This window comes from Liolophura sinensis, chromosome 2 (assembly GCF_032854445.1).
Source record: "Liolophura sinensis isolate JHLJ2023 chromosome 2, CUHK_Ljap_v2, whole genome shotgun sequence".
NCBI lineage: Eukaryota > Metazoa > Mollusca > Polyplacophora > Chitonida > Chitonidae > Liolophura > Liolophura sinensis.
The window spans coordinates 9,629,518-9,762,409 of NC_088296.1; the positions used below are offsets into that span (position 1 = coordinate 9,629,518).

The window sequence follows — 132,892 nt, forward strand, 5'->3', positions numbered from 1 at the left end:
TGTTAATCTAGGTAAATGGGGAAAATTTCGCCTGAATAGCGGATATGGATTTTTGCCCAAGTTTTCTTGTTCAGGTTCAGGTTCCTTTAATAAGCTTATATAAGTGTGTGATAATAAAAAATTTCATTACAAGACATTCTTAGAGTAAGCATTCCCTGCTCTAGAAGACGTTTCATTAAAATGATTCTTGGCAAGATACAACCTCCCTAAGATTCCTTGAGGCCATTCTCAAGTAAATACCTTACTCTTGTACAGGCTTCAGGCTCTCCAACCCATGTACATAGCAAGATAGCACAAAAAGGGTAACAAAAGGAATCATTCCAACTCCTTTGGTAATTGGTCGCTATACCCGAACAGTCCCTGGTTCATTTTGATGGCAAAGATGGTACAGAGCAAGAGGCAATTAGCAGCCTAAGGCTCGTGTTCTCACGTTTCACCATTCAGCATGAAGAAAACCTCATCGAAAGTGCCTTGGAGGACTACATTATGGATGCCGCTAGACACCGATGAGAATTACGACGTGCGAAACCCAGCGGTTAATAGTCAAGTTCAACCTGAACGGAATTCAGATGTGCATTGGGCGGATTTTAACGGTAGTGCATTTTGAGGGCGTATAAACGTCAAGTTAAGTATGTTGGGAAATTAAGAACTGCCAAGCCTTTCAAAGATAATGTGGCCGTATCACTTTCCATATTAATATCTAATGCATAGTTGCTAACTCTTTCAAAGATCATGTTGCTATATCAATATCTAAATGTATAACTGCTAACTCTTTCAAAGATCATGTTGTCATATCAATATCTAATGCATAACTGCTAACTCTTTCAATGATCATGTTGCCATATCAATATCTAATGCATAACTGCTAACTCTTTCAAAGATCATGTTGCAATATCAATATCTAATGCATAACTGCTAACTCTTTCAAAGATCATGTTGTGATATCAATATCTAATGCATAACTGCTAACTCTTTCAATGATCATGTTGCCATATCAATATCTAATGCATAACTGCTAACTCTTTCAAAGATCATGTTGCCATATCGATATCTAATGCATAACTGCTATCTCTTTCAAAGATCATGTTGCCATATCAATATCTAATGCATAACTGCTAACTCTTTCAAAGATCATATTGTGATATCAATATCTAATGCATAACTGCTAACTCTTTCAAAGATCATGTTGCCATATCAATATCTAATGTATAGCTGCTAACTCTTTCAAACATCATGTTGTCATATCATTTTCAATATCAATACTGAATGTTGACAACAGTTTTATCAGGAAAAGTCAAACTGGTATGATTCCTTCTATATAGTGAACAACGGTGTAAGTTTGGTTGATTTAATTTCATGTGTGGGTACTTAACCAGGTATGCAAGTGTATTTCAATTATGCCTGCCCTCCCTGGAGTGGAGCAAACTATATTGCAGGAAGAAAACCACATGTCTTTGGCAAACAACTGACGAACTTTCCCACATGTGAGGTACAGATGTCCACTAGAAAGACGAATTCAGTGGGGTACATTGGACGATGCTTAAATAGGGGTAGTGACTAACAGTTTGATAAATACGATACTATATGTAAAATTCTAGGGAAAGAAACACTAAAACTGAAGTAAGCATCAATATAATGAACAATGAAAACTGAAATCTGAAAATACCGATTTCTCTTCTTTCTTCTATTTTTTCAGATTTCCTTTTCTTTTCTTTTCTTTTTTTTTTTTGCATTAAGTTATGAACAGGGCAAAAATCCTGATTGTATGGTGGGCTTTAAGGACTATATTGATAATGTAAGTCGTCCATTACGTCACAACGACTGGCCCTACAGCAGGTTTTTTGATTTCAGATTTGATTTTTTATGACTAGGTACACATTACATGATTTTATTCAGGACTAAATATAATAGTGTCACAAACATTGTGTCACGCCACAGTTTTCATTTTTCTTCTCTTCTGATGATTACTTTATTTTCACTTTTTCTTTGCCTTTAAAGATATTTGGTGTAACAGTCAAATCCGACATCCGTTGCTAGATAACAGAACAAAAACATGATGTAGAAATCGATAATCTCAAAGTCCATCCATTCCAAAACAAGAGAGAAAAAAAAATGGATCTTTGTCAGTTTTAAGGACGTCAGAAAGAACGTCGAGATTCAGGACAAAAGGCTATTTCAAGTGCCTAATTGTGGCATTCGACGCGGTTTAGCCCATTTGAGTTCGACAATGCGACGAATCGCAATGTGTGAACGTATATAATTTATTTATTTGATTGGAGTTTTACGCCGTATACTCAAGAATATTTCACTTATATGAATGTGGCCAGCATTGTGGTGGGATGAAACCGGGCAGAGACTGTGGAAAATCCACCATCCGCAGGCTGCTGGCAGACCTTTCGAGTGAGTGAGTGCTTGGGGTTTTAACAAAACAATTTTTCAGTCATATGACGACGAAGGAATGCTTAGTTTGCATGTAATGTGCCTCCGTGTTACAGGACGGATCTCTATCGCTCTTTTATTTAGTGCTGCTTCACTGAGACTCCAGGGTTGACGCTGGATCACCACTCCCTAGGTGAACGTTGTACCAACTGTGCTGTCGAGACTGGTCGACCAGAGTGGAAGTCCGCGTGATCTGGGCTAGAACTCACAGCGATTGCATCGGTAATAGGGTCCTGGGTCATTGCGCTGCACAAGCACGCTAATCACGATAGGCCATGGAGGCCCCTACATATATATATAAAGCGAATCGAATTCTGACCAGTAAGGTCGCGTGTTCGAATCCAGACCTCGCTAGTTCGGTAGCGATTTCGTCGGGAGGTTTGTAAGATGTAACCCGATTGCATTTATACATATACAATGAAATATTCTCGAGTACCGGTACTGAAAATTTTATGCCAAGAGGGTGATTTGGTAAGTCAGTTGTATAAACAAAACTGCTCAGCTAGCGGTTTGGTTTTGGAAACAAAACATTATTTCACGCGGTCGTATTACGTTACGAATTGCAATATGAACTGCAAATGCGGTATACATGGTGGTGCATATTTGGTATTCCATATTTCAGTGCGCTTTATGTTACATTTATATTGGTTAATATCAAACAGATACCTGGTAAATCTAAATTAGCCCGAAGCAATGCTACGTACTGCGTACACATATGCGGCTTCGAGTGAATAGAGGTTTTTCTCGGCGAGATAACAGCATAGCATATAGCCATATTCTGTGGATGCCATCATGTCCTGTCTGATTGGCACAGTCCATCTGATTCTGTGATAACTGTTTAAAGACAACATTAGATGTACACACATACCTGTTTCGATTCGTCTGCGTGACAGACACAGTGACACGTCCTATTATACCAGGTCAACGTTTCGTGTTCATTCTGTAAGTCTTGGCATGGCTATGTCGCATGCACAGCGACGATTGCAACGAGCCGATTTCTATCTCGATCCAAACGATGTCGTGTAGAATGCAAGACAAACGGGTTCTAATGTGCCAGTATTTGCTGTTCAACGGCACCGCTCGCATCTGTCAGAAACCAGCCTAATAGTCCCCAAAATACCAGTCGATCTGTGCCTCGGATCGCCGCAGCATGCCGACAGAGGGAATTATCGATCGACGGCGCTAAACGGAGGCTATCACGACCAGTCGACTGTGGTTTGGTGCTCGCTGCACATGGCCAGTCTCCGCGCGAGGATCGGAAAAGAAGCAGACGAATATCTTTCAATTTCCTCTGCAATCAGCACATGCACGTAGCCCCGATGTTCTACAATGTACACTCAAAGCATTAATCTGTTTTTAAGAGAAAGTCTGTCGTCTGAGTGAAGCTAGAATGTATTCTGTTATTGCAGTAGATTATTCTGTTAAACATAACACATATTCTATTAACTCAACATAAATACTTACAGAACATTATGTTGAATATGACCCAGTATTATGTTGAATATGACAGTATTACGCTAAATATGTCACAGTATTATGCTATAATAACAGAGTACATTCTCTTTCTATTAAAATTAACAGATTCATGTTTTGAGTTTAGAACAGACTGAACTGCCTATATATCCAGTCAATTAATGGGCGAATAAATTAATTATTGAGGGCAGAACACATAAGGAAGACGCGTTTACCAGATACTTGTACAGTGACACACGTTGGGATATTTTAAGAACTGCATATACAACATTATACTAAGAAGAACACATCGTCACACATGTAAGTTCACGCCTATACATTCATGTGTGCATGCTTATATGACCTCATACAGGTCCCCAAAGTATTATGTCTCGTGTTGAATGAAACGAATACGTCGTCCGGTTTATTGCATAAGCCTCTATTTACCTCAAATAGCACGCCATGGTAGCTTCTGTGGAATGTACATTACAGTGTTTACGTCGCCCAGAGCATACATCTTATACTGCTTATCTCGATCCCCAATCGTACTGAACTATAGTTTGGTTCAACTTCCTTACTAACATGACAGTTTGTATCACTCGTGTGTATATACTATTAAGGAGAGGATAATTTAGTTTGTTTTGATACTTCTCGATTGTCTTCTCGAATGAATAAGAGAAACAGTTCAAGACGTATCATGATCATAGCCAAAACACACCAATATCGCGCATGCAGGCGTTTTGCGTGACATGCACGTGAAACTGGATGGGTACAGTTTGAAATTTGCGATCGAACTCGTCATTCTCTCAGTTTCCACTCAATACATACTGATTAAATCAACACTTAAACTTGGCTGTACATCATTTTCATCAAATGTTTCGGTTTTATTGATAAACTCAATAAACAGAGAACGTATGATATGTATCAATTTATATATTCTTTAACGGGCATAAATATATTCTCGCCCTCACAAGCCAAAATAATTAATGACTGGTGTTATGACTGGAGACGACGGGTCTATACCAGATGAGGGTGGTTTTACAGAGAGTATATCTCCATACATACAAATAAATAAATACTAAATTACATGTAATATCCCTTCATTGTAAAACCTTTCTGGAATGAATAAGATGCAATTAAACATTTGAATTTTACGGTGGGCCTTTTTCTTGCGACCATAATGTGCGAATATGAGACAAAAAGGACATGATGTTTACTTAAAATTTACGTTTTGCTTGAGGAACACCTTTGTTGTGTACATGATGCGAATTGGAGACGACACGACTATACCTGGTTTTAGAGAACGTACATGTCCACACATACAGCCATATATTTGATATATGTATATGACGCTATTGTACACATGCGTACCTGTATAACAAGAAACAGGAAAGTACATGAAGGTTTAAGCAACAGCTAATAAAAAAAAAATCTTTTTTGCACCTTCAAAAAGAAATTTATAGTGACATGACAGAAAAAAATCTCTTTTTGAATTTGCCTTGAAAACGATTTTTTCTCTTTAATTACAACTATTTATTAAATTGACTTTTTTTGTATTCAAACAATTTTTTTTCGCATGTCCTTTCCACGGTTCCGTATAAACGCGCGCACACAAAAAAGAGACCATTCTTAGCTGTCAGGCAACAAGGATATACATGTATTTTCATCCAAAGATGGACTTCTAGCCGTGTTCTTCAGGCACACTACTAAAAAGTCTTCGTGTAGGACTGATTCGCGTGCTTGCGCTGCGCAGTGACCAGGGAGCCTAGCTCTCATCGATGCCGTCCATGTGAGTTGAAGTCCAGCTCATGTTGGCTTCCTCTTCGGAATTTCCACGGGCTCTGTTCGGTTTCATCCCACCACAGTGCTGGCTGCGTCGTACAAGTAAAATGTGTACGGCGTAAAAAAAAAAATAAAAAAAAATAAGTAAATATAGAAATAAAAAAATACTAAATTACATGTAATATCCCGCCACTGTAAAACCTTTCTCGAATGGAATAAAATGCAATTAAATAATTTAAAGTGGTCCTTTTTCTGACAGACCATATATAATGTGTGACAATGAGCTCAAAGGGACATGACGTATACTTTTACGTTTTGGCTGAGTGCATGATGTAATGTGCACCCCAATACATTTATATAAAGGGACCTGATCCAAGGGTGGCAACGGCCGTTTATGCACCATATGAATGAGATAAAGTAGTCAAGTATAGTCATAAATAGCTCCTCACTGTCGTTTTGAATATGCATCATTTAATGGGAATGCACTGTTTGTATCTCATCGAATAGCAATGGCAATTTTCCGCCTGAAAACCTATGAACTGTGCTCTTAACACGAACAGAATAATACAACAGACAGGCTTTGTTCAGTTTTTTTTGTTGACAGTAAAAACAACAATTTTTGTCCACACTTCCATTCTCCTCACAGTGCAAATTTCAATTTTCGGACACTTCCATTCTCCTCACAATGCAGGTTTCAACGACTGTAATTTTCGCACACTCCCATGGCCACTGTGCAAGTTTCATACAGTGTGTACGTCCACGCAGGTTTCAGTGGCTGTAATTTTCGGTCCCATTGCATGCCTCACTGTGCAGGTTTCAGTGGCTGTAATTTTCGGTCCCATTGCATGCCTCACTGTGCAGGTTTCAGTGGCTGCAATTTTCGGCCCATTGCATGCCTCACTGTGCAGGTTTCAGTGGTTGTAATTTTCGGTCCCACTGCATGACTTGCTGTGCAGGTTTCAGTGGCTGCAATTTTCGGCCCACTGCATGCCTCACTGTGCAGGTTTCAGTGGCTGTAATTTTCGGTCCCACTGCATGCCTCAATCCATGCATATACTCCTCGGAGTACACATTGCATCAACTGAAATCTCCCACATGTCACGTTTATAAAGGTATCAAGTTTGGATACTGGATGGAGAGAAAACAAAAGATTATATAATAAAATAATACAAGACCGCCTTCCTTTTCGAAAATTTTTAGAGGTACTTGATTTTTTGTTAAACCCTATTGCATATGTATAATAATTACATATACATGATTCACTGATTTACACGATTTTGCAAAGAGGCTAGACCACCAAAGGCATGAACTGGTGTTAATTTTATTATTAATTTATTTATTTCAATGCTTTGTTATTAAACGCAGTATTCAAAATTATTTTAGTTATACGAAGGCGGTCAGTTTCATAAATGAAGGAAATAAGCCATGCAGTGACCAGTGTAAATCACCAACATATCTTTGATAAGTTACTGAAAAACTTTTCCACATGCTACACCTATACACAATGCATGCCATATTGGTAAAAGATGCGCTATTTCATGAAAGCAAGATTGCACAAACTGGCCCATGTGCGATGTTTTATCACCCATATATTATCGCTACGAACAATGAGAATCAAGATATCAAGATGAAATGTGTCTGAAATACATCAAAAAAGACATACTGACGTCGTCTCACCAACGTAATAACACGTTTTCCTGCAAAATATTTACGGATAATGCCGAAGAGTACCGACTGCTACTCATATGGACCAATCACAAACGAGGAATCGGCGTAACGCAGTGCATGCTGGGAACGTCGCTAAGATACCGGCACCTTGGCGACGTCACCGTCTTTGACGCCTCTAGGCATCGACACATCCTACGTAGATAAGAAGTGAAGATGAACCGTAAGAAGAAGCCAAAAGAGAAGAAGAAGAAGTCAAACTTTCACAAAAAGTGCTTTCAGTTCTGTGTTGCTGTTTCACGGTGAGCTGAAAGTCTTTTCCTCACATTTAATACCTCTCAAGGCCGACAATGTGACAGGTCCGACTTTGTAAAAGTGTCTTTACTTGTACTAAGCAACGACCTGCATGTTATACGTTCATAAAACATTACTCAAACTTGTTCAGGTTATAATGGTCGCTTCTTATTAACTTTTTCTGTAGTTGTTCCTTCTATTTGACAGTTGGTCCCAAGTTTTTTTTCTCTTTTTTGCCAAACTGAGAGGGTGTAAGCTTGAGACACCATGCAGATACACAACGTTTATATAAGCCAAAGTAGTAAAGGAGAAGTGATACTTATATGCGACAAAATCATCATATTTTTCGAAATTATGAATAGATTTGACTAGAGGCTAACAGCATCTAAAATAGGATTTATCAGAAGAATGAGCTGTTTTAACCCGAGCTTTATTAATAGTTTTATTCGTGTATTGATTTTTATGCAATATTATTTACATGCGGTTTGATAACATATAGTAGAAATAAGTGACAAACCCTTGAATAAATTCTTCTGCAGAGCAGAATTCATTTTATTGCAACATCCTAAATTTTGTTAGGCCTACATTTTACGTTTATTATCAGTTCACTCACTTTTTGTCTAGCTACTTTATTGATAAGCAAATGTTTTTACTTTCGATTATCTGTAGGAATTATATACTCACTGACGATTTATTAAAGAAGGAGGACTGTGGATATTAATGGAAATGCTCGTGTAAAACATAATTTATTTCTAATGCATTACAATCTAATGCATCACAAAATAGCCTGTTATTCACAGAGGAAAAAAATCGAAAAGATGTGGATTTGACGTCAACAGTGTGGTCATGCCGATGCCCTTGTGACATCTATTCGATTGTGACGTCATCACTGACGTAGTTAACTGTTACAATGTAACATGTAGCGACAATGAAGATCGGGTGTAATCGTTTCATTTTAAACGCTAGCTTGGATTACTCAGGTAATCTTAATGAAACAATTTCTAAAACTTAAGTACAGTGTATAACTAAGACATACCTCTTCTCGTCCAATCAGAAAGCAGAGTTTATTAAAAAGTTTATTAAAACACAAGGCCTCAAGTTGTTTACAAGTTGGTGCTATGACTTACACCTTTGGTTTAAGTCGGATATCAATCTCCCCATCACTTCTCCCTGTTTTCTTCATCATATTTTGAGTTCGGGAAAATGCGTTTTCCGTCCTTGAGCAGCAGTGTCGCCTAAATCCACGACAAGCCACGAGAATTTACATGACTGTACTACATCCACAGGTAAGCACAAACAATGGAACTGAAGAGAGACAAACCCGCTGCAGACGAAAACTTTGATGACGTCATCGATCGAAAAAAAAGCTAGCCCAGTGGAAGTGCATCACACACGTTTCGTACCTTAGCAACTGTGTTTAGAATATTTCAGTAAATTTATATGCAGTATACTATCACCTAGTTTCTTTTCTTTCTTTCTGTTTTTGCTGATTTGCTTATGTACTACGCCGTTTAAACAAACTAAGGTTGTGTTTAATTGAGGTACTATTTGATAACCCGTGACCCGGTGCAGAGAATTATTATCACGGACTACTTTCGTCCGTTTGTCGTCTGTTGGATTCGAAGATCGAGAAGAGGGTTTGTTGAGGGTTTTTGACTATTATGAAAGGGTTTTAGTTTTCCAGAACTGACATAACCATATCATGGCCTGATACCGTTTCCAGAGCATTGTTGAGCAAAGAAAATGCATTCACAACGAACTTTTAAGTTTATAGGCCAAACATTGTTGAAATATGTTGTTATGTTCAGTAAAAATTTGGGAGTTTTGTCAGACAGCCCGAGTGAGGCCAACGAGCTTTGTATTTTTCATCAGTGTTAAATTCACTTTAAGACATGCCCAGCTTCTTTATTAGTCAAGGCTAGCCCTAGAACTGTGCTTAAAGTTAAGTCGCTACAACAACAGTCAATGAAATTTTTAATTTTATGATTTAGATTTAGATTTGAGATCAGTGGCCGATTGCACAAGACTTAGTCCAAAGTCAAAATTTGAAATAAGATCTGAAAGCTTTATTTGGGGCTTTAGAGATTAAAATTTTGCCCCCTCATTAATGTTGTCTTAATACAAATGCGTCCAAATTTCAGATTCCAGTATCAAAAACTAAGCATCGTACAGAGTTTTTAAATTTTAACTTAAGTCAGAAGGGGCTTTGTGGGATCGCCTCCAGGGGCTGAAAGTAGAAATTTAGACACTTTTGTCTTGAGCTGATACTGATGAAGTGCACAAAATGTTAAATTCTAAAGTTAAAAAATATGCTGTATGATTGTATTTCAAGTTTTGACTTAAGTCATGAATGGCTTTGTGGAATTGACCCAGTTTTTATTCTTCCCAGCTTAGCTTTTAGAAATACAATCTAAATGAGAAGCTGAGCTGGGAACATGGTCAACCCATCTCAGAGCTAGATTGAGATTGTCATTTGATGTCTAGATGTCACTGTGCTGTTCACTGACTATGATGACTGTTAAATTTTTTAAATGTTTTTTATTTGATTGATGTTTTATACTGCACTCAAGAATAAGTGATGGTCGGGATTTTGATGGCAGGAAACCAGGTAGAGCCTGGGAAATGTTCACAAGAACTGCAACACTAGTGTTAATCAGAATTCTGATTTTAAAACTGAAAATGTTTTCAAAGACAGATCTTCTTTTGGCTATAAAGCAAGTTGTCCTGATAATTTTTTTATTGAGTGCGAGTTGTTCATTTTGAAACAGTTGGTAGGAAAATGTCTAGTAACTTTGGCAGTGTTGTGAATTCTCAGGAGGTCTTTTATGAAATGTTTTGTACCAACTGCAAATGGACTTGAACTGTCAGAAAAATCTGGGAAAGCACTGAAGACACTGCAAAACATCTGGGACTAATCGTCCCCAGAAAACATGTTGTTTGGTATGTCATGTCTAACCCATATGTATAGGATTGCCCACAAGGGGACAACCACTTTTTTTTGTTCTCATGACAAATACCTGAGAAATAACTCTTACATTTCTTGTATTCTAATCAGCAAGCTAAGTAAATGCACATGGATGATTCTCTACAACAAAGTTTCCACAGTCATATTGATAGTAATTGATAGTTGATTTGGAACTCATTTTATTCACATTCGGTCTAAATATTTGGTACCCTGACTGGCAGCATGCTCGCAAATTCTTGTAGCACGAAGCAAAAATTGTCGGGCTAGAAGTCATTGAACAGTATGTTCTTTCATCGATGGAAACCCTAAATTTTAATGTATATCTTCACAAGGAATGGTCTATCTCTATTCTAACATGCCTGTCACTTCTCTTTTTCTAGGCTAGGAGCAGCAAAGAGACAAGCCTTGAAGATGATGATGAGTCTAAAAAGACCACTCATCCTAAGGACAAGGAAAAGCCAATACCCCGTCCCCGGATGTAAGCTTTAGGGACCACTCTACAGGATAAAAGGACTTCTGTTTTGCACACAGCTTAATACCTTATATTATTGTGCTTGACTTACAACATCCCCTCCATGTAGTTTTGTTTCTGATCTACACTGTTGTAATACCTAACATGGCTCTACAGATATTTAATGAAAGCTGTGTACCAGAGATTTAAAACCGACTCTTTCAAGCCACAGGTCTATTTTAATAACAAGCACCATGAATAATTTACCATGCTTTTGTTAATCTTTACCAGTAATAGAGCACCTTACTATAAACAAAAAAGAAATAAAATAAAACTTAATTTTTTTTAAAGGATTACATTATTGCCAAAATAATACTACGAAAGTATGGTATAAAGTAAAATGATAATGTATGATCATTTTCTGATATCTTCATTACTTCTATTGTCAGCAGTCAGAAGCAGCCATCTCAGACTCCAGCAGAACCCCTGGGCTGTTCTCCCTGTGAGTTGTCCCCCCTTGCTAGCCTCTCTGGAATCCCTGTGCTGCGGCCTGTCCGCTCCTGCAGCGAGTCAGCTCTCATTGGTCATCCTACCACTGAGGCTGAGGACTGCAAACGTGCAGGTGAGTCCTATCAAGATGAGCCTACTGAATCTGGCTGATCACCAACAACATATCAGACCAGTTACAGGAGTTTCGAGTTCTGATGTTGCAACATCATGGTGATGCCCTAGTGTGTCATGCAAATCAGTGCGTTTTGTCAGTGAATAAAATCTAAAAATCATGCCTGTAATCGCCTCAAAGTTGCCATACAATTTGCTCCAAAATTTAAATGTCACAAAACAATCTTTTGCAAATAATTTTGACTATTGTATATACCTGCCCATATTAGAATGCACTGATTTGTCCCACATCTCCATAAATCTACAATGTTTAGACACAAAGGGACGTAACTGTGAAATCCAAAACTCTTGTCCCAGTATTCTAGTAAAGAACCAGCAGTCTTTGGTTCTATAATTTGAATTGTAGTCCAGTCGATACACGTTCAAGTTTTGTGGGTTTACTTGTGTTCAGCTTCATTCTTTACACACAGATCTGCTGATCATGCTATTTAAAATAGCACAACCTGTTTTGGAAGGACACATCTGAATAAATCAGTTGGATTCTTGTACATGTGTGGTACTCAATCAAAATTACTACCCTTGGACCATTGAGGGGAGGTGTTTGATCCAGCTGAAATAAAACCAATAGGCCACACCTAGTTTAGAATAAATGTGTTTTGAATGTCTTTGGAGGGTATAAAAAAAAACTTGACAACAATCTAATTTGTGGAAAATGTAGACTATCTCAGCAATTATTGCTCTTGAAGACATATTTACATGATCAGAAAGCCCAGAAAAACATAAAAATCATTAAAACATGGAGATTGGACAAAATGAAAATGTGGATTTTCAGATTTAATTTTTGGATGTTTTAGTGTCAGCTTTCTTAAAAAAAAACATAAAATAAAATTAGTGGCGCCTTGCTAATGATCTGTTGTGTAATAATTAACATGTTGTTACTTTAAGCTACTGTCCTGACCATTAGTTGTGAAAAGTGTAAGATGTTCATGGATTCTGTCTTTTTCCTCCCAGCTTCCTTCCATGACCTCCGTCGCCCTGAAGGGCAGCAGCCCGATCCCCTTTGGCCAGTGGTTTCCTCCATTAGTGCCTCATTCCACCAGGGATCGTCTTTGTACCTTCACTCAGCCTGGGTTGGTAGTCAGTGTACTACCATGGCTTTGGTTGCTGTGACCCTGTCCACTGTCATGCCCGTCTTTCGATGGGCGCGGAAGGAGCTTGACACCATTCTCCGCGACGGGGACAGGAATCATGGCACCATTCTCTCCAGCCTGGGCCGAACTGCCGACACCATTAAGCGGGTGGGCATATATGAGCTCACTGGGCAAATAGTCCCGGTGGAACTAAGGTCTGGGACCTTCCTGATGAAGGGGTGCCCGGACCATGAGGCAGCTGGGCTTTTGTCGGTCAACCCCGACGTCCAGCCACGGTGGGATTTAGGGTTTGTTAGCCTGGCGGAAGGGCTTAGAATGGCTCTGGATGAGACCAGTGGAGCTGTGCTGACAGTGGGGGAGTACAGCATGGCTGTAATGAGGGACCCCATGGGAGGAGTGAGGCTGTTTGACAGCCATAGCCGGGACCCGCTTGGCATGTTTCACCCTGATGGACACGCAGTCCTCATCAAGACCAGGACTCTGAGTGATATGGAGGCCTTGTTTAGACGAAAGCTCAAACAGAGAGGGAAGAAGAGGGCTCAGTTTGAAGTGTTGGGCTTCAAACTGATGGACCAGTAGCGATCTACTTCTAAGTTAAGTTTGATTTGATTTGATTTTGAAAGATATTGTTTCATTTGGGGTTCAAAGTGATATGTTAGTATCTCTTTACCTCCTTGGATGAGTGGTTGGTTTGTGTATTTCAAGTTGGTTTGATTGATTTCAAAAGATTACAATCTTGCTTGGGGATCTAACTGATGGATCAGTAGCTCTACCACCTTTGGTAAGTAATTGGTTAAAATGTACTTTGCGTCATTTTGATTAATAGTAATGATAAGATAACCACGGTTGCGAAATATATACCATTAAACCCCAAGGAATAGATAAATAAGTTTTAAGAAGGCAAAGGATATATTGCTTTATGATAAATTTAAATCTTTAAATTTAATTAGCCTGACTTTAATTTACAGCATTGGAAAATGAAACTTTTTGTCAATATAGTGTTACCTGTATAACGATGTTTTGATGTTCTGTTTCTTGTGATTTTGCAGATTTCACATCAGCAAACAAATGTCCAGGCAGATGTGAACAAGCACCCTCCCCCCCACCAAAAAAACAACCACTGGGTAAGATAGAATAAAAGTGTATATAGCACTTCTTGAATGTCAAGTGAAGGAAATGTGAAAAAAAAGAAATTAACATTTTCAAAGGCCATGCAGAGTCAATAATGTACACTGGTACAGAGCTAGTTTAGTATAGGCCATCAACCTTTTCAACCTCTGTAACACTTTGTGTGTTGAATTTATGCATACAGTTATTATGAAAATGATACTTAAATTTTTTTGTCCCTAAAAATGTAAGTTTCCTTAAAACTTTGCAAATTATTTCTCTGCACCCCATAGTTCTCTCAGAATGTTACAAATTATTGATTGCGGAGGCGTTCGAAAAGGTTGAAGAATTTATTTATTTGATTGTTGTTTTATGCCATGCTCAAGAATATTTCACTTATACGACGGCGGCCAGCATTTTGGTGGGAGTGCTGCAGAATCATGATATCTGTAGCTACCTTAAAACATGGTATACATAAATACGTGAACATTGTAGATCAATTATTGGATATGAGTTGTGAAAGTCCCTCTGTTTTCACAGATTTTCACATCAACCAGTCAGAGAAGATCTCATCAAGTCTGGTAACATCCCCAACCTGCCAACTACTGGGTAAGATAGATAGCTAGAGGACAAGTTTTCTGCAGTATTCCTAAATGTTGAGTATAGATAATATAAAAAAAAAAAAAAAAAACAATTAAGAAAAATCAACATTTTTAAAGCTTAGACCTAATCCTAAAATTTATGAACACATAGGGACTGGTTTGAGATAAAATTTCAGTAATGTACCACAGTACTCTCAGAAAGCACAGAATTAAACAAGATATCAAAGCATGAAGAATTTTGAGGGACATTTATAAAGCTTGTTGAGCTTACGCTAAGGCGACCAAAGTCAGAGGTTTTTCTTGATGCAAATTTCCAGGATTTTGTTACCAGTGAAAGGTTCGAGTTTGGCTCTGCATATGTTGTATATGTGAGATACTCACATTTCAGTGTATGTGACTGGTAAAATATAATCAGTACACGGTGTCTGTTTTATGATGCTTTATACACTATTAAAGGTTGCATGATGTTTTGTTTGTTGTGATTTTACAGCAGGAATGGCCTCCCCACGTCTATTGGAGAAGATCCAAGTATTGGGTAAGATAAAGAATACAGAGTGTTCATATGAATAAATTCTTTGTCTGGTTTCTGTTCTCACATTTTTGTTCTTGTTTTTTTCTTTGTTCGCTTTAGTGTTTTTTAGTATATGTATGTTGCAATAGAAGAATGAAACATTTTTTCTCCTTTCTTTTTTCCTGAGAGTGGAAAATATAGTTCTCCATATGTCTTTTTGTCCACTTACTTTATGAGCCCAAAAATAAAGTGATAAAATAGTTTTTGCTGGTGATAACTATTTTTCCAGTAGGGTACCTTCCAAATAAACCTCTGAATGCCTTTCAAAAGTGAATAAGCAAAAAATTCAGGTAAAAAAAAAAATAACTTAGTCTCAGTCCTGGGCAAAATTCTAGGTGGAAAATAGTTTTCCTTTTTTTTTGGGGGGGGGGGGGGGTAGGGGTGTGGAGGGGTTAAGACTTTATTTTCATGTCACCTATTAGTTGTAGACCAGTATCAGATGTATTTAATATGTATTAGAAATCTTGAAATTTAGAAGTTTAAAGATTTTACTTAAATTGCTTTATATATACTTGTTATTTATAAGAATTATTTTTACTTTTAAGGTTTGATTACTATTCATTCATCCTTTGTGAGCCATAGACACAAAACATCCGTCAATTTGAGTGACTGTTAAATATCTCGATTTGAGTGACTACATTAATAAGCCAACAGGTCAGCATCAAAAGGGGCTCATCAAGTATTATGGTAATATATTATGAGAGGATCAGTTTACTGTAAGAGTTGTCCCCCTTTAGTGTGCCTGGAAAAGCTAATACATTTACATGCCTATAGGGTGTTAAAATATTGACTGACTGCCTTAGTTACAAACTGTTTTGCAAGATCAAAATCATGAGCTCCAGTCCATTTGGTAACATCAATGTGGTCTTTTTATTGTAGAAAGCACATTAAATTCACATCCTGCTTTGAAATCCTAGCCGTTGATAATCCAATATCCCTGATTCCAGACTCCAGAATTCATCCCAAAGAGAGACAAAGAGTCATTCAATACAATTCTTTTTTTTATTTGAGCATCTTCTAAGAAAATACTCCAGTCCCAAATCTTAATTAGTTAAAAAGATAGAATTAGCAATTTTACCTATTTAAATTATGAAAACCACTTTCCAGCATATGAATCACTGTTCATGTTTTTGGTGGATAGAAAAGAGACAAAATTTCATTTCCTCTTTGATATGATTTGATTTGATGTTATTTATTTTGAAAGTTTCCAGCTTCTGTGTAAATCTTGTGCATCATTTGATGAGGCACTAGTTTGTCAAAATGAACAGTCTTCTTGGACTGCAGGAGATCCTTTTACAAAGTGCTGCATGCACATAGCTACCATAGCGACGTAATATACATACAGCACTAGGGCCCGTTTCACAAACCACATGCAACACTGCATGCATGTAGCTACCATGGCGACATAATACCTACAGTACTGGTTGCCATGAAAGTTATGTGCTCGCAGTGCTGTACACGTTTTGTGAAATGGGCCCCGTTTTAACTTGAGATATGGCTGTTGTATTGTTTTTATTTCTTATGATTTCACAACTTTTACATCAGCCAACCTATGAGAGAAGATCTGGTAAAGTCCCTCAGCTTCTGGTAAGATAGATCACAGAGGAAAGGTGTATTTAACAGTTCATCAATGTGAAGAGAAGAAAGTGACGAAAACAAGAAATAAATACACCAAAAAGCTCAGACCTAATAGCATATAGAACTGGTGTGGATGGTAGGTTGTTTACACATGTCATCTACACTCATCCGCCTGTCTACTTATGTGAAAGTGCTTTCAGTGTTGTAATGGTTTGTTTGTTGTGATTTTACAGCTACAACATCTGCCACCAGTCATCAGAGAAGATCTGATAAAGTCCCGCCATTCAGTGGGTAAGACAGCATGATGGCTTATTTAACAGTTCCTTACAAAGTATAAACACAAATAATCACGCAGTTTGAAAGATCAGAGCTAACAGCATATATATTGGTATAGAACGAATGTCCCCGTAGGTGGCTTACATGTCATATCTGTGTTAAGATAGGCTCATCGTAACTGATTTTGTAAAGTATAATCAGTGCACCAAGTCGTGTGCGCTGCTACGAATGCTGTTTTGATGTCTTCTTTCTTGTGATTTTGCAGATTTCACATCAGCCAGCCCATGTCTGAGCAGATGTGAACAAGCACACCCCCACCCCACCCACCACCACCACAACTACTGGGTAAGATAGTATAAAAGTGTATATAGCACTTCTTGAATGTCAAGTGAAGGAAATGTGAAAAATAAGAACTTAGCATTTTGAAAGGCCATGCAGAGTCAATAATGTATACATACACTGGTACAAAACTAGTTTAGTGTAGATCATCAACCTTTTCAACCTCTTAAGCACTTTGTGTGTGGAATTTATGCATAAACCTATTATGAAAATGATGCTTAAATTTTTTTGTCCCTAAAAATGTAAGCTTCCTAAAACTGTGCAGATTATTTCTCTGCACCCGATAGTTCTCTCAGAATGTTACAAATTATTGGTTGCGGAGGTTGTCGAAAAGGTTGAAGAATTTAGTTATATTATTGGTGTTTTAGGCTGTACTCAGCATTGTGCCAGCATTATGGTGGGAGTGCTGAAGATTTATGATATCTGTAGCTACCTTAAACCATATTATACATAAATACGTGAACATTGTAGATCAATCATTGGATATGAGTTGTGAAATATGATCATTCGCCCTGTTTTCACAGATTTCACATCAACCAGTCCAGTTGAGAGAAGATCTCATCAAGTCTGATAACATTCCCAACCTGCCAACTACTGGGTAAGATAGATAGCTAGAGGACAAGTTTTCTGCAGTATTCCTAAATGTTGAGTATAGATAATATGAAAACAAAAAAAAAAAACAATTAAGAAAAATCAACATTTTTAAAGCTTAGATCTAATCCTAAAATTTAAGAACAAATAGGCACTTTGGATTTGGGATAACATTTCAATAATATACCACAGTACTCTCAGAAAGCACAGAATTAAACAAGAAATCATAGCATAAAGAATTTTGAGGGACATTTATAAATGTTGAGCTTACACTAAGGAAAGTATTGTCCTTCATATGTGCTTTTTTTTCCCCACTTACTTTAGTAGCCAAAAAAGATGAGTGCACTTTTAGAGGGAAATAAAAGTGATAAAACAGTTCTTGATGCTGAGAACTATTTACCATCAAAATATCAAGTTACCATCGTAGCCTCCAAACAAACCTCTGAACACCTTTCCAAAGAGAATAAAACTCTCAGATTTAGACCAAAAAGATACTTTAGTCCCAGTTTTGGGCAAAATTTCAGGTCAAAAACAGTTTCTCTTTTTTTCTTCTTATTTTTTTTTTTTTTGACTCTCTTTGCATGTTACCTGTTACTTGTGTGACCAGTATCTTATTTATTGAATACTTATTACAAATCTTGAAGTTTAGAAGTGTAAAAATTTTACTTAAATGGCTTTATATGTACCATTTATTTTTTCAGAATTAACAGTTCAGAAGACAGCCATTATGAGCTGGCCGTAACCAGTAGCAGAGAACATCTGTCCAGTCCTGGAGTCAACCAGTAAGCAGCCATAGATGATCCCTCAACTAGCATCCTCTTGACATTAGATAACAACAGATCTGTTTGTCACCATAGAACAGGGTGAAATGAATGGATATACAGGGCTTCTTGTATCAGTTGTGTCTTTAATTTTGGGTAAAGGATACATAGTCTGATTGGCTGGAAATGATTTTAGCAGCAGAGACTTTTAACTGGCCAGTTTCAGAACAGACAACCAACTCATCATTCAGGAGTCTGTTTTTACCTTTTTTGGAAGTATTAGAGATTGGTCTTGTTTTACTGGCACATGCATGAGGATCTTCAGTCTTTGTTCTCTAGAAGAACTTGAATTTTGGAAATTGAAAACTCTTTCATCTTGGATGAAAACACCAAATGTGTATTACCAGTATTTAAAGTAGAGCTCAGGTATATGTCTGATTTTTGTTACGGGGGGAATTTCAGAACAGACAAAGCATATTGCCATGTAGGTTTGCACTGATCCAGTAGGTTGTATTAATTGGTTTTGTCTTGATTACAGAGAACCAACTCAAGCTGGCAGAAACTCATGTGACGCTTGCTGCAAACTGGAACTGAAATTGTGTTAATTGTAAACCTGCTCCACAGTCTTATTACCATTTTATATTAAGCAACAATGAACTTAAATGTTAAAGTGTAAACCATGCCTGATTTTCAGGCATAACTTGCAGTTCTTATTCTGTTCTGGTATGTATATATTTTAAAGGCACAGACATCTGAACAATTTGTATGCCTAGTGCACATAAATGGAATAAAGTCCAGCAGTTCATTGAGCAGCCTATCTTGGATTTTAGTTTGTAATTAGACCTATGTAGCCTACTGCAGTGTTTAAATGATACTGCAAATCTCTCCTGTGACTCAATTCCAGACTGCCTCATTGTGAGAATTTTGTTAATCTTAGAAAGGCAATCTGGTTTCCTCCACCCATACAAATTCGTTAGCTTGGCATTAAACGCCAATGAAACAAATCGATCAATAACATAAAAAAAAAAGTCCCTTACAGCATGAATTGATGAGGGCACATTTATGGTTTATTTATTTATTTATCTGATTGGTATATTACATCATACTTTTCACTTGTTTGTTGCCGGCTAGCTTTATGTTGGGAGGAAACCAGGCAGTTCTCCCATAGTTATAAATGCTAAAATGGTGTGTGGTTGCCCAACTATAGAAACTGCTTAGAGCTAGTGATCAGTCCATTGATGAATGATCAACAGAGTGATGTATTGTGTTGTATTTATTTTATTTAATATCCGATTGTTGTTGAATGCATGCCAAATAATTTTTTACTTTATTTTTCACTAAATGTTTGCAAGTTACGGCCATACTAACCCACATATGACAACATGTACATGTCATACTGATGGAAGTGGAGGGTGGTAGTGGGCTGCCTCTGTCCTGTCTGTAGACCAGGTGTTAGCTCGCCAGCCAGGCCAGTCAGTGCAATGACCCAGAAGTCTCTCACCAATGCGGTTGCTTTGAGTTTATGTCTAGCTCATGACCCCTTCCTCCCTGGTCATACATGGGGTGGTCTGTCACCAACCTGCGGATGGTTGGTGTTTTCCCTCTGGCTCCTCTCGGTTTCCACCCCCACCATAATGCTGGCTGCCATCGTAGAAGTGAAATATTCTTGAGTATGATGTAGAACACCAGTCAAATAAGTAAATTAATACTGGTAGAAGGCAGGTGGCCTCCCACAATCTTCATGTAACACCACACGAGAGCACTGTCATATTATTATTGCCTCCATGGCTCTAGGAATAGCACGGAAATCCAGAAACTTACCTGTTTAATTAAGTTCTGGCAGAAACAGGATTGAACCCGTGTTGTGCTGTAATTCATGCAGGTGTTCCAATTTGGCCTTATGGCATATGTCAAGAGCAATGAAGTGTTTGAATGAAGTACCTGCCAAAGTGCCCTGGGTGTGGTGCTGATCTCCTCTCTGCTCTAGTTTACTCTATCAGTCAAACAGCCTAGCTGAGGCTGGCATTTAAATTTCTGGATGATACATCATTTTCTTTGGGCCCTATTCATTTTTTTTTTTTTTTTCAACTTGAATGATTTCATAGTTTTGAACGCCATAATCATTATTTGTTCACTTATAACGCAGAAGTCAGATTTATGCACAGGAAAACCCAACAACTTAAGAAAGTTAATATAGGAAACTTATTGTACAGCAGTATGTACTCTTGAACTAATGTTGTGATTGGCTGAAAACCTTGTCTGCAGTCAATCTGTCGCCAAATAACTCAAAAACCTCGAAACAAGGGACATAACTCTCATCGCCCAAAAAGATCGACCTTGCCTTGTGAGCCTGCGCGGTCGAATGAACCGGAAACAATCAACACGTGGGTTAAACTGTCATTCCGTGAACGCGGGAAAGAAGCGATGATGTGATGCTGTAGCCACATGTAAGTTATCTCTCTTTTTACCAAATTATGTTCGTCGTCTTTAGACCTCTTGATCCGCGTGATGCGTGAATTTGACTCTCGTGAAGTGTACTCTTGCTGAATTCATGCGAAGTTCGTCCTAAATTTTGGTTGAAACCGAAAGTAAACATCTCAGTGAACAACATCAGCTACATATGCCTGGACAGCAATGCTGCGTCATTGCTTCTGTTGTTGTTGAACGTGATGCTTAATACCAAGTACTGGAATGTTGCCAATCACGGCTCAGACAGCAGTGAAAATGCTCAAAGCATATGCCAGTTTTTGTCAGTAGCAGTAGCAGTGGTTACAGCTATGGCGTGACTGCAATTACGTGTTTACCAGCTGCATAAATGTGGTTATCTTAAGTACATCCCGTTCTGCATGGATAGATATATATATAGGCCTACTGCTGTAGACATGGTAAAGGTACAGAATATTCGTATCTAGGTCGGGGGGGGGGGGGAGGGGTAGAAACGTGCAGTATTATTGCAGGAAAGTTATATGTAGCATAATGAACAATGCCCTATTCATTAGATCAGACTTGGCTACTATAGCACTTGTCATATAGCTGTCAGATATAATATTGTATTAATATGAATGTCTGAGTTCACTTAGTGACCTGTAGAAAATAAGATATTATTATTTATTGAAATTGATATAACACCCCGTACAAACCAAAGTCCGTAGCCAGCTCTAGACTTCCATGGTTATAGGCCTAATCTCTGAAGAAATATTTCAACTTAAACTCTTCTGTAAGTTTAAGATTATAATTTTGCCTTAAAATGATGATGCAGGGGGCTGTTATAAAGACTAGGTTGCTGTCATATGATAGAATGATGTCAGTTCTGAGAAGAAGAAGAATTCTTGAGAAGTGGTTTCAGTCAGCAATCAACAAGGCATCAGTGACCTTGTCTTCACCACTCTCCAAACGGGCATATACATCTAGTTAAAGGGATATTGTAGCCATCTGAATTATTATACATCCTCCAAGATACAACGTCTAACACTTGTCCATTTCCAAGACACAGGGTATTTTCAAACCCATATTTAGATGCTGTGTATCCTTCAAAGTCTGTCTATTCCTTGATCAGCAATGATCAGCTGTGGGGACTGCTTGGTGTAGGGGTTTTAGAACATTTCAGTTAAGCTCCTGTTACCTGACATATCTGGTGGCAACCCCACTGTAAACTACAAGTTGATCTCCGGACATTTTTATCAGTTGTAAATTGTCTCTAATGTGGGAGTTGTCGGCTTTTTAAGTCATCCATTGAGAACTTTTGTATCATGAGGATTACTGGATTCTTTAAGGCAGACCAAGCTTAGTGTCTTAGTGCAGTAATTTTTAGAGTGGACTAAAATAGCTGATATGGGTCCTTCAGGAAACCCAACTGCTGAACGTCATGTGGTCATAGTGAGCCTTGTGCACGCTGTGACATTAAAATGTGTCAGATTATCAAAGTGGTGCGTCAGTGTGTAAAATATACCACATATGACTCAGTCTGACTGTGTCGCGCTCATGCAGGTTCTGTGCTGTGTTCTGTCGGGCTTCTCCTCATTCAGGGCCAAATACCAATTTTTAAATTGGACACCCTTTTATTAGTTTAATTTTGGCTAAAATATTTTCAGATATTAAGGAACTTGTGAAGGATTTTTATGTCTTTGTTATTGTCAAAATTGCAGGTAAATTGTTATACAGTCAGTGCACATGCTCATAGGGAAATTGTTCAAACATTTATGTTAAATAAGGCAGTATTCCTTATCACATAATTTGGGCTTTTCACATGGTCACAGGGAACTTGTTCAAACATTTATGTTAAATAAGGCAATATTCCTCATTATGTAATTTGGGCTTTTCACATGGTCACAGGGTACTTGTTCAAACATTTATGTTAAATAAGGCAATATTCCTTATCATGTAATTTGGGCTTTTCACAACGTCACAGGGAACTGGTTCAAACATTTATGTTAAAGAAGTCAATATTCCTTATCATGTAATTTGGGCTTTTCACAAGGTCACAGGGAACTTGTTCAAACATTTATGTTAAATAAGGCAATATTCCTCATAATGTAATTTGGGCTTTTTACATGGTCACAGGGAACTTGTTCAAACATTTATGTTAAATAAGGCAATATTCCTCATTATGTAATTTGGGCTTTTCACAAGGTCACAGGGAACTTGTTCAAACATTTATGTTAAATAAGGCAATATTCCTCATTATGTAATTTGGGCTTTTCACAAGGTCACAGGGAACTTGTTCAAACATTTATGTTAAATAAGGCAATATTCCTCATAATGTAATTTGGGCTTTTCACATGGTCACAGGGAACTTGTTCAAACATTTATGTTAAATAAGGCAATATTCCTCATAATGTAATTTGGGCTTTTCACATGGTCACAGGGAACTTGTTCAAACATTTATGTTAAATAAGGCAATATTCCTCATCATGTAATTTGGGCTTTTCACATGGTCACAGGGAACTTGTTCAAACATTTATGTTAAATAAGGCAATATTCCTTATCATGTAATTTGGGCTTTTCACATGGTCATAGGGAACTTGTTTGAATATATATGTTAAATGTATCAGGCAACATTCTTCGTAATTTGAGCGAGGAGGAAGGGTTAGGGTGTGCTGTAATTTGGACGTGTGGTTAGGGTATCAAACTGTCCATATATTTTGATATTTGAGTGTTCAAAAAGGGCAAGTAGTAGGCTGTAGACAGCTGTCTACTGCCGTCCCTGTAGCCGCCTACTTTGAATATTCTTACTATTTCAATCAATAGTAATTGTGACATAATTACTTTCAATTCAGCTGCATACTTTTGAAGTCTGACCTACTTCTCCAATTCGAAATGAAAACCCTGTTTGACCCTGTCACGCTTCATGTCTTATGCACTGATCTCATTTCATGTGCTGGAGTCGTGTATCATTAATGTAAGTGAATGTATATTAGATGATTATAAACCTTGCACATCAACCGTTCTGTTCCTGAATGTTTGTTTGTGTTGCATCGAACATGTACATAAAATTATTTATTTATTTATTTAATTTTTTGGATTGGTGTTTTACACCTTACTCAAGAATGTTCACTTATACGGCAGCAACTATAACCATCTGCAGGTTGATAGCAGACCTTCTGTTCCCACATACGGCTGAGAGGAAGCCAGCATTAACTGGATTTGAACTCACAGTGACTGCATTGTCCAGAGGCTTCTGGATCATTATTAGAGCTCTGTAGAGTACGTGTGCATGGGTGTAGGGCTACACTTATTATGTACATGCATTATGTATTAATTCTGTGCCTCAAGTCATGGCGGAAGGAAAATTGATGTTATCATGATGACATTTGTGCAGTGCTGTCTTAAAACAAAGACCATCATGAATTATTAACATAATTGTTATGAAAAAGACTGGTGAAAATTACGCCTAATAACACTTGCACCAGGACTTACAATGCTTATGCTCAAGCGGATATTATGATGTGATGTCAACCGATCTTTTGTGCGTGAATTCATCTATGGCCTCTTGACTGTCTTGTATATATTCCGCATTTAAAACCTGCTATGGATCTGGGGCCACTTTCACAAAACTTCGTAAGTTGTATTTCTTGTACCTTTCCTTGCAAAAGGTGTCTAACTTATAGTGCCATAAGGCGACGTTATTTATGAGCAAAGTTACGGAAATTTGATTGATGACATTTTGCGAAAGTGCTATGATTTCTCGATGGAAAGTGTAATTTGTGGAAAAGTTGTTCCACAGAGTACCATTGTTATGGCAACTAGATTGGCATTGTCATAATTGTGTGTATTACATAATTGATGATTGGGCTTGTTTCGCAAGTGCTGTTTTCATTTTTGGTTGATACATAGGTCTATGCAGATCTGATGATGAGTCACACGTCATGGTTTCCATGGTAACCATAATTGCCATTGATCAAGTGTATACTGTATATACTATGATCATAATTACAGTTCCACCCATCATAATGCTCGCCGCCGTTCTATAAATGAAATATTCTTGAGTACGGCGTAAAACACCAATCAAATAAATAAATAAATCAGACAATTCACATGCATGTTAATGCTGTATACTTTTCTGTCCAAATACATTAAACATTTTTACACACAGTTTTAAAAGAAAAAATGACATTATCTATTAACAGAAGAAACCTCCCGACTTCAAGCCATAATCCTCTCCAGCTGCACGTGGGGAGGCCTGTCAGCAACCTGCGGCTGGTCGTGGGTTTCCCCCGGGCTCTGCCCAGTTTCCTCCCACCAAATTGATGGCCACCGTCGCATAAGTGAAATATTCTTGAGTACGGCATAAAACACCAATCACATAAATAAAGCCATAATCTGAGCAGCGAGAGCTTATTGGGACCTCATTGATCAAGGCTTTTCGACTCTGTGAGCCAGGGATGACCCTTTAATGGTCATACAGTACAGCTAGTACTACAGTATACAACATGTACCTATTCCCTATAGACACACACACACTAAAACTGTACCAGTGTAAGTTTGTGTGTATGGTGGGTGTGGCCTGCCAGTGTAAAGTCATCCCCTTTTGCCCTACTGAGTTGATAAGCTCATTACCCACTGGCTCTATTCTGGGCACCATGCTAACATGCCTTCTCCTGGCATCACCCAACTCAGTCTGTATCACACCCACTCTCCTAATGCCTCTTCCGTCAACAAACTAAGTCTGTATTCATTCTGGCTACAATCATAGCACACCTGAGAAAGCAGTGCTCCAAACTACCATTGATGGTGTTTGAGGTTTTAAACACTGGTTAGACGTTGAAGTAGGCCATTTTGTTTTTGGATTTGTAGGTTTTGTTTGACATGGTTGGTAAGGATGCTGAGGCAGAGGCATAAAACATGTCTTCACATACAAGAGAAAAAAAAAGACTCAGTGCATTTCTTAGGTGTATGTTATGTACTTTATTTACATGCATTTGTTTGATGATCTGCTTGCTCACCGATTAAATTATATTTGTTTATTTATTTATGTATTTTTTAACACGTACCCCTGTACATATACTTATTGAAGAGTATTTCATTCATAACTGTACACAACAGCAGTCTTTTTTTTTTTTTTTCTTAATGGACAAACATTAGGGGAGTTTTCACATCTTTTACAACTAAAGGTAAGAGAAAAAAAACTGCTCTGTCATATACGTGACTTGTCAACAATGTTAAACAACTTTTTTTTTTTTACATTTATACTGATCACCTGTCTTGTTATTATCTAAATCCAAAAAGTGACGCCCCTTTCCATCAGGAACGTTTCAAGTTCAGACGTATAGCTCCTCAGTTTTGTTCATCGCTCGTGTGATCTAAATTACGTTTTGTGAAACTTTTTACAGAGGCCTATGTTGTAGTAAATGTGATCATAAATAGTTGCCTAACGTTTTTGACAGGTCACATTATAAAGTATGACTTTTTTGACCTTTAACGTTTAACTCAAATCTGCCCTCTATTCTTCATGGCACTCTCCAGTCGGATAAAAAAAAACAGAAGAAAAAATTTTTCCTTCTTCGGTTGCAGCGTATACTACAAACTCTGTAGTAAATTAAAAAAAAAAAAAAGAAAAAAAAAAACTTATGAGAACAGAAAAACAGACAAGATTATTAATCTTATCGAATGCCCAATATTTCTATCTTCTTCATTAGATGTGGGCAGACCATACTGAGCACCTCAGTTCTCTCCATTGTTCATCTACTCTGCTAAACTTTTGGGGAAATCACATGGTACAATAATACTTCTCTTCACCTTAAGGGATAAAATAGCTTGAACTGGAAAACCTTATTAAAGAGTATTATGTGTTTGTCTGGACAGATAAATTGATCAAATTCTTTTGCGTGTGAAGCCCAAATTACTTTTAAATATCGAGTGTACAAAACGTTGAAAAGTTATCTTCACTTCGGACTTTGAAAAGATCAGGATTTGCAGCTGTTGACGGAGATTGAATGATGGACTGTTATTTAGCCTATAAGACAACATCTCTAACAAGTAGGACTAGGTTTTGTTGACGCCTCACATTTCTAACATAGTTGTGCTGAGAGATTATGAATGCGGACAAAGTCAAGACTGGCTTTATTCCTTTATTCTCTGGTAAACTGACCTGGTCCGCCCAATTTGAGGATAGAGGATATTTGCCAGCACACCACAGACATGCTTCTGCGTAATGTGACTCCCACATCATAGCTTGCTTATTTATTTATTTGATTGTTTTTTTTTTTTTTTTACACAGTGCTCAAGAATATTTCACTGATTTGATGGTGGCCAGCAGCCGTGATACCGCGACCATCTGCAGTTGCTCAAAACTAATTGATATTTATAAGGTACTTGCGTATCTTAAAAGTTTAGCATTTTTCAAGTGACACACTTTGCTAGATTCTGATGGAGTCATCAATGTTATAAAGTGAGATTGATTAATTTCCTAGTTGTGTGTTGTTGGTGTCAATAGTATCATTTTATAGCCTTAATGTGATTTTGAAGGTGAAATTTTTACTTGAAATTCAGAAAACAAAAATGTTTACATTTCACGTATATGTAAACACTATTTTCAACGTTGCTTTAATATGCAAATGGGAAGGTCTGTCAGCAACCTGCGAATGGCCGTGGGTTTCCCTCGGGCTCTGCCCGGTTTCCACCCACCATAATACTGGTCCCCGTTGTATAAGTGAAATATTCTTGAGTACAGCGTTAAACACAAATCAAATAAATATGCAAATGTTGTGTGTCACACACACTGTACCAGTACATGTAAATTGATAATTATTTGCTTTGTAACTGAAAATTAAATGTATATATTATTTATTGTTACCTTTAATTGCTCGTATATGTTTATCAAATTTATTTTTTTATATTTTTTTTAGGGGGGGGGGGATGGAGATAGAGAGGAATGTATATACCTAACGCAGTCACTGTGTCATAGCACTGTTTAATAAGCCGCTGCAAACATTTTCAAATGAGACAAAAATAAATTAACTTTTTTTTTCTTCTCCTCTGCTTCACATTTTCACATGCCAATAATAACATGGTTGATGAAATACCCATCAACCTGTCAGCCAATCAAATTAACCGGAGCTCCGTTCCTAGTTACCTACATGTGATTGTATTTCACGATCATGCTTTTCTAACGCCTTTTTTATTGAAAAAAAAAAAAATTTAAATTAGGACTCTTCTACTTAACTTTTATTTAATTTAAAAGATTTTTTATAGAAGTTCTAGACAGGGACATAAATGACCTTGTCTTATTCAGTAAGACATATTTTTTGATGATTTACCTTCACTAAAACTACTTCAGGCATAGCAAATTTTTTTACTTTTCCACACGCATTTTCATTCCAATATATGGATGCGTTTTTTAATGTCTTTATTTTATTCCGAATAGTAAATGAGGAACGAAATACTCTGGATATGTAAATGAACTCCTGTTGTAGGAATTTCCATGTTATGTACATATACAGTACCCAAGGGAGCTGAAAAACCAGCTGAAATAACAAAGGTAATTCAACAGAATTACCTGATATTTACCTATTTCAGCTTGTGTAGAGCTGAATGTGACTACGTATGTAAAAGAACTGCATTAATAACCGGCAGCTCCTCAGAGATTTGGCTTTACATAGTTAATTTACTTGGAAACCCTCCCGGTATTAATGTCAGTTTTTTTTTTCTTCAAAAGTGTACTTGCATTTTTACAGCTAGGACAGGATTTATTCAGACAACAAAATATCTCATAAATCTCTCCTCCCGCGTGCAGAAGTGTCATTTTAAATCATGTCATCAGTGCTGTTTGTCTCACAAAACAGAAAGATACAAACTTAATGCCCCCCCACATTCCAACACACCACCCCACTCACCACCCCACCACCTCACTCACTTACCACCCCACCACCCCACTCACTCACCACCTCACTCATTTGCCACCTCACCAACCAACTCACCACCTCAAGCACCACACAACCCACCACCCCCACTAACCCTACTCAACCCCTGCTGGGACTCCCTCACCAGCCCTCCCTGGACTTCCCCTCCCCCCATCCTGCCATGGCAGCCGTCAAACACCCCCACTCTCCTCCTCCCCACCTTCCTGGCCAATCCCCCTTCCCCCCCTCCCGGGACTTCCCTTTTCCACCCTCCTGGGTCTGGCATGTCCACCTCACCCAGGAATCCCATCCCCCACTCCTGGAACACCCTCGCCCACCCCTCAGGACTCCCTCCACATTCCTCTTGGAAACTCACCCTCCCCTCCCCACCCCTCCTCCGACTCCTCTCTCCCCAACCTCAATTTCCTCCACATAATTGTTCTTCTTGGCAGAAGAGTTTAATAACAGCTTTTATCAATGCTGTAAGTTTATAATGTCAATACTCATTTCCATGCATAAGTGGGTCGAAGTGACTGCTACTCTACTCTGCGGCTTATCCATACCTGAGCTTTGACAGGTATGTTATTCAACGTGACAGCCAACAGGCAGACACCACGGCTCTCATCAGGTAGAGCCTTACCCGCAGTTCAGTGCAGGACTCTTATGTACGTTGACAAAAACATGTCTCTTGAGGGTCAAGACGTCCTGTGAAGCCAGACTGAGGTGAACAAAGGGCCATGACCTGTCCACTTTACAAAGGTGTGAATGTTTTTCTGTAAATCTCTCTGACTTGTTACTGTGGTAAGCATTTAGCTGTCCTCAAGCCTGCATGTACACCCAGTATTACGTAACAAATCAGGCCGTCTCACTAAAGGCTGTAAATTACACTCGTTCTAGGCGCTGTGCTGCAAATAAGCTATGTATCCGCACCTACATGCATCAAGCAAATCTCTGTGTTGCTCATCTTGTCTGTCTGATATTTAGTCTGTCGGTAAAATCCTTATTCCATTTTTTAACATCGGCCAGTGACTTTATGAAGAAAGGCATAAGTTCAAGACGACAACTTATTTGTAGCGGATGGCACAGCTATTGAAAATTTGCGCTTGTTAAGAGTTAAGTTAGCACGGTCTTATAACGTTGTCATTCCATGATTTCATTATTAAATGAAAATCAAAGATCAGTATAAAATGTGACAGATTTCTGTCAGTGTATCAACATGAAATTGGATACAGGAGGGAGCAGCACTCCCTGAACAGTGCAGTTAATGGGTTGGGTGGGGGAGGCCTGCACACTTCCTTCCTTTGGAGTCTTAAGAGTCAGACAGTTGTTCAAATGTGTGGTATGATTTAAGCATCAGACAGTTGTTCAAGTGTGTGGTATGATTTAAGCATCAGACAGTTGTTCAAATGTGTGGTATGATTTAAGAGTCAGACAGTTGTTCAAATGTGTGGTATGATTTAAGCCTGGTGTAGTGCCTGGTACAGTGTCTGGTGTAATGCCTGATATAGTGCTCCTAGTTGTTAATAGATATCAGTATATGTGCTTAATTTTCTGAAGTTGATGAATGATGAACATTTACTCTGTCAGTTACAAAGACTGTTCATACCAGAGGCCCTCTGACAGGGTGTCAGTTACAAAGACTGTTCATACCAGAGGCCCTCTGACAGGGTGTCAGTTACAAAGACTGTTCATACCAGAGGCCCTCTGACAGGGTGTCAGTTACAAAGACTGTTCATACCAGAGGCCCTCTGACAGGGTGTCAGTTACAAAGACTGTTCATACCAGAGGCCCTCTGACAGGGTGTCAGTTACAAAGACTGTTCATACCAGAGGCCCTCTGACAGGGTGTCAGTTACAAAGACTGTTCATACCAGAGGCCCTCTGACAGGGTGTCAGTTACAAACACCACATTTACAAGTAAATATTAACAGTGACCAGACGAACAGTTTGCACACATAACGGTACCAAAAGTAGCCATAAATTCAATAATTATGCTATACAAAGCAATACAAAAAGAACAATTAGCAAAGGACAGATTACAATTGAGTTATTGTGTATATATTGAAAATGTGTTTTTTACAAATTTTTTTTTTTTTCAAGCATGGTCAAATGAAACTTTTTACAGTTTGCTTTTGGAGATTTTGACTCTTTTAAGTCCCTTTCTAATGAGTTCCACAGTTTTGGATCATTGTATGAAAGGCTTTGTTTAACATACTTTGAGGAGGGGAATGGCACTTGGAGACTACCATTCGTGGTTGATCGGAAATGTTTTATAGTTGCAGAGTTGACAGGTTTAAATAGTGTATTCAGATATGTTGGGCACTTTCCGTGTAGTATTTTGAACATGTAGGACACATGCATGGGAGAGTCGTTTTGAACAGTAGCCTCCAATTAAACCCTTGTTGTGACATCAGTCTATTCAGAAAACCGTACTTTCTCCATCAGGAAAGTACGGCATCCATACATTCCTATATTCGTCTGGCAGTTTAGATGATACTTGTGATACATTCTTCGTGTAAGACGAACCAATCAGCGTCCCATTTTTAACCTGGATAGGCAGACCACTGTTTTCACCCAACTAGCAGCACCCATGTCGTCACTGGATTCTCGGGCCTAGCTAAACAATCATAGCATAGTGAAGAAATATATTACAGGAATCTAACATTGTGGCTTCACTCTTATATAAGCCTGGCAGTCACGGAAAAGTTTTAACCACTTGCATCTGAATTGCAGTCAGGCATATATTGGCCATGTCGCCATACATAAAGGATCAGAACTAAAACTCAGCCCCCGTACTGTATGCACACTTCGTTCCCCCACTCCCTCCCACCGCTAAACACAGAAATCGTTTATTATGTAATACTAATGGAATTGTTTAAGCGGAATAAAGACCTTGTAACTGTACATTCCTGTATAACAAAGTCCTTGTCAGCTTCACGCCTCATACAATCCAGGAATGTGCAGTTACTGGGCCTTTCTCCACACCGGAATGAACACAAAAGTTTGTGAACTCACATTGCATGGTTCATACATGTTAACTGAGGGAAGCTACTGATTTAGTGTACATGTATTTCTCTATGAATCAAGTCCAGCTCATGCTGGCTTCCTCTCTGGCCGTAAGTGGGAAGGTCTTGCAGCAACCTGCGGATGGTCATGATTTCCCCTGGGCTCTGCCCGGTTTCCTCCCAGCATAATGGTGCTCGCCGTCGTATAAGTGAAATATTCTTGAGTACGGCGTAAAACACCAATCAAATAAATCAAATAAATAAATAAATTCTCTATGAAAGACAATCATGATGATTACCTTTCCTGCATAAAGTAATTCAGGCCTATTAAAGCTATAGTTTGATGTTCATTCCTGTTTTTGTGATGATCTTTTCTGTTCAAACTGCTTATGTATTAATCATTTTTTTGCAGTAGAACGATGTAGTCAATACAACTAATTGTGCCAGAGTATTTGCACAGTTAAGGGCTGACACATGGGTCTGTCATGTGTGAGCTCTTCACTTTTACTTTCGCTTTCTGTTTTGTCCGGAATGCAAGACGTCACACAGCTTTCACTTTCTGTTTTGTCCGGAATGCAAGACTTCACACAGATAACATTAAGCCAGTTTCATGACCAGGATATCAAAAGTTGAACATGGAGATGAGAAATTATACTGACAAGTCATGATATTCAGGCCTGATATGTGTAAAGCATGATAACCTGTGCTGTGTGTTGTAAGATAGAAAAATTTACGTTGTTCTGAGAGGATACTGTAAAAAAGGAAGGTTTACCTAGCATTGCATCATATTTAGTAGACTGCATGTGCATAAACCTCCTCATACAACAGTACCTACATGTACCTTCCTGGAACAGCACTGAAGAAAAGTTTATACAGGGTGAAGCAAAAGTCTGGACCCATAGGCAATTTACCGTACGACAATTTACAGTTTAATAAATAAATAAAATTAATAAAATTATATATGATACTTAAGTGATCAAAATTATGCTAAAAATAAATGAAAACAAATTGTATAGTACATTGCCTATGGGCCCAGACTTTTGCTCCACCCTGTATATACATATATATCTTCTTATATTTATGTGCTTCCAAATGTACATATTTGTAAAATTTCTTTTTCTTGTATCTCTGCCATGTAAAAATGCGGAATACAGGGTGTCCAAATAGCACCAGTTTTTATTTCTACCTTAACCATATTTTTCAGAGACTGATCAGAAGGTAGCTTTTTTTTTTTTTTTTTTAATTTTTTATTGAAATGTATGCAGCACAGTAATCAAGCAATTTCAAGTGCGCATTTCAAGTTATAGCCGAAACCACAAACATAGCAAAATCCACAGCCTTTCAATACAACATGTTCCGCAAACATGACCCAGAAATAGACTGACAGAGTCTTTCCCTTACAGTGTAAGTTGCAGAAAAATACTCGTGTAAATATGCTTTCTCTAGACTTTGAACGCACAAGAAACTTTTGTTTTTTCAAAAGACCATGTGGCTATAGACAAGAATAATGTTATGTAATATGTGAACATTTCAGTTACCTGAATACCTCAGGGGTCGCCACATTTCTAGTTTGTCCGCCTGGAGTGTCAAATTTGTGAAAGTAATTTTCCTGCTCATTGTCCATTATAGATGTGTCTCCCAAAGAATATTTTTAATTTAGGAGAAAATCTAGGTTGTAAATTTTTTATTTTTTTATTTTTTTTTTTGCACTGTGCATTTCATTGTGCTGACTTTGTGTTTCCAATTTAGGGTGTCAAATGAAAATATACATGTAGACTTAACTATACTTCTTACAGTTTGAAATATTCATTCCAGTGAGGCAGCACTTTGATGGCATCAACTGGCCCTGCCACAAGGAGACACGGTGTATATACACACACACCTAGTGAGTTCTCTTCTGCGTGACATGACTTAAAATTTGTTCACTATAAGCTTTACCCTGAAGCATTCATCCATTCATTCAATATTGAATAGATAAATTTTTGGTGTTTATAGGTTTATAAGTGTATGTTTAACAGAACAGGTTCAGAAAATTATACAAACATATACTATACATTTTGTTGTGGGAAGGTTTGTCAGCAACCTGCCGATGGTTGTGGGTTTCCTCCCACCACAATACTGGCCATCGTCGTATAAGTGAAGTATTCTTGAGTACGGCGTAAAACACCAAGCAAATAAATAAATAAATATACATTTTGTAGTTGTACATGTATGTTTCATGCCTTATGCTGATTCAGCAGATTTTAAGATATGTGTCAGGCTTTTCTGAGAATCTGATCATTGACCCATAATGGCCATATATAATTGTTTTACTATTGTGGGAATAATAGAAGAAGGAATTTTGACGACAAGAAAAGTTTTCACCCTGAGGTCAAAATTAGAATAAGCATATTTAGGTTTTGGGAATGGTATATAATTGTTTTGACCCAACATTCAGTGTTAAAGGGTCTTAAGTATGGTCTTAAAACACCAATGCAGTCGTTGTGAGTTCAAGTCCAGCTCATGCTGGCTTCCAGGTCTGTCAGCAACCTGCGGATGGCCCTGGGTTTCCTCCCACCATAATGCTGGCCCGCCATCATATAAGTGAAATATTCTTGAGTACGACGTAAAACATCAATCAAATAAATAAATAAATCAAATAAAACACCAATGATAAGAAAAGCAATTAAATGAAGCTTATAGCTGACACTTCCTCTCATGCCGTAAGTGGGAAAGTCTGTCAGCAACCTGCAGATGGTCGTGGGTTTCCCACCGGCTATGCCCGGTTTCCTCCCACCATAATGCTGGCAACCGTCATATAAGTGAAATATTCTTGAGTGTGGCGTAAAACATGAATCAAATAAAGAAATAAATAAATTACAGCTAACATGTTTAAAGCATTATATCAGTGGGCCTATCAGGTCTATCACAGAGATCACTAAGTGATTTTAGACTTAAGTCAAAATCTCAGTCATTAAACTTTGTATGTTCCTTTCTGATATTTTAGCTGAAAATTCTTTTGCAATAACTTACCCAGAATTCATGTCGTCAAGCAATATTTTGACCTTGTTATGTAAGAAGTAAAAATTTTGAAGTCGTTTGAAATTTTGGTCTACCTGTAAGTCTGGCATTGCTACATGGTCCAGATCTTACATGCATTCATGTATCAAAAAATTCTTGTCTGTATCAAAAATAAAATTATTGCATTCTTTTGGAAAATTAAATGCATTTTTTTTTGCAGATACATACATTGAAAATCATTGAAATTATTGAAACGTCAAAAACAAAGTCAAAAAGTCCCAGTCAGCATTATTTCCATCATTTTCCAGAAAGCTTCTGATAACCTGAAACAAACATTATTTCAGGTATGGCCTAGGCTACTGTATTTGTACATGGGGATAATTTCCTATTTTCATCTGCCAGCATTAAGGCTACTGCTGGATGATTTGGCCCAATTAAGAGAAAAGCCACTTTGGTGGTGTTGATGAGACGAGAGGCCCCATTCATGCATGTAGGGGCCCCTGGTTACATGGCAGACATTCTGTAGTTGTTTATGACCTTGTTTTTTAAATCAAGGTCATTGTGACATGTGCTAATAGAATCCAGGGCCTAGAACCAGTATAGACACGATCTGACTGAATCTAAGCGCCAGGTCTAACATTGGTACACCACTCATAAACCATATGACAGGGTACTCAGAGTCACAAGAATAATCTGCAAATAAAACCTAATGCTAGTTTTCAAAGGAATATATATGTCAGAAATAATTTATTAATGATGAATGAAATGGAGAGCATATGGGGAAGAAGCAGTTTTCATTGAGTGAGCTGACTGGGACTTACATGTATGCATGTAAGATCTGGACCATGTAGCAGTGCTAGTCTTACATGTAAACCAAAATTTCAAACGACCTCAAAATTGTTACTTCTTACATAACAAGGTCAAAATATTGCTTGACAACATGAATTCTGGGTACGTTATTGCAAAAGAATTTTCTGCTAAAATATCAGAAAGGAACATACAAAGTTTAATGATTGAAATTTTTTTTTTTTTTTTTGATTGGTGTTTTACGCCGTACTCAAGAATATTTCACTTATACGACGGTGGCCAGCATTATGGTGGGTGGAAACCGGGCAGAGCCCGGCGGAAACCTACGACCATCCGCAGGTTGCTGGCAGATCTTCCCACGTACGGCCGGAGAGGAAGCCAGCATGAGCTGGTCTTGAACTCACAGCGACCGCATTGGTGAGAGGCTTCTGGGTCACTACGCTGCGCTAGCGTGCTAACCGACTGAGCCACGGAGGTCCCGATTGAAATTTTGACTTAAGTCTAAAATCACTTCATGATCTCCATGATAGAACTGATAGGCCGTCAGATGTAATGTTTCAAATATGTTAGGTGTAATCTATTTATTTCTTTATTTGATTGGTGTTTTACGCCGTACTCAATAATATTTCACTTATAAGTGTCAGCTATAAGCTTCATTTAATTGCTTTTCTTATCATTGGTGTTTTATTTGATTTATTTATTTATTTATTTGATTTACGTTTTACGCCGTACTCAAGAATATTTGACTTACACGACGGCGGCCAGTATTATGATGGGAGGAAACTGGGGTTTAATGTTGTACAGCTTTCCGTGAGTGAGTGAGTGAATGCTTGCTTGGGGTTTAATGTCATACAGTTTTCAGTGAGTGAGTGGGTGCTTGGGGTTTAATGTCATACAGTTTTCATTGAAGAAGGGAAAACACTCAGTATCTTGCTCGACTTTCAGATGATTTCCATCTCAAATTTATGTGGTAATCTCTCATATCATCATATAGTGCTCAGAAAAAAAAATAATAATCATAATGTTTTTGAAAATATTTACTTGCCTTTTATTGCAATACAATGATTTGTGAGTAAATTCTTGGGAAAAATGTAAGTTTTTAAGGAATAACTTTTTGAAAATGAAACAGGTTTTGTGATGCTGAACGATGAAAACTTGATGCCAGATTTTTTTAAAATTTCATTAAATTACATTGTCTCCACTGCATACTGCTTTGTCACTGTATTAACATCAGTCTGCAGCAAATTTGAAACCTCATCCATTAACCACTCCGCTATTTCCGAAAGGAAGTTTGTGCTTTACCGTTTTGAATGAGGTAAATTAAAAGGACATCCACATTAATTCGTGCCGAGAAATAAACATTTAGTGCAATCCAGCTAATGAATGTTTATTAGCCCCCAAAAAACCTGTTTGTCAGTTATTTTTTGCATGCAGTACATGGTCATTACAATATATTTTTAAAATTTTACATGCACCTTTTACATGTTACATTTTAATTGACGAGGTTTAAGTCTTTATACGTAAATGTATGTGGAGCATCTAATTGATTGGATTTTAGTCAGATTAAATATTTAAATATTGTATAATGAAATATGGGAACTCAAAGACGTAATGCCTAATTTCATTTTACTCACATGTGTAGCATTTAACTCACACGTGTAGCATTTGACTCAAATGTGTAGCATTTTACTAACACGTAGCATTTTACTCACATGTGTAGCATTTAACTCAAATGTGTAGCATTTGACTCAAATGTGTAGCATTTTACTAACACGTGTAGCATTTTACTCACATGTGTTGCATTTAACTCAAATGTGTAGCATTTAACTCACATGTGTAGCATTTTACTCGTCAAGGTTTGCTTGTAATTTTCTTTCAGTATCATGTACATGTTTAAAATAATGTCAATGGCCATGTTCTGCATGCAAAAAATAAATAAAAACAATTTTTTTTTTGCCAATTAACAATAATTAGCTGGATGACACTATATCTTTAAGAGGAGAACTAATTAATGTGGATGTGCTTCATCAAGCTGGCATTGCATTGATCATTAAAATGTATAAATTAATTAAGGACCAGCATGCTGCGGAGGTTTGCATCCAAATCATAAATAATGCAGACTAAACAGAGAATTGCATCAGCCAGTCAGTAATCCTGCCTCTGAAGCTTTGAGAATAACGTGAACTGTTCTCTAGTACGATCAATAATGACGTAATGCACATTGATCAGTAGATGTAGGCCATGTCCAGCTCTTAATCCAAGGGAGATCACTCTCATTGCCAGAGGCAAAAACCCAGAAAGTTCCATCCAGTATCGCATATACATGCTCCAACTGTGTATTTATTGTTAAGCAGGCCTATAGCAATAGTATGAGTCTCGCTGTCCTGAGGAATTTAGTGCCATTCTATGTGCCAAGCTATTTGGAGGAAATTGCGTCTTGGTTTTATAGGCTAGCGGTCTTCCTTGAAGCCGCATGTGCAATGTAGTCTTAAAATTAACATTCCTGTATCATTTCGGTAGATAGGCCAAAAGAGATAAGAAACATGGTATTAGGGCTGTGATATTTGCCCCATCTGTCTTCATCAAAGAACATCTTTTTCTTTTTCATTTTTTTTTGTGTGTGGGAGGGGGGAGGGGGGGGGGGGGCTGGTTTTTTATTTAGCCTCTGGGCCAAAACTGTCTTGCAGGATATATGTATGTGAAAAGGTATTATATTGTACATCTGTTTTATGCATATTTTCCATCAGTGGTCAGAAATATATCCCCCCTCCCCCCTCCCTCTTCAATGTATGATTAGTGAGGAAACATACCATAGATCTTCATCATCTGAAGTTGTAGCAGACCTAAGATTAGCCATGCAGCACTGGCATGGTGCAGTGACCCAAGAGCATGTCAACAGTGTGATTGCTCTGAGTTCAAGTCCAGCTCATGCTGGCTTCTTCTCTGGTCATACGTGGGAAGGTCAGTCAGCAACCTGCAGATGTTCATGGGTTTCCCGTGTAGGTCGTGGGTTTCTCTGCTTGGTTTCCTCCCACCATAGTGTTGGTCACCGTTGTACAGTGTATAAGTGAAATATTTGTGAGTTTTGCATAAAACACTTATCAAATAAATAATAATAAATGAAAGAAAGTTAAAAGCTAATAATGTATAATGCTATGGTTTTTCTTTTTTTTTTTCAGAGATGGCTGTGATATATTTGTAAATACATGTAGAACAGAAGATTATCAACAATAACCATGATTGAAATATCAGCAACCGGTAAAATCATACTGGCTGTTGCCGTGCCAACCACAGTCTTTTTCATCTACTGGCTTCTGAAGAGAAATGAAGAAGGTGAGCAAATTATTTAATTATTCAGACATGTTTAAGGCGAATTACACCTAATCTGATCATATCATTTTATCCCCTTCCAAAGAACTCATTATTTCATTTTTTGCCATAAGTTGTCACAAAAGATGAGAATATGTCAACATGATAAATAGAAATAGCCAAAATAATGATAATAAAATATGAACATTGTTCCACCTCTCATACCCATATTCCAATTTATTCGGCTGGAAAACAAGGAAGCAAGTATTATTGGTCTAAATTATTTAATACCTGGCACAACCACAGAATTTCACACCACCAGCATTTGGAAATTTGGAACTGACTGTCTTTTACGGTTGAAGGTCCAATAACTGGTACATGTAGCTATGGATTCCAAGCATTACAGTATATAAATCTATCAATCAGTCAGGTAGGGCTTCAGTGAAGCAAACTCCTCATTTTTGCAAAAAAATTTTACTTTATTTTTTTTCTCCTCTTTGTATTTTTTTTTTTTTTCTATCATCGACCTGTCTGTTATCATCAGTTACACTTCACCCCTACTCTGATATATTCCCCTGAATCATACCAGCCAATTGCCATGGTAACTGTAAATGTGGCTGTTGAGTGGCAGACAGTGTTGGTTGCCAGGTGTATTGACTCATCTCTTGTGTCTGAAGCCATTAAACCACACTAGTCCACCTCTCTACTAGTACATATGGGGGCTTCCGTGGCTCAGTCTGTTAGCGCGCTAGCGCAGCGTAATGACCCAGGAGTCTCTCACCAATGCGGTTGCTGTGAGTTCAAGTCCAGCTCATGCTGGCTTCCTCTGTGGCCGTCTGCCATGGGAAGGTCTGCCAGCAACCTGCAGACGTGGGTTTCCCCCGGGCTCTGCCCGGTTTCCTCCCACCATAATGCTGACCGCCGTCGTATAAGTGAAATATTCTTGAGTACGACATAAAACGCCAATCAAATAAATAAATAAATACTAACTGCATATGAATTAAGGTTTGCCATCTACCCATGGATGGTCCTGAACTTCCCTCAGACTCTGCAAGGATTCTTCCAACCATAATAATTTCTGCCGTCATACAAGTGAAAGATTCTTCAGTGTGTCGTAAAACTTCAGTCAAATAAAAATAAATCTAACCACATGTCTCATTAACACAAATTTAACACAAAGACTTGGCCGTTATGTACAAATCTGCATGTATGTTCATTGGTGGTAATCCGGTGGACTATCAGAACCATCCAAGGCTTGTATGGGAAAGTCTTCTTCTAATTATCTTTCAGTTTCTCTTAAATACCCATCTCATTTGTTCCTTACTAACCAATCATATCTTGTCAATAGGGCTGTGTTGCCCCCAGCAAAGATTTTTCTTAAAGATATCCTTAGCAGCTTACATGGTGAAGATCTCTTTCACTGGGGAAATAAACTGCAAGGACCATTCTTTTAATTTGGGATCAAAATCTTCCATTTTTCTCCAAATACGGCGCTGAATGCAAGGTACATCCTAGGTCGAATTTTGACCAAATACGTCAAAATACAAATACAAATGTGGCGAGAGGCTCTGTAGTGCTTTTGGGAGTTATGCATGTATATTTACTTATTTATTTGATTGTTGTTTTACGCCGTACCCAAGACGAATATTTCACTCATATGACGGCGGCCAGCATTATGGTGGGAGGAAACCCACGACCATCCGAAGGTTGCTGACAGACCTTCCCACGTACAGCTGGAGAGAAAGCCAGCACTTAAGCACATATATGATTTGGTAATAGATACTTCCAAGCCTTTGAATGCATGTATGTATGTGTGTGTAAATTTTGTTTTGGTTTAGTATGTTGGATGATGACAGACGTCCAAAATTGCACTAAGAAAGAATTGCATCGATTTCCTGGAATATCTCTTGACCTTACATTTAAATCAACCAGTGAAATTTATTAAACATGTATTACAGGATTTGAAGTACAGTACGTGATTCTGATATCACCCAAAATGAGAGCTGCTTATTTTGGGGAACGACATGATCTCATTTTCTCGAAGCAGTAAAGAAGGCCACCCTTAAAAATTCTTTGTTGGGTGTAATCTGTTTAAGGAAAAGAATTGTCAGTCAGTCAATCAGTCAGTCAAACAAAATCTAAATAAAAACTTTAGTGTGAGGCTCCATTTTGGAGGGCTGATAATTTATAGGAGAAGACAACTTAAATATCAAACAAATACCGTTGAAAAGAGTATGCATTTCCTCGCAGGTGCGTGCCATAAAAAAATTCTAATATGTACCTCAAGTTGATAAATTATAAATAAAGTCGGCACCAAAATCTGCTGTGGGCGACTCCATTTTGCCTAAGAACTAGTCCTGAAGTCTTCTGTGTTAGGCGGAGAATTGCCGTCGGAAACCGGCGAAATGCAGTTCGTATATTTCCAGTAGAACTCTTCATCCCAGAAGGTAGCGAACAGTACAGTTCGTTTTCCGCTTGACGATCGGGCAACCAGAGTGTGGGACGTAGGTTCCAAGTCTAGACGAACAAGCCAGCAGTTTTAACGACTCTCATTGGCTGAGAGGCAACACACCCCTAGCATAAATTACAGGGTGTTAAAGATGGAGGACGCGATGAACTCAGCAATTTATGCCAGCTTTGCTGTTTTCAGGCTTTACGTGTATGGCGAGGAAAAATCACAAAATTATGCAACAGGCACCACCAGATAGAATAAAATGTGATCTTTTCAGCGTAAAGTGTCATTTCTTCTCCTTTAAGGTTACTTACATATTTTCTATTTTTGGACAAGAGTCAAATGACATTACTTCTTCATAGAGTAGTGGCAGCAGAAATTGCTAGTGTAAATACTTGAAGACTTCTGTTATTTGGACACCTTATTGACATCAGCCACAGTTATTCCTTATTCACTAGCATATACGCAGGACAGTCAAAAGTTTGTTGGCTTCTCAGACAATTTTTGTGACTAGATTTCTGTATGTTATGGAGAAACTATCCGAATGATTATAATTTAATTGGTGTACTCATAATGATGATGCACTCTGGAATTTTTGACTTCTGTGAGGCAGTCAGATATTTGAATGGAAAAAACTGGAATGTTCAAAAAAACCGGAATCAAAAATCTGACTAAAAAGCAGAGAAACAGGAAAATCAAATATAATCAGTCCATTAAACACTGTCCAGAAAAATAGTTTGATTTAATTCTTTGGAGTTTTTACAGCAGAGTGAATTGGTTTGACAACACCTGACTCTGACATGTAGGTTGCTGGCTTCATTGAAGCCTTACCTGATTGACTGATATAGTGAATGAGGGGGTGTCCGTGGCATCACATTCTGTTTTCTTGGCTTCAAATACAGTTTGTTTCTGGGTCCATTCAGGGAATGTCTTCATAGATGTGATAGATCCATATGTACCTGTGTATGTGCACTTTGAGTAATGAAACTTAACCATCTGTGTGTTACAAAATAGGAAAGACACGATGTCACGGTCCCACTAGTCCCAATATGGTCAGAAAAGGCCACCATAGAGTCCACAGTCTATTTGAACAGTGTTCAGTGGTCCTTAGTCTGACAGAACTTCTCTTTGGTTGTTCTGTTTTTCTTTCTTTTTTGGGCCTCCGTGGCTCAGTTGGTTAGCGTGCTAGCACAGCGTAATGACCCAGGAGCCTCACCAATGCGGTCGCTGTGAGTTCAAGTCCAGCTAATGCTGGCTTCCTCTCCGGCCGTACATGGGAAGGTTTGCCAGTAACCTGCGGATGGTCGTGGGTTTCCTCCCATCATAATGCTGGCCGCCGTCGTATAAGTGAAATATTCTTGAGTACAGCGTAAAACACCAATCAAATCAAATCTTTCTGTTTTGTTTTTTTTGTTGATTTTTTTTTTTCATATTTAACAAATATAACATTCAACTGTGCTCGTGATTGACACCATCATGCAGATGTATATTGCTGCAGAAAAAAGGAACAACCCTTTGGTCAAACTAGCCTTGGAGGCCGATTAATTTATCTGAATTCAGACACTGGGTTCAAATTTCTGATCGAGTACCCGCAGACACACCATCTTCTAGCTGCCCTTCAGCCATTGGCACATTTTCAAAGCCAACACTTTACCACTGCCCTTTGGCTCAGGACCCCGCTCAGTGTTTAGGAGGAGAATTGTTTACGTAGAAGTGTTTTATTTCTGCGACTCGACAGACGTTTGTCTGCTAACAGGCCGCACATTGCTGACAGGAGAAACTACGCTGCTTTCTGATCTGTCCATACCTATGAATAGGTTACGAGTCAAACAATACTTACTGCCTGAGATCTAGCAGACATACAGTGATTTTGCTCGACTGTATTTCGCCTTAAATTGCTCCCAAAAAATGGGCTTTTAGAGGCAGAAACATGTCATGAAAATACTATTCTTGGTGGGTTTTGAGTAATTCTAGAGCAGTTGGCTAACTAAAACAGTTGGAATAAAAACCTTACTGGTGCAAGAAGATGAGGCCAGATTTCTCCGATAATACGTGTGATCACCTGCAAATTATCACTCTTTCATCTGCTCTGGTTTTTTTACTCTGTGTGCACTGTAGTTTTTTTGTATTGGAACTTACATTTCTCCAATCAGATGGCATCCTACCTTTCAAACAAAGTACACCTTTCTAAGACATGCAAGATTATTTGCGCTTATGCAGAATATGTGACTTATGTGGACAGGTATAACTTATGTGGTCTTAATTAAGTCTGATCTGGGAACGGCTCTGTACAACCTCTCTACTGTGATTATGGAGCAGATTCAAACTATTTACCCATTTCTTTTGTGTAGACAAAATTTGTTCAAATAGATTTCAGATATTTGTGATTTTTTTTCTGATGTTGCCTGTATGGGCAACTGTAGTTAAATGTTTAGGTTGCTTCACTCCAGGTCGGGAATTTAACTTAGTTTTGCTGGGTTATCCAAAATGTATGGTAATCAAGTCAAATTTTCTGTATTTACCGAGAATAGTTAAAATGAAAATCTCTCAGTAAATTATCAGATTTTTACACGTACTGTCTTTAAATGATTTTAAAGTTTGGAAGAAGTTATAATGCACAGATGAGTGTGGTATTTTGTCAGATGTAATTAATTGGGCTCTGCTGAAATATGTAGAAAAATTTCAGGTGGATTTACAGCTTGAAATCGATATTTGGCCAAAAATCTCTAGTATGGCATCTTTATTGTGAGAATTAAGATGATCAAGTCATCAATTAAACCTGACATCATGTACATGTCACAAATAACAAAAATTAAGTGGCAGAGTCTATAAAATAAAGTTGTTTATCTGCAGTGACAAATACTGTACACGAAAACTAGGAGGAAAATTTGTACATACAAGTTCATGTACACCTTTTCTATCCCCCCCCCCCCTTGTTCTGCACCCTCACCATTGTTACACCTCTACACATACATAGCTGTTTATTTCACAGTCCTAGTAATGCACGTAGAACTTTGTGTTTCTTCTTAGGAAACATGGGGATACATATTTGGCATCAGACAAGGATCAGGCCTTGCCCATGTGTTGTTAGTTGGCGCGTCTTTCGCTGGTCATGTTTTACATTATGTTGACTCTTGCTTTCACCTTTTAAGCGTACACACGCGTTGTATCACAGCAGCCCCGCCTAGCCTGTGAAACGTGACACTGGTGAGGTCAACTGAGGTCAGTTAGCTTTTGCGCAGTTAGGAATTTTTCATGAAAAGAGCTATTGTTTTGTACAAATGTGTGCAAATGATTTGATCTCGAGAACATGCACTTCTGCAGGTAAATGAGACCTCCAAATGTCAATGTGGCTCTTTGTGCATTTTTTTGAGGAACATTCTGTAACTTAAATTACAATGCTCTTGGAAATATTTTGTTCCTGGTTTACTTGTAGGCCATGTGTTCAGATTTACCCTAGATCCTAAACCTTTCTACATATGGAAGAGCAACTTTCAGTGCAATTTATGCACCTTTTTAACTTGATTTTCGAGACAAAACTACATTTGTTGGATTAGCCAATTTCAGGGCACCACAAGAGTATAATATTTTCAGTTTATACCCAATGTTGCTGACAGAATATGTACATCTTGAAAACATGCAGAAAGGTTGAAGAATTACAGAAAATCTAACATTTGACTAGATGTCTGAATTTAACACTCAGCTTGAGTTGTGTTAGTTTAATTTTACTATAATGAAGAAGTGAAGTCAGAAAGCTATCCAGGGTAGGAGTTCAAAACCAGCATTTATCAGGTTTTTTTTCCTCACCTGCATTTTTATTTATGCAATACTACAGTTCAATGCTGAAAAAGGCTTAAGATATTAAAAAACAAAATTTTTCTTCATCCGCCAAAAAAATCAGTAATTCTACTTTTTTATTAAAAATCAAGTGAGGTAATTTTTGACATCAGGTATGCGTTACTCGTTACAGGTAAATAGGGTACCATACAGACTCCTTCTGGAATTTTCTTAAGCCATTTGCAATATTTCACCTATTAGTCAGTCCTACATGTCCTACCTAAATAACAATGTGCGTGCAGACAACGGAACAAAAAATAACCTTAAGAGCGTAAATGTACTTTATTGACTTAACCTGTCCCTGCATAAATTAGATCCAGTGTGGTTCAGTCACCGTGGATTTGGGGAAATGACCTGTGGGGAAAGGGTGCAGGGGCTGACCCCCCTGGCTGTTTGTGAGGTGAAGTCGAACAGGGTGTTAGCTAACAGTTGGATTTACCCAGAGATGTTTTTGCTGAATCCCAACAGATAGCTTACAGCTGCTATTAAGTGTACTGCGCAGTAGAGACTCTAAAAATCCCCTGATTGGATACAGTATAAGGCACTTTTAATTTCGGACACTTTTTCACCTTTCACTATGTTTAACCTTGTTGATAAAAAGTCACGTGAAATTTATTCAATTAAGGCCACATGAATTGAAATTGTTTTTACGGGCCGAATAAATCTTTTTTTGATGCAGAAACATTCTTATGCAAACAAAAACTTGACAGTCATCTTATTTTCCTAGCTTTTTCCTTCCCATGACAGCTTTACATCGTCAGAAAACTTTGAACACTGAAAACATCATATAAATATAGAGAGTGGACAAAATTAAAAAACAGTAAATGTACAATTTCGGTTTTATTTCATTTTTGGATTAAGTTTTATTTCATATTTGGATTGTTTTAGTGTCTGCTCGCTCATCAAAACACAAAATGAAATTGTTGTCACATTCTAACAGTGATTTAACTTCATGCCATTTTTCATCTAAAGAATAACCGTTGTATTCATAATTTGAAGATGGAGAATTCCCTTAAATTGCAGATGATTGACTGGCTGATTGACTGGCTGATACGATTGGTTAATGTTGAGAGAGGTATAATTTAAAGGTTATTCTATTTTTTTGTTATTTTTTTTTTATTATTTTTTTTTTTTGCATGTAAATTTATCATCACAGTCTGTATGGTACAAATTATGTTGTCAACATTTGTGATATTCTTAATGTGAATGTTAGCTTATTTCAGCTGATGCAAGGGAAATCAGGATGTTCGAAGTATCTAGTCTTCGATCAAAATAGCTAGAACTAATCCCTAACAGAATATCTTTCAACTGATTTTGATTCCCTTCCCTGAATGTGAAATATTTTGAAGGGATTAAATTTTGATGGTTGTGGATTTCTGCTCTACTCTGTTTCCCCCCATTGTAATGCTGATCGCCGTCGTATAAGTGAAATATTCTTGAGTACGGCGTAAAACACCAATCAAATAAAGGAATTAAATTTTCATGTAAACTCTCCATTCATTACAAATTTGGTTATTATCAGGTGTATGTGTCATCAACATACAATAGAATGAATCTATGTAGCATTTTGTGCTGTTAAACGTACTGATATGTGTGTTTTGAGTAAATTGGAAATGTTTGATAAAAGTCATTAGTTAAAAGTGTGCATAGCTATTCAGTTAATTTCATTTTGTTGAATTTTAGGGTTGAAATGTATTTTTATTTTCAAATAATCTTTGCTATTGTATAAATAGAATGTTTACCTCACCTGATAGCATGGGCAAAGGGAGATAACTGAAATTCTCTAATTATTTGATATCTACTGCTCGGAACCTTGTGATGGCCAATAAAAATACACTTGTATATAAATAGCTGGACTGTCTTTGCATAAGTGTATTATACGTAACTGCTCTGCTACTAACGAAGAGCAGCTAATTAACAGATAACAGGGCTCAAAGTCTTAGTCATGTTCAAGAATGTGCTCTGCGGGTTCCAAAAGTCTCATAATCTACATACATTTAGCTGCAATGTGTGTACAGTATGTTAGTATAGGCAGGATAGAGTCTCACATTATCTCCATGTGGGAAGAATTTCTGGGGTAGCCTGTGTTTTAGAGAAGCTACTGTAAGCTGTCCAGCATTCCACTACCAACTGGTGGGTTGCGCATAAAAAACACAGAGCCAACACATTTTCTGTTTGCAGCCCCTGAAGGGTTAACACTCTCCCAAGAGGGGGAGGTAACCTTTCTGTATTTAGCTCCACATGCGAGCAACTGGCGTCATTGTATAGTTTTCGCGTGTGGTGTGTAGGTCGTACTAACTCAGTATTTCATGTGCTTTCCAGGGAGCAACATTGCACGGTTTTAATCGGCCCCAGCGATCCAGATTCATATAGCTTTTTTTATTGGGCCACTTTCAAGGCGATTATTCTGCACTTTCATTGAGATCCAGATTGTTTCGCTGACCGGTGTGATTGATTATTGACTATTGATTTGTTGATTTGATTTTTCTCCGGGAGGATAAATTTGTTACGTTTCTGCAGAGTCACTTGATTGACAGGCCTGGATTTTACGTGGATAACCAACAGGTTTATGGGTGGGTAATTGCTTATGTTATATCACAAATAATTAGTAAACTAATTATAAACTAATACAACAATTTTGACGACAAGTGTAACTTTTTGTCCTGTGGATATAGCTGCCTTTAGCCTGTATAAATTGTTTCCGTGAAAAAACAGGGGCAGCCACTTATTTGTAATGACATTAATCAGTTATATGAAATGTTTATTGTAGCCAAGTGAATCTTTACAGTGCAGTTGTTAAATAAACAAATTCAGACTTAAATGACTTAAGGGGGCCTCCGTGGCTCAGTCGGTTAGCGCGCTAGTGCAGCGTAATGACCCAGGAGCCTCTCATCAATGCGGTCGCTGTGAGTTCAAGTTCAGCTCATGCTGGCTTCCTCTCCGGCCGTAAGTGGGAAGGTCTGGCAGCAACCTGCGGATGGTCGTGAGTTTCCCCCGGGCTATGCCAGGTTTCCTCCCACCATAATGCTGGCCGCCGTCGTATAAGTGAAGTATTCTTGAGTACGGCGTAAAACACCAATCAAATCAAATCAAATAAATGACTTAAAACTAACATAATCACTAAATATTAGGAAGTTAATCAGGGAAGACATTGATGAACCTTTAAGGTATTCAAAGGATTAAAATACAAGGGAAAAATAAACAGGTCTCCATGAAATGAAGAAGAATTTGATTCTTAGCTGTAGTATTTCTGGTTATCATATGCATATTAACAATGTCAATTTTTTAATCCACAATAACTTCATTGTGGACTTAAAACTCGATTTTCACCTTTCTAAAATAACTGCACCTTACTAAAATAATTGAAGGAAAAAAGAAACGTTTAAAACTTCCTATTAAAAATATGTTTCTTTCACTGTTATTTGCTTTCCTTATTCTTAAAGCCTATCATGCAAACAGTTTTACAAGGTTTTTGGCTTGTGAAAAAGGTCAGTTTGAACTTGCTGAAAATCTTTCCCTACCTTCAACCCAATGCCGTTGAAGAGGTTTTATATAAATAGCTTGTGTGGACAAAAAGGAAGGTATACTCGCCATCCAGCTTCACAATTACGTGTATGTAAATGTACAAGGTAAGAGTGTTGCACAATTACATGGAGGATATTGCACAGTGAAGGTTGAATACCATAAATATTGTTCGCGTGAGAGGTGGAAGTGATAACTCACGAGACGCAATCACGTGCAATGTTCTATTTATTCTTTATATCCTGCCATTTTCTCTACATGTATATGAATGCGTATCAGTTTATCTGTTGCATCTGTGAAAAAAAAATAAGCAATGTGCCATCTTCGTCGTATTTCTGATTCTATTCATACGCGCTGCAATTTCGTTCATGTCCACGCTTACAAAAGCTTTTTACAGTTTTCAAGGCTGTCTGTAAGTAATTATACATTCTACAAAGGTGCTTAATGCTAATACAATATAGGTATTTACGTAAATTAAGCACATGAAGATATTCTGCCTCTTTTTTTTTTTCTTGGCAAATTATATATTGCGCAGAAGGACATGGCCTTGTGATGCCGTTTACGAAGGGTCAAGGTCTCCAGCAGTCTAATAGCAAAATGTAATAACAAAAGTGATATCTAATATCTAGTGAAGATATCATTTTTATCCGTGAAGGAAATTCAGGGATTTGACTGATGTATAAGTAATAAAGTGTATGCATGCACATGTATGCTATTTGACATTTCTTGGGTCTGCCAGCAACTTGCGGCTGGTCATGGGTTTTCCACGGGATCTGCCCGGTTTCCTCCCACCATAGGAGGAATCCCACCCATGGTATAAGTGAAATATTCTTGAGTACGGCATGAAACACAAATCAAATAAATTAATAGAAAAATAAATATTATTTTACGTTTTTTACCAATAGGTTAAAACCCTATCCTATTAAAACCAACCTATTATAAGCTGTGGAGTTAATAATTACATTATCTTATGTGATCTGCACGTCTACCTGTTTTAGCACTAACCGAAACTTGATCTGAAGGGTGGAGTCAGGAATATGGGTGAGAAAACCCTGGGATGCTTGTGTACATCAGATTCCCATTATAAACAAACTAAGGCTCGACTCTAGGCTAGATGTGTACATCTGCTATTCAGTCATACAAAGGTTGCTAGGCAACTCACGAGCTCATGGATCAGTCAGTAATGAATGCATTCATTGCTATTCTTACTGCATTTTTTTTTTATGCATGTTTTTTTTTTTTCATGCATTAATTCTTGTTGGAAGATGCAAGGGTTAGTGGAAAGAATCATGAATAAGTATGATAATCAGGCGTAAAATAAACTAATTGTTTAAGGTAAGCCTACATTATGATAATCTTGTGTAAAATAAAGAAGCTTTTCGTTTGAGGTAAGCCTGCATTATGATAATCAGGCGTAAAATAAAGAAACTGTTTGAGGTAAGCCTACATTATGATAATCAGGTGTAAAATAAAGAAGCTATTTGTTTGAGGTAAGCTTACATGTTCCTAGGCACTCTAAACCAACCTACCATGTCAACGGAGAAAGAAATTTTTTTAATAATTAAAGAAATTAATAAAAAAAAAGTTGAGAAAACATTAATTTGTCAATTCAGAGCAGAATTTTTTTCCACCAAAAAAAAAAAAACCTTTTTCTGTAGAAATTCTGCAGCGACTCTGCAAGCTATGTCATTTATGACCGTCTTTCCATTTCTACAAGATTCCATTTTTATGAAATCAGAGGCAGTATTAAGATCTACTTACACATGTGCTAAGGATGTGGAGGGCTTCTATTTTGTCTAGAAAGTTTGTCTGACATTTGGGACTAGAATACCTTATCTGTTGAGACAGGAACATGTGTAAGACATACCCTCATTGCCGTTATCAGCATAGGTTTGCGTTTATCAGCAGGAAATCGGCTGCTGTCTGAATTTCACCTGTCTGTTGGCGTTGAGACGGGGAGTTGCTTTCTACGCATTACACTTTGATGGGATTTTTCTATTTTCTTTCTTGACAGGGTTTATAAGTTTAAAAATCTTCTGTAGAGTCCGAGACCTTAATTTTATAACAGAATGTTTATGTAAACTGTTGTTCAAAAATAAAGAGTATAATTTTTCCTAACACCTGTATAGCACGTTCTAATGTTCCAATATTAAGTACTTGCTTGTTTGTAGAGAGATATTTTATGAAGTATGTCAAGAATTCCCAAAGTACTTTGAGGAAATATTAAGTTGCTTTTGCTTAAATAGAAAATACAGAATTTTTTTCAACTGCATTATTTTATTAAAGTTTTATTCAGAACTATATTATTCATAATTACATGCATATGTATTTTTAAAGTTTAAACTGTGAAAAGAATTTTTTTTTTTAAGAAACTTTGTTATGCAATTGAAATTTATGACTATTTTCAAAGTATACAATACCCAAATGATTTCCAACTTAAATACTAAATGCTTTGTGTACAAATCTTCAACTCTTAACATTTTCCACAGTGCTGGATATGCTGTGTTTCTGAGCAAGCTGCGAATTGTTAAACACTAATTTAAACAGAGCTTAAAGTGAAAAATACTGTAAATCTGCAACCTTTTTAACCACTAAAGCAGTTTTTTTCAGTGGAATTTATGCCAACAATTATTATGAAAATTAGACAAAAAATGATTTGTTTGTCTCACTAAAGATGTAAGCTTCCTAAAACTGTGTAGATTATTTCTCTACACCTGATAGTTCTCTCAGAATATTTCAAAATGTCAATGCTCTGTGGTGGTTGAAAAGGTTGAATAATAAGAGTATGCATATTGTTGTAGGTGAACAGTTTTGTTGGCTTTCATGTATTCCTTTTTGAAATACTTCTAAAAAGATATATTTGCACCTGTCCCACCTGGCCCGGAGTTGAGTCATAGACAGATGTGGAACATCTTTATGCAGTCACTCATCTTCCCAGCTGGTTAGGATGTAATTCTCATGATTTAGTGTAAACAATCACAACTTTGTAATCACACCTTTGTAAGCACGCCCATGATGTAGTGTAAACAGTCACAACTTTGTAAGCACACCCATGATTTAGTGTAAACAATCACAACTTCGTAAGCACGGCCATGATTTAGTGTGAACAATCACAACTTTGTAAGCACACCCATGATTTAGTGTAAACAATCACAACTTTGTAAGCACGGCCATGATTTAGTGTGAACAATCCCAACTTTGTAATCACGCCCATGATTTAGTGTAAACAATCACAACTTTGTAAGCACGCCCATGATTTAGTGTGAACAATTCCAACTTTGTAAGCACGCCCATGATTTAGTGTAAACAATCACACCTTTGTAAGCACACCCATGATTTGGTGTAAACAATCACAACTTTGTAAGCACGCCCATGATTTATACCTAATCTAGTGCTGAAGGGCCTCCGTGGCTGAGGTAGTTAGCACGCCAGCGTGGCACATTTACCCAGGAGCCTGTCACCAGTGTGGTCGCTGTGAGTTTAAGTCCAGCTCAGGCTGGCTTCCTCTCCAGCAGTATGTGGAAAGCCCCCCCCCCCCCCCCCAATAATGGCTACCTGTCATATAAGCAAGATATTCTCAAATGTCGCATGAAATACCAGTCAAGTAAATCATTATCCACGCCTTACCTTCAGGCTTGACATGAGTTTTTGTCTTAACCTTAACAATAAGACGTATTTTAAGCCACATTCCTTAAAGAAATTGATATTGATATGAATCCCAAGTTATATCAAACGGCAATATAAAGGAACATTTGTCAGTGTTCCTTTCCTTCCGGATTGATAGTGATATTTCTTCCAAGGTAAATTAACAAAGAGGAATAATTTTATTTATTTATTTATTTGATTGGTATTTTATGCCGTATTCAAGAATATTTCACTTATACAACGGCGGCCAGCATTATGGTGGGAGGAAACCGGGCAGGGCCCGGGAGAAACCCGACGACCATCCGCAGGTTGCTGGCAGACCTTCCCACTTACGGCTGGAGAGGAAGCCAGCATGAGTTGGACTTGAACTCACAAAGAGGAATAAGGAACTATAATGTTATAAACTATGTTATTCCTTTCTTTAAAGATGGATATTGATATGTCAGTGTGTTTGGTGTTATAATGTTGAACATTGTGCCTTTAGTATGGTCAGGACTGTGGTTATGTCGTCCCTTTTCACTGGCTAGATTTGACATGCATGTGTGCACAGTGTATGTGGTCAATCAGGAACATTTTTCCTGTTTCACAGTTTGATACAGAGATGTGTACCAATTAAGATTACAGATACGCAAACAGAAATATTTTTCCTTAGGGGTTTAATATATACCAATGGGCATCCAATTACATTTACCTGTCAATTCTGTGTTGGGCAGGTATATGACAAGTACATTGTACAAAAACTATGTTGTGAGAATCAAATGAATATAAAATCTTTGACTTAATTAAAATAATAAAAGTCCAAACTAACCCTATTTTTTGTATATTTTCACCTGTTGGTTCATGTTTTTCACCAGCTGGTCCATGTTTTGTTGGTTCATGTTTTTCACCTGTTGGTTCATGTTTTTCACCTGTTGGTTCATTTTTTTCACGAGTTGGTCCATGTTTTTCATGAGTTGGTCCATGTTTTGTTGGTTCATGTTTTTCACCTGTTGGTTCATGTTTTTCACCTGTTGGTTCATGTTTTTCACGAGTTGGTCCATGTTTTTCATGAGTTGGTCCATGTTTTGTTGGTTCATGTTTTTCACCTGTTGGTTCATGTTTTTCACCTGTTGGTTCATGTTTTTCACGAGTTGGTCCATGTTTTTCACGAGTTGGTCCATGTTTTGTTGGTTCATGTTTTTCACCTATTGGTCCATGTTTTCACCTCTTGGTCCATGTTTTATATTCATGTTTTATATTCATGAAAACAGGTATAGGAGCCTACCTTTGGCAAGAATGAGAGAATTAAATTGCCTGTAGACAACGCCTATGTACTTACACCAACATTCACCTATCTACAGACAAACTGGCTTTGTTCAAGACAGGTTGACCTTTACACTGATAAATACCATTCTCGCCTCAGACCCAGCAGTGACTTACCATGTTTTTTTTTTCTTTTCCCTGTTTTGCTGTTACTTGTGCTACAGCACGTGGCTTCATTGTTCATCTGATGTAGGCGTTGGGCAAGGTGCCCTGTGGGTACACTAGCCCTGTGCTATTTTATACATCACTCGGTGTTATCACATGTGGTTTGCCTGTAGACAGCCTGTAGATATAGATAAACAAGTACAGGAAATATGGGGGATAAATAATCTCAGAGCAGATGCCTTGGCAATGTAGATGTTCTCTATATGTGCCACTCTCCCAGATTTATTTATATATCTCAATGATTGGTAATCCCATGCCTGTTGAATGCGAAGTTGAGGAATTTTTGACAATATTTACTTAAAATGTGAACTGTGTATATATTGTATGTTACCATGTTACAGAAACATTTTCATTTAGGGAGTTCTTTTTTTCGGGGGGGGGGGGGGTGGCTAGTTTTGCTTTGTTTTTCAATACATGTATATAATACCTATCTATTACTTATTTATTTGTTTTTCTGTCTTATGCCGTCAATCTTTTAGAGACAAGGCTGCTACGTTATTCTATAGTTCTTGGAGCTCCCATAAGATGGCAATAATACAGGGAAGAATTGTGATATATGTAGTCTACGCAGATCAAAACATGTCCAGAGCTTCAGAACAAAATCGGGAATAATGTACTACAGATGTAGCATATGTTCTGTAACCCACACCAAAAAAAATGAAATAGAAGAAATTCAAAATTTGCCCCTAGCAAAGAACAGTGGTTTCAAGTAGCCATTAACCTGACCAGCGTCATGGATATAGAAATGAGACATTCTTCACGACGGCAGTCGGGCGCAGTAGAGCCAGGATCAATCCTGGATCAAGTCACACCTAAGACTTTAGAAAGTGGAAGTTGTAACTTTCTCGCTTAGCATTCAGCATGAAAGGGATATTGCAACGACTGGTTGACCCAAATCAGTATAATGGCCCTGGGCGGTGCGGCTTTCTTGCCTTCGGTAAGGCATCTCATTGTAGCAGCACTATATAAAATAGCGGTGGAAATCCGTCCTGCAACATTACATGCAACTTTAGGAGTCCTTCATCATCATATGACTGAAAAAATTGTTAAAAGACGACGTTAAACCCCGAGCACTCACTCACTCATTACAGCAGAAATAGAAAGATTGCAGTGAGTCTGCATGTAACAAGTGAAACAAGTCTGCATGTAACAAGTGAAACAAGTCTGCATGTAACAAGTGAAAAACAGATGAAGCTTTGTGTGAATTTGTAATATTCTTCTGGACATGATGGGATTGAGGTTGTGGTTACCAGACATGATTTTTTTCCGCTTTTTCTTTGTTCAGTTTCGATTAATTTACCTGTTTTCCGCAGATTTTTCTGGCTTCCGGGGCCTAGGCGGCCCCTGGACCCCGGCCTTTTTGCGCTATGATAGTAAATTTCAGCTATTTTCTTGGTTCACCACAATCATGTCTGGGTTACGTTCCATAAGTAATCCAATCCAATTACTGGATTTTGTATAAAATTAAGTGTGTAAAAATGAACTTTCAGAAGTATGTAAAGACAATTAAATGATACTTTTGATGCTAACTTTTAACTTTCTCTGATCAGGAATTAGTTGAGAATTAGTTTTTGGAGAATTAGATTGAGAAAAAATATCCAGTTGGATGCATGTAGACTGGTTCAATAAAGTTCTCATAAAACTATAATCAAACTTCACTTTGCATATCAACACTGTAGAAAGTACATCTATCTGATATCTAGAAAATACGATTAAAGTTAGGCCAAAAGCACTGCTCAGACTTCTAAAACCTTGGTTAGGCAACATCAGTTTTATGTGTGTGTGGGAGAGCAACACAAAAAAAGTCCAAAAATGTTACAAAAACCCAGTTGAAAATCTGCCTGTTCATTTTTTACCATCCAAGAGTTTTGTAGGATTTCCCCAATTTTTTAAGGCTTTTCAATCACATAAACATGCCTTTAAGGAACAATGGCTCGGACAGGCCACAGATTTGATAATGCCTGTGTTTTACTTTTGTTTTGTATTTTTGTGGCCTTCTCGAACATTGAAATATGATTCATTCTATGCCTGAAACAGCAACCCATGGACTATCCCCGGGCCATGCCCGGTTTCATCCCACCATCATTCTGGCCGTCGTCCTATAAGTGAAACATTCTTGAGTACAGCATAAAACACCAATCAAATAAATAAATAAATGCAGATGTGGCCTTATGCAGATCAATTTCACATGGAAAATCTGAAGTTTAATATTACTTAGATGCATTCATTTTTTGTAGTATTAAAATACATATTAATTAACCTATAATATTCTGCTTTAACACTTTCTCATTTTTACCCCAAAACATTCAACCCTAAAGAACGCACACATTGTAAGAAGCTGTATTTGGCCCTTGGTTATGATTTGATTCAATTGGTGTTTAATACTTGATTAGTAAGGGTGTTGATCGTGTATCAGAGTGCATACATCTGGTCTCATTTTGCCCCGTTCCTTTGTTCTCGCATCTGACATGTAATCTGCCAAGGTTACGGCGTAAACAGTTTAAGTGGCCATATAAACAATGGAAGCATGTGGAGTTTAGAAAAAACAAAGAAAGGAAATCTGACATGCCATGACAGAGAAAAAGCTGTTTGGATGTCGGTTGTGAATTAATACTCATAAGCATGCAATCTTTAAAGGGACATACTGCCAAAAATAATTAAGAATTTTTGATCCTGGCTCGTGCCGATAAATACAAAAATGATTTGCATTTTACTCCTAACTAAAATTCCTGGGCCCATATTTTTCTGAAAAATGCCAATAAAGAGAATTATAAAGGGAACTCCGTCACAGCTCTAAATTGTCCGCCTGACAAGTTAACATGCAAATGACACAATGCCCACAGTGCAGTGTTCGCTCGTGGATCGCGCATGTAAAGAGTATGATAGATTGAAAGCTGATAGTTTGAGTGAGTTGATGGTCATTGGGGAACCCTGGATAAAATTGAACATTCGATTGTTCACTCAAAGTTAGGTACATGAACATGTCAGCGGACATCTGGAAATCTCCACTTTATGTAGATGATAAAGATTTGTGGCGGTCAGAAATATGCCTCTTTAAAATAAGTGAATTATAGTTTTTTGCTATTTGGTTTTTGTATAAATTAGCTTGTCACAGCCTAGCCAAATGTCTTAGTGTTTTGTTATCATGGTGCTCAGCACATAGCGACAAGCCAAATATTGTTAATTCCATGACAAACATGGTGGCCTCAGCATGGCATTTCAGTGAGGTAGCACTATAATTATATTAACTTCAGAACCAGACCGTGGAGACAGTGTCATTAAATCTTAGAAATAACACTGAGAGCAATGCTAAAACTTTGAACAGACAAGGGAGTCTCCGTGGCCAAGGTATGACTGAAAAGCCTTTCACCAATGTGGCCGTTGTGAGTTCAAGTCCAGTCTTCTTCCCCGTGTATCATAGGGTGACACAAATACTCATTGCAGTTAGTTCAGTGTATTGTTACGATGTGGAGTGTCGTATCTGGTGTCCTCAGCATGGCATTTCCGTGAGGTATAATTCTCTTTCTTAGGTCTCCCAAATGCTTTTCAGGGTTAGAAAGTGAGCACGTATATATTATTGACCTGAATCAGACAATTACTGATGTATCCCTGGAAAATCATCATATATTCAATATTTTCAGGATGTTGCTATGGAAATGCATTCTAGAATTCATACGTGCATTTACACGTATACATGTTGTGATAATCTTAATCCAAGACATGGAATTTTCAAAATCTCTTGTTGTTGTTGTTTCAGACGACGACGAAGAAGAAGACAATATGAATCGGGTCACAACTTCCAGACAGACTGTGATAGAAGTTCGGGTGCCCAGTGAGGCCGTGGGGGCCGTGATAGGGCGACAAGGGGCCACAATTAAACAGGTACCACGACTTCAAACCCAACCTTAAAATTTTGTTTAGATCCCTGTGAGGTGTACAGTGTGAGGTTTGCAAACATCGCAGGTGGAAAAGCTCCTTGCTAGCTTGCTGAAGTTGGTGGTTTTTGCCATGTTATGTAGCCCAGTTTCCTCCACTCATAAAACTGGCTTCAAACGTATAATCAAGTTATAAAAATCATGACTATATACAAATAAATAGAATAAATAAAGAAATAAATGTAACCAGGGCAACTTTCCAGTGCGTATAATGGCAGTGGCTATTGGGAATTTCCCTCAGTTGGTAGAGCGCTGGAATTCGGGTGCCGAGACCTGAGTTTGAACCCTAGTGTGAACAACATAGAGAAATCTTTTAAACATTACATAAATAAATCAGTGGGTATGTGGGGCCATGATAGGTCAAGATTAAAAAGGATGAGAAATACCATTCCCCAGTTTGTGGGTGCTATAGTAGTTGTCATGGAAACATAGGGCCAGAGTAAAATCTGTACGCATGTACATATACTGAAGGACACCTATACAACAGTCAGCCTTGATAAAACCTTACTTTAATATACCATTTTACACAGGTCATTCTAATGCACCATTTTACACAGGTCAATCTAATATTCAACTTTACACAGGTCATTCTAACATACCATTTTACACAGACCAGACTAATATACCATTTTACACAGGTCATTCTATTATACCATTTAACACAGGTCATTCTATTATACCATTTTACACAGGTCATTCTATTATACCATTTTACACAGGTCATTTTAATGTGCCATTTCACACAGGTCAATCTAATACACAACTTTACACAGGTCAGTCTATTATACAACTATACTGAGGTCATTCTAATATACAACTTTACATAGGTCAACCTAATATACCATTTTAAACAGGTCATTGTAATATACCATTTTACACAGGTCAATCTAATATACAACTTTACACAAGTCAGTCTAATATACCATTTTACAAAGGTCATTCTAATGCACCATTTTACAAAGGTCAGTCTAATATACAACTTTACACAGGTCATTCTAATGCACTATTTTACACAGGTCAGTCTAATATACCATTTTACACAGGTCATTCTGATATACCATTTCACACAGGTCATTCTAATATACAACTTTACACAGGTTAATCTAATATACAACTTTACACAGGTCAGTCTAATATACCATTTTACACAGGTCATTCTAATGCACCATTTTACAAAGGTCAGTCTAATATACAACTTTACACAGGTCATTCTAATATACAACTTTACACAGGTCAGTCTAATATACTATTTTACATAGGTCATTCTGATATACAACTTTACACAGGTCAGTCTAATATACCATTTTACACAGGTCATTCTAATATACAACTTTACACAAGTCAGTCTAATATACCATTTTACAAAGGTCATTCTAATACACAACTTTACACAGGTCATTCTAATACACAACTTTACACAGGTCAGTCTGTTATACAACTATACTCAGGTCATTCTAATATACAACTTTACACAGGTCAATCTAATATACAACTTTACACAGGTCAGTCTAATATACCATTTTACACAGGTCATTCTAATGCACCATTTTACAAAGGTCAGTCTAATGTACAACTTTACACAGTTCATTCTAATGCACTATTTTACACAGGTCAGTCTAATATACCATTTGACACAGGTCAGTTTGATAAAAAAGGAAATTGAATATTCCAATAGAAGTATTTTGTAGCTTGAGTGATGAATGCAGACTGGAGCTTCATGACTACAAGCTGGAGCCTCATGACTACAGGCTGGAGCCTCATGACTACAGGCTGGAGCCTCATAACTACAGAGCTAGTTTATGCCACATGTGCTGGACATGTATGCATACAATACTCTGGAGCCTCTCAGCACAACTGTTGTATATTTAGCTTAGTGTATAACTGTACACTGTAATATTCTAGTTATGTAATTCTAGCTTCCACCAATAGCATACAGCTTTTGGGTGCGAGTCTTCAAGTTCTGGCCTACATACGTTCTGAACACACACTTGACCTTTGACATCATGAAACGGATGTGATAAATTAGTTTCATTCTACGAATGTTTATCTCCGTACTTAATTAGCTGCTTTAATTATTTTTTTATAGCGAACAAGAATCTTCATCTTTAGTACAGTTTTCAAAAAAACTAGGCAAAACATTTTAATTTGTATGGGTATTGATTAGTTGAACCATCCATCTGATGTCAGTTGTACATTTCACTCTTAATACACAGAAGTGTGTAATTTTAGATTTGTAGTAAATTTGAAAATAACAAATTTTTATTTTACCGTTGCCTGTCCCCTTTTTCCACCCTGACGGCTTTGGTGGCCAAATGGTTAGAGCATCCACCTCAAAAGCCGGGAGACCTGGGATCAAACCCTGGTCAGGTAATATCCACGACTTAAAAAATGGCATGTGTTGCTGCCTCGCTTCATGCTCAGCACTGCTTCATGTAGCTGAGAGCATGGAAACAGGACTGGTCATGACTGGTTGGCCCGGTGTGAGTATAATGTCACAGGGTGGGGTGTCATGTCTAGTGTCTTCAGCATGACACTTCATTGGAGGCAGCACTTTGGTGGCATGGACTAGCTCTGCCACAAGAAAACACAGTATATGATACACACAGCTAACGACTCTTCGTCGTCATATGACTGACAAATTGTTAAATACAACATGAAACCCTAAAGCATTCATTCAGACATTCTTCTTTCTTTCCCCCCACCCCCACTTAAAAAACCCTCTCTCTGGTTTTTCACAATGCCACACTGATACATGTACATAGGCCAGTGCACACCACCCCCACCCTCACCCCCACAGGTACCAAGACAAAATGTCTCACAAGTTCTCACTACCTACCACACCAAAGTAATATACTGGTGCCGCCTACCATTTACAGAATTCTAAGTATCTCTTTAGCTCTCTCTCCAGCTATGCCAACACTACAGGGATGGACTAGTATCCCTCACAACCCCCTCCCCCTCCCCCCATCCCCTCACACACCACAATACTTTCTCACTTTCCCTCTCTGTCGACAGCACTAGAGTGACGATCTATTCTGCATGATTGTCAGTGGGTGATGATAGCCCCAAATGGGTGGAGTTATTTACACAATTCAGTAAATAAATCTGAATCGACATTTGCTCATTTGAGCCTCGCCGTACCTGCCTGGGTAGTGTGGGAGATATTCTAAATAACCTGAGACTTTTTCACAGAGTAAAAAGGCGGCTTGCCAGCGAGTCAATAATCGCTTTTGTGCAATCAATAACTGAAAAGTAACTACGGTTTGAATAAAACATATGCAAGTACATGTAAGCAGAGTGAATATACCTGGTTTCTTGGTGTGAATATTCCTGGTTTCTCCGTCTGAATATTCCTGGTTTCTCTGTGTGAATATACCTGGTTTCTCCGTCTGAATATTCCTGATTTCTCCGGTTGAATATTCCTGGTTTCTTGGTGTGAATATTCCTGGTTTCTCTGTGTGAATATACCTGGTTTCTCTGTGTGAATATTCCTGGTTTCTCCGTCTGAATATTCCTGGTTTCTCCGCGTGAATATTCCTGGTTTCTCCGCGTGAATATTCCTGGTTTCTCCACGTGAATACTCCAGGTTTAGTCGTTTGAATATTTCTGGTTTCTCCATGTGAATATTTCTGGTTTCTCTGTGTGGATGCAGAGACAGAAAAATGGGAGAAGAAATGGTGAATAAAAAATTTATTTTGTGTAGAAGACTGGATTATTTTTGCAGTGCATCACACAGATATTTCTGCTTAAATTAAATTCCACTGCCCATAAATCTGACATATGTTATATATTAATATATTTACAAGTATAATATATCTGTATAACTCAAGTACCGTAAATGACTTCGAATTTCGTCAAAACAGGTGCATGCCGAGGGTCCAATAAAATGTGATAAGATATTATTTTGGCGCCAAAACTCGCAATTTGCCAATAGGATATCACCGTATTTTCCAAACAAATCTCAAAAACACCTGTCTAAAAACCAAAAGATCTATCATAATCAGGAAAGATGAACAACTTAGGCTGGATGAAAATTCAGGTCATTTAACGTATATGTGCTTATTACCATGTAAATCACCAGTCCTATAAATATAGAAAACTATAAATATCATGTTCAACTAATAGACAATACCACACTTGTGTAAGATGTAATACAGTCTTATCTTATAAATGTTCAACTAATAGACAATACCACACTAGAATAAGATGTAATATAGTCTTATCTTATAAATGTTCAACTAATAGACAATACCACACTAGTATAAGATGTAATATAGTCTTATCTTTTAAATGTTCAGCTAATAGACAATACCACACTAGTATAAGATGTAATATAGTCTTATCTTATAAATGTTCAGCTAATAGACAATACCACACTTGTATAAGATGTAATATAGTCTTATCTTATAAATGTTCAGCTAATAGACAATACCACACTAGTATAAGATGTAATATAGTCTTATCTTATAAATGTTCAGCTAATAGACAATACCACACTAGTATAAGATGTAATATAGTCTTATCTTTTAAATGTTCAACTAATAGACAATACCACATTTGTGTAAGATGTAATATAGTCTTATCTTATGAACATCCTCTGTTCAAGACTTAATGAGGCTATCCCAAAAATTTTATGGCCAAAAAAATCATTTGGCAGAAATCCAAGCCAAATTAAGTTTCATTAGGTTTATTTACATGCAGTAATAAGTGGTGTAAATTACTAGGTATTTGTGGAACATTAAGTAAAGTATTTATATAGTAATATATATTCATAAAAAACAAAGAGGTTTGTCAGGTATTTGGTGATCAAAGCTCAGTGGTTGAACCTGAGCATCCCTGGGGCCACCCATAAAAAATCCACCATCACAAAATTCCACAGCTATCAAATGACCCATCAAATAAACGAATAAGTGTATATATGTTCATGGTAATTGAACTCCTATCTGAGATAATTTTGTAAGAAATATGTATTAATTCATATATTTGATTGCTGCTTACTGACATGCCATAATACTCAAGTATTTTTTTCACCTACAAGCAGATATCGGTTGAAATTTCAATATACCTTAATAATTCCTCAACCATTTCACATATAAAAGAGAAACCTTCATTGCAATTTATGGACTTTTTTGCTGAATTATGGAGACACAACTATGTTTGTTAGATTTACCAGTTTCAGGGTTTCACAAAAAGTATAATTTTATCATTCAACAGAATAATGCCTTCAGAATATGCTTGAATAACTACCTAGCAAACATGTTATGTGGTTGAAGCACTGCGGTAACATATATTGACACGTTAAATTGTTGAAGCACTACAGTAACATATTGACACGTTAAATTGTTGAAGCACTACGGTAGCATATATTGACACGTTAAATTGTTGAAGCACTACGGTAGCATATATTGACGTTAAATGGTTGAAGCACTATAGTAACATATATTGACATGTTAAATCATTGAAGCACTACAGTAACATATTGAATTTTATGTTGAAAAATCAGTTATTTATCAGAGTCTATCAGTTATTTATTATTTTTGTAGTGGTTTTATGTCATTGTTTTGTTTTTTGGGTTTTCTTTACATTGTACAGATCCAGGAAGACAGTGGGGCCAGAGTGCAATTCAAGGATCGGGACACAAAAGAGCGTGATCGTGATGAAGCCAGGACCATTACAATACGTGGGACGCTCGAGGCGGCGCAGCTTGCAGAGCTCCGCGTCAGGGAGGTGATCGCTAACATGCCAGTCATCAGGTCGGAGGAAATCTACGTGCCAGTCAAATGTCTCGGCAGGATTATCGGTGAGTTTCTGTATTGAGGGTTTGTGCTGTGATTAGATGAGGTGATGTTATACAAAGTTTGTGTATTGAGGGCTTCTGCTGTGATTAGATGAGGTGATGTTATACAAAGTTTCTATACTGATTGCTTGTGCTGTGATTAGATGAGATGATGTTATACAAAGTTTCTATACTGATTGCTTGTGCTGTGATTAGATGAGGTGATGTTATACAAAGTTTGTATATTGAGGGCTTCTGCTGTGATCAGATGAGATGATGTTATACAAAGTTTCTATACTGATTGCTTGTGCTGTGATTAGATGAGATGATGTTATACAAAGTTTCTCTACTGATTGCTTGTGCTGTGATTAGATGAGATGATGTTATACAAAGTTTCTATACTGATTGCTTGTGCTGTGATGAGATGAGGGGATGTTATACAAAGTTAGCTCTCTTTGTTGTGATCTGACCTCGTTTAGTTCTTGTGGAAATTTGCAGGCTATTGTTTCCTTATTTGTTTTCTTTCTAAAATCAATAGGGCCTTAGGATTAGGAAAATTGAATAACTTAAACAAAAGCGAATTATGGTTTTTTTAATCATTCATAAGGTGATCTTAACCAAATTCGTCTCCCTTTTAAATACCTTAATTGCTCAACCTTTTTTTATATGAAAGAGCAACTTGCAGTGCAGTTTATGCATATTTATAATTAAATTTTGGAAACAAGACTACATGAGTTGGATTGGCCAATTTCAGGACAAAATGTAAAATTTTGCTAGTCTGTACAGAATATTGCCTTTAAAATATGCTTGACTAGACACTTTGCAAATAAACATGGGAAAAGGTTGAATTTGCTGATTGAATAATGTAACTTTATTATTGAACTGTCGAAAAGCTCTAGTGTAGAAGTCAGAACTTTAAAAAAGCTCTGAAGTGAAGGCAGCAAAAAAAGAGTGAAAAAATAAAATGCTTTCAGTGTCGAATGTTGAGCCCTTCAAGGACAGTGGCTGAAAACGGTCACAAGGAAAGAAGACTCTTGTTTTACGGCCAATTTTCACTGCGTCATGTACCTCGTGATGCTTGTGTCACCTGAAATAATTGCATGAATCAAATGCTTTGCTTATGCATTTAATTCAAACTAATTGAAACAATGTGACATGTATGATCTTATCTCCTTTACCATCAGGCCGAAATGGAGACACAATTCGTCAAATGTGTCGATCGTCAAAAGCAAAGATAAAAATTGACCCAAAAGGAGATGAGAGGGACCCAAATGCATTGAAACTAGTCATGGTTACCGGGGGCGACCAACAGATTGAAATAGCCAAGGTAAGAAAGATCAAAATTAATCACGATTTATATATTGTGTATATTATAAACATGTCTGAAAATGTGACAAGTGACTAATTTTGTTTCAGACAAAATAATAATGTGTTTTTTTCATTAGGGGTTGGGAGATGTGAAGGTGTAAAAATACAATAAACATTATAAATGCTTTATTGGGTATACAGTATAGAAAAAGAAAGTACCAATGATTCACATCAAATAGTTGCTAATTTGGGGTTTTTCTGAAATTTAAACCAAAACATTTTCAGGCTTTGATAGAAGAGAAAATCCAAGAGGAGGAGGAGTTCAGATCACGCACAGCTGTCATGGCAGCCAATCGGGAACACCGTAGCAAGCGACGAAAAGATGCCACCCAGTCAGAGGAGTCGAGACAAGATGCAACCACAAATGTAGCAGGTATGATCTCCAATGAAATCAGTAATAACCATTTTGAATTTGATGATGGTAAAAAGTGTGCGAAATTCATGACAACAAATTAAACCCCTGTTCACAATTTCAACACATTCTCCTTAAGATGTCAAAATTGGCAGCTACTTGTTCAATTTTTTCTAATACTTCATATATAGTGTAGAACAAGAACTCCCTGAATAACCTTGATTTCCCCACCCCTGTCTCCAGCCACATTAGGTGCGGAGTCCTGGGAGACTCATCCAGCAGAAGAGGCACAGTGGATTGACCACAAGGACTCGTTCATGGAAGTGTATGTCTCGGCGGTGGAGACCCCCGGTCACTTCTGGGTGCAGATCCTTAGTTCTAAGGCCACTCAGTTGGACCAGCTTATCACAGAAATGTCCAGACACTACACTCAAGTAACACCCATGGTAAGGCAACATAAATTTTGTTAAGTGATTCTAAAAAAAAAAAATAAAACTGAAAATCCAACATGAGGTGCAGGTTCAAAACCGCCTTCAGACAGGGCATGTGTAGATTTCTCTGCCCTCTCTGCTATTAGGGTTTAAGGTGCAGTGACTGTTTGCTCAATCTAACATTCGTTGTATGTCACATGATAGGTTATCAGTATCTTGTCAAAGGTCAAAGTATAAGGCAGTTTACTTCAGTTTCCTTCTAATGTAGCTGACCACCATTATGGAAGTGAGAAATTCATGATTATTTACCAATCAAATAAATCAATAAATACTCTACGAAGTTGGACCCACTTTCACAAAACATTGGTAATATTTTCGAATAAATATTTTGTAGGATCCCTCTCTGGAAACATTAAACGTTGGTGATATCGTGGCGGCGCCATTTCCTCACGACACATCCTGGTACCGAGCTCGAATCGTAGGCTTCGTCGACGACAAAGTGGATTTGTATTACGTGGATTTTGGTGACAATGGTTTGATGAACAAAGAACAAGTACACTTGCTGAGGTAAGGGAGATAACTCTGACAAGCGCAGTCATGTACCTCACCACAGTAAGTGAAAGTGTCAACTTCACAAACCAGATAAAAGAGTTCTGATTTCATTGTTAGATTTAATCATATATTCAGGCTGAGTTTTAAGGGTGATGTATCTTACATTTAAGCAACTGAAGTTTTACCTAGCTGAAAGAAAAAACAATATTGCTACTAATGAGCTTTACAAAATTAGCATATTCGTAAGACTCCAGTCACTGACATTAAAGAGGACATGATTTTTTTGTGGAATACTTTTATTTATTTTTATTAATTCAGGCGTTCATAGAAGTCGCCTCGACAACCCGGTATTCAGTCTGTCGATTGTACAAAAAACTCAATAACTGGGTATATTTATTCAATTCAAGGTTCTTGTTTGAAAGAAATACTCAGAATTTTACATATACTCAATTTGAACATATCCAAAGTTCCGCAAAGCAACCGCGTTATTAGTTATCCCCCTTTTATGGAAATCTTCATGACCCCCTGCATTGATTAGATTTAAGAAGGCAATTTTTGGAAACAGAGGGGAAAGTGTATGAATTCAAACATGACACATAGTAAGTTTCTTTGGGCTCTACCAAATCGGTCCTCACAAATAATTTGACCTACTGCGGTTTCGGATCATTCTGTTTTTGACATAGGCGTCGTGTGAGCGATTGCATGTGAGCACATGCGGTCTGACTGCTTTCGTCCCCCTGAAGCCAGCTGGCGTTAATTAATCTTCAGGCATGCATACAGTTTGCCTCAAGGTTTCGTTTTTGGGAGTCTGAATTTTGATAAATGGCTTAGAGCAAGGAAATTAAAACCTAACATGGGACATCGATTAGTCTTGAAAGCGTGTTTTTTTTGTTCAATTGTGAGCCAGACAGGACTTCAGGCCTTTGAGATCCAGCCGTAGTTGTCGCGGAAAAAGTGACAATTCATTGATGCATAATGTAGCAGTGTATTGTATCCCTCTAAATCTCTTTTTAAAGATTATTATAATTAATACTCCATAAGGTAATTCACTCTTAATTCTCTTTAAGTCTCTGAATTACCGGTGGCTGATTTTTCGCGGTGAATTTTGTGGGATGAGTACCCTGTCAATAAGTCAAATCAGACTTCGTTTTGGACTGCTTTTGTTCATTGAAATCTTCGTTTATTTTGACCATTAAGGATAACATTTCAGCAGAATTTAGAAAATGCGCGAAACATTCATCTGGATGCACAATTCGGATTAATTTCTTGCGCACATAAAAGGTGTTGCATGAATTCTGATTTCCTCAAATTTCCTTTTTCTTCAGATCATTTTTTGACACGTCCTTTTACAGGCTGAGAGTGACAACCACATATTCCATAAGCCGTTAATGCACGACTATTGAATAGGGCCTGTCTTTAGAAAGTGATGTCAAGACCAGTTGTTCGTGTTACGAGTTTTAGTCAATGTAGACTGATGCTATAGGTTGTAAGCCTTCTAGGCAGGTCTTCACACTTCACTGAACTGGTATCCTGAAATACATGTAACAATAACTGCAATGTGTGCTGATAATCAGTTTGCAATATCAACCAGGAGACCAGCTTGAGTTTATGTATAGACAGTGATAATTACTTTAATCAGTGAAGGATAGTAAAACACAAAAATATTCAATTTTATGAGCTCAAATGGGTCAGTGGAGACAAAAAAAAACTCAATTTCAGTTGAAAGGAGAACTCGGTTTTTCTGAGAAAGTTGTGGTTGATACGTGGAAAAGTGACTTCTATGAGCCCGAGTAATTTGCAAAAGATGAAGTAAATCCTGGTCTTTTTTTTTTTTTTTACCTCCACAGAGGAGATTTCCTGAGTCTGCCATTCCAAGCCATTGAATGTTACCTTGCTAATGTCAAACCAGTCGGTGAGCATTTCTGATCTTTTAATAGCTAATTTCAGTTTAATTTCCTAAGAATAAGAATTGCTAATTTTAATGTAAGTTCTTGATAAGAATTGTTGATTTCAGTTAATGAGTGAACCAAAGCACAAAACTCGCAAAACTAAATAGTTTTAACTGTACGTGTGAATGTCTGTCAGCAACCTGCAGATGGTCATGGGTTTCCCCCAGGCACTGCCCGGTTTCCTCCCACATGATGCTTGCCGCCGTCGTATAAGGGAAATATTCTTGAGTACTGCTTGAAACACCAATCAGATAAATAAATAAAGGTTTTAACCTGGCTGATTGAATTTGTAAGTGTCAGATAGTGTGCATTCTTTCATCGTATATCTTGCGAAGGACTAAAATATGAATTGAAAGCTCAGCAATTATTTATTCTGAAGATAAAATCAGAATGGGACGTTTCAACTAGTCTGAGTGAAAATATAATATTCTGCCTTTTCCAAAAAAAAAGGAAAAACAGAACAACTGCAATGTTGTTTAGGATTGATATTTCTCACCGTATTGATAATAAAAGTTGAGAACTACAGTGTAGACTATTTTATTGTTTGGAATAAGTCGATTTAGCATTTCACAAGTCTGGCAAATTCATAAAGGTGTAGACGAGATCAGGTGGGTGCTCTCACAAACTAACGCAGCTAAAAAGGGTGATTTTATAATAGCTGCTAACGGTGCTGTTAGACCGACAGACCCAGATGTATCAAATGCCGTAAGTTATGATTTAGTTAATAATAAGTTAATAATTTAGTTAATAATAATAAGTTTTAATTTAGTTTATAATTTAAGTTATTTGTAAGAGCCACAATCTTGTCTCGTTTAAAACTGCATGAACTTTCAAGATCCTTGAAATGCTGATATGGCTTATTTTGTAAGTTTATAAGTCTGGACATTTTCGGTGGAAAGGGGACTGTCTTTCTTTTCAGATGAGACGTGGAGCGAACAGTCCTGTGATGACTTTGAGGAGCTGAGCTATTGCGCTCTGTGGAAGGTTGTTATGGCCAAAACGATTCGCTACCAACCCTCAGAGCGAGGCCTGATCCCCTGCCTTCATATGATAGACACTAACGGAGAACAGGTAAGGGGACATAACTCTGGAGGAGCTGAAACCCTCTCATTCAAATGTAAAATCTATTTTCCTGGAGACTGAACACATTGGTGTACTGTGAAAGGTTTGTTGTCCTTCATGTACGTTTTGCTTGGGAGCGGCAGCTTGGACATGCTTGTTTGAAAAAAAAAATGTGGTGTATGCCAGTACTGTGGACGGCCCTTACATCGTGAGAAGTTAATTGCCATGTCTAGAGAACTGGACACAAAGACGGAAAGATAAACAAAAACTTCGTGAAAAGGGGTAACAGTAGCCGTCCACGAACATTATCCACAAATCCACCTGTAGCTCATCAACTGACCTAGCAGTTAATTACTGGTTAGCTGAGTGTCTGTGTGTAACGGGAGCAGCTTTCCAGTGCTTATAATGGCAGTAGTTAGTGGGAATTTCCCTTTAGCTCAGTTAGTAGAGCACTGGACTTCGTCTGCAGAGACCCGAGTTCGAATCCTTGTGTGACCCACGTAGTGAAATCCTTCAACCTTTACATATATACTGAAGTCTTTCAACATTATTTTGGTCAGTTTACAACATTGTCTCAATGATTATAGTGCAGTGCTGCCTCACTGGAATGTCATGGTGAGGACACCAGACATGATGCCCCACCAGTCACAGTACACTTGACACTTTGTGTATTCCCATTTGGGTGGCCGAGGAGGTTAGCAGTGACTTGGGAGCCTCTAACCAATGTGGTCGCTATGAGTTCAAATTCAGCTCATGTCGGCTTTCTCTAGGGCCATACGTGGAAAGATGTGTCAGCAACCTGCAGATGGTTGTGGGTTTCACTGAGCCAAGTTTTCTCCCACCGTAATGTCGGCGCTGCCTTTTTATAAGTGAAATATTTTTGAGTACTGGGTAAAACACCAATTAAAACAGTCAATAAATAAAATATTCCAATGTGCTGAGTGTCAAGACAAGAAAGTTCCGTACAACACATTGATATTTTGGTCCATGTAGAAGTTTTATTTGTAAGGCTGTTTACAAAGGCAGTCATGATTATAGAGCACTTTCATTTTTGTAACAGAAGTTTGATCACATTGTCATAATGTAACAAATAAATCAGCAAACAGTCAGGGTCATATCTAGACCAAAAATTAAAGGTTTTGATCCCAAACTTTAAAGGTGGAGAAAACATAAAAATGACATAAAGTTTAGATAAAAGAGTGCGAAAAGTTAATTATTTCCAAATGTGGTCTTCAATATTTTTTTTTTCAATTTTTCCTTAAGGAGAAAAAAAGACACTTGAAAATAATTTTTGTATGGTGGGTATTTGGGACCACCTTTTGGTATTTACAGTCTTTGTTTAATAATGTCATAAATGAAGATGTAAGACAGGTTTAATAAATATTTTTGCACTAGAATTTGTTCTTTTCAGCTAACAAATGTATTAAACCTCAATTTGGATCATATTTTATTTATATTTTTAATATGTTCATAAATATTATAATTTAGGTTAAATGCATATGTTTCGCTATAAACAAAGCATTACATTCAATTAAATTTATTAGACAAGCATCACATCCTTATTTAGAACATTATTATGCCTCAACGACAAATATCAAAAGTTGGTCTCAAATACCCACCATACAAATATATTTTCAAATACCCTTTTCTCTTGAAAAAAAATCCCCCAAAATATTGAAGATCATATTTGCAAATAAGTTTTGATGCTCTTTCATCTGATTTTGGCATTATTTGTATGTTTTCTACTCCATTAAAGGTGACATTGTGACCGTGCATAAAGAAATGTTGTAGAATGCAGATCAAAAATATGCTATCTGTGCTCAAAAATATATGCTATCTGTGCTCAAAAATATATGCTATCTGAGCTCAAAAAATATGCTATCTGAGAGCATTAAAATCTGTTAGTGAAAGAAAAATATGAAAACTTTTATTGGTAAACCATCCTATTTTTGTTCAGTATACTTGTTAGTTTCAATACAGCCTGATCAGTTTGAGCATCCAACTGTTTGGACGCCCAGATGATTTTCAGAACCAAAATGGCTTTTGATATGGCCTTAAATGTGGCCCTAACAACAGGATGATATGTCTTGACTTCTAATTTTTGCAATTTACATGTTCCTTTTTACTGCAACTTTTCCCCAAAAGTTAATATTTTGTTTCAAATATGGCTGGCCAATATTAGAACTTTTTGTGGCTTTTTATGGATTATGATCTTCTCAAAAACAAAAATTAAAGTGAAAGAAAACAAAAAGGGTATAAATATCATGGAAAAGACCTTGGAAATCTACATCCAACTCTAAACGTACCTAAATACATCTAAATAGGAGAGTTTTGTGACGGCAGTCTTTTATCACTGAAGGTAAACAAAGTCTTACTGTACCTTATGACGTGTCACAAATGTTAGGCAACTAGTTTTAATTACGTTTGCTGTAACATGGGCGCCTGAAAAATGTTTACCCAAAAAATTATTTAGGTAGCCGAACAATAGAGAAAATTGAGGAGCTGAATGTTTGTGAACCTACAAAGTTCCTGAAGGAAAGAGGTGTCATTTGCATTGGGAAGTGGTGTCATTTGCATAGGGAAGTGGTGTCATTTGCATAGGGAAGAGGTGTCATTTAGGTGTACAGAATGTGGCAAGACAGGTGATAGATAAATTAATGTCATCAAAAGTTGCTTAAAGTCACATGATACAGACTATTTTTACCTTCAGCAGAAAAAGAGTTTGTACTTGAAACTCCCTTATTGTATTTTATTGAATAAAAGGTTAATATTTGCGTACATACATGTATAGTTATGTTATTGCAAATTACATACAGCATATGAAAATAAGATATTGTAAATTTTGAGTTTTATTTACTATCCAGTTCAGATCATAGTCCTAAACCTTCTGTTGTATTGTTTTGGCTGGGTAGTCGAATTTGCTACAAAATTATTTTATGTGCAAACATGGATGTAATTGTTGTTAGATTTAAGAATATGCCTCCCTAAGGTACTTCCATACTCACATAGGAAATTTGAAATTTATTTTTATTTGAGTTTTATTTACTATCCAATTCAGATCATAGTCCTAATCCTTCTGTTGAATTATTTTGGCTGGGGTTAGTCGAATGTGCTACAAAATTATTGTATATGCAAACATGTAATTGTTGTTAGATTTAAGAATATGCCTCCCTAAGGCACTTCCTTACTCACAGAGGAAATTTGAAATTTATTTTTTATTTGAGTTTTATCTACTATCCAATTCAGATCATAGTCCTAATCCTTCTGTTGAATTATTTTGGCTGGGGTTAGTCGAATGTGCTACAAAATTATTGTATATGCAAACATGTAATTGTTGTTAGATTCAAGAATATGCCTCCCTAAGGCACTTCCTTACTCACAGAGGAAATTTGAAATTTATTTTTTATTTGAGTTTTATCTACTATCCAATTCAGATCATAGTCCTAATCCTTCTGTTGAATTATTTTGGCTGGGGTTAGTCGAATGTGCTACAAAATTATTGTATATGCAAACATGTAATTGTTGTTAGATTCAAGAATATGCCTCCCTAAGGCACTTCCTTACTCACATAGGAAATTTGAAATTTATTTTTTATTGAGTTTTATTTACTATCCAATTCAGATCATAGTCCTAATCCTTCTGTTGAATTATTTTGCTGGGGTTAGTCGAATGTGCTACAAAATTATTGTATATGCAAACATGTAATTGTTTGTTAGATTTAAGAATATGCCTCCCTAAGGCACTTCCGTACTTGCATAGGAAATTTCCTATGGATATTTTAATCATTTCGTTCATTTTTTTTTTTAATCTATGTATACCTCTCCCTTTATACAACTCTGTTGGTGGGAAACATCTGCCTACCATTTTTTATAACTAAGGTTTGTTGCGTAATATTAACAAAGGAATCAGATAGTCTCTGTTCTGTATGCCGGTATATAATATGGGTATGTAACACACTGTGTTAATTTTAATTAGCTTTAAAAATCTTGGCTTTCATTGCTTAATTAGGTCACAGCAAAATCTTGGAGACAGAAAAGAAAGAAAAATCTGAAGGTTTTCTTTTGATTTTTTTGTGGAGGTACATGTGTATAGGTGTGTGCAACAACAACTTGGTGACAAATTTGGGCTACATTGAATCCTGTGTGATAATAAATGTCTTGTCAAGAGGGAGAGATGTATTTTTAAAATGGCAGTTCAAAAAGAACAACTCAGAGCATGGTATTCGCCACTTTGTCCACCGTCAGATCCAGTTCATTGATTTTCTGCTGGACAGCTCTCATTCTCAGTTTGATGGAGGTTCGAAGGCGTGTCAACTCACGTCGCATGTCACCGTGGATATCAACAACTGTGCCATCTATGTCTGAAGAAATATGATGGGAAAAAATACAGTTATTTGTGTCAAATAATGATAATATTAGCTACATGGTCAAAACAAGAAATATTTCCCTGCATTTCGTGAAAAAAGACATCGAGGTCTGCAGTGTCAAATTTTATGTCTTCCCATACTAATCCTACTACATGTACGAGTACATGTGATTAGTTTTTGATTCATGGGAATGATTCACGAGCTCTCTAAGGATAGCAACTTCTGTTTATGTTGTTTATTTATTTATTTATTTATTTATTTGATTGGGGTTTTACGCCATACTCAAGAATATTTCACTTGTACAACGACGGCCAGCATTATGGAGGGAGGAAGCCGGGCAGAAACCCGGGGAGGAAGGCAGCATGAGCTGGGCTTGAACTCACAGTGACGGGATTGGTGAGAGGTTCCTGGGTCATTACGCTGCTGTTGCGCCCTAACCAGCTATTTAGGTTGTAGCGATGTTTCAGCATTCGTGTACTAATAATGGGGTTAAGTATAATGTAATTAGCAAGATTCCGGATATCACAGTCACAGACATAATCCAATTTTGGGCCATGCTGTTACGATTACGTCTCATACTCTTGCCCTATGGCTCGCATAAACTTGTGAAACAAGAACAAAGAAAAAAATATAGACAATTAAAATTCTTCCGAAATATGTCATTTGGTCCCTTACCTTCAATTTTCTGGATCACATTTTTGAGATCTTTTGTTGAAATGCTTGCGTCGTCTTTATCCTTTTCTGGAACTTCTGTCAACAAAACTCTCGCAGGACGTAGTGTTGCCGAAGACAGCCTCGGCAACAAACTTGGCAACACAACTTGTTTCTCCATCTGGGGACGCCGTATCAGCACAACATTGTTGTCCCTGTCTTTGACCAGGTCAACGTATGGTTTGCTTTTAGTTTCATTCATATCCCCATCTTGATCGAGCGGATGTATGTTGCTCTCTGCGGCGGAGGGGAAGAACCGGTTAGCGCCGATAAGACTGGATTGGCTGAACAGGATAAGGAGAAGATCTGGAGCTGTTACGGTCTTGATTGATGATCTGAACTGTGACGTTGCCCTCGGTGGAAATCACAGAAGCTTCATCTTCAAATTTTACCTTCACGCCTTTGTTCTTAGGCTTTTCTTGTTTGTCAGTTGGTGTGTCAGGTGACATCACATCGGGGGAATCGCTGATCTTGGTCGCATAATTATCATCGTCTTCTTCGTCCCATGGATAGTCAGATTTCTTTTTGCGTCTCTGATCTACATCCATCGATTTCAGAAGCTTTTGTTTCTGTGAAATCAGTTTGTCCAGTTCCCTAGCATCCATGGTCGAGCGTCTGTACGACGAAGACTTCTTCCCGTTTGTGTTCGTCAGTGGTTTCACAGCCGCAACGTCCAACTCTGCTGATGCATGGAGCTCGCGTGATGCCAGTTTGCGCCACATTAACTCGAGCGTTCCAGGCCAGCCATTTTCTATGGCTTCCAAGAGAAAGTTCGCTATCATGAGAGAGGAATTGACACACTTCCAGAGCACATCAGCGAGCGTCCTCAAGAATAACGGCGAACTTGGCGCAGTCATTTCCACTAAGCTGAACTTATCCGCCAAAACTTCTTTCCAAGTCGCAGTGTCGTTTTGCAGCGAAAGTAGTTTCTCTCGACTGGGAGCAGTGTTCGTACTGTTGCCAATTGTTCGCAAAAGTCTTTCCACATTCCAACGTAGCAACCTCAGGTCCACGACCATATCCAAAACTTTTTCCACGGAGGCGCGGGAATTGTACCTGCGATGCAGATGAAGAGTGTCGTGTACAATGGCGATGTCGCCGATGCAGAAAGTTTGCCGACCTTCGGTGGGTCGAAGCCGATAGTACCCTTGTATCCCATTAAGAAAATTGTCCCTGCCAGAGTTAGGAGCCCGACCTTCACTGTAATTGTCCCATTTTCGCTCGACAATCTCCAAATCATTCCTTAGCTGTCCCAGGATGCTGTGAAGAGATTGTGACTTTCTTGGTGTTGCCATCACTGTGGACTTCTGATCAAAGCCTGTTTGATAGAAATTTTCTGAAAAGACTGACAACTAAATTCCGACAGCTTTTAAACAGGATGCATTGAATCATGGGTTGTCTTGCATCGATGTATTTTGAACATTTTCAAAATTACTTATATAACTTATCCAATAGAATCTGAAAAAAACTGGGTGCGTAAGAAAAACTTTTAACGTCCCCTGATCACCCCAGCAATATTAAAGTCTGCTGTGGTAAACGTTGCACGAAATGGTCGCATTTGTTTCTGCCTGTATCTAAGGAAAGTATCCATGGAAGGGACAACATTTAATTGAGGGCATGCTTACTCCAATATCTTTTTATGTACGACTAATGACTTGAGCAAACTTTGACTCACGAGAATTCACAAATTTTTGTTTGCAGTGGTTGTCTCTTACAAATGAAGTGGAGATGCTCCCATTTGTAAATCAAACATTCTGGTCTTTTGTTAGGTCGTTCCATTTGTGGAAATTCAATCTGGTAACCAGTGTAGGTTTTGGCTACTCCCTGATTGTACAGATAGAAGGACAGATTTGTCTGTGCGTGTGTGTGTGTGTGTGTGTGTGTTTATATTAAACACTAGGATAACACAGAGCCTCCGTGGCCAAGGAAGGGTAACACACCAGTTCAGGTCGCTGTGAGCTCAAGTCCAGCTCATGCTGGCTTCTGCTCAGGCCCTATGTGGGAAGGGCTTCCAGCAGTATGCGGATCATCGTGGGTTGTCCACGGGCTTTGTCAGGTTTCCTCTCATCATAGTGCTGACCGCTGGTGTATGAGTGAAATATCCTTGAAATAAAACACCGTTAATAAACCAGTCAAATAAATAAATAAAGAAGGATAATATCACTTTCACATTTATGTATACATATGGCTACTGTACATATTGTGAGCAAAAACTGAATGAGTTGCAGTCATAATTTTTATCAAGCAACAAAGTCTTTGATAACAAAATTCAAAACTAGAAACCCAGCATTTTTGCTTTAACCTAAAGTCATGAATTTCCAGATTTCACCTTAAGTGGTTTGTTTCATAAAATATGCAGTGGTTGACAAAGCATGCGAGTAATATTTATACTGAGCCATAGTTACTCGTGTAAATACCAGAAAAAATAGCAGGAAAATATTTCAAAATATTCTTTGATTTCAGAATTATTGATATTGTATGCAGTTATGTGGTCACTGCGTACACAGGATGAGTTTATAGTTGTTGCATGTGAGGGGTTTCGTATAGTGGGTGAAAACCGGGCAAAGCCCCGGGGGAAACCCACGACCATCCGCAGGTTGCTGACAGACCTTCCCACGTACAGTACATACATGTATGACAAATATGTAAGCATGACGTACCATATTTATTTATACTGGTTATGTTATGAAAAGTACCTGACACCCCTTCACCTGGAGGAGTTCAAGATTAGCCTGTGATTGATTGACAGGTCAAATCCATTAGGACATGTATAGAATAGGTGTGATTCTTGTGCATGACAGGCTGAATAGATGTTTAAGGCAGGAAGACTTTATTGTACTGGGAAGTTGGGACTACCCTGTGAACTAAGAGAGACCAAAATAAGAGTTAGAACTGGTACATTGCCTTACACTGTAATAATGTTGGTTTTATGTACTCAACTTTAAGATAACAGAAATAAATTCTTCCTTGAAATTACTAAGTATTTTGTTTTCCACTATTTAATAAAAATTGTCTCATTTATATGTATGTTTGTGTATTATGACATTTTGTTTCTCATTTATTTTCTGCGTGACATTTGCGCAAGGTTTGTCAGTTGCAAGGGGAGTGATAAATGTTTTTAAATGACCTAAAAATATGAAAATATTATTTTTGTAATGCTAAAACTCAAACTTATAAATTTTAGATAACACGCTACCTTCCAAACAAACCTTAAAGCACTTTCCTAAGATCAATTCAACTCACAGAATCAGGCAGGTTTATATTAGGTGATGAAAGTTTACCTTAAACATTGTAGTTTACCTTAAACATTGCAGTTTACCCTTAAACATTGCAGTTTACCTTATACATTGTAGTTTACCAGCCGCAAATAAATGTATGTCAAACTGCATTTTTCATGCTCTTGTCACATTTTTCTTGTTTTTTTATTTCAATGGTTCTTGTTCGTTTTTTGTTCCCACAGGATGTTGACATAAACGCGGAGATGGTGAGGCGGGGATACGCAGCCTGGGACCCGGAACCTCCACGAGTCAGCGCAGGGGGACTGGGGGACCTTAGCCAGGTATCCATTGACAACGAGGTCACGGAACGTGAGTGCATGGCTTTGCATGGCCTATCGCTTCTCATCATCTTCATATCACCTTCATAGTCCAATCAGAATAGAGGATTTTGGCAGGCTAAGCTCTGTGGTTCAGCTTTTGTTACTAACTTTAATTTGGTTGACAAAAGTTAAGAGTTTTTTTTTGGGGGGGGGGGGGAGGGAGGGGGAAGGGAGCTGTTGTTTAGTTTACACCATCAACCTGACCACAATCTTTAAAGTGAAATATTCTTCAAAATTCTGTATAAAACCCCGAGCAGTAAATGATTAATTTTGTAAGAACTTCCTTTTGTATGCCAATGGAAATGTATTAACCATAAGAGGGGCGTAACCACTCTAAAAGAATCCAGGTCAGATTTTATTTTTTTTTTAGGTTTTGTAATTCTTTCAATAGATAATACAGTGCATATGCTATTTTTCAACAATGACAGTTTTTAGAAAAGCAAGCAAATAATCTCTCCAAGATACATCCACCCAACAGTCCTATAGATTTGGATATTCTAAGTAACTTCAGACCCAGGAGCCACTCACCAGTGCGGTCGTTTTGAATTCAAGTCATGCTGGCTTCCTCTCCGCCGTAAGTGGGAAGGTCTGGCAGCAACCTGCGGATAGTCGTTGGTTTCCCCCTGGCTTTGCTCGGTTACCTTTCATGATAATGCTGGCCGCTGTCGTAGAAGTGAAATATTCTTGAGTACAGAGTAAAACATCAATCAAATAAATAAATAAATAATTAAATCAAAACTTCAGTTGTAAAGCTTATCAAGATAAATGTGACCATCTTATATTAGCCAGATTTTGATGTTGGTGTCTCGGTGGCATTTAATATTTTTCTTGATTTAAATAGAGATGTGCATAAAGATACATTTAAAAACTCCTTTCTATGTGTATTCATACATGTTATATAGGCAAAGTAGAGTCAAATTGAAGTTAGGAGTAACTCAAAAAAAAAAAATTTAAACAATGTTCACAAAAATCGGAGAAAGCTTCACTGAGCTATTAAACATCTGGAAAATACCTTTGTATACTTATAATATGTTGTCATAAGGCTGGACAGGGAATATGTCTGAAAATGAATTCGTAATCAATTTCTTATTTATTTTTGTCCGATAAATGTGATATATATCTGTTGTACACGTAATATTTTTCTTTGTCTTTTGTCCCTGGATGAAATTTTGCTCCTTCATTGACTTCATGTAACTTCACTTCTATGTAGGAGTATGTAAGAGAGCTATTGCTACCTTAACAAAACTTCTTTGGTTGTAAAAAAAGACAATTTAAATAAAAGACAACACCGCTACTTCATTATGATATTAAAATGAAAACACATCAATGAAATGAAGCCTGCAACTGAAGTTACTAATAGATAATATTGTAACAATAAACCTTCAAACCTTTTTATATGTATGGTAAGATAAGGTGACCTTGACATTTTCAGAACTTTGTCTTTTGGTGCTTTCTTCAGCGATTTTTTTTTTTCTGTCAAGATACCTAATATGAAATGAGCCAGTCTACGATCTAAAGGTATAATTATGTTCATAATAAGTAATTAGTAATTAAAAATGTTTTACCTTTGCTATCATTCTTCAGGTATATATTGGGCACGAAAGTTGGCAAAGGTAGTGATGATTTTATCTCCTAGCAAAAAAAAAACCTAAATTTTGTTATCGCATTCATTGTTTCCATAATCATTATCATTATCATCATCTACAACATTGGCATCACTGTTTCTGTCGTAGTAGGCTCATTAATTTGGCTAGCTGTGAACCCTGGCTTTGTGCTACACGCGCTGAGATAGTCCAATCAAGATTGTGTAGAAGTACAGAATCTATTGTCCCAGGTTTACATGTTTAGAAGTAAACACTTGACTCAGATTTTGATGTGAATAAAGTAAGAATTGTGCTTGAAACTTGCTTATGTTAAAAAAAGTCCCTGTTTAGAAAGTAAACACATGGGTCAGGTTGCCTTCTTGTGTTTATAGGACTAAGCAGTTGAGGAGTTTATTATAAAGACTAAGCAGTTGACTTAAATTTTGAGGAGTTTAAAGAAGTCTGTTTAATAAGTATATCCTACCTAAAACTCTGATGATTGTGGTGCAGTAAACACTTATCTCCAACTTACATGTTTAGAGGTAAACACTGGACACGTTTTTGAGGAGGATTTTACTAAAGTGTAACTAAATAAAGTAAGCCATGCTCTAAAGATTCTGTGACATCCATGTTGAGAAAGTTTAAAACAAAAAACATGTATATCAGAGTATGAACTGTGTGCCTGAAAATGTCCATTTGTGTGTAAATGAAATACATTTACTATTTTTAAAAAGTCTAGTTTTTTGCATATTAAAATTTAATGCACATACTACTACTTTGTGACACGATTGCATGTCATGGGTTCCCCCAGGGTTCTGCCTGGTTCACACCCACTATGAAGCTGGCAGCCATCGTATAAGTGAAATATTCTTGAGTACAGTGTAAAACACCAATCAAAACAAGTAAATGAATAAAGTGACTGTCTTTGTTCATAGAAAGTGGAAAAATTAAAAAATTCTTTAATGTACAGTATACAAAATCTTAAGTAAATTTTCACAGATAAAATTGATTTGCGTTTAAACGCAGAATGTTAAAATTGCTTTGCCTAGTAGCTCTACAACCATTGCCCATCAAAGCTAACAAAAGCAGAGCCGTATCGTTTGCACTGGAATACTAATTATAAGCTGAAAATAGGAGTTGTTTGAATAAATTGTGGGAAATTATGATTTTGGGCTTTTAACTGCTTGCTTAGTAGCAAATAAAGTTTTAATCCATCTATTGCCCACGAAACTGTTACAGTTGTACAGCAGTAGCTTTAATACAGAATGACTTGTATTGAACCACATGTTAAATAGGTGACTAGCAGTACAGCAGTAGCTTTAATACAGAATTACTTGTTTTGAACCACATGTTAAATAGGTGACTAGCAGTACAGCAGTAGCTTTAATACAGAATCACTTGTATTGAACCACATGTTAAATAGGTGACTAGCAGTACAGCAGTAGCTTTAATACAGAATCACTTGTATTGAACCACATGTTAAATAGATGACTAGCAGTACAGCAGTAGCTTTAATACAGAATTACTTGTATTGAACCACATGTTAAATAGGTGACTAGCATTACAGCAAGTAGCTTTAATACAGAATTACTTGTATTGAACCACATGTTAAATAGGTGACTAGCAGTACAGCAGTAGCTTTAATACAGAATCACTTGTATTGAACCACATGTTAAATAGGTGACTAGCAGTACAGCAGTAGCTTTAATACAGAATCACTTGTATTGAACCACATGTTAAATAGGTGACTAGCAGTACAGCAGTAGCTTTAATACAGAATCACTTGTATTGAACCACATGTTAAATAGATGACTAGCAGTACGAGTTTAGTATCTATATAGCGTAAGTCATTCAGCTACAGCTTGATTTTCTGTTTTGCTATATCTAACTGCTTATTTTTTTTCTTTTTTCTTTTTTTTTTACATAAGATTTTGTAGCTATATGTATGATGTAGAAGTTTAGTTAAGAAACCCTGACCCTATTGATAAATTCCAATCAAAGCTGGCCATTGTCTCAAGAAGTACTTGACCAGTGGATTCATTAGCATCTGACCAATGGCATTTGTAGGACTTGACAAGTGGCTTTCTTTATGGCACCTGACTACTAGATCTTCTGTAATAAGAACCTGATTAGTGATTTCCAGAACACTTGGCCACTGTAGCTAAGAGCACCTAATAAGTGGACCTATCTGCACCTGAACTTTGGGGTTATTAGCACCTGATCAGTGGGTCTATCTGCACCTGAACTTTGGGCTTATTAGAACCTCACCAGTGGGCGTATCTGCACCTGAACTATGAGGCTCTTAGTACCTGACCAATGGGCATATCTGCACATAAACTGTGGGGCTATTAGCCCCTGACCGATGGGCCTATCTGCACCTGAACGTTGGGGCTATTAGCACCTGATCAGTGAGCCTATCTGCACCTGAACTATGAGGCTATTAGCACCTAACCAATCAGCTGAACTGTGGGGCTATTAGCACCTGATCAGTGGGCCTATCTGCACCTGTAGTTTGGGGTTATTAGCACCTGGACTATGGGGCTGTTAGCACCTGAACTGTGGGGCTATTAGCACCAGATCAATGAGGCTGTTAACCTGTGAGCCCCGAACCAAAAATGGGGTTCTCCCCACTGTATTGATGGTCCTGTCTGCTAATTTGGATCCAACTCTGCCCAATTCATTTATGGCTTACTTGTGAAGTTACTCAAGTCAAGTAGCGAGTGCTGTGGTGCCTTGGCATTTGCCCATTTTTTTTTTTTTTTTGTACCTACTTTGGGGATTTAAGAGAAGCCACCAATTCTATATCAACCAAAGAAGTACACCAGGGTCCAGTTGTGAAATTAGACCTATATAAGTCTTCGTGTCCTTATCATTTTCATGCAAGCAGAACTTTAATCCAGACAAGTGAATACCAGACTAAAATGTTAATGAAGCTTCCGACAACACGTCTTTCAGATGACATTATTAGTAGTTTATATCATTCATTTTCACTCGTTTTGTAGACTGGGCATGTGGTGTTCGGGTGTTTTTTGTATGTGGCATCCTGCTGTTCGTACAGAATTTTACTTTCTGTGATTTGTTGTATTGAGATGAAATATTCTTCTGCAGAAACCTTTCCCTTAGAGAGTAATGGTCTTTTTTATTTCATACTCTGTTATGTTTCAGCTAGAATTGCTTTTATATCCCAACTAAAATCCCTTTCATACTCAAATAGAATTTATTCTAATGCCATTTCTTGTAATCACTGTCCTTGTAGATAATAAAATGTTTTTTCTTACATTTCCTGGTGTACTTTTTCAAGTTTCTAGTATCACAACTTTATACATAGTCGCATGGAATTTGGAGCAAACCTAAAAAAAAGTATTTAAAATAAAATTTATAATAAATTGGAATGGATTGAACGAAATTTAAGATCACTATAAAGAAAGTGGTAAATGTGTCTGCCTTGGTAATGGGTGTGAAGCAATTGTCCCACGGCTTCATTTTAGGCCACGGCTTCATTTTAGGCCACTGCTTCAATCAGACACACAAAGCTTAAAATATTTCCACCTTACCTTGCTTTATTCACTTCACATATAACAAATCATGAATCATGTAACTTATACCATCTGCTTTTCTCGTAGTGTTAGTGTGCCAGACATTGTACTCATCTCGCAATGTTAGTGTGCCAGACATTGTACTCATCTCGCAATGTTAGTGTGCAAGGCATTGTACTCATCTCGCAGTGTTAGTGTGGCAGGCGTTTTACTCCAGTAGTTCTTCTTGCAAAAGGGTTGAAGACTTTGATTTTTGTCTTGGTCTGCCCAGGGCATGTATATATATATTGCAGAGCAAGTCAGTTATGTTTTTGTTGATAAAGTACATGTACTGTAGCAACTTTGACGAAAATGATAAGACAGTGCATTGTGATTTTTTGTATTTTGATTTTTATCAAACTTTCTTATTCAGATGTACCGCACGTGGGAAGGTCTGCCAACAACCTGCGGATGGTCTTGGGGTTTCCCCTGGGCTCGGCCCCGTTTCCTCCCACCATAATGCTGGCCGCCGTCGTATAAGTGAAATATTCTTGAGTACAGCGTAAAACACCAATCAGATAAATAAATAAATATTGAGATGTAACAATGAGTTCAAGTCTAGTTCCTACTGGCTCCCTCTCCAATCACACAATGGAGGATCTACCAGATAGCTTGCCGGTTTTCCCCGAGCTCTGTCCAGTTTCCTCCCACCATAATGCTGGTGGCCGTGGTATAAGTGAAATATTCCTTCGCAGTTATAAATTTGATAAAAATAGAAGCATAACAATGTGTGTGTTTTCTTGCAACTGTTAAAATACCTGTGTGAACTAATAAGAATAGGTTTATTTGTCTTTATCAACTTTTTTTTTTTTGTTTGCGTCTTTTGCCAGATACTGAATGAGGGTGCCACGGGAACCAGCGACGGGTTGATTCAGCTCCAGAGATACAGACTTGGATTGGAAGCAGACTCCAGCCTAAGAGAATCCCTCCCGATATCAAGCCGCTACATCAGCGAGCGTTCACGAACAAGCGACCTTTTTGCTCCCTGGAAAGACAGTGAAGATCGGCTTAATGCTGAACAAAGAATCTGGAGAGGCGGCTTCGATGAAAACACCTCGTCTCTGCAACATGCAGAGACCGTGAGCATCGGAGCTGAAACATTTGCATCAAGTTCTGCCGAAGCCATGGCAACCTCGACGCTTAAAGAGACAGACTTTATGTTCAAGAGCTCAAAGAGTGCTGGGAGCTCTACATATTTCTCATCCAATCAGAATCAGAGATTTTTTTCTAATTTAGTGGAAGACAATTATGAATTGCTTAATAGTGATACAAGACATTCTAGTGACTTTTCCCAGGACGGACATTCTCATTTGAGGTCAGAACCACCAGTTGACTCAGGAGTACAGGAGTTAAATTCTGATTGGTTAACAGAACGCGGATCTCTTATGTCTTCAGAAGTCATCCTCAGTACAAGTGGAGTTCACAGTCAGAGGATTTCTGAGTTAGTGAAAACAACCAAGCTGAGAAGCGACGAGTTTCTTCATTATTCTGAATGTAATACTGTAGAAAAAGCGGCAAGTTCCCTGTCTCCAGAGAAAGAAAACTCACCAGTTAACATAGAGATTGTGAATTCTACTGACCCCAGCCTCAGAAAGTCCGAAGATAAATTTTCCGATGTGGAAATGGTCGGTAAAAAGCTTTCCGACGAAGATGACTTTGCCTTGGACAGCATGAACGATAGTTACGAAGAGACTGCCAATGACATTGGTTACAAAACAGAGGAAGATTATTCGTCTGGGTATACATCCCCAGGAGTCCTCTCCCCAGGGGAAGAAACACGCCCCCTGGTGATTGACTCACCTGAGGAAAGGGGAACAACTCCAGAGGAGTTGGCAGTTTGGACTTCCCCTCCAGAAGTGTCTGCTGATCCCAACACTGCCCGTCCAGAGATGGACTCAGACATGGATCTGAGTGAGTCTATGGCAGATGTGAGGCATTCGTTGGAACAGCAGAAACAAGTGCTAAAGGAACTGTTAGGTTTGGTTTCAGAGGCTGAAAAAGACTCGGCTCCAGAAAGACATTCTGAAGCAGTTGAAGGTTCTTCCGTGGACTTCCGAGATGGCGAGAATTCTGTTCACTTATCCAAGCATTCTGTCGGATACCTGTCAGTGGAAGAACAGCGAGAAGTCCGTAACGAGGTTGAAGACCACCGTGTGGACGAATCCTCCATGGTCACGGACAGTATCTATGGATCAGACCGCACAGAAACAATGCGTTCTGCTTCCTCAACAGACCTTACCACCACAGACACACTGACGTCAGGGTATGGTGAGGACAGCTACGGACTAGATCATTTAGGTCTTCCCTCAGATCAAGATGTTTCAAAGTCACATGAAGGTGACCAGGAAATGGACTTGAGCTCTTCCATGGCCAATGTGAAGCAGTCCATACAGCAACAGAAGAATGTCCTACACGAATTATTAGGCCTGGTGGCAGAAGCAGAACGTGACGTTGAAGACACAGAACCTGTTCGAGGGAATATCACAGGTGATGAGAACCAAGAATTTTTTGACCCCCATGAACCGGACAAGACGTTAAAAAAATTAAAGATTCCAGGTAGTAACGAGGATCGGTCACCGACTGACAGGTCGTCTGAAGATAGACTGCTTTTGTCTAAAACAGATGGAGCTTTTTCCACGTCAGACGATACAAGAGGCTCAGTAACTGATGATACTGTCCAAGGATCACTCACTTGCCACCCAGATGTTCATGACCCAAAGAGTCGGGATACTCAGGGACAAGCAAAACGTGAACAAATTCTAAGTGAAAATGAAAGAAAAGAGATTGTAGAAACCACCCATAACGTGTGCATGTGGGAATCTAGAGAAGAATGGGGAGAAATTGAGCAGCGCAATGTGGTCTCCATCTCAGGAGAAGTGAGTGATATCGAGCGATCAGTGGACAATGCATGTGTATCAGGCTTCGAAAGATATGCTGTGGCAGGAAAGGAATCATTTCCAGAGGTTTGTGTTGACCTGGATGATAGGGAGAAAAGTTTTGGTGCGGTAGCAATTCCAGAAAATCCTGACCAAAGAGCCCCAACTGATCGTTCATCTGAAGACAGGCATCTTGTTGCCAGTGGTGAAGGCGTACCCTCTACATCCGGTAGTGTGACTGATTTTGAACGGGATATTGAAGAGGGCGATGCATTAGTGTACAATGACAAAGTAGTAGATACACAAAGGGAAAATCTAGAGAGCTGTGTGGACAAGGCATTATATCCTGACCAAACGTGGTTTGATTCTGAGAGTAGAGACCAGAGTTTTGCGAAAGGTGTGCGTGAATCGATTGAGCAGCAGAGAAGCACAGTTCAGGAGTTGTTAGACTTAATGGGTAGAGAGAGTAGTCCCGGATCTTCAGTGGACCAGATGGTTGAAGTGAAAGATAATGAGAAATTCTTTGATCCACATCAGCCCGACAGAACACTTGATGACCTTCGGATCCCAGGTGATGTGAAGGATAGAACGGCAATTGACTTCTTTGCAGAGGACAGACATCGTTTGGCCAGAGGAGATGGGGCATTAGCCAAAGCAGGCCGTCGAGAAAGATATACAGGCTCCGATGTGGACGGAGATCGTTCATGGCTGGTAAAGAGTGGTGACGATGTTGACGACGTGGTTGCCAATACAGGTGCAATAGTAGATACCACAGATGTTGTGCTTGGGGATATCTGGGAAGAAAAAGAGCAAGAGATCGACAGGCGAGAAGAAATGTTGGACAACGGAGACGCGGTATTAGGAGAGAGGCCTGTTCTGTCACCAGTAAACAGCAAACACAGAGACGAGCTTAAAAACTCTGAACCGAGGAAATTACCTAGTGAGAATGAGCTAAACACTACACAAAGTGTGGAGGTGATGGCAAACAGAATTGCACAAGATGTGTATGCCATCTCAGAGGATGTGGGCAGTTCAGCGGCAAACATTCCAGTATTAGACTCTACGAGTGCCAAAGAACTTCCCACTTCTACAGAAATTACCTCGGATGAGACAAAAACGGACACAGTTGACATTTCTTCTAGATCAGAGGTGTCCCAGACTTCAGAAACTGACACCATAAAAGATTCAGAGAAACAAGGATATACCCAAAGCCAAGAGGAAAGCAAGCCCGACACATCTGTGTGGAATACACTGTCTGGTTGGTTTAGATTCAGAGGCACTTCAAATCAGTCAGCAGATAATTCACAGGAAACTCAGGTTGGAAGAGGACCAGAACCCACTGAAAGTGAGTCAACCGAATTTGATGAGGAAAAACGCATCATGGAGCTTATTGACGGCTTTGATGATTTACATCTGGTTGAAGATGTTAAGGAAGGTTCTGTTGAAACGCAGATCACAGAAGTTTCTCTTGACACCGAGGAGCCATTGGAGAAGAAAGGGGATACTGAAGATGCAAAACATTTTGACAGTGTGAAAAAGGAAAATGATGAATGCTACGAAGCTACCCAACAGGTCTTGCAACAGGAAACTGAAACAAGTGTGAGAGATGCACCTGAAGGACTCCAATCCGGTGAAAGTGTTGCGAGTAAACCGTTAAATGTGATAGATGATAAGTCTGTGATAAACGATGTGAATGAAGAAGAAGTTGACTCTGACTCTGAAAACGATAAATTTGAAGATACAAGTCGCGATGAAACGACTACTGAACCGAACCTTTTATTTGATGCTCTGCATAAACCTGAAATGGAAGTCGAGACAGAAATCACAGATAAAGCTTTGTCATTGCCAAGTGATCAGAGTTCTGTGACTGTCCAAAAACCCGACGTAGGTATGACCATTGAGGATAAATCTGATGTTACGTGTGAGGAACAGAAATATTTTGATGATCTATTAACAGATAATAATGCTCCAACAAAAGATACAGACATCGGGATCTCGGCCTTGGATCAAAATGATGTTGGATTAAGTCCTCCTTTCATATCAGATAGAGAACACATTGATGTTAATGAAGATAAACAAACAGGATCTGATGATGCTTCTGTTGTTACACCATCGTTAAGCAATGATGTGGAACGGCAAAACTTTGTATCTGTCGACCACTATGAACAATTCTTACCCACTACAACCAGAGAAGAATTTGTTAAAAAGCCAGAGCATACCATTGCTAAAAGTACGGCAGTAGTTGAAGAGGCGGTTGTGCTTGAGGAAGACATCAGCGATATTACAGGAAGTATAACTGAAGAAGCTAAAGAAAACCTAACTTTGAGCGCTAGTGACCCGGAGAACATACCCGATGCAGGAGGCGAAGATATACTTGATAACGAAGGACACAGAGAGATAATGACGTCTGAAGATGTTGACACTTCAGATACTTTTGTCAGCGACAAAGACATTTCAAATGTAAACAACGTTGGGACTGGAAACGAAGATGTGCCTAACAAAGAGGTTTTGAATGATGGTGCGTTCCAAGATGTAAAGCAGTCTTCGTTAACAGAAGATATGGAACCTGGTAGCACTGAAAAAGAGACATTCCAGGATTTGAAAGATTCTCAGTCTTCGCCCACAGACCTTGTGACGCCCAAGTTCTCAGATGATACAGAGAAAGTTGGAGTTTTTCCAACGGAGGGGCCTCAAGACAAGACCGTAGGTGGCATGTCAGCTGAGGAAACATCAGTTCCTCAAGAAAACAATGAACAAAGAGGTGAAGTGGAAGCCACTTTACGACAACTATCTTCACAGAAACAAACCAATATTTCATTTGGCGACGAAAAGAACTTACCTCACGACACATGCATAGCTTCAGGAAATATTGAAACTGTCCATACTGAGGGCATCTCTTCTGAAGAGCAGTCTTCCAACCGTACATGTAAACCTAGCGACGGACATGGAGATGATTCATCTGGGTGGGATGCCCTTCCCAGTTGGCGTGGAGGTTCACAGCAGAAGTCCCAACTACAGGTTTGTGAGACATCCCAGTTAACTACCTTCGAAGGAACTAACATAACGTCAGAAGAATCAGTAGATGTCTTCCAGGAAGAAAGCTTATCTGCAGAACATGAACTTGATACTGAAATAACTAGAGACGATACGAAATCTGTACCAGAAGATTCTGTTCAGACAAATGAAGTTGAAAAAGAATCCAAAGCCAGCTGGAACTTTTTGCCCAAGTGGATGAGATCAGATCCAAAAGAAACCAAACCAGACAAAATGCATAGCACACCCACTCAAGATTCTGTGGGACAAATCGATCCCGCAAATGCAGGAGATGGTGAAGTAAGTGATAATGTAGCGGACTCATCAAGGATTGGAGAAGAAAGTCAAGATTGCAAAGAAGCTGGCCTGGAAGATGCTGTTGCGGAAGGTGCAGATGAGGAAGTGTCTGTAGAGTCTTCACCTGCATGGAGCTTCTTCCCAAGTTGGATGAGGAGATCAAAACCTCTGGAAACCAAACAAAAGGATATGCAGAAGACAGCCTTTCCAGATACAACAGCATTAAGTGAAACGATTTGTGTAGAAGAGGATGCAAACATTCCTGCAGGCGGTGAACCTGCTTCCAAATTGTCTTCAGAGAGTGCTGAAACCCGTGATGTACTGGAATTTCCTGATAGCCAAGAATGGTTAGATGAAACATCTGCCATGGAAGCAGAGATATTTACCGAAAATGAAACCAGAAATACTACGCCAGCTAGTACAGAAGTTTTACTTACTTCAGTAGAAATGTCCACGGCTGCAACTGGAAGCGTAATAGAGCATGAAAGCTCTATTGAGAGGGAAGCTAAAGATGTTTCTCTTCAAGCAGCGGCGCTTGAAATTCCAGCCGCAAGTCGTGCTGTTAGAGCTCAGACGCCAAGCATGTTGGAAATGTTTGACGAGCTTGAGGCTGACCATGTCGATGCAGTAGGAAAATACAAGGACATTGTTCACATGACTGCAGAAGAACTAGAGTCTTATGGTGAAGTTGCTGCTATAACTGAAAATGTGGACTTTTTGGACGAAGATTCCGAGGACCATTCAAATGTCAGTGTATCTGTGACAACTGATGTACAGCCTGAGGAAGAGGCTGCATCCACCACGACAGTTGGTGTCTTGGAAGAAAGTGTGGAAACAGAGAATCTGTCCGAAAACCCTAATAAGGAAAATCTCGACTGGCAGCAAGCTTGGATGTCAGATGAATCTCAACAAGATAGCTGTGCAGCACAGGCTATCGTGACTGAACAAGATGCTGTTGGTCACGAAAAACTAGTAACAGAAGATCAACAGTTCACAGCAAACGATGCCGCAAACAGCGAAAATGTTCATGATAAAACCAAACCCGAAGTGCAGTTTGAAACAAGCATGGGTATTCTTCCAGATGAAAAGCACACATCCAGCACTTTGTCTGAAGGAAAATCAGTTCAGAGTCCAGAAGAAAGATTGCGATTAGCACATAAAGAGATCTATGAACAAATATTAGGCCAGTCTGAAGTTACATCACAAGCTTCTTTGTCTGGAGTCGACCTAATGCAGGATAACATATTGGTGGAACAAGCAGCTTTGTTTAGACTTGAGTCGGAAGCAGGCCACTTCGCGGTTATGCTGGAAGGGATGTCTCAAGAAAGACCGACACAAACTTTTCATCCAGAAGAAACAGCTACATCGGAAATTCGGGTTGACGAAGAAGAAATATCAGAAAGTCAACAGACACCTGAAAGTAAGTCAGAAGAAGTTATTGTATCCGAAGGTCACATGGAAGATTCACTTGTATGTGAAAGAGTGACACCAGAAAAGACGCCTGATGTGACCGTTCGGGAAAACCCGATAGAAGTATTGTCATCTGAAACAGATTTGATGCAGGACACATTAGATGAAGACAAGCAGGTTGCTTTTAAATTGCAGATAAAGTCAGAAAGCTTTGCTGTGATTTTGGAAGATGTTTCATCAGATGATCAGCCCGAAGAATTGCTCGAATCTGACAGTCCCCAAGAAAAACTGTCAATGAAAGTATTATCGGAAAATCAGCAAGAACAAACGCAGATAGCAGAAAATGAACGAGAAGAAACGCTGATTTCAGAAATTGAGGCAAATGATACTGGACCAACAGAAAGTAAGATGGGAACAAGTGTTTGTGCATGGTCAGAAACACCATTACAAGAAAATCAAACAGAGATATTACCAACACCTGAAAGTCAACAAAGTACTATGGGCCAATCTGAGGAACCAAGGATAGCAAGAGGTCAACCAGGAGAAATATTCGAATCAGAAATCCTCATGGAAGACTCTCCTGTATTGGACAGTGCACGAGTTGAAAAATCTGTTGTGGAAAGCCATGTTGAAGACGTGTCTGCGTCTAAAATAGATTTTATGCAGGACACCTTAGGCGTAGATCCGCAAACTCTGTTAAGGTTACAGACGCCATCAGAAGGTGTTGATGTGAAACAAGTTTTCTCATCGGAAGATGTACCAGATAATTTGCCAGGATCGGTCAGGCCTCTGGAAGAAACAGAATATCCTGAAAACAAAACAGCAATATCAGAGAGTCAGTCAGTGGAGACGGGAGAATTAGAAACTGGAGAAGTGAAGGTACTAGATCATAAATCACATGAAATATCAGAAAGTAGGGTAAATCAGATGGAAGATAAAGAAACAGAAGAAACTCCACCAGAAGTAACTCTGATATCAGATAGTAGGGTAAATCAGATGGAAGATAAAGAAACAGAAGAAACTCCACCAGAAGTAACTCTGATATCAGAAAGTAGGGTAAATCAGATGGAAGATAAAGAAACAGAAGAAACTCCACCAGAAGTAACTCTGATATCAGAAAGTAGGGTAAATCAGATGGAAGATAAAGAAACAGAAGAAACTCCACCAGAAGTAACTCTGATATCAGAAAGTAGGGTAAATCAGATGGAAGATAAAGAAACAGAAGAAACTCCACCAGAAGTAACTCTGATATCAGAAAGTAGGGTAAATCAGATGGAAGATAAAGAAACAGAAGAAACTCCACCAGAAGTAACTCTGATATCAGATAGTAGGGTAAATCAGATGGAGGATAAAGAAACAGAAGAAACTCCACCAGAATTAACTCTGATATCAGAAAGTAGGGTAAATCAGATGGAAGATAAAGAAACAGAAGAAACTCCACCAGAAGTAACTCTGATATCAGAAAGTAGGGTAAATCAGATGGAAGATAAAGAAACAGAAGAAACTCCACCAGAATTAACTCTGATATCAGAAAGTAGGGTAAATCAGATGGAAGATAAAGAAACAGAAGAAACTCCACCAGAAGTAACTCTGATATCAGAAAGTAGGGTAAATCAGATGGAAGATAAAGAAACAGAAGAAACTCCACCAGAAGTAACTCTGATATCAGATAGTAGGGTAAATCAGATGGAAGATAAAGAAACAGAAGAAACTCCACCAGAAGTAACTCTGATATCAGAAAGTAGGGTAAATCAGATGGAAGATAAAGAAACAGAAGAAACTCCACCAGAAGTAACTCTGATATCAGATAGTAGGGTAAATCAGATGGAAGATAAAGAAACAGAAGAAACTCCACCAGAAGTAACTCTGATATCAGATAGTAAGCCAGAACAAGTCCTTGTATCAGACACCGATTCTCTTTTATTAAAAGGTGTGACAGAAGGAAAACCATCAGACACGACGGTTGTTCAAAATGAGGCCAAAGAAGTATTACCTGAAAGGGATTTGGTTCAGGACACCTTAGGTGAAGAACAGCATGTTGTTTTTAGATTACAAACCCAAGCAGAACGTTTTGCTGTGATGTTGGAAGATGTTGCAGTAGAAAGTCAACCAGAAGAAACTGTGGAATCAGAAAGACTATTAAACGAAACATCAATATCTGAAATTATGCTGGAGGATGTCCACGAATCAGAAACCTGGACATCTGAAAAGCAACCAAAAGAAGCACTACTACCAGAAAGTCAGTCAGCACATACACAGCCAACAGAACACAGAACAGAAGAAACGTTTGTGGGAAGTCAGGTAAATGATACTGGCGAAACAGAAAGAGACAAACAAGACAGTCATCCGGAAGTAGCATTGTTAGCAGATAGCAGGGCAAAAGAAGCTCTCGTATCAGAGCTTGAGCGTCAAGTAGAGAATGTGATAAAAGATATGCCATCAGACATAACAGGTACGGAAAGCCAGGCAGAAGTGTTATCTGCAACAGATTTGGTAGAGGACACGTTCTGTGAGGACCAGCATTCTGTATTCAGATTGCAGACACAGGCAGATGGCCATGCTGTCACGCTGGAAGATTTTTCATCAGCGTATCAGCCAGAGGATTTAACGGTCTGTGATAGTCTTCAAGAAAAAACTGTGATATCAGAAAGTCAGTCTGAACCGAAAGATGTATCAGAATATGAACCAGAAGTATCATTGATATCAGAAAACCGGTTAAATGAGGCTGAAAAACCAGAAAGTCAAACAGCATTATTGCCATTAGAAGTGGAACTGGAAGGAGTCCTGACAAATGAGCGTGGAGAAAACGAAAGGTGTGACATTCAGCAGCATGAAACACAATCTTCAGTATTCTTGTCAGAAGAAGCTCAAGTATCGAAAGAAAATATGGAAGATTCACTTGTAATTAAAAGTGAGACACCAGGAAAAACATGTAACATGGCAGGAAGCCTAGTGGACCATGTGTTATGTGAAACAGATTTGGTACAGGACACATTAGGAGACGATCAAAAGACTGTTTTTAGATTGAAGACACAAGCAGAAGGCATTGCAGTGATGTTAGATGCTCCTTGTGCAGAAGAGGATTTGTCAGAAAATCAAACAGTTGAAATACTGGCATCTGGTTATCTTCAAGAAAATACCAAGACCTCACAAAGTCCATCTGAAGAATTATCAATTAGAGAAAGTGAGCCAGGAGAGAGCGAGGAATTCGAAAGTGAGCGAGCAGAAACAGTGATTCCAGAAACACAAACAGGTGCGAGTAACACATCAGAAATCCCAGAAGCACTGGCAACAGTCGTCCAACAAAAAGAAACCTTGATAACAGATATCCAGGAAGTGAAAACATGGGACAAGCAGCCAGAAGAAATACTTATTTCAGATGTCAGATTAGAAGACCCTTTGATAGAACATATTCTTAAAGAAGAATCTGAAAACCAACCTAAAGAAACAACATTCGTAGGCCAGTCTGAAATAGCACAAACTCCAGAAAATCAAGAAGGTACCCTAGAAAGCCTATCGGAGGAAACCTGTACATCAAAGAATCAGTCAGATGTGCTCGTATCGAGAAATCTGACGGAAGATTCACTTTTGACAGAAAGTGTACCAGATGAAAACACTTCGGAAACCAGTGATATTCAAAGCCAGTTGGAAGAAGTTTGTGGATCTGAAACCGATTTGATACTGGACACCTTAGGTGAAGACCAGCGGGCTGTTTTTAAGTTACAGACACAGGTGGAAAGCTTTGCTGTGATGGTTGATGCTTCCCCTCTGGAACATGTTTTATTATCAGAAAAGCAAGCAGAAGAATCTCGGCCATTAGAAAATGAACAAGGGGATACAGTATTAATGTCACAGAGTCAGGCAGCAGAAATACTGATATTAGAAAGTCAGACTAGTGAGAGTGGAGCAGCGGAGTATCTGACAGAAGAAACAGCATTTGACAGGCAACTGGAAGAAGCTCTGATTAGAAAGAAACAACAAGAAGAAATGTACATCAGTACTGAAGAAGAAACTGTCATATCATATTGTCTCCCGGAGTTGTCGGAAAGTCTACAAAAAGAGACACATTTGTCGGAAAGCCAGTCAGATGAAATATCGGTATGTGAAACTAATTTGCTTCAAGATGAGTCATTTGAATCCCAGCATGAAATCTTCAGGCTTCAGTCACAAGCTTCAAGTATTCCAGTGATGATAAGTCAGCCTTCACAAGCGAGAAGTTTCATACACCGTGAACAAACGGAAGAAAACTTTAAGTCAGAACCAGTCGTGATGTCAAAAAGTGAACAAACAGTTACTGGTCAGGAGCGGAGAGACGAGAGCACCATGGAAGACATTTTTCAACCTAATGGAGATGACCAAACAAGGGTTGATACTGTCAGCAAAGTCATAGCTGTTTCTGATCTTCAAAATTTATCGGAGACTGCAGTCACACACCACGAAGATGTTTTGATTGGTAATGCAACTATTTTCTCAGCCTTTGATGAGCTTGAAGAGGATCACACCCAAATGCTGGACAACAGCAGAGCAGTGACTGCAGATAGCGAATACCCAGAAATTCCAGTTGTAGGTTCTTCGTATCTAAGACCATCACTTAGCTCTGACAATTCAGCTTCTGCTTTGGATGGTGAATCCAACAGTTGGGAAGATCTTGTTGATAATGAATCTGACGTTGAAGTAGGAATTGATGCTGTTGCATTTGAAAATGATGAGAGTATGGATTCAACCATTCCAGGCAAAGAGGATAAAAGACCACTTGAGGAACAAATTGCAGAAGTCGACTGCGCTGTAATCGGAGAAATCGAAGATTCAAAACCAGCTTTTGTCACATTGGAAGAAAATGCCAGAAGAAACCTTGAAGATCAAGTTGATGAGATCGATAAGCTTTTGGATAATGAAATTTTCATCAATCAGAGTTTGCATTCTCCTTCCTTGACAGAAGACATCAGTAATGGCTTAGTTTTCCAGACTGAGTCAGATTCTTCTGTATTAGCAGCAACAAGTGCAGTGACAGAGATTGGTAACAATATTCCGTCAACCGTTTCTGAAGCTTGTATTCAGGATGATTCATGGAACCAAGACAAATCAGAACTAAATTCGGGACAATCAGGCAGTATTACCACTCATGAATTTGAGCCACAAGCACCTGCTGAGACACAGGCTTCGTCTATCAACGGGATTTTTGATTCAGAACCTGTAGATGTTGATCAGGAAGTGGAAGTGGAGTTGAAAGCCAGTGATAAACTTGAGGCAGAAGCACCTGCTGAGACACAGGCATCGTCGATCAAAGAGACTTTGGATTCACAACCTGTAGATGTTGATCAGGAAGTGGAAATGGAGTTGAAAGCCAGTGATAAACTTGAGGCACAAGTACCTGCTGAAACAAAGGCATCGTTGATCAAAGAGACTTTTGATTTAGAACCTGTAGATGTTGATCAGGAAGTGGAAATGGAGTTGAAAGCCAGTGATAAACTTGACGCACAAGTACCTGCTGAAACAAAGGCATCGTTGATCAAAGAGACTTTTGATTCAGAACCTGTAGACGTTCATCAGGAAGTGGAAATGGAGTTGAAAGCCAGTGATAAACTTGAGGCACAAGCACCTGCTGAAACAAAGGCACCGTTGATCAAAGAGACTTTTGATTTAGAACCTGTAGATGTTGAACAGGAAGTGGAAATGGAGTTGAAAGCCAGTGATAAACTTGAGCCACAAGTACCTGCTGAAACAAAGGCATCGTTGATCAAAGAGACTTTTGATTCAGAACCTGTAGATGTTGAACAGGAAGTGGAAATGGAGTTGAAAGCCAGTGATAAACTTGAGGCACAAGCACCTGCTGAAACACCGGCATCGTCGATCAAAGAGACTTTGGATTCAGAACCTGTAGATGTTGAACAGGAAGTGGAAATGGAGTTGAAAGCCAGTGATGACTGCTCTGAGCCATCTAGATCGTTAATCCCAGGAACCCCGCTGACTCAGGAGCAGTCTCAGCTAGTTGATGACCTTTGCTCTGTATACTACCAAAGAGAAATGGCTTTAAGGTCACCTGTTCTTGGTGAGCCTGTGGCAGTTTCTAGTGCAAATGTCGCTGAAATGATGGCTGCCAATGAAAGTATTAACAAACAATATATGAACACGGATGAGTTAGCGAAGACCTCTCCAGATGAAGTGTCACAAAATGAAAAACACGTTTTAGATGAACACCTGGCTATTCTAGGGAATGAAACTGCAGGAGTAACAGAAAGTGGCGCCGATGTTGATAATTCGGTTACAACTCGTCACGAAAGCCCAACAGTAGAAGAGGCAAGTCCTGACAACTCTCCTGCTGTTTCAAGAGCTGACGTCGCAGAAATGATTGCAGTCAATGAGAAAATCACTGAGCAGTACAAGAACAGGTGTGAAATGCCCAACATACCTGGTGGTAATGGTAACGAAACATCTGAAGAAGAGTTAGAAAGCTTGGAATCTACCGAGCAAAGCTATGCGGCCACCAGGGAAGCTATGGAATCCATTGAAGGTGGAATGAGGACAGAGTATTTTACATACTCTGAAGAAAGTGCGACTAAAGAGTTAGTCACTAGTATAGGTGACCAGACTGTGAACACATCGGAAACCAGAGACAAATATAGGCCAGATACATCACATGTTTCACCCTTTGGAACCAGCAGAAGGAAAATTGACAAAGAAAGTTTTGATTATTCAAGTGAAGAAGACTATCAGTCTGCTGAAGAAGTAGATCAGGGACCTCAGATTCCCATCATTACACTGACATCAACAGATCAGTTCTCCCCAACAGAAGACTCCAAAGAACTTTTCTTCGTCGAAACTGAAGAAGGAATGACAGACGACGTCCAGGAGTCCAACAACTTGGATGATATCTCAAGTTTGGATGCTCTTGGAGGAGATTTAGGTGATATGTATGTTTCCGATAACTTGTCCCAATGCTCTGAACACTCTGTGAGATACTTCGAGCTAGACGAGGCTACCGCAGAGGCACCGTTTGAACCAAGGTCACCAATCGAAGGAAACATTAGACCTGCTGGTGGGTACTACGGAAGCCACAGCGATGGGTTTGACTTTGTAGCTCCTGTCCGAGGGCGAGAAACAGAATGGAAAACTGACATCAGCGCTGACAAAGAAGTAAAGGAAAGTCTAACACTTAGTGTCACGGATGGGTATTCTTCTGATAGCATGTCCGTTGAAAGCCTGGAAGCAAGCTTTGACGAGGACGATATGCTGCCTGTTGAGATAACAAAAACAAACCACATCCCCCCGACAGCATTACCAGGACTAGAAGACAGATTCATGGGAATTGTGGAGGAAGAATCTGCTTTACATGTCACAGAAGTCAAAAGTCTTGACCACGTAGAAAACCTGCAAACTAATCAGGTTATGGCTGTTTTGGAAGCTCAGCAATCACTCCCCGTTGAACTTGTCTCTGAAGAAGTGGAGATGGTGTGTCCTGGGAGTACGGATACGAAGGATGCAACTGAAACTTTTGTGGACGAAGACGTTGAACCAGAAGATGCACCAAAGATCAAGGAGATCACGGAGAAGAGTCTTGTGTCTGAACCTTTGGAGTATGTTGAACATGCCATTAAAAAGCAGGACTCGTGCGTGGCATCTTTAACCATGCAGGAAGTCCAACAAACGGTTTCTGGAGCACATTCTGGGTTAACAGAAGAAATGGAGATACATGATACGAGTGAAGAGATTGGAGTATCCCAGAAACCAGTCGAGGACTTTGATGATGAACCAGCAAATGAAGAATTTAGGCCAATGGAGACAGAAGACAAAGTTGCCATTGAAGTTAGACAGGATCCGCCATTTAACACAGACACATCAAAACAAGACCTATCATTAGGCCAAATTACACTTGATGAAACAGGTCTAGTCGTAACTGAGAGCCAAGAATGTATAGATGGTATGGAGAATTCTGCACCTAAAGATGAGAGCATGTTTAGAGACAAAGAAGCTTTCATGCCTGTAGATTACGACTCTGCAGAATCTGGAAATCAAGATGAGTATGAGTTGAGTAGTCCAATGGGCGAAAATTGCGAAATTCAACCCGACGATGAACATGTGTGTGAAAAGGAGCAAGACGAACACTTCATGATTGGGATACCAGTACCAGAGGAAGAGGACAAACCCCAGAAAACAGAGGAAGAACTTGTAACTGAAAAGTTAGTTCTGGGGGAAGAAGTTGCAACTGATGCAACACCAGAAGAAAGAACTAAATACCTAGAGCAAGAACAAGTAAACACAACTGATAAATCAGAACAGGAAAAAGTCAAAACGGAGGAGCTAGTAGCCATGGATGAAGTGATGTCCAAAAACACACTTGAACCTGAAGAAGAGAAAGGTGAGACCACAAAGAAGTTGGGCCAAGGTGTGACACGAGAGGAGTCAAAGCAAGACACAGATTTCACAATTGAGAAACTAAATCATGATATCACAGTAGAGACAACAAAACAAGACTTTGATGACACCACTCAAAATTATCACCTAGACGTGACTGTTGAGGAATCACTAAAACATGAAGAATATACGATTGAGACACCAGAACAACCTGGAGATGTGAGAACTGGAGAACAACAAACAGGGGAAGCTGATAAAACTGAGACTTTAGGAGATGTTGACGTTGTAAGAACTGAAGAACTTGAATATGTGTCAACCGATAAAGCAGGAGATAACGTTCTAACTGCTGAAGAACAAGCAGTCGCTACTAAGAAACCAGAACAAGATGTAGAAACTGCAATCAGAACGGAAAAGCCAGAAAAAGATGTAGCAGTTGAAAGAGCAGGACAAGAAGTCGCATGGTTAGAACCAGATGCTTATGTCATAACTGAGATCCCAGTCCAAGAAAGAGATATATATATCACAGCAGAGAAACCAGTAAGTGATGAAATATCATTAGAAAAACCTGTGCTCGACGAAGACATCAGAGCAGAGAAACCAGTGCAGGATAAGATCGCAGCAGAAAAACCTGTTCTCGACGAAGACATCACAGCAGAGACACCTGTACAAGAACAGATCACAGCAGAGGAAGCAGTACTGGGTGAAGAGTTGACAACAGACAAACCAGTTCAATCTGAAGAGATCTTAGCAGAGAAACCTGAACTAGACGAAACCATCTCAGCAGAAAAACCAGTACAAGTGGAAGATATCACAGCAGAGAAACAAGTACAAGATGAAGAGATCACAGCAGAGGAAGCAGTACTGGATGAAGAGATCACAGCAGAGAAACCAGTACTGGATGAAGATGTCCAAGCAGAGAAACTAGTACTAGATGAAGAGATCACAGCAGAGGAAGCAATACTGGATGAAGAGATGACAACAGAGAAACCAGTTCAATATGAAGAGATCTTAGCAGAGAAACCTGAACTAGACGAAACCATTTCAGCAGAAAAACCAGTACAAGAGGAAGAGATCACAGCAGAGGAAGCAGTACAAGATGAAGATATCACAGCAGAGAAACCAGTACAAGATGAAGATATCACAGCAGAGAAACCAGTACTGGATGAAGAGATCACAGCAGAGAAACCAGTTCAATATGAAGAAATCTTAGCAGAGAAACCTGAACTAGACGAAACCATTTCAGCAGAAAAACCAGTACAAGTGGAAGATATCACAGCAGAGAAACAAGTACAAGATGAAGAGATCACAGCAGAGGAAGCAGTACTGGATGAAGAGATCACAGCAGAGAAACCAGTACTGGATGAAGATGTCCAAGCAGAGAAACTAGTACTAGATGAAGAGATCACAGCAGAGAAACCAGTACTGGATGAAGAGATCACAGCAGAGGAAGCTGTACAAGATGAAGATATCACAGCAGAGGAAGCAGTACTAGATGAAGATATCACAGCAGAGAAACCAGTACTGGATGAAGAGATCACAACAGAGAAACCAGTACTGGATGAAGATGTCCAAGCAGAGAAACTAGTACTAGATGAAGAGATCACAGCAGAGAAACAAGTACAAGATGAAGAGATCACAGCAGAGAAACAAGTACAAGATGAAGAGATCACAGCAGAGGAAGCAGTACTGGATGAAGAGATCACAGCAGAGAAACCAGTACTGGATGAAGATGTCCAAGCAGAGAAACTAGTACTAGATGAAGAGATCACAGCAGAGAAACCAGTACTGGATGAAGAGATCACAGCAGAGGAAGCTGTACAAGATGAAGATATCACAGCAGAGGAAGCAGTACTAGATGAAGATATCACAGCAGAGAAACCAGTACTGGATGAAGAGATCACAACAGACAAACCAGTTCAATATGAAGAGATCACAGCAGAGGAAGCAGTACAAGATGAAGATATCACAGCAGAGGAAGCAGTACTAGATGAAGATATCACAGCAGAGAAACCAGTTCAATATGAAGAGATCACAGCAGAGGAAGCAGGACAAGATGAAGATATCACAGCAAAGGAAGCAGTACTAGATGAAGATATCACAGCAGAGAAACCAATACTGGATGAAGAGATCACAGCAGAGGAAGCAATACTGGATGAAGAGATTACAGCAGAGAAACCAGTTCAATATGAAGAGATCTTAGCAGAGAAACCTGAACTAGACGAAACCATTTCAGCAGAAAAACCAGTACAAGATGAAGATATCACAGCAGAGAAACCAGTACTGGATGAAGATATCACAGCAGAGAAACCAGTTCAATATGAAGAGATCACAGCAGAGGAAGCAGTACGAGATGAAGATATCACAGCAGAGGAAGCAGTACTAGATGAAGATATCACAGCAGAGAAACCAGTACTGGATGAAGAGATCACAACAGACAAACCAGTTCAATATGAAGAGATCACAGCAGAGGAAGCAGTACAAGATGAAGATATCACAGCAGAGAAACCAGTACAAGAGGAAGATATCACAGCAGAGAAACCAGTACTGGATGAAGATATCACAGCAGAGAAACCAGTTCAAGATGAAGAGATCACAGCAGAGGAAGCAGTACTGGTTGAAGATATCACAGCAGAGAAACCAGTACTGGATGAAGAGATCACAGCAGAGAAACCAGTTCAATATGAAGAGATCTTAGCAGAGAAACCTGAACGAGACGAAACCATTTCAGCAGAAAAACCAGTACAAGAGGAAGAGATCACAGCAGAGGAAGCAGTACAAGATGAAGATATCACAGCAGAGAAACCAGTACAAGATGAAGATATCACAGCAGAGAAACCAGTACTGGATGAAGAGATCACAGCAGAGAAACCAGTTCAATATGAAGAGATCTTAGCAGAGAAACCTGAACTAGACGAAACCATTTCAGCAGAAAAACCAGTACAAGAGGAAGATATCACAGCAGAGAAACCAGTACAAGAGGAAGATATCACAGCAGAGAAACCAGTACTGGATGAAGATATCACAGCAGAGAAACCAGTTCAATATGAAGAGATCACAGCAGAGGAAGCAGTACTGGTTGAAGATATCACAGCAGAGAAACCAGTACTGGATGAAGAGATCACAGCAGAGGAAGCAGTACAAGATGAAGATATCACAGCAGAGGAAGCAGTACTAGATGAAGATATCACAGCAGAGAAACCAGTACTGGATGAAGAGATCACAACAGACAAACCAGTTCAATATGAAGAGATCACAGCAGAGGAAGCAGTACAAGATGAAGATATCACAGCAGAGGAAGCAGTACTAGATGAAGATATCACAGCAGAGAAACCAATACTGGATGAAGAGATCACAGCAGAGGAAGGAATACTGGATGAAGAGATCACAGCAGAGAAACCAGTTCAATATGAAGAGATCTTAGCAGAGAAACCTGAACTAGACGAAACCATTTCAGCAGAAAAACCAGTACAAGATGAAGATATCACAGCAGAGAAACCAGTACAAGAGGAAGATATCACAGCAGAGAAACCAGTACTGGATGAAGATATCACAGCAGAGAAACCAGTTCAATATGAAGAGATCACAGCAGAGGAAGCAGTACTGGATGAAGATATCACAGCAGAGAAACCAGTACTGGATGAAGAGATCACAGCAGAGGAAGCAGAACGAGATGAAGATATCACAGCAGAGGAAGCAGTACTAGATGAAGATATCACAGCAGAGAAACCAGTACTGGATGAAGAGATCACAGCAGAGAAACCAGTTCAATATGAAGAGATCTTAGCAGAGAAACCTGAACTAGACGAAACCATTTCAGCAGAAAAACCAGTACAAGAGGAAGATATCACAGCAGAGAAACCAGTACAAGAGGAAGATATCACAGCAGAGAAACCAGTACTGGATGAAGATATCACAGCAGAGAAACCAGTTCAATATGAAGAGATCACAGCAGAGGAAGCAGTACTGGTTGAAGATATCACAGCAGAGAAACCAGTACTGGATGAAGAGATCACAGCAGAGGAAGCAGTACAAGATGAAGATATCACAGCAGAGGAAGCAGTACTAGATGAAGATATCACAGCAGAGAAACCAGTACTGGATGAAGAGATCACAACAGACAAACCAGTTCAATATGAAGAGATCACAGCAGAGGAAGCAGTACAAGATGAAGATATCACAGCAGAGGAAGCAGTACTAGATGAAGATATCACAGCAGAGAAACCAATACTGGATGAAGAGATCACAGCAGAGGAAGGAATACTGGATGAAGAGATCACAGCAGAGAAACCAGTTCAATATGAAGAGATCTTAGCAGAGAAACCTGAACTAGACGAAACCATTTCAGCAGAAAAACCAGTACAAGATGAAGATATCACAGCAGAGAAACCAGTACAAGAGGAAGATATCACAGCAGAGAAACCAGTACTGGATGAAGATATCACAGCAGAGAAACCAGTTCAATATGAAGAGATCACAGCAGAGGAAGCAGTACTGGATGAAGATATCACAGCAGAGAAACCAGTACTGGATGAAGAGATCACAGCAGAGGAAGCAGAACGAGATGAAGATATCACAGCAGAGGAAGCAGTACTAGATGAAGATATCACAGCAGAGAAACCAGTACTGGATGAAGAGATCACAACAGACAAACCAGTTCAATATGAAGAGATTTTAGCAGAGAAACGTGAACTAGACGAAACCATCTCAGCAGAAAAACCAGTACAAGAGGAAGATATCACAGCAGAGAAACCAGTACAAGATGAAGATATCACAGCAGAGGAAGCAGTACTAGATGAAGATATCACAGTAGAGGAAGCAGTACTAGATGAAGAGATCACAGCAGAGAGACCAGAGATCACAGCAGAGGAAGCAGTACTGGTTGAAGAGATGACAACTGAGAAAGCAGTACTGGATGGAGAGATCACAGCAGAGAAACCAGTACAGGATGAAGATGTCCAAACAGAGAAACCAGTGCTAGATGAAGAGATCACAGCAGAGGAAGCAATACTGGATGAAGAGATGACAACAGAGAAACCAGTTCAATATGAAGAGATCTTAGCAGAGAAACCTGAACTAGACGAAACCATTTCAGCAGAAAAACCACTACAAGAGGAAGAGATCACAGCAGAGGAAGCAGTACTAGATGAAGATATCACAGCAGAGAAACCAGTACTGGATGAAGAGATCACAGCAGAGAAACCAGTTCAATATGAAGAGATCATAGCAGGGGAAGCAGTACAAGATGAAGATATCACAGCAGAGGAAGCAGTACTAGATGAAGATATCACAGCAGAGAAACCAATACTGGATGAAGAGATCACAGCAGAGAAACCAGTTCAATATGAAGAGATCACAGCAGAGGAAGCAGTACAAGATGAAGATATCACAGCAGAGGAAGCAGTACTAGATGAAGAGATCACAGCAGAGAGACCAGAGATCACAGCAGAGGAAGCAGTACTGGATGAAGAGATCACAGCAGAGAAACCAGTACTGGATGAAGAGATCACAGCAGAGAAACTAGTTCAATATGAAGAGATCACAGCAGAGGAAGCAGTACTAGATGAAGAGATCTCAGCAGACAAAGCAGTACAAGATGAAGATATCACAGCACAGAAACCAGTACTGGATGAAGATGTCAAAGCAGAGAAACCAGTACAATATGAAGACATTTCAGCACAGAAACCAGTACAAGATGAAGAAATTACAGAAGAGGAAACAGTACTAGATGAAAAGATCTCAGCAGAGAAACCAGTACTGCATGAAGAGATCACAGCAGAGGAAGCAATACTGGATGAAGAGATCACAACAGAGAAAGCAGTACTGGATGTAGATGTTCAGAAAGAGAAACCAGTGCAAGAGGAAGATTTTTCAGCAGAGAAACAGGTACAAGATGAAGAGATAAAAACAGAGGAAGCAATACTGGATGAAGAGATCTCAGCAGAGAAGCCAGAACAAGACGAAGACATCACAGCAGAGGAAGCAGTACTGGATGAAGAGATCACAACAGAGGAACGAGTCCAAGAAGACGATATCACAGCAGAGACACCAGTACAGGATAAGGATGTCCCAGGTGAGAAGCCAGAACAAGACGAAGACATCACAGCAGAAAAACCAGTACAGGATGAAGAAATCACAGCAGAGAAACCAGTCTTACATGAAGAAGTCACAGCAGAGAAACCAGAACAAGAAGACATCACAGCAGAGAAATCAGAACAAGACGAGATCACAATAGAGAAACCAGTACCAGATGAAGATATCGATGTAGAAAAACCAGAAAGAGACGGAGATGTAACAACTGATGAGCAACAAGATGAAAATGTAAGAAGTGGAACACCTGAAAAAGACGTAACAACAGATGAGCAGACAGAAAAAGATGTTGCTGAAGATGTCAAAACTGAGGAATTAAAAGATTTCATACAAGCACAAGGAACATTTGAAGAAGTTACAAGCATGGAAATGGTTTTAGAGAAAAAGCCTGAGGCACAAGAAACAGACAATGCATATGTCGCCCGTGCAGCTGATGTATGCACCAGAGAACAAGTAGAAACACGTATCAGTCAGGCATCAACCGAAGAAGAAAGAGTGGAAATGCCAGTGATGTCAACAGATACAGACGGAAGAGGAATATTGGAGGAGGAGGAACCTTTCATGCCGATGGACTATGATACAGCTGAGTCATGGAGTGAGGACGAGTTGGAAGTCACAGACGGAACTGAGTCATCAAACTTTATAGATATTGCAACATCATTTGATATGGGTACAGTTAAAGATGACACAGGCGTTGAGCACATAGATGCAACAAAAATTGCAGGTGAGACTGATGACACTGAAACTTCACCAAATGCTGATACATTGGAATCAGCTTTGCCTAAAGTGACTGATGGAAAAGTACATATAGAAACAACTGCGGATACACACGATGATGACACTGCCGAAGGTGTGGTTGCTGAAACACACGATGACACTGCCGCAGGTGAGGTTGCTGAAACACACGATGACTCTGCCGCAGGTGAGGTTGCTGAAACACACGATGACACTGCCGCAGGTGAGGTTGCTGAAACACACGATGACACTGCCGCAGGTGAGGTTGCTGAAACACACGATGACACTGCCGCAGGTGAGGTTGCTGAAACACACGATGACACTGCCGCAGGTGAGGTTGCTGAAACACACGATGACACTGCCGCAGGTGAGGTTGCTGAAACACACGATGACACTGCCGCAGGTGAGGTTGCTAAAACACACGATGATACTGCCGCAGGTGAGGTTGCTGAAACACACGATGACACTGCCGCAGGTGAGGTTGCTGGAACACACGATGACACTGCCGCAGGTGAGGTTGCTAAAACACACGATGATACTGCTGCAGGTGAGGTTGCTGAAACACACGATGACACTGCCGCAGGTGAGGTTGCTGGAACACACAATGACACTGCCGCAGGTGAGGTTGCACAAGCCTCTGAGGATGTTGAAGAAGCCTTACCATCTGAATACAGACCAAGAGCAGGATCGCTCATTGAAGAAGTATCTGCTGATACAGCCTTTGCAGTTAGGGACAAACTCGATGTGTATCAGTCAACATCAGAAGAAATTGTGCCATCCCAAGAGGTAATACAGGGGACAGCTTTGGAATCAGAAATCAGTTTCATCTCGAAATCTGCTGAAGCTTGTGAACAGTTGGAACTGACAGAAGGAACGTATACAGAATTTACCACACAACCTATTCAGCAGGACATGAGCTGTAAGCCCTTTGATTATGACGCAGGAGGTTCTACAAGGCAGTGTGAATATGAGATACCAAAGAAGATTAAAGATATAGCTGAATCTCCGCTGATTGAGGTTACCAGTGCTACTAGATCCGCTGAAATTGAAGAGCCTTTTATGCCAGTTGACTATGACACAGCCCAGTCAGGAAGTGAAGATGAGTATAACTTCACCGAGGACAAAGATTCAGCAGAAGGTGCTTGCGGAGGTAGAGATGTTATTTTTATGCCACGAGACTACGACACGGCAAACTCAGCAAACGAGGATGAAGTGGATCTGTGGGAAGGTATTGACTACACTGTTGCTGAAATGAAACGCACAGTGGAAGAGCTGAGCACTTCTGGAAGTGAAGATGAATATGATTTGGTGAGTGCCGCAGAGAGATTCAAACAGGAAACTGCACCTCCAGAAAAGTACACAGTCTATGTTTATGGTATGACGACTGATCAGTCAGATGCATTTGAAAGCCAGTTTGAAGAAGACTTAGGTGACACTGCCAGGCAGAATGTAGAAGAAGTGACAAACAGATTCCCAATAGAAGAAGACTCAAGCTCCACGTATGACAATGTTATTGAAGATGTCCCAGAAGAAAATCTGTTTGAGGAAACTTGTCAAAGAACAGCAGAGACTACTGAATCGGATTGGATTGATGCAGTAACAATTCCTGTGCCCCAGCTCCCACCCAGAGAACAAGAAGAAAAATCTTTAGTTGTAGAGGATGAGAGAGAAATTCTGCACCTCCTGGAAAGTGTTGTCAGTGCTGTGGTCGGTGCTAAGGCTGCAGTCACTGGAATGCTTGGTTCAGAAACTGATGAGACCCATGATGCTGATACGGAAGAGGAATTGAGGCTTACTTTGGCTGAAGCCGAGAGCACACAGAAACATGTTGAAAAGCTTATCAGCGATGTAAAAACCAGCCTCATGCAATCTCAAGAGCAGGCTAGTAAATTTGACCTGGGGAAGGGAAAAGAAAGCAGCATGGAGGTTCTCTCTGGATGCGACTCGCACACCACATCAAGTGTAAGCGTGACAGAAGAACAAAATGTTACATTCGTCGAAGGCAACGTTCATTTGGATACTGAAACGCTTACTGGGGCAACATCTAGCGACTTCGGAGCAATTACAACAGGGGATGACACTACATCCACAAGTAAGAAGTTTGACGAGAGATGGCGTGGTGGAATTGAACATATTGATGTTGACGTTGTTGACTCGGAAACAAGAGATAATTCCAAACTGACAGAAGAACCCAGTTGTAAAGCTGGTGACTACTGAGGATCGTCAAATGCAAGAGGATGGCAGAATTTCAGAAACAGATAATGAAGAATTCTTCATGGGATCGTCTTTGGAATACATAGGTATCAACCCAACTATTACGCAGACAACTAGTATAACTGTGGAAGTTCTAGAAGCAGCACAGGTCAAGGAAATTTTTCAGCCTGCAGACGTTGAAGAGTTCTCAGATAGCCATCGTGAGAGGGTTGAGGTAAACGCAGAGCTATGTGCCCAACCAACAGACTTTCTCGGCTCGACATCTTACTTAGAAATAATGCAGGCAGAACAACAGAGTGCGTAGATGAATCTCTGGACAAATGCTATGTTCCAGACTGGCTTGATAACCATGTAATTGAACCCACTGAGGAGCAGATATCTTCTAATCAGGCAGTTGTATCAGAAGCAAATGCAGACACCACAGGAGGTTCACCATTTGTGGCAAGTGTGCCACAAATCCCAGACAGTGGAGCCATCGAGAGTAAGAACAAAAATCTGGTATCAAGTGAAGACAGACGAATGCAAGAAGACCATAAGGACTTGAAAGAAAATGCAGAGGAGTATTTTACTGGGTCGTCCATAGAATTCATTGGTAATACCACAGAAAGACAAGCAATCCTTTCTACAAGTGTCAAAGATGAGACGCCAGATTTTGCATATCAGACAGTTCCAGATTGGCTAGAGGCACCAGCAAAGCAGTTTTCAGAGGAAGGACAAACACTATCAAGTGCAAATGACAATTTGTCTCTTGAAGATAGAAGAATGCAAGCGTTACATAATGACGTTAATCGTATGAGAGATGATGGTCCGCTTATGACACCTGAAACTGTGAAGACTGTTGTCTCCTCGGCTTTCGGTCAAGATGTTCCTGGTGAGCAGAAAGATTATGACAAAGCTGGAGATCATCTGTTGTCAGCTGAAGAAAGAAGAATGCAAGCTAGAGCACTGAGACCCAATGTCTTTGATGCAGATGCACAAGAATTCACTGGCCTAGAACTTGCCATTGCTGGCTGTACAAGACCAGCAGATCACGAAAGACCAGTGGGTGACAGAGATGATGAAGATTCTGCTGACCCAATTACGGAAGAAAGCAGACGTATACAAACCAACACATTGAAGGAGGGTAACGAACAGATATCTTTGAAACCTGATAATGCCATAGACGCAGAAATCCAAAGGTTAGCTGAAGAATCCGTGATAGAAGATGCTGGAAATATCAGACCCATGGACCAGTCGTGTGAAGACCACGATTTGCTGTCCACAGAAGAAAGAAGAATGCTAGCGAAAGCACTGGCCGAGAATGCCATTGGTGCTGCTGAGCAAAGTCTAGCTGAAGAATCCTTGCTAGAAGTTGCGGGAATTAAAACATCAGCGAATGAAACATGTGAAGATGATGATTTGCTGTCAACAGAAGAAAGAAGAATGCAAGCAAAGGCACTGGCCCAGACTGCCATTGATGGAGCGAGACAGAGTCTAGCTGATGAAACTTTGTTGGAAGGTGCTGGAATTACACAGTCCGTTGATCAAACAGTTGAAGACCTTGGTGACATTTTCGCAAAAGATTTACAGTCAACAGAAGAAAGAAGACTGCAAGTGGAAAGATTAGGACAGTATGCCCTGGATGCAGAACGAAGAAGACTGGCTGAACAGACTGTGTCATGTGATGAACAAACACTACATTCTCCTAAGGTCAGTGAAGCTGACTTTAAGGAAACTGAAAGCAAAGAAACAACCGCTGAGACAACGTCAGAACAAAGTAGAGAAGAACAAAAACGAATTTTGGCTGCAAGTGAAGAAAGGCGAATGGAAGGAAACAATCACGATGCCCATGAAGATGATGAAGAGTATTTCATGGGGTCTACTCTTCAGTACATTGGAATGTCACCAGAGCTCTATCAGACGTTAACTCTTAGAGCTAATGATGACAAACCAGTTCCTGAACCACAGATTAATTCTGTTGTTGAAATGGAGGCAGGTGTTGGCGAATCTTTTGAGGTTGTGGATCCGAATCTTCAGCAGGACGATATGCAAGATGCTTCCAAACACCAGCAGAGTATAGTAGAAGCTTATCTAACAACGGAACACACAAAACCAGTTTCTTTGATAACAGGACAAGAAAGTGATGAACAAAAAGCGGCAGTGACGTCACAAATAAAGGCCTTTGTGGAAGCTGTGCCAGAACACAAGTTACTTTACAAAGTCATGACTGACTACATCGTCGATGAAAGAAGAAGGGGCAGTGGATCTTTACCAGGAAGTCTAACACAGTCTATTTGTGAAGATAGTAGCCACCCTGATGTCGTTTCTGCTACATTCTGTCAAATGGAAGTGCCAGAAATAAACTACGTGAGCACATATGACCTGCCTGCTGATGGCCTCCCAGATTTTGAAAGCATATGCACTGAGAACGACAGTGTGTTTACAACTCCAGATTCTGATATGGATAGACGAACCTACACCAACATGATGTTATTGTCATTCAAAGAGCAGGAAGGACGTACTGTTGTTACAACACAAACCCATCTCTCAGACAATGCAAAAGACAAGGAAGAGCTGCATGAAGAGTCCGAGGAAAAACAGATGTTTGAAGGATCAGGAGAAAGGGAGCCATCAGTTGAAAGGACAGAGGAGTTTATATCTTCATCAGAAAGACAGGTATACTCAACAAGTATGCTTGTGTTCAAGTTAAACAGATGGAAGACCACAGAAGATGTAGAAATTACAGCCCGAGAGAAATCTGTTGACAAGGAAGATATTGGAGCCTCCGGTGAAAATGAGCTGTATTCAAGACAGTGCACAGGGAACAGAGATGACACCGATGAAGAGACTCACACTGAAACAATTCAATACTTCGTAGGCGTTAGACCAGGAAACCAGTAGCACATTCCAAGCGGGGTTTGAAAATCCTGAAAGTATGGAAGTAACCTGGAATATTGATGGCGTTGAGCGAAGACAGCAGGAAATAACAGAACATCTACCACAAATGAGTACACTTATTGACACAGATGTGAAACGTGAATCTACCTCGGCCCAAGAGGCACAGATCGATGTAACTGATGTGCCTATTTCGGACAAAGACACGCGAGATGAGGCCATAGACGAACAGTCGTTAAGTGTGAAACAACCGCTCAGTGAAAGTGAAAATTTGAGGGTGACAGAAATAGACACGTTAAGTGGTGATGAACCATTTGATGAGAGTAGTGATGCATTAGAGCCTCTGCCCAGCATTGATCATGTGGAATGCCACCTACCTGGCATTGGTGTGTTTGGCAGTAGGGAAGCTATGACGAGAAGACATCAAGGAGAAGAGCCAGCTTGTCCAGATACTGCTGTACAAGAATCCGTGCATGTTACTGATGAAGTTGTCATTCGTTCTGAAAGTAAAGGTGATTCGACCTTAGGAGAGGCATCGTGGGAAGAAGACAGTACCAAGAGTACCGAACTAAATATGAGCCGAGCAGAAGGTTCAGAATCTCATACACATTTTCTCCATGAAGAGGTGACCACAGGAAATGAAAGTTTTGAAGTGAAAGCTGTACAAGAAAATATCACCTCAGTGGAAAAGCCAGCTGTAGACCAAAGCTCACTTCATGGACTTTTTCAGGAAACTTTTGATTATCCATCAGCTGCTGAGAGTGTTGAGCAAGAACAAATGTTTTCAGAAGAACCAGATAGTGTTGAGTGTGTTCAGGATGTTGTTGAACAAAACACTTTAGCAACAGTGGATGAACAACTCACAGCTGGACAAACTGAAGAGTTTGCAGTAGTAGATTCGCCCTCTGACCAGATGCTACCCACTGAACAACACCAGGAACCTCAAGGGCTCTCAAGTATCGATCATGTGGAGACACATCTTCCAGGATTATTTTTCTCTAGCTGTGAAGTTCGTCAAAAGCAGTCTAAATCCTCAGTGGAAACGTCTTCTTCAACAGACAAATCAGAAATCTTGAACCCACCAGATGTTGACCTTACAGAAATACAAATCACATCTGATCGGGGTACAACTGACCATGAAATAATGCACTCTACAGCTGCTGAAATTGTTGTTGAGTGTGATCAGTCAAAAACTGCTACTAAAAAAGAGGATGAACTTCTCAATGAGCCTTTTGTGGAAATGGGCGAGTTTGCAGAAGCGCAGATAACAGCTACACGTGAGAACACCGTGCAAAGAGATAAAAATACGGATGAAATTGTACCATTGGATAACACAACTTCATGTGCTACTGGTGAAGATACTTCAGAGGATCTCAGAGAAGTGTTGGGTTCCCAGTCTGAAATTGTTACTGAAACGCACCGAGATGAAGATAGATGTTTAGGGACAAGTGAGGCACAGCATCTTATGGGCACAAACCTTGACCACAATTTACCGTCCATTGACCACATTGAGACACATCTTGACAAAGACATAAAACTAGCTGTAACAGGAAAGGCTGGTGGCATCCAAATAACTGCCCAAGATGATCTAAGCCCGACTCGGGGAACTGTGGTACAGAACACCTGCCTCATGTTGGCCTCTGAACAGGGTCCTAGCATTGCACCCTTGTCTGACAGTATTGGTATTAAGGTGTCTCAGGGAACAGTGGAGCATGCCATTGATGGAGATCAAGCCGACAAGCTTGGAGCAACTGCCATGCCAGAGTCTGCGACATTTGACATTCAGGAATTAGAAAGGCAGCTGTTACTGGCGACGCAGTGGAGGACTCTTGGAAGAATTGACGAGGAGGCGGTACATTCAACATCAACTTCAACATCAGGAGAGCCCGAAACACCCGATGTGGAATCTAAAGATGACTCATCACTCTACCATGAAGTGGAAAAGGCTTTAGCTGAACTCTGCAGTGAAGAACAGGCTTTGGCCTACTCGATTTCACCATATGCCGAAGGTCTGGAAATAGCAGAGAATTTGTCCTCGTTGGATTCATCCTCTACTCCAGCACAAGAGACTGAAATAGTTTTTGTGGATGAAAATCCATGTGTACAGAGTAACATACGTGTAGAAAGCAAACCAATTGCTCCTTACTCTGATAGTAGTGAAGATGAATCTACTGACATGGCCTCTGTTGTTAGTGTGACTGGACTAAATGACGATGAAGAGGACTTCCGAGAGGAGTCTGTGACTCAGCTTGACGAACAAGGTATTGAAGTGGAGAAATCTTACTCTGACCACACCAGCGAAATTAGCCTGTCAGATTCAGATGATAGTAATGCTTATAATGGAAGTGAGGTGAAGCAAGATGCTGTTGCAAGTGCATCAGAAGGCGAGGCTGAAATAACACCAATTACTGAAGTCCTAGAAACGCCTGTGATTCCAGAAGAAAGAGAGGAAGAAGAGGTGAACGATGTCCCTAGTCACAGTGAGCAGTCAATGATGTCATCTGATGACACGTCAGAAAAATCAGCTCCATATTTTATTGAGGAACTACATACTTCTGAAGAATCCTTACCAAGCATTGAATTCGACTGTTTTGATGGTGATGAGGATCGCTTCCAGGATGTGGCTGCTGAAGAATTGGCTGAGGTTAGAAATACTGGTGTGGATAACAGGAGACATGAAGGTCCTGATGCTGAAATTTCTGATGATACTGAAAAATTGGAAGGAAGAGGATCAGGATCTCCAGAAAGTGAGCAGATTGGTGTTACCAGTATTGAGACGGAATCACTCCCCACAGAAGCACAACCAAGTACTGATAATGTTAAAGACACGGCAGATTTGTCAGCTTCGGCTGCACAGCCAATGTTAATACCCGACTCATATGTGACAGAGGGGCAACCTGGTCTGGACAAAAATGAGATGTTGAATGTAGACCCAGATGGATCGGTCAAAGAACCGAAACATTCAACAGAGATGGCGGGATCTTTGACAATGGAACTAACAAACACTGATATGACTGGTCAAGAGACAGTATCAGACATCCAGACTAAGGTGTTGCTGTCAAATGCTTCAGAGGCATACTCAGCACAATTGCCACAGATCATAGATGCTGAACGTACATCAGAAGTGCCCGCAAGTACTGAAATAGAAGCACAACCATCGGATGCTCTACGCCGCACAGGAGAAGGAGAGAAAGAACAGTCAGGAGTGAACGTCAGTGTTCTAGAAACTGAACGAAGTTTTGAAGGGGATATTCCTAAGACTGAATCAACACCAACATGGGAAACCTCTGAAGAACTGGGCAAACAGTCAGAACCTGTCACTGACCAAATTGAAGACACTGGAACATCTGTTGGGTCGAAAGTAGTGGGTCAGCAAGTAGGGGAATCGCCCCAGTGCGATGCAGCAGCGTTATCAGGAAATTCAGACACTGATGCGTCTCTCAGTGATACAGACTCCTCTGTAGACTTCTCTTACGAAAGCGGTGCAGATGATGAATTGGAAGTTACTCCAGAAGTCTCCATGATTAAATTTCAGTCAGAACAAGAACATGGGGGAGTGGAAAATGTAGGTGTATTCTCAGAAGAGTCAAATAGACTTCATTTGAGCACAGATTTACCAGAAGACAGTTTACAGCTTCAGGCAGAAGAGGCACTGGACGAGCGAAAAGACTCCATCAAAGATGCAAGACCAGTGTTGAGTGTGTCGACAGATGATACAGCTCCAGACTGGTTTGAAGTTACACCAGAAGAACGGACTAAAACCGAAACCAACGTTATTGATTCTGGGATAGATGTATTGGTGTCCCAACAGCAAACTTGGAAAGAAAAGCCAAAAAACCAGGCGAGTAAACAGAAACAGGAAACTCAAGAAGTGGTAGATGAGCCAGAGGAGGATACTGCACCACAAATGTTTGATGTAGAGTCTGAGAGAGCGAGTAGTCTAGAAAGAGATTCAATGTCTCAAGTCGATATGGAAATAACTGAAGCTAGTTTGAACTCGATACAAAATGCAGTGGCAAACCAAGGACTAAACAAGGGCACAAATTTCCAATCCGAACAAAACCTTGGAAATGAAATATGTGCTGAAAAATCATTGAGCCAAGGAATACAAAAAACTCTACACACAAACCAGGATGTTTTAATCTGTGAAGAACATGAGCCTAATGCAAAGGCTGGAATTGGATTAGAGATAATTGAAGACACAAGACATGAAGCTGCAGAGACGCCAGAGCCGGCATATTCAAGTGAAACTGATGACGGTTTCGTTCACATGCCTCCAGAGAGTCCTCAGCAGTTTGCTTCTGAATTGAGAAGTGTGACGAGAACTGTCAGTAATTCTCCTCTAGACTCATCCACTGCAGATTTAAGCTATGGATACATCTTTGGTGATATGAGTGGAGTTTTATCATCTCAGACCACTGAATGTGTAGATGAGGACATGTCAACACCTCATATTTCCACACCTATCAAGGCTGGAGACTTGGATGCTACATTTGGGTCATCAGAGTATGAAAGGATTTCTGTTTCTCAGGATATGACAGTCAGCATGGAAGGTATCACAGAAACTGTTGAAGGCCTGAGTACTGAATTGAAACACCAAATCTCCAAAGATTTTGAAAAACCAGAAGAACTAAAGATAGTTTCTGAAGCCATTAACGAAGCTGACAAAAAACCTGAACTGTACTCAAGAACTCTGGCTGCCCCACTTCCTGGCATTGATGAAGCCGTGGTGGAATCCACACCTGTAAGAAAGCTAGCTAATGAAAAAAGAGAAAATTCCGAAGATGTTCAGGAACAGTTCCATTATGAATATGAGTATACAGGGGTTGAACAGACAGATCTCTCAATCCAAGAAGGAAATGAAGATACACAGCGAGTGCCAGGAGTTTACACAACGACACAGTCAGCTACATTGTCTGGCATACAAGACACAGCTGTGCCACCTATTTCAGTTAGAAATCTTGCAGACAGCTTTGAAATTTTGAAAGAGGAGTCGTTTTCTGTGACATCTGAAACAGAATGGAGCGAAAAGGAGAAAAATCGTGTTTCAAGTATTCCTGGAGTTTACACAAGGTCACTATCAGCCGCCTTGTCAAGCTCCACAGAATGTGTTGAACCTTCAACTCCTGTGCGAAAGTTAGCTGCAAGCCCCGATACGATGGAATGGGAGAGACCAACTGGAGAAATAACCGACACAAAAAGTGATGAACTTCAAGCACGTCGTTCTGTTCTGTATACAGAGGTTGGTGAATCTTCAACCACAGTGTGTAAGTTGGCAGACAGCTCTGAAAATAGCCAAAACTCAGGTGCCTCAAAGGAAGTTTCTACGAAGGAACAAGAAGCACATGTTCCTCATATTCCAGAACTGTATACAAGATCACTATCGGCTGCACTGTCCAGCTCAAGTGAAGTTGTGGAACCATCAACACCTGTGAGAAAGTTGGCTGAAAGTTCTGACCCCACACTTGATGCTGCAGAAATGGAGACGAGTGAGTTAAGATCTGGTCAAGATGCGACAACAAAGGGAACATTTATCCCTGAGCTCTACACAAGATCTTTATCAGCTGCTCTGTCAAGTTCTACTGAAGTTGTTGAGCCTTCAACACCAGTACGGCAACTGGCGGCTGATACATCTATGGCATGGGGAGGAGAGACTTTTGCAGAGATTATGGGTGACTCTGCTGCCATTGAAGAGAGAGAGACACATGCCACATTACCAGACCACGATTCCATGTTGCCATCTCCCCTGTCCGTTGCAGACGGTGTTTACCTCTCATCTTCAATGGAAGAACGGAAATCAAATGATACAGAGACTGAATTTACTTCTGATGGTCAAGAAGTGGAAGTAACTGATGTCTCAGGTGGACCAGAAGTTGAAGTCAAACCAATACCAGATGACCAGTCTAATTTAACACCATCAGGAGTATCAGAAGTACGCCAGGGGATATTATCGCCTGCGCTGTCTGACACTCAGGAAATCCTGCAACAGACGACATCCGTTAAAGAAGTTGCTGTCGAAAGTGGTCTACATGATCAGTGGACTCTACTGGATGTTGAAAGATCACCAGAGAGACCAACTGGAGAAATAACCGACACAAAAAGTGATGAACTTCAAGCACGTCGTTCTGTTCTGTATACAGAGGTTGGTGAATCTTCAACCACAGTGTGTAAGTTGGCAGACAGCTCTGAAAATAGCCAAAACTCAGGTGCCTCAAAGGAAGTTTCTACGAAGGAACAAGAAGCACATGTTCCTCATATTCCAGAACTGTATACAAGATCACTATCGGCTGCACTGTCCAGCTCAAGTGAAGTTGTGGAACCATCAACACCTGTGAGAAAGTTGGCTGAAAGTTCTGACCCCACACTTGATGCTGCAGAAATGGAGACGAGTGAGTTAAGATCTGGTCAAGATGCGACAACAAAGGGAACATTTATCCCTGAGCTCTACACAAGATCTTTATCAGCTGCTCTGTCAAGTTCTACTGAAGTTGTTGAGCCTTCAACACCAGTACGGCAACTGGCGGCTGATACATCTATGGCATGGGGAGGAGAGACTTTTGCAGAGATTATGGGTGACTCTGCTGCCATTGAAGAGAGAGAGACACATGCCACATTACCAGACCACGATTCCATGTTGCCATCTCCCCTGTCCGTTGCAGACGGTGTTTACCTCTCATCTTCAATGGAAGAACGGAAATCAAATGATACAGAGACTGAATTTACTTCTGATGGTCAAGAAGTGGAAGTAACTGATGTCTCAGGTGGACCAGAAGTTGAAGTCAAACCAATACCAGATGACCAGTCTAATTTAACACCATCAGGAGTATCAGAAGTACGCCAGGGGATATTATCGCCTGCGCTGTCTGACACTCAGGAAATCCTGCAACAGACGACATCCGTTAAAGAAGTTGCTGTCGAAAGTGGTCTACATGATCAGTGGACTCTACTGGATGTTGAAAGATCACCAGAGAGAGGCATGCAGAACTCTTTAAAAACACACGAAGCTACATCAGACGATTTGGCGTCTTCTGATGCTAACGCCAGCCTTAGAGAATGGACCGTAATTGAAAAAGAAGACACTGTAGAGCACCATATAATCACAAGTGCTAGGGCAGGAGCAAGAAAACCTGACTCTTTTAATGTTTCATCTGAAGCAGTCCAGCGGCCCAATCTTGATCATAGGAATATTCAAGCTGAGGGAATATGTGCTCACAAATCAGAAGTTTCTTATAAGAAGAGTTCTCAGACTGAACCAGTTTTGTCTGAGAAAGCATCACATTTGTCATGTGAGATGAAAGACACCTCGTCTTTCAAGGTATCTCAAGCAGAAAACGTCGAAAGATCTTTCAAGCGGAAGGCCAAGGTGAGAACAAAAGTAAAGACTTTTCAAACAGCTTCTAGTGATGTGACCTTTGAACCGTTTAAAAATGACATTCCATTCCCACAAGGTGATGATAGTGGTGATGAGTTTAGTTTATTCAAGCTTGTTGGAACCGGTGATTCTGTTGTGAACAAACCTGTTCCACGAGAGGAAACTGGGTCAACACAGAAACGAAAGAAAAAGACAAAGAAGAAGAAAAAGCCCGATGAAGACGATGCCAGGGAGCCACAACTGCCCGTCGTGGGGGTGGAAGTATGTTCAGAGCGATCGGCCCCGACATCAGCGTCTGACAGCAGCCCTGGTGAAGTTGAACCAACGTTTGGGAGGTTTTCACCACTGATTGACAATGAAGACACAATGCAAACTCCAAAAGATTCAGATGTTGAAAGTGTTACACGTACCAAAGGTAGCATTGTCAGTGAAAGTCAGAGTGAAGCAGAATCAACATATATTGATACTAGCTACACCAAGGTTATCAGCTTTCCGAAAAAGAAGAAACACAAGGACGTGCCCGGTACACCGCCTGTAATTGTTCAAACCCCAGTTGGTCTAGAACCCTCAACCTCACCTGCCTACTTTGATTTGCCAGCTTTTGGATCAGCTGGGTTGGAATGGGGATATGCAGACATCATGGAGACGTCACCAGGAGCCATTGCAGATCTGTCGTCTGAAAAGCCTTCAGAGTTGGAAAAGAAAGAACGCAAGTCACGCTTGACTGAGCTTAGCACCAAAAAGAAAGAAAAGTCAAAGTCTAGTGAGTCGACAAGCAAATCGTCAACTGATTTTCTTACTCTTCCTGGTGAAGAGCATCTTGTCCCTGGTCAGTCTAGGTCCCGTAGTTCAGACTCATCCCGCACAGAACGCAGACGAGTTCAAGACTCTGTCTCGCCCTCCAGGCTTAGAACGGCTGAGATTCCCGAGAGAATTCTACAGGAAATTGAAAATGAACAAAGAGAACGAGAAGAGCGCCTGAGCCAAACGAGAGAAATTTACAGATCGTCAAGTTTTGATCCAACACCGGGATCAAGAAAACAAGTCTCGCCTGGTCCAGAAGGAGAAGTTTGGACAAGCGGGCAAAGTTCAAAGAAGAGGCGCCAAAGAAAGAGTCGAAGTTCTTCTGTTCCTTCTGCTGCCAGGAAGCGCAAGCCAAGGAACAAGAACAAGAAGTAATCAGACTTCAATCAAATGCTCTCAAGTATCTTTGAAGACTGACTTGGTTTAGTATTTGGGACTGTGCAATGAATCATGGATTGTATTACACATTCGCTTATGGAATTTCTAAGTGTTTCATTTTTGTTTTGACAAAGGCTGCTTTATATAGCATGTACACTTAACTGACTTTCTGATATTGGAAGAGAAGCTTTAAGCAAGGCCGGATATTTTATCGTGTTTGCATATTTCATACGTTCTTTGGACTTGATCTGTAATGCAGATGTCATGACAGTTACTTTGATCTTCGCCGATAATTCTGTGTGCTGTGAAAATGGACAAAGGTTTACCACTCACACATGATTGAAGTCAACAGCCTGTCTAACTGGATTTTCATGCTTAGTGTCACTATGTTAAAAAAAAAAGCTGTATTAAAACCTACTCATTCATCACAAAGTGCATTCCACATGGATACAAAGAGTATACACTGCAAAGAATCATTGGAAGTGATGGGAAATCTAGAAACTGTGGAGACAGCCTGGCTGCCACAAACAAACTGACAAAGGAAAAGTTATCAGCATCGCATGATTTTAACCATAAAAGTAGTCTTGTGTCTGAAAGTTGTTACAAGCGTTCTCAATCTAGTGTCTCACGAAACTGCTGTGGACACTGAACTTGTGTGTTTCACAAAATTGGTATGGACATTTCTCAACTTGTGTGTCTCACAAAACTGGTATGGACATTTCTCATACTGTGTGTCCCACAAAACTAGTATGAACATTTTCAACTTGTGTCTCACAAAACTGGTATGGACATGTTCAACTTGTGTGTCTCACAGAACTGGTGTGGACATTCTCAACTTGTGTGTCTGACAGAACTGCTATGGACATTCTCAACATGTGTATCACAGAACTGCTGTGGATATTCTCAACTTGTGTCTCACAGAACTGCTATGGTCTACATCACGATTGTGTCACAGAACTGCTGGGACATTCTCAACTTGTGTGTCTGACAGAACTGCTATGGACATTCTCAACTTGTGTGACTCAAAGAACTGATATAGACATTCTCAGATTGTGTGTCTCACAAAATTGTTGTGGACATTCTCAGGTTGTGTGTCTCACAGAACTGCTATGGACATTTGCAACGTGTGTATCACAGAACTGCTATGGACATTCTCAGATTGTGTGTCGCACAGAACTGCTATGGACATTCTCAATTTGTGTCTCTCAGAACTGATACGGACATTCTCAATTTGTGTCTCACAAAGCTGCTATGGACATAATAATCTTGTGTGTCTCAGAACTTCCATGGACATTCTCGAATTGTGTCTCACAAAACTGGTATGGACATTCTGAAATTGTGTCTCACAAAACTGGTATGGACATTGTCAAATTGTGTCTCACAAAACTGGTATGGACATTCTCAACGTGTGTGTCTCACAAAACTGCTAGAGACATTATCAACTTGTGTGTCTCGCAGAATTGCTATGGACTTTCTCAAATTGTATCGGCAAAGACACCTTTATATTCAACTGTTGTACTTTTTTTTTTACTTTATTGACTCTATGAAACAGGTTACATTTGAAGAGATATTCAGACAATCAAAATGTCATCCCTTCTTGATAAATTGAACATTGTGATTACATGATCTGGGGATAAGTATGTCTGCTGTAATGGCTTTCGACATGATTTTCCCATTGAACATTTTTGTGTTTTAGATAAGAACAAGTTTCTAAATGCCTCAGCACATTGAAGAGCCATGGGAATTGCCAGTAAAGGGACATATTGCTAAAATGAAATATTCATATGCATGTAAATGTATTACCCAAAGTACATGTATGCATCCTCTCGTTAATTGAATAAGTAGAGAGCTGCACCAGAAAACAGGACATTAACAACTTTGAAGCGAAATTTGGACACACTTATATTATCCAGAGATTAATGTGACCAGATTTTTTAAATAATGAATTACGCCAGTAAATGTAACCAGGCTTAATCTATGTTCCTGTCCTTTCAATTTTTTTTTTTTTTTTTGTGGTTTTAAATAGTAAGCGTGCTACATTTCCACACAAAATTGGTCTCCGTCATTCTTTACTCTGCATATTCTATCCATTACTGGAAAATATAACTACGTCCAAATCTTTTACAAATCCATGAGCACACACTTTTTAAATGTTTGCTTTGAAAGGTTTTTTGTTTTATTATTCAAGGTGCTCTGAACACGATTAACACTTATTTTATTCACATTCTTTCAATGTTTGCTTTCTAATGGTAAAGTGAAAACAAAACTATGAAAAGGATCTTCCCAATTTGTCTTTCACGTCACTTTTTTCTGCCTTCTTGCATTGTATATTTGTCAATAGATAATAAAAAAAATAGACCTTTAAAAAGGAGAAAAGAAATATGGACCAATCAGATACCATGCTTGCCTTAACTTCTTTGCTGGCTCTACGTTTTGCAACACCACTGAATCAGCTGAGATATTGCTGAATGCAAATTGCTATGCCACTTATGTTTTTTATGCAACTTGAAAATTTAAGCAGTGCCAAAACATGGAATTTTGCCATGTAGCAGGAAAGGACTAGAAAAAAACTTTCTTGAAGTGCTTCGAGCTAATTAAGTTTTTGGGATTGTGATCCGAATACTAGTATATGAAACCCATGGTCTGAATGTGATATTTTGAATACTAAGTAAAGTAAACCAAGATGACATTTTTTTCTTTTTCATCACCCTGGAGAATTAATTTGTCTCCACTAGTATAGCTTTCAAGTTGCAAGATAGCAAACACAAATTCGTCGAGATTGCCATGGCTACACATCTCTCTCGATGCTGAATTTTTGCCAGGTGCTTATATAGTGTTTATTTTAGAGCCTTTCACCCCTGTTTCTGGTAATCAACCAGTCCATGTCCTAAGAGAAAATGGAATCGTCATTACCTGAAGCAGGAGTGAACAGGTTTAGTTTACAATGATGATGTTGAAGTTATATATTCGATTATATATATATATATTTTTTAATTAGATTCTATCGATCATTTTATAATATTTCTTTTCCTTTAAGAGTGAGATTTATGTGTTATGACTGCACCTGGCTTTACTAGCTGAATTCTTCAGTTGTGTAGATGTCGAAATGTTATTGGCTTAAAATACTAAAATATAATACGTCTGAATTACACAAGAAGTTCATGTTGTCTTTCCACTTCAAAGGCAAATAAAACACTAAAATGAAGTATATGTCAGGTGAAAGACCATTTAACAATGTCTAGATAAATAGCTTGTTCCAAGGGACTAAAATGGTCCTAGAATGGCGGCTGTTACGGTGGCCTGTAGTGACCCGTATCAGTGACGTCACATTCAGATTCCACGGTGGCCTGTAGTGACCCAGAGCGTATCAGTGACGTCACATCCAGATTCCACGGTGGCCTGTAGTGACCCAGATCGTGTCAGTGACGTCACATTCATATTTTTGCTTGAAATGGTTCATTCAAGGTGCATACAGGGAGTACATCCATATATCTATTTGTACCTACGTTTTTGACTGGTGAATTCTTGCAATCTGTGAGCGATAAGTTGCCAAAACCTGACGTGACGTCGCTGGACCCAGTATGGTCAGAAAAGGCCATTGTAGAATCCAAAGTTTCAAATGCAACAGTGGTTAATGGAGAGTGCATGGTCAATTGCCTTGTAACTGACGTATACTTAACGCTATTGTTTTCTTTGCCTTTAGTACTGGTTCATACCAATCATCTGATGAGTGTTCACAAAAGAAAACAAATCTTGCAACTCCTGCTGATACTAAATTGCCCCCTACCAACAAGAATGCCAGTGATTTCATTACCTATATCAGTTTCTTGCGAATGTTACATACTAGCATCACTTGGACAACACTTTCGGTTAAAATTTACAGATTAATTTTTGGAGTATAGTAGAAGCACTGCTGTTGCATCGGCTACACGAGCTGCTTTGGGGTTGCTCTCCGGCCCTTCACCAGTGATTTTCATGGTACGGAAATGCGGCTCTCCGTTTTAAAACGCTGATAGGCGGAGAGCCATCGATGGTTTGCAATGGCAGCCATCTTCGAGGTAAGTTCAAGGTAAGTATTCTGCCTATTGTATGCCCTTACCAGAAAAGGGCCACTGTCCAGGTTATGACACCTTGAACAATAGACACCCAGTGGGCAATACTCAATCTTTCATCAAAGATGGCTGTCGTTGCAAACCTCCTGTACAGTGAGAAAGCTACAGCCATAAGGCAACTCTAGCCCAGTCTAAATCTAAATATTATAGCAATGTGATGGGTTTTACCTGGAGAGCATGGTTTCTCACTTGGAGGAGAAATATGAGAAGTGTATGGAAGGGCTGGTGAGGAAACTATACTCTGAAATGCGACGCAAGAGATGGCTAAATTGAAACACATTTTATCGAACGCAAGGCTCTGACCTTCTTGTGTTTTTCTCCATTTGTCCATGTCTAAACAACGAAGTTACTCGCCAAGTTTCTGCAGCTTTCTAGCTGTAACTCTTCGTGTATCACTGTATTGAAAAGGAGAGCCGCCACTCTGTCTAACTATACATCTTTTAAGTCTGAAGATGTGTCAGATATTTGTCGCAGAGAGGTGCTTTTCTTATAGACTTTTTCAGTTTTCCTCCACCTTAACTTGAAAATCAATCCATAATATGGAATTAAACTCAACAAAAATATGAACGCACGAACAAAAAAAATGCTATGTTAACATGTTCCCAAAACTTATTTATTTGTAGCTGATTGATTTTTCCTCAAATCAAGTGAACCCATTTCAAATGATTACTACCAGTGAGTTTACTGAGAGAAAACAGTACAAAATTTGCTTGGTGCGTTTATGCTTTTGTTCAGTGCCGGGTATGCATGTTTATGGGATGTTTAACCCATCTGAATCTAACTGTCAAAGCAGCCTTCATTACTGGGATTCTGGCACTGGGTCCTCGAAATGGACATACCTTTGAGCGAGGGAAAAATAGCTTTTGGCCAAGCGTTTTGTCTTGTTTTATCTCTTGTTCACATGTAATTTTGGCTCGTGAAATCAAACTTCATTTTAGCTCGCCTGCGCAAAGTAGCTACAGGCGTAGCTTATGTCATACCTCGAACGGCAACGTCCAACAACAAGGAAAGCAAAAAGAAAATGTTAGGTGTGTTATATTAAAAAGTACTAGATGTATTGAGTTCAGGTTTAACACACATGTAGAGCTTAATAACACAAGGACTATGTTTCATAACTCATGATCTGTGTGTATAATAATTACCCGTACCGTAAATTATCAAATTCACCACTTCAGTATCTTATGCATTGAGCCGACATTTTGCAATCATGCTCCTCCTACAGCCGAGCATTCTGATTACCATGCGAACAAATTTAAGATACATCGCCCATATATATAGCTACGTTTACTGTAAATTACAGTGTACCTGACAACATATAATGAAGAGGCGTGAAATCCAGGACCTGAGCCTATTCATAACAAAGACTTCATTCTACAACGAGGCGATGCCCGGGCGATTACTTGACATACTTGTGACGCTAAAGGCCGTTCAAGTTAACGGCTACAGTCTGCAGAATTTACATTGTCCTTTCCAGCATAAGGCCTTGAAACACAGCATAAGAGGTATTGCTGATAACTTAAATTGTTAAACTCGAAAAGAGCATATAAATTTCTGGCCTTGACAGTTTCGATTTACAGGTAATCGGAAAACCTTAACATTAGTTTTTTGACTAGATTTTTTTATCACCAAAGGCAATCTTATCAAAATTCAAAACTTTTCATGACGTCATATATTCGACCAACGGCGAGCTTCAGTTTTCAACGGATTTTTATGTCTTCTTCAAACTTAATTTAAATAGTATCGCGCTTTATGCATATTAAATTTCGATTCAAAAAATTCGTTTCGAACTGCGCTTTAGGCCGTTTTTTTCTGTAAATTACGGTGTACCTGACTACATATAATGAGGAAACGCGAAACCAGACAGGGGCCTAAGCCTGGTCATATCCAAGTCTTAATTCTACAACACCGCGGTTCCCGGCACTTTTTAGAATACTGCAAATCGCAGGTGTTTGAAATTTGCCATCAAAATTCTTGCGGATGTTATCTTTTACGGTTTTAAAAATTGTTCTCCATACGTCATTTAGATTTGCGGCCATATTGGATTTCGAGCAAAATCTTTGAACAAGAAGAATCTTGTTAGGCGGATCCTTTTAAAATTTGATTATGCAAGTGGAGCGATACTAGTTAGATAACGGTTGACAAAAAGCTATTAAAAAAGTTTAAAGCTCAGTATTGAGTGAAGATCTGACGTCATAAAAAGTTTGGAATCCTGATATCATTTTGATACAGTGTATTTCTTGACCCTTAATTTGTATACTTTCTATGTATTTAGAACCCACGATAACTCAATGGTTCATGTACATAGTTAATATTATTCCTTTGTAGAAATAATGATCAACACGGTTTGTTGAACAAATAGACCAGAATATACTGAAACAAGCAAGCCAAAAGAGGCTTTCTTTGTACTACGTTGTACTGTTACGTGAATATAAATATATTCAACTAACAAAGTTTTGCCCGTAAGCTGAATATAAGATATCGAATATGTATTTACAAAGTAGACATGAGTACATATACATTTATAACAAATAAAAATCAACTTCAGTGAATTTGGACATGTCATATATCAGTATGCATTTAAATGATTTACGCTTTCAAACTAACTCTGAAAGAATAATCTGAGATATGGGGTTTACAAAATGTTCAAGCTTCAATTACTGGGGCCTGCGTGGCTCAGTTGGTTAGCCCGCTAGCGCAGTGTATAATGACCCAGGAGCCTCTCGCTGTGAGTTTAAGTCAAGCTCATGCTGGCTTCCTCTCCGGCCGTACGTGGGAAGGTCTTCCAGCAACCTGCGGATGATCGTGAGTTTCCCCCTGGGCTCTGCCCAGTTTCCTCCCACCATAATGCTGGCCGCCGTCGTATAAGTGAAATTTTCTTGACTATGGCGTAAAACACCAATCAATTAAATAAATCAACAAATACTAATTTCTTTATCTGCCCTTTAATTGATGTTTCTAAAAGACTTTCAACTGCATCATTCGTTGTTTGAATCTTGAAGCAGAACAGTCATAAGTACATGCAATTGAGATTTCCACAACTAACAACCGTGCATGACTTTGGACGGTCGACATGGATCTATCCACTCAAATCGCCTGGAAATATTTATTAATTTATTTGATTGGTGTTTTACGCCGTACTCAAGAATATTTCACTTATACGACGGCGGTCAGCCTTAGGGTGGGAGGAAACCGGGTAGAGCTCGGGGGAAACCCACGACCACCCGCAGGTTGCTGGCTGGCCGCGTCTGGATGTACGCGCCAACGACAATACTAGGCCTGGCGTGGCCGCTCGGCTGGCACGTAGTTCATTAATGCTCTGTTCATATAGTGTCCGATAGCGACCCGTGATGTTCGCGACACTGCGGAAGGCTCGGTTTTAACAAAAATGGACGCTGCCCACCACAGGTTCAGCTGTCTGATAGACTGATCTCAAAACTGATACTGGCCGGATCAGCTTTTCGTAGTCGCTGTCTGACCCGGTTGGCTGTCCTGGCCAAATTGGATGGTTTCAAGTTTGGCATGGCTGCACGATCGTCTGTCTCAGTCATTGCTCTTGACATAACTTCACCCACTATCACCGGAGCTGATCGAAATACATCTTCTCTAGCCTTTCGTTTCACCTCCTTTACAGCCAGTGAAGACTTGAAAAGGCCCGGAAGAGCCTGGTGCACGTGGTCTCTAGCTCCCTTTCGGTATGTTTCATCCTTTTGAATGACAGTGGCCGGACATGTGACTTTATTATTTCTAACTCCACATCGCCAATATACCGTGGCTCCTTTCCGTTCCTGAATAAAAGCATGTTAACAAATAAATATTAAATGTAAATTTAATATTCTGCGTATTTCACACTTTCTAAAAACGACGAAGGTTTACTGATTTATATTTTCAATGGCCTACCTTCAAAACATACGAAAATCCACTACTGTCAACAAGCCGTTCCTTCCCCTTCTGTGACCCCTCGTCCACATGGTGATAAGTAACTGACTGACTTTGACGTTCTGCTTCCAAGGGTGTAGGGATGGGATCAAGGATTGTGCTGAAAATAGAACAGATGAATGAATGCTTGGGGTTTAACGTCGTACTTTTTTCAGTCATATAACTACGAGGAGTCAGGTGTATATACATATAATGCGTCTCTTTGAGGCAGGGCGAGTCCATGCCGCCAAAGTTCTGCCGCCATTGAAGTATCATGCCGAAGACACCAGACATGACACCCCGCCCAGCAGTATTATAGTGAAACCAGTCCTGTTTACTTGCTCTAACCTCTCAGCAGTGTTGAGCGCAAAGCAAGCAAAGAATCCAAACATCTTTGGTGTTAGCGTGCATGCAAATCTTTAGTTCTTGTTTGTTTGTTTGATTGGTGTTTTCACTTATATGACAGCAGTCAGTATTGTAGTGGGAAGAAACAGGGCAGAGCCCGGCGGAAACCCACGACCATCCGCAGGTTGTTGCCAGGCCTTTCCACCTACGATCGGAGAGAGAGCCAGCATGAGCTAGATCCCATTGGTAAACGGCTCCGGGTCTGCGCTGCGCTAGCACACTATAACCACCAGGTCACGGAGGCCACCCAGTTCTTATGGACAAATTTGCGAGTGTGTGATAATTGTATACTTATGTCACTTACACTTCCGATTCTTGCACTGGCTCGTCAAGACACACTCGTTCAAAGTCGTGGATTGTGGCAAGATTCGAACATTGAAGCGCAGAGATTACGTCTGATAGCGGGCAATCTCCACATCGCCAGTCTAAGAGTTCCTTTTCCTCACAACGTGTCTGCTGGTAGAACTGGCTCGTTATACCGTCAGTACATGCTAAATGCTGCCATCTGCCGCAACTATGACAATGCAATGCTTCGTCGACGCTCAGGACATTTGCGTTGCAAACAATACATAGAAATTCTTCCATCATTCACGTCTTTACATAGAACGCTCTCTTGTTAAGTGTCAAACTTAGTCTGCTTACCACGTTTGATGCCCAGCCTTATATACACGTAGCATCCATCAGGCGTCATTGTTCCTCTAGTTTTATTGTATACAATGTGATCGAAATCCCTGTAGGTTTGTGTATACGGAAACTAAGCCTGTGTGTAAAAACCCTTGTGTACATGGCTACTCATAAAGATCATGGTTTCTAGTAGTGAGCACGTGATCGTGCGCCCCATGACACTGCTTCCCGTTGGGAGCCAATATCAACCCATTGTGTGGATATTGTCAGTTGGGTTTGTTCATTTTCGTTTCGCCCTCTTTCACACCTTCCCGCATATACAACACCCCGCGAGCAGCTTTGGATTATCAGTGAACACATCTCTGCTTCGTCTTAAATTGTATTGTGAAATTTGCTCAGCGTCAAAAAACAACATCGTTCACATGTAACACCTATCCTTAAAACAGGATATCGTTCATTTGTAACGCATGTAGAGCAAGAGTTTGAAGCACGACAGTGTTAGTTACATGGTTACTATTATGCGGATTCCCGACACCATATATTTTCATATCCTGTCACAATGTATCCATGTAAAGAATTTATCCTGTAAAACACCCATTAGTTCAGCGCAGAAGACCGATGATTCGATTCAGTGATGTGACCATTTTTTAACAACCGAATAAAGGGATAAAACATAGACAGTAGACATTATTGAACCAGCTGCAGGATACGGAAGTATACAGGTTCCTACACGTAGCCTCAGCTGTCCAATGAAAAGCGGTGTATTTTGTCTGATTCGGCATAAGGGAATATACACGTCCCCCAAGTGATCGTTGCCCTCCTGTGAAAATGGGAGAACTTTGTTTGATTAATCAGTATTACGGCGTTTCGGATGTACAGAAGACACTGAGTAGGTATACAAGTGGTGCCACAAAAGAAAGCTGACCATAAATACGAATTTTACAGATTTTCTGCATGCAAGACCACTATACATGTATATCTCCCTTTTGAAGAATATGGGTCATCATTTTTATACCCATACCGCACCAAAAAATAGTCGGGCTTAAACGTAAAGACCTGAAGTGATTAGTGTACCAGCGCGGGGCATTGAGCCCAGGAGCGTCTCATGGACACTCGTAGTGGGTTCAATTCCATCTCATACTGGCTTCCTCATACGTCGAAAGATCAGCCAGCAACTTGCGAATGGTCGTGGGTTTCCCCAGGGATTACCTCGGTTTCCTCCTACCACAATTCTGGCCACAGGTGAAATGCGGAGTACGGCGAAAAACACCAATGAAGTATATAAACACACCAAGTATAGGAAATACGACAAAGAGTTCGAGAGGGATTCTGCACACAACAATCGATCGATCGAGTTGTCGGGATTTCTTGAATTTCAGCACCAAAGAAGCCGGTAACTCCCCATCCATCTACTCTCTCAAGTCGGATTTCCAAATATGGACAAATCAAGAAATGAAAGAACAGCTTTTTATCGGCAGCTGTTAGTTTTAGAGCTTGCAGACAAAACATGACATTTTTAACATCTGTAACTATGTTTTTGTACTATTTCCCTGGTATCTATGACTGTTTCCTATCAGTAAAGATGAAGTCCAGTGCCCACTTATAAAACGTACGTGCTGCATAACTGAAATACTAAGCTCAACAGACCAACTAACGTGACTCCTCACTCTATCACAGTGCAGCACTGAATCTACTTGTGGTATCCCCCTTTGGTGAACAACCAAGTGAGAAATGGCCTAGTGTAAAAGTCTCAGGCCAGGTTTGGAAAATGAATCTCTCATCCCATTTATAAAGTAGATAAAGCGGATATAACTGGAAACAAACCACTACACTTCACCAGGTATAGGGGGCCTCCGTGGCTCAGTTGGATAGCGCGCTAGCGCAGCGTAATGACCCAGGAGCGTCTCACCAATGCAGTCGCTGTGAGTTCAAGTCCAGCTCATGCTGGCCTCCTCTCCGCCCGTACGTGGGAAGGTCTTCTAGCAACCTGTGGATGGTCGTGGGATTCCCCTGCGATCTGCCCGGTTTCCACCCACCACGATGCTGATCTCCGTCGTATAAGTGAAATATTCTTGAGTACGGCGTAGAACATCAATCAAATAAATCAAATAAATAAATCACCAGGTATATTTGTGTAAAAATTTCTGACATCAAGCCGCAGTGCGGAAGACATGAGCTGAATTCAAACCTCGAGTGTACAGGCATATTTTACTCAAAACTAAATTACTAAGTAACAGCACATAAATTACTAAGTAACATTTGCTTTTGCTGTACACACACCCACGATGCCGGTCCCAAAGCAAAGGATTGAAGTTTTCGTTGAAAACGAATGAATAAAGGAAAGAAAGAAAAAATCATTTGCTCGGTTAGCGTATTTTCTATATAACATATCGAGTATAGCATACGATTTCACATGTCAAACAAAACAGGCAAAAGCCTTTGCATAAAATAGCCAGCGGTTTAAAACACTTATGTAATTGGTAACATGAAGATGGTATTTTATCTAACAAATTTATACCGATACATAAAATTGTAATCACACCGGCCGGAGAGGAATGTATATATATATATATATATATATATATATATATATATATATATATATACCTCATACATTCACGACTGAAATAAGGACAGATAATTACACAAGTCATCATGTTTTGATCGCTGCCTTTGTATCGATGCATATCTTCATTTTAGCCTTCTACGAATCCAGATTCTTTGTAATTCACAAGGAATAGTTATTTAAATTAACATAAGCCAGCATTTTATCTTGATTTTCCAGGCTTACAACTAGACATGTTTTTCCCGCGTAGTTCTTTAATCTGGTTCTTTTTGTCATAAAGCGATATTATACATCATTATTATTAATAATTAATTAATTAATCTATATATATATGCAAAGTTGTCTTGTTTATTGGAAATTATGTATATGTGTATATATTCCACTTGACGTGGGGATTGCAACCCTTTCTCAACTAGATACACATTGTTCATGAAAACAGCTGGATTTAATTTTTTTTGAATTTTTCCAACCGAGTAAAATGGTTTTAAAACATCAGATTCTACTGTGATCCGTGGTGAACCACGTAGAGATTATCAGTGACGTCACATCCATATTTTTTGCTCGAAATAACTTGTTCGAAGGTCCATTCGGTGAGTACATTCATAAATCGACATATAGAAATTTTAATGTTGATTTTATTGAAGAAATGTGGCAGTCTGTGTTTGTCAAGTTGCAAAAAGCTAGCTGATGTGAGGTCACAGTAGGCATATTAACAGGGAAAGCCATCGTAGAATTCCAACTTTTCAAATGCATTTTACTAGGCTGAAAGAAAATTTTTTAAATCAAACTATTTTCATGGACAGTGTGTAATGGTCTTTCACCTGACATATAGGCCTACGTCATGTTAGTGTTTTCTTTGCCTTTCAAGCCATTGCGGTTTCAAACTCCATGATAGTTTATCTGAAATATTCTTTATATACATACTCTTTTGTAGTTGTCGGATGTATCCAACCATAGGTTAGAAGCGCACCGGCCTCTCAATAAACAGTTTGCCTTTGACCTAAAATAGTGACCTCGCCCACCTTATTGAATATAAAACGGCAGCGAGTGACAGACTGATCAGGTGACTAAAGAAGGACGTTTTGACATACTGAAATATATGACATTTAATTTAGTAAAAGAAAGCAGCTGATGTTTGTGCGGATTCACGCTGCCTCCGTGGTCATTAATGTCATTTCAGAGCGAAATTAGTATGCCTTGTATCGCAACTTTAGTGGATAGATTATAGATACGATCAGAATTACTTCCCTTTGCCGTGCTGTTTATGGCGCGTTTATTTGCTAGTGGCGCTTTATGTTGACTTCCGCTCTAGAAGTTAAAAATGGAAGCGATGTCGTGTGCATCTGTCGGCTTGTTGGTTTTGCTGTTTTCTTTTTGTCTGGGCAATTTGCCACACAAGAGATTCGAATACAAGCTCAGTTTCAAAGGTCCGCACCTGGTGCAAAAAGATGGAAGTGTTCCTTTTTGGGATTACGGCGGTGGTAAGTTTTAAAAGTTGGCTAGTCGCCGGTGTCGACTCGGCGTGATTTGATTGGCAGCTACATACACGTGTATC

General features: G+C 39.2%; 4 protein-coding genes across 5 annotated transcripts; all 4 read left to right on the forward strand.

Moving 5' to 3' along the window:
* Window positions 1-10,395: 10,395 nt before the first annotated feature.
* LOC135463154 (uncharacterized) lies at window positions 10,396-13,406 on the forward strand. 2 transcript variants are annotated; one of them, XM_064740470.1, is made up of 3 exons: window positions 10,396-11,075; window positions 11,498-11,670; window positions 12,681-13,406. In XM_064740470.1, the coding sequence occupies exon 3, from the start codon at window positions 12,821-12,823 to the stop codon at window positions 13,397-13,399; it is 579 nt and encodes a 192-aa protein (XP_064596540.1). In that variant the 5' UTR covers window positions 10,396-11,075; window positions 11,498-11,670; window positions 12,681-12,820; the 3' UTR covers window positions 13,400-13,406. The 2 variants fall into 2 exon arrangements, with proteins under 2 accessions (XP_064596540.1, XP_064596542.1); XM_064740472.1 differs by having other exon boundaries at window positions 11,501-11,670.
* Window positions 13,407-14,436: 1,030 nt separating this feature from the next.
* Window positions 14,437-19,450, forward strand: LOC135462471 (uncharacterized). Its single transcript, XM_064739697.1, has 7 exons — window positions 14,437-14,508; window positions 15,020-15,064; window positions 16,912-16,969; window positions 17,220-17,299; window positions 17,818-17,891; window positions 18,586-18,666; window positions 19,184-19,450. The coding sequence occupies exons 1-7, from the start codon at window positions 14,437-14,439 to the stop codon at window positions 19,248-19,250; spliced, it is 477 nt and encodes a 158-aa protein (XP_064595767.1). The 3' UTR covers window positions 19,251-19,450.
* Window positions 19,451-29,589: 10,139 nt separating this feature from the next.
* Window positions 29,590-108,570, forward strand: LOC135462472 (titin-like). Its single transcript, XM_064739698.1, has 16 exons — window positions 29,590-29,741; window positions 38,973-39,126; window positions 57,783-57,907; window positions 63,553-63,760; window positions 64,921-65,063; window positions 65,330-65,477; window positions 65,700-65,902; window positions 66,282-66,454; window positions 68,287-68,351; window positions 69,308-69,459; window positions 77,988-78,114; window positions 79,710-79,738; window positions 84,114-101,231; window positions 101,622-102,782; window positions 102,843-103,673; window positions 103,734-108,570. The coding sequence occupies exons 2-16, from the start codon at window positions 39,030-39,032 to the stop codon at window positions 108,288-108,290; spliced, it is 25,137 nt and encodes an 8,378-aa protein (XP_064595768.1). The 5' UTR covers window positions 29,590-29,741; window positions 38,973-39,029; the 3' UTR covers window positions 108,291-108,570.
* Window positions 108,571-111,201: 2,631 nt separating this feature from the next.
* LOC135462473 (uncharacterized) lies at window positions 111,202-119,712 on the forward strand. Its single transcript, XM_064739699.1, has one exon. It carries the CDS (start codon window positions 111,202-111,204, stop codon window positions 119,710-119,712), a length of 8,511 nt encoding a protein of 2,836 aa, XP_064595769.1.
* The last annotated feature ends 13,180 nt before the right edge of the window (window positions 119,713-132,892 follow it).

Coding starts and splice junctions, on each gene's coding strand:
- LOC135462473 (XM_064739699.1), top strand. CDS start 111,202: ATGGAAGTAACCTGGAATATTGATGGCGTTGAGCGAAGACAGCAGGAA.
- LOC135462472 (XM_064739698.1), top strand. CDS start 39,030: ATGATTGAAATATCAGCAACCGGTAAAATCATACTGGCTGTTGCCGTG. Junction 69,460..77,987: donor TAGACACTAACGGAGAACAG/GTAAGGGGACAT, acceptor TTGTTCCCACAG/GATGTTGACATAAACGCGGA. Junction 78,115..79,709: donor TGACAACGAGGTCACGGAAC/GTGAGTGCATGG, acceptor ATCATTCTTCAG/GTATATATTGGGCACGAAAG.
- LOC135463154 (XM_064740470.1), top strand. CDS start 12,821: ATGGCTTTGGTTGCTGTGACCCTGTCCACTGTCATGCCCGTCTTTCGA.
- LOC135462471 (XM_064739697.1), top strand. CDS start 14,437: ATGAGTTGTGAAAGTCCCTCTGTTTTCACAGATTTTCACATCAACCAG. Junction 14,509..15,019: donor AGAAGATCTCATCAAGTCTG/GTAACATCCCCA, acceptor GTGATTTTACAG/CAGGAATGGCCTCCCCACGT. Junction 16,970..17,219: donor AAAGTCCCGCCATTCAGTGG/GTAAGACAGCAT, acceptor GTGATTTTGCAG/ATTTCACATCAGCCAGCCCA.